The sequence below is a fragment of the Microtus pennsylvanicus genome, chromosome 2 (assembly GCF_037038515.1).
Source record: "Microtus pennsylvanicus isolate mMicPen1 chromosome 2, mMicPen1.hap1, whole genome shotgun sequence".
Classification (NCBI taxonomy): Eukaryota; Metazoa; Chordata; class Mammalia; order Rodentia; family Cricetidae; genus Microtus; species Microtus pennsylvanicus.
Genome location: NC_134580.1, coordinates 68,107,943 through 68,228,442, shown reverse-complemented (window position 1 = coordinate 68,228,442; position 120,500 = coordinate 68,107,943). Strand labels below are relative to the sequence as shown.

The following is a 120,500-nucleotide window of genomic DNA, read 5'->3' as shown; positions in this document are numbered from 1 at the left end:
CAGAGACAGGAGGATCTCCAGAGCGAGTTCCAGAACAGCCAGTATGGCACTGGCTCCCCAACCATAAAGGACACATCCAGCCCTGTGCTAACCTTGCCTTTTAGCTTCTGTAGTTCTGCTTCTGGCTCACTGTTCTTGTTTACTAAAGTGTGTCAGCCCAGGACATGTTTTTTTGTGCTTAAAAGCTCACCCTGGAAAGGCTTAGGGCTGCGATAGGATCCCGAACCCCCAGTGTAGCCATTGACTGGCTAGTAAAAACTTTCTGTTGACCTAAGTCCAAGCAGTCTTCTCGAGTGAATGCCCACAACAATTGCTCCTGCTAACATCAATGCAGCTCCACCAAACTGGCCATATAGGAGGAACTCGCGTGATAATGCCTATGCGGTTAAAAACAGGACTCAGGTCCGCAGCATTTGTTTTCTGTGTTCATCATGACCTTGGTGAGCAGAGCAGGTCGCCTTTGAAGATTTATTTATTTTATGAGTGTTTTGCCTACATGTGTGTCTGTGCACCACTTGAATCCAGTGCCCAAGAAGGCCAGAAGAGGGCATCAGATCCCCCTGGAACTGCAATCACAAAGGGTGAGAGCACTCATGTGGGTGCTGGGAACCAAACCCAGGTCCTCAGCAAATCAGCAAGTCTTAATCGCGAGTCATCTCCAGTCTCTCTTGAACAGCATAAGACTAATTGTGCTTGTGTCTGTTACTCAAGAGAACCTCTCTCACTAGTTTGAGATGAATGCTAGCCCCTTGTATTATCTTCATGGAAGCCACATAGCTTGTAATAAAAGTCAAGCCATCATATCTTCTCTAAATTTGGGGGATGCTTGTGCAGTGGTCGCCGTGGGATACAGCTGAAAGCAGACCTTATTTAGATAACAGCATTTGTGGTTTTCCTCTCAGACAGACATAGCATCTCTCAGCAGTGTGTTATTCTGTCCTCTCAAACATGCTACCTTGTGGACAGATTATTGCCAATTTTAGATAAGCACACAGAAGCTTGGAGGGTTGGATGATGCACCCAGGATCATTCAGAGAATCATTGCCATATGGGCCTACTGATCTCAAATATCTACTTCCAGCTGAGATTGGCAGCATGCCCAGAGGTTGAGGCCAGCCTGAGAATCATAGCAAAAGTTTGTCTTAAATGAGAGAGGAGAAAAATGGGTAGGTGGTGGGCTTGGGAGACAGCTTAGTGGGTAAAGTGAATACTCTGCCAGCGTGAGGACTTGAGTTTGGGTCCCCAGTGTCCATGTGAATAGCTGTCACAGCCTGTGCCTAGAACCAGGAAGGGACAGCCAATCTGTGGCAGGATATTTGATCACACTGTGAACCCCAAGATTGTATTACTTACTAGGGAAAAAAAACCTGTTTCTAGTTGTGGTGTGCCTGAGCCCTAGCACACACCTTTAATCCAAGAGCTTTATGATTGGATATTGTAAACAGGATTAAACAAAGTTAACCATAGATCAAGAGGTGGAGTAACCAACCAGTAGATAGGAAAATAAAATCCACAGAGAGTAGTCAGGACAGAGAGACACACAGGATGGGAGGGACCTTTAGTTTAGGAAGCTTTGTTTAAGATGGGTGTAGGAGAAAACTGTGTTTGGGAGATGACAGCAGAGAGGAAGGCCAGCCAGGGCTTTCTCTGCATCTCTGATATAGCAGGTTTTTATCTCATCATCTGGCTTCCGACTTAATATTGGTAAAATTGAATGATTGGGAGTTAGAAAACAAAAACCAACAAAACACCAGCCTAGCCTTAAAAATCCTCTAGGATCAGTGATTCTGTCACAAACAGGGAAGGGAGGCAGGGAGCAGAAAGATACCCTATTACATCTCTATCTTCAACACAAACACACGCATGTGAATGTACACACACATATAATACACAGAGACACAACACACACACACAAAGACACAGAGAGAGTACAGAACAGGAGGAGAGAAAGTAGGAGAGATGTAGACTGGATTTCTCATTATGAAGGATACCAGGACTGATCAGTTCTCTTGAGAGCAAAGGAATAGTGATGCTTTGGAGGAGTTGGGAAAGAAAGATCATTTAAGAAGGCTGTGGTGGGCTGGAGAGATGGCTCAGCAGTTAAGAGCATTGCCTGCTCTTCCAAAGGTCCTGAGTTCAATTCCCGGCAACCACATGGTGGCTCACAACCATCTGCAATGAGGTCTGGTGCCCTCTTCTGGCCTGCAGACATACACACAGACAGAATATTGTATGCATAATAAATAAATAAATATTTTTAAAAAAAGAAGGCTGTGGTGCTAAGGGAAATTAGGACTTATCAGCAGGCTACCCCAGCAGGACAGAGATTGCAAGCATAGCCTTAGGGAGAAAGAAACTAACCCAGTTTGGGGCCTCAGGTCCATCTAACCCTTTAAAGGGAAGAAAAGTCCCAGAGCAAGAGGAGAGGCTGGAGGTTCTGGAGTCAACACATTAGTGCCGTAGAAGTTGGAGCTAGGAGTGCATCAGGAATAATAGTTCTACTCTAACCTTGGACTCCTGTGGAAGGGAGTGGGAATGGAGACGATGGCCAAGTGTGCTTTGGCAGCTCTGGTCCCCTCATGCTGATCACACAGAACTGTGTGCTGTGGGAGCTCCTTTGGCCAATAGCCTTTAAGATACTTGGGCTTGGTATCTTATACTATAAACGCAGCTGTAAAGCGTGCATTCGCTCTCTTGCTTCCGGGTACTAGATTTGATTCCTGTTCCCTGAGCAGAGGACGGTGATCAAGGACAGTGATCTGTGAGCCTCCCCTAAATAAACAACCCCTTACTATATGTAATTCTGAACTAATGTGGGATTATTTTATAACTTCTGTCCTCATCTGGCATCCAACATGGGGCGCAGTCCACACTTTTTGGGACTCTCCCGCCCACGGTTCTAGGCAGCCCTCAGCTGCAGCAGGCTGCTGCTGAGTGCTCCCTAGCTCTCGGCTCACCCGCTGCCTCTCCGTGTATTACAGGCCAGCCCCTGCACCACCATCCCTGTGGTGCGCACAGTCCACAACTCGTACTGAGGGAAAACATTGACTTTTCTCTTTATCCTGGGCCCCAACTCTCGGAATCATTTGATCACCTTAATAAACTGGTCTTGATTTGTTAAACAAAGCATATTTTTCAGTACCCAAGTAAGCGTCTCTCAGTCATGTGGCTGCAACTGCGACATTTGCTGGCTGATAACAATTATTACACCTACTCCAATTCATTGTAATTGCCTTACAACAGATAAGATCTGAAAAACTACAAACATTACTGATAACATAACTAAGAGTTCAATAATTATTTTGCTCATACTATGGAAGGTATTGTTGAAGGCTTATGTGATTTTCCTTCTACATCCCTTTATTTGAGTCTAGGAATTAGCTTGTTTTCAACATTATCTCATTAAAATGGTTCAATAACAGGGCCAAGAATGAGGCACTTTCAGAAATAATACAGTCTTAATGGACTAGTAATCTTTACTGGACAAGTTTCATACCTTGGCATCCTCAATGAGGGCATTAGAACAGAACACTAGACAGGAAGTCCAGACTTTAAAATAAGCAGTAGTAAAAAGATTTGAAAAGATTCAGGAATTTATTGAAATTGATGAGCAGGGACAGAAGGTACAAAGACAGGATTTAGCCTCATCAGTACGTGCCAGACCCCAGGATGACTTACACAGAGTTTCAACTGCATATCTGGTAATTTCCTCAGAAAGACCATCTGGCACAAAGTACCCTAAGGTAGTCAAAGAATACACATGGTAACCAATACAGATGAGCTATCTAAAAGAAATAAAAACAAGCAAGAGTTTCTTTTCTTTTTTCTTTTTTTTTCCGAGGGTTTCTCTATGTTGCTTTGGAGCCTGTCCTGGAACTAGCTCTTGTAAATCAGGCTGGCCTTGAACTCACAGAAACCCGCCTGCCTCTGACTCCCGAGTACTGGGATTAAAGGCGTGTGCCACCAATGCCCGGCCTAAGCAATAGTTTCTTATAGGCTACTTTCACCTTTTGCCAGGAAAATGGTGAAAACGTGGGCTTCAAATGTAGAACTTTAAGACAATTCTGAGGCCATTTCTGAGGCCTCTCAGCAGTAGTGCCCCCCCTCCCCTGGGAACCAAGGACCTAAAACTATACATGCACATACTGCAATGTTGGGAACTTTCCATCTCCCTGAGTCCTTGTGAGTGTTCTCCAAATAGAGCTCTGTTCCTGGAATTGGGGCAAGATAACCCTTAGATGTTGACTCAGTTCCTGATGTGTTGACTTAGTCCCTGAAATAGGGTGACAATGACCCACAGATGTTCCCCTTACCCCGCCTGATCTAGCAACCACTCTCTCGCCGTGGCTCAGACCGATCATTGCCAGTAGCCCTTTGAATAAGACAATCATAATAGCTGAAGAACAACCCCTGAGTTACCCCCCTTGTTTCTATGGCTTTTTACTTTAAAAATACCTGTACCAGCTATTCGGGGTCTTTTGGCTTCTTGAATGCTAAAAGACCCTGTCGCGACAGAATTAATCCTCTTGCTTTTACATCAACTGCGGTATGAGAGTGTTTTCTTGGGGTGACTTCTCCTCGGTAATTGGACTCTAGGGTCCAACACAAGCACTAAGGCTACCCCCACACAATTGGCTTCAATTAATCCCAGCAGATCTAGAAGATGGATCTCAGCTGCTTTGGAAATGTTATTTGAGAATAACATTTAATTCACAAGCACTAAGGCTACCCCCACACAATTGGCTTCAATTAATCCCAGCAGATCTAGAAGATGGATCTCGGCTGCTTTGGAAATGTTATTTGAGAGAAGAGGCAAAAAATTTAGAACAACAGGGGAAAGCAAAAGGATTTGAGACTTCCCAAGATCAAATTCTTGGCGAGGGTCATTACTCTGATCCTCAGGAACAGGCTCTCTGTGATGAACACATCTTGTCCCTATGTAGTACAGCAGCTTTAAATGCTTGGGACAGAATTCAGGAACTAAGAAAGAGAGAATCCTTTAGTGACTTCTTACAAAGATTAACTAAGGCTGTACAAGTAGCAGTGACAGATTCTGAAGCTAGACATGTACTTATCGAATCTTTGGCTTTTGAGAATGGCAACGTAGAATGTAAGAAGATCCTTGGGCCTTTAAAGGTCAGATCAGTATCCATAGATGAAAGGATCTTACATGCAATGAATGTTAAACATTTGACTATAGTACTGAGGCTTGGGTAGGAGACATGATTTCCAATGGTATGAGGAGATAACAAAATGCCAAATGTTTTAATTGTGGTAGAACAGGACGTCTAAGGATGGACTGTAGACAAGGATTTCCTAGGAATAATGGATCTTCTAGGTATGGCGAGAATAGAAGGACTCAGCTTTCTGGTATATGTAGGAAGTGCGGTAAAGGCTGACATTGGACTAATAAATGTAGGCTGACAAAAGACAGGAAAGGCAACTCGGTATCATTGGGAAAGTCCTTGGGGGCCTCTCACAGGCCCCCATGTCAAACAAGATCCAGTCATTCCCAGTCACTGTGGAGAACATGTCACACTAGGAAAATTAAACAATCCAGTGCCTACTGTAAAAAACCACACTGTTCTGGATAATGGAATAGACATGGAGTATGAATCAAAAACTCCAGTAGGAAATAAGAAACATATTTTGGCAGACTTCTATAAATGATCAAAGACCAAAGCTTTGGTATAATTGACATTGTAATTGAGGGATTACAAGACACAGGTGTGGATGTGACTGTCATTACTCCAGAATCTTGGCATCTGAATCAGCCTCTTTAAGAGGCAGATGTTCAATTCCTAGGAATTGGAACCCTAGCTCAAGTGAAACAAAGCACGGGGCGGGTTGAATGCATAGGGCTAGAAGGACAGAGAGGAAGGCTTTGGCCATATGTAGCTAATGTTGCAGTGAATTTATAGGGTTGTGACCTATTGCAGCAATGTAATACCCAGGTTAACATTCTTGCAGTCTCCAAAACTCATGTTTCTGGGAAGGATATTTTTTTTTTTTGGTTTTTCGAGACAGGGTTTCTCTGTGGCTTTGTAGCCTGTCCTGGAACTAGCTCTGTAGACCAGGCTGGTCTCGAACTCACAGAGATCTGCCTGCCTCTGCCTCCCAAGTGCTGGGATTAAAGGCGTGCGCCACCACCGCCCGGCTCTGGGAAGGATATTATAAGATAGTATAATCAAAGATTACCAGGAATTCAGGCTGTGTAAGAATACAAAACAACTAGCAAACATTCAGAGGTACTAAGGCCTTGCCTTTAAAATGGTTAACTGAATCGCCAGGCAGTGGTGGTGCACGCCTTTAATCCCAGCACTCGGGAGGCAGAGGCAGGCAGATCTCTGTGAATTCGAGGCCAGCCTGGTCTACAAGAGCTAGTTCCAGCCGGGCGGTGGTGGCACACGCCTTTAATCCCAGCACTCGCGAGGCAGAGGCAGGCGGATCTCTGTGAGTTCAAGACCAGCCTGGTCTACAGAGCTAGTTCCAGGACAGGCTCCAAAGCCACAGAGAAACCCTGTCTCGAAAAACCAAAAAAAAAAAAAAAGAGCTAGTTCCAGGACAGGACAGGAACCAAAAGCTACAGAGAAACCCTGTCTCAAAAAGCCCAAAAAAAAAAGTTAACTGAGAAACCCATATAGTTTAACAATGGCCTTTAACAGAAGCACAGAAGAAGTACAGGAGCAACTAGATAATTGCCATATTGAAGAATCAACTAGCCTTTGTAATTCTCCAGTATTTGTTAAAAAAAAAATCTGGAAAATGGAGAATGGTGACAAATCTAAGAGCTGTCCACAAGGTAATTCAGCTTATGGGCCCTCTACAATCTGGAATTCCTCTGCCTTCTCTATTACTAAAAGAATGGCCTCTTATAGTTATTGATTTGAAAGATTGTGTCTTCACTATACTTTTACAAAAAAAGGACAGAAAAATTTGCTTTCACAGTGCCTCCTTATAATAATTCTCAGCCTACTAGGAGATATCAGTGGACCTTCTTCCCACAGGGAATGCTTAATATCCCCACACTATGCCAATACTTTGTAAATCAGCCATTGGAAATAATATGCAAGCAATTTCATAAGTCTATAATTTACCATTCCATGGATGACATTTTGATATCTGACTCAAATGCAGATAATTTAGAAAGAATGTTTAACAAAAAAAAAGAAAGTTTTGCCTAAATGGGGATTACAAATTGCTCCTGAAAAAATACAAAGAGGAGATTCTGTCAATTACCTAGGTTACAAAATAGATTTACAGAAAATTAGAACACAAAAGGCACAAATTAGGAGAGACTGATTGAGGACTCTTAATGACTTTCAAAGATTGTTAGGAGACATTTCCAGTCTACGTCCAGCTGTTGGGATAACACCTAATCTAATAGTTCATTTAAACAAAACCTTAAATGGTGACAAAGACCTAAATAGTCTCAGAGAATTAACAATTGAAGTGAAAAAAGAATTGGTGATTGTTGAGGAGAAATTACAGGAGGCACATATAGAGTGAATCCAAATCTTAATTGTATTCTAGTCATATCGCCTTTCAGAATTCCTCTACAGAAATTTTCTTTTTTGGTTTTTCAAGACAGGGTTTTTCTGTAGCTTTGGAGCCTGTCCTGGAACTAGCTCTTGTAGACCAGGCTGGCCTTGAACTCACAGAGATTCGCCTGCCTCTGCCTCCCAAGTGCTGGGATTAAAGGTGTGCGCCACCACCGCCTGGATCCCCTATAGGAATTTTAATGCAGAGGGAATATATGTCTTAGAATGGATCTTTTCACCACATAAACCAAATAAAAAATTAAAAACTTATATGGAAAAAGTCTCTGTATTAATTATAAAAGGAAAATCGAGACTTCGTCAACTAGCAAGTATAGACCCAGCAGGGATTATAGTTCCTTTTACTGCTGATGAAATTAAAAAAATATGGGAAGACAATGAACCATGGCAAAGAACTTGTGCTAATTTTTTGGGAGAAGTTAATAACAATTATTCCAAAAGTGATAGAATTAACCTTATAAAAAGAATTTCTTGGATTCTTCCCCAAATTGTACATGATGCACCAATAACTGGAGCCCGTACATTTTTTACTAATGCAAATAAATCAGGAAAGGCAGGTTACAAATCAGAATAATTAAGTAAGGTGGAACAAAGCCCTTATAGTTCTGTCCAAAAGGCAGAGTTATATGCTATTCTCATGGTACTAAGGGATTTTAAAGAACCTCTCAATACAGTTACTGATTCATAATATGCAGAAAGAGTTATATTGCATATTTAAAATGCTGAATTTATACCAGATTGTATAGAATTGACTTCATTTTTCATTCAGGTTCAAGATATAATCAGCAATAGGCTTTGTCCCATATATATATATATATATATATATATATATATATATATATATATATATATATCACATCCATTCCCATATGGGTCTGCCAGGTCCTCTAGCTCAAGGTAATGCAGAAATTGATCAATTATTAATTGGAAGTGTACTGAAGGCCTCATAACTTCATAAGAAACATTATGTCAACAGCAAAGGTTTAAAGAGTTTTCTATTACATGGCAACAAGTCAAGGAGATTATAAAGAGATGTCCTATTTGCTCTTTCTATAACCAAACACCACTACCTGCAGGGAGTAATCAAAGGGTACTCAAAGGAATGAAATCTGGCAGATTGATGTGTTCCACTTTACAGAATTTGGAAAATTAAAATATGTACATCACACCATTGTCAATTATTCAAGTTTTCAATGGACAACTGCCTTGAGCTCAGAAAAAGCCAACTCAGTAATCACACATTTATTAGAAGTTATGGTCATCATGGGCATTCCTGCACAAATAAGACAGACAATGGTCCAGCACATGTGTCTAAGAAAATGAATGGAACTGAATAGAAGACCCAGATATCAATCCACACATCTTCAAACACCTGATCTTTGATAAAGAAGCAAAAAATACCAAATGAAAAAAGAAAGCATATTTAACAAGTGGTGCTGGCATAACTAGATATCAACATGTAGAAGAATGAAAATAAACCCATATCTATCACCGTGCACAAAACTCAAGTCCAAATGGATCAGACCTCAACATAAAGCCAGCCACACTGAACCTTATAGAAGAAAAAGTGGGAAGTACACTTGAATGCACTGGCACAGGGAACCACTTCCTAAATATAACCCCAGCAGCATAGAAACTGAAAGAAACAATTAATAAATGGGACCTCTTGAAACTGAAAAGCTTCTGTAAAGCAAAGGACATGGTCAACAAGACAAAACAACAGCCTACAGAATGGGAAAAGATCTTCACTAACCCCACATCAGACAGAGGTCTGATCTTCAAAATATACAAAGAACTCAAGAAATTGGATACCAAAAGATCACATAATCCAATAAAAAAATGAAGTACAGACCTAAACAGAGAGCTCTCAACAGAGGAATCTAAAATGGCTCAAAGACACTTAAGGAAATGTTCAACATCCTTAGTCATCAGAGAAATGCAAATCAAAACAACTCTGAGATTCCATCTTACACCTGAAAGAATGGCCAAGATCAAAATTACTGATGACAATTTATGCTGGAGAGGTTGTGGGGGAAAGAAAACACTTCTGCATTGCTGGTGGGAATGCAAGCTGGTAAAACCCCTTTGGTTGTCAGTGTGGCAATTTCTCAGTAAATTAGGAAACAACCTTCCTCAAGACCTAGCAATACCACTTTTGGGTATATATCCAAAGATGCTCAATAGTGCCACACGGACATGTTCTCAACTATGTTCATAGCAGCTTTGTTTGTCATAGCCAGAACCTGGAAACCACCTAAATGCCCCTTGACTGAAGAATGGATAAGGAAAATGTGGTACATTTACACAATAGAGTACTACACAGCAGAAAAAAAATAACGACATCTTGAATTTCACAGGAAAATGGATGGATCTAGAAAACATTATTTTGAGTGAGGTAACCTAGACACAGAAAGACAATTATCATATGTACTCACTCATAGGTGGTTTTTAAACATAAAGCAAAGAAAACCAGCCTACAAAACACAATCCCAGAGAACTTCCAAAGAACTTAGACAACAATGCAGACACCTAGAGAGACTTACATAAATATAATATACATGAGAAGTAGAAAGTAGAAAAGACAAGATCTCCTGAGTAAATTGGGAGCATGAGGACCTTGGGGAGGATTGAAGGGGTGAGGAGAGAAGCAGGGAGGGGAGCAGAGAAAAATATAGAGCTCAATATATATCAATAAAAAATGTATAAATGAGGGACTGGAGAGATGGCTCAGTGGTTAAGAGCATTGCCTGCTCTTCCAAAGGTCCTGAGTTCAATTCCCAGCAACCACATGGTGGCTCACAACCATCTATAAAGAGGTCTGGCGCCCTCTTCCGGCCTTCAGGCATACAGACAGAATATTGTATACATAATAAATAAATAAAAAAAATGTATAAATGAAACAGTTTTTTGCTTATTATAATATAAAGCACATTACAGGTATACAAAACAATCCTACAGGTCTATTTGATAGAAAGATCAAATAGAACTATAAAGGATATGTTAAACAAGCAGAAAGGGACAGAAAATACCCCCAGAAATAGATTACATAATGCTTTATTAACCTTGAATTTTCTTAATGCTAATGAGAAAGGAAAAATGGCAGCAAAGAGACACTGGATAATAGAAAAAACTTCTGAATTAAATAAGCCTGTATAGCCGGGCGGTGGTGGCACACGCCTTTAATCCCAGCACTCGGGAGGCAGAGGCAGGCGGATCTCTGTGAGTTTGAGACCAGCCTGATCTACAGAGCTAGTTCCAGGACAGGCTCCAAAGCCACAGAGAAACCCTGTCTCAAAAAAACCAAAAAAAAAAAAGCCTGTATATTTCAAGGATGTGTTGACTTCTCAATGGAAACTGGGAAATGTGCTACATTGGGGAAGGGGTTTCACTCTTGTTTCCACAAGAGAAAAAAAAAACTTATAGATACCATCAAAATTAATGAAGATTCAGATTGAAAAAGAGAAACCTCTTGAGAAAGAGAAATGACAGTTCATCCCCAGAGGTGATAACCATATAGGTGGTAAGGTAACCTCATAAGGGTTGGGGCAGGTTTCTGTTCTTATCTTTGCAGGAAAACACCCATCTTCAAAGAGTGGAGAGACCTTGAACATCTAGATGCCTAATGAAGAAAATACAGCTATCCAGAAAGGATCACCAAGCAAGAGAAATCTGAATTATGATGCTGTATCATCTGCATGATAAAATTTGATTATCTGGACATATATACATCTCTACTTAAAAATAAGAGCTGGCTTTGCAGTTGGACAATGGCTATCCTTCTCTAAATCCAAGCATGCTGTTAAAAGAAAAATTCAGAATTTCTGTCTCATGTCAGGAGCCATCTGGTATGGGACAGAAAAAAGATAGATTTTAAGAAAATATTTGACTTTTCTCCATGCCTATTTTGTCTATATCATATCTTTCTTTTTTTAAAAAAAAAGATTTATTATGTGTATAGTGTTCTGCCTGCATGTACGCTGCACACCAGAAGAGGGCATCAGATCTCACTACATATGTCTGTGAGCCACCATATGGTTGCTGGGAATTGAACTCAGAACCTCTGGAAGAGCAGCCAATGCACTTAACCGCTGAGCCATCTCTCCAGCTCCTATATCATATCTTTCATTGAATATATGTCTACAAAAAATAATGTTTAAGTTTTTCAACAATGCACAGTAGATTTACCTGCAGTAATCTTTGATGCTTCCAGGAAGAAGATGGGGCCCCACAACAAGACTCCACCTGTTTGATATGATGTCATGATGCTGTTAGTGCCACTATGAGACCAGTTTTTGGGTACCAGCTGCAGAAATGGTGCACCTTCTTACAACAGTCTGACCAGAATGCTAAAATAAGATTTAAAAACAAAAAAACAAACAAAACAAAACAAAAAACTCTATCAACTACTCAGAGTCCATTTGCAATTATTCAAAACAGCAATCTTGAAACTTAACCATCATTTTACTTTTACAGAAGTCTGTAGAAAGAACATCACCCCCATGACAGCTGGAAGCAATTCTAGAAGACGATGTCCCCTCTCCCAACAAAGTTTGTCCTCAGGGTTAGGGACACCATTTCAGTGTTGATTATTACTCATATAGGGTTGGGGGTTGGGATGGAAATAGGCCCAGAGATCAAAAAAAAAGAGGGAAAATTGAATGGGATAATAGGTAGATTAGTGTGAACTTACTTACAGTAATAAAAATAGTGAGTAACAAGAGTGAATACTTATGAGTTCTTATTTATGGACAATTTACATTGGTATAGATTTTTGTATATTGATAAGTTCAAATTATATTTGTTATATTGAATATGTTCCTATTTCTGTTTACAATATTTGTACACCTATGCAAAATTATTTTGTCAGATTGTATGCATGCATGTTTCTACCACTGTTTAAGACATTTTGTATATGGATACAATTTTAGGATATATTTATCATATTGCATTATATATTTCTACCTTTGATTAACACATTTATATATTGTTTACATTTTGAGATCATTGTCCTCCTTTACTGCAAAGTTGTTTAAAGATTATTCTGATATTAAGTCTTATCTTTAAATTATATAAGTATTATAGGTCAATACTCATTCATGTTTGTTATACTTTTAGTCAGACTATTTAGGTTCTTTTTTTTTTTTTTGGATTTTTCAAGACAGGGTTTCTCCGTAGCTTTTGGTTCCTGTCCTGGAACTAGCTCCTGTAGACCAGGCTGGCCTCGAACTCACAGAGATCCACCTGCCTCTGCCTCCCAAGTGCTGGGATTAAAGACGTGTGCCACCACCGCCCGGCTACTAGTTAGGTTCTTTAAATATATAGAGATTGTATTCTGCATAGATAGGTAACCTTCAACCATTTCAAGGATCTGTAGACCATGGCATTTAAATAACTTAGGATTCTGTTGACATGTCCTGGCAGCAGTGATCTATTCCCCAGAGACTGTTGAACACTAAAGACATTCCACTTGGAGTTTGTTTTCTGCTTGGTACAACTGGCCTTTGGGCAAGGAACTGCCCATGCCTCAACCACTGACAAAGTGCACATTGTCCAGACAGGACAAGCAGGATACAAGAAAAAAGACTGTCAAACTGTCAAATCTTGCTAAGATAGGGTAAGACTTTTCTGAAAATTTTCCTGCATCTGAAAATGGTCTGTCAGTTACTCTAGGCCTTAGCCAAAGTTGGTTGTTTCAACATTGCAAATGAGACTTTGGGTGATTGCTCATGTAGCCAGTTGTCTCTTATCTACTGCACATTTTGGAAGCTGCTTGATTGTGCTTCCTGCCTACTCAAGTAATATGATCTCCCTTCTCAGGCCTTCAATGGGATTAAAGATTAGATAGTTGTAGTTACCTTCCTCTTATGATCTAGCCAAACCATTTTCAATATAAGACTTAGATTCCTTAGAATAGAATATTTATTAAAACATTAGAATATGTTTCTTGTTTAATATTGTTTATGATGGTTGTAATTCTAACTTTATACTTTTTTTGATTTTTCTTTTTTTCTTTTTTTTAGATTTATTTATTTATTATTTATACAACATTCTGTCTCCATGTGTGCCTGCACACCAGAGGAGGGTGCCAGATCTCATTACAGATGGTTGTGAGCCACCATGCGGTTGCTGGGAATTGAACTCAGGACCTCTGGACTAGCAGCCAGTGCTCTTAACCTCTGAGCCATCTCTCCGGCCCCCTCTTTTTGGTTTTTCAAGACAGGGTTTCTCTGTAGCTTTGGAACCTGTCCTGGAACTAGCTCTTGTAGACCAGGCTGGTCTCAACCTCACAAAGATCTGCCTGCCTCTGCCTTTCGAGTGCTGAGATTAAAGGTGTGTGCCACCACTACCCAGCCTAACTTTATACTTGATATCTGCTCCCAGTGTGCATAGTTTTCTATTGAGTTTGGAACTGTCTTATTTAAACAAAAGGGGGAGGTGCTGTGGGAGCTCCTTCAGCCAATAGCTCACTTGGGCATGGTCTCTTATACTAGAAATCAGCTGTAAAGCATGGGCTCACTCTCTTGCTTCCAATTCTCACTTCTGGCTGTGAGATTTGGTTCCTATTCCCCATTTGTGCAGAGAACTGTGATTGAAGTCAATGATCTGTGAGTCTCCCCTAAATAAATAACCTTTTTTTTTATACATAATTCTGAACCAGTGTGAAATTATTTTATAACTCCCATTGTCGGCTGTGGTGAAGATAAAGTAGGTTGGTGGGTGTGGTTGGTCTCTGAGAACAGTAAGAAAGTGGACTAGGTGAGATCCACCCCTTTTTTTCTCTGTTTTGTGTGATAATTTGAATGTAGATGGCCACCAATCTTGTAGGGAGTGACACAGTTTTACAAGTGTGGCTTTGCTGGAGTGGCCTTGTTAGAGGAAGTGTGTCAATGTGGGGGTGGGCTTTGAGTTTTCTTATGCTCAGGATATTGCAGAATGCCTCAGTCGACTTCCTGTGGCCTGCATATTCAAGATGTGGCCAGCGTGTCTGTCTGCACGCCACAATGCTCCCCACCATGATGATAATGGACTGAATCTCTGAAACTGTAAGTGAGTCACCCTCAATTAAGTGTTTTCCTTAAAAAAGTTGCCATGGACATGGTGTCTCTTTACAGTAATAGAAATCCTAAGACATTTTGTTTCTCAAGACAGAGTTGTTTGTGTGGCCCTGGTTGCTTTGTAGACCAGGCTGGGAGATCAACCCCTTCTGATCTGTGTTCCAAAGAGTATCTAGAGACATTGGGTTATAGCACCTGTAAGTGTTACAGCTCTGTAGGGAAGGGTATCCTGGCCAACAGAAGCTAGGTGATACCTACAGTTCTGATCTGGTGGGGGATTTAGCAGTTCTCCTCTCTAAGAGAGCTGTTAAAGCTCAGCTCAGCTCTGCTCTGCTAAGGGAGTCTCCCCCTGCTCCAGCAAAAGTTGTTCTCTGCCCCATTCCACTCTAGTGAAAGAAGTACATCACCCAAAATCTCATTCAAGAGATTTATGGGGGGGGGGGGAGGAATCCAGGAAAGTGGCTGCCTCTGCCAGGGTGGAGAAAGGCAGCCCCAAACTGAACAGGAACAGGGAGGGCTGATATTGGGCTTCTTTAGGAGTGGAGTTTTTCCGGGGTGAAGATTTCCAGGGTGGGAATTGTTCAGCTTTCAATCCTGAGTTTGGAGAAACTCAGAGATTGACTGGATTTTGTGCTCAGGAATTGATTTTGTGTGTGTGTGTGTGTGTGTGTGTGTGTGTGTGTGTGTGTGCTGAATTGATCAGGGGCAGAGTGTTTCTTTGGCTTTGGTTTTAAGGTCAGGGTATTTATTTATTTATTTATTTATTTATTTATTTATTTTTGGTTTTTCGAGACAGGGTTTCTCTGTGGTTTTGGAGCCTGTCCTGGAACTAGCTCTTGTCAGGGTATGTTTTTGGCTGACCTTTCTACCTTACAGTTTCCACTCTTTCAAGAAGAAAACATCAACAAACAAAGCCTTCTTTTTCTTAGGATAAAGACCCGAGTCTGGTCCCTGAACACATTTTTTTTAAAGATTTATTTATTATGTATATAACATTTTGCCTTCATGTATGCATGCAGGCCAGAAGAGGGCACCAGATCTCATTATATAGACGGTTGTGAGCCACCACGTGGGCTGCTGGGAATTGAACTCAGGACTGTTAGAAGAGCAGCCAGTGCTCTTAACCTCTGAACCACATCTCCAGTTCCTCCTCTGACCACATCTTCTCTTGCCATAATAGTACCTGAGCCTCAGCCCTTTGTTTGTTGTCTCGGACCCACGATAACTCCTCCCATATCTGGGCTTCTCCTCTTCCTATAACTCTGTGTCCCCTCTGAACATCAATGAATTCTCATCAGCCCCAAAGACTACTCAAGCCTTACTATGTTTCCCACACTCCCCTTCATCCCTTACCGGGCATGTCTTCTCTGTGATGTGATTTTTTATTTTACTTGTCTGTGTTGAACTCCATAAGCACACACATCCAAGTATTTGCAAAAGAGTTCAAGAAAAAAATCCAGGTCATAAAACATATTATTTTCCCCACTCCCTTTAAGAGGGAGTCTCATTCATAGACTATGGTCTTGAGCTCACAATGATCCAACTGTCTTGCATTCTGAGTGCTGGGATTAAAGGCTCACAATTGCCCAAGTGTGTGTGTGTGTGTGTGTGTGTGTGTGTGTGTGTGTGTGTGTGTTGAGACAAGACCTTACCCTGTACTCATGATAGTGTTGAAGCATCTAGGCCAGCTGTCTTGTACATAGTCTGTCCTCTATGTAGCAACCAGTGGGATTCCTCTGAGACGCTCAGATCATAGCTCTGCCTATCCTCACAGCAGCTCCATGGCTCTGTGTATTTTGTACTCTCTGTCTCTCCAGCTCTAGGCCATGGTGATGAGCCTCCTTGCTGTCCCTTAACCATATCAGGCAATCCTGTTCCATTTTTTTGGAATGCACTTTTCTGATAATTTGGCTGCTTGACCCTATCCCTATTTTTCATTTTTTCTACTCTTTTAATATTTATCTTACTTAAGTGCATTCACATGAGTGCTGTGCCCAAGAAGACCAGAAGAGGACACGGGTCCCCTTGGAGTTGGAATTTTTGGAATTATGGGTTGTGAGCCACCAAAAAAAGTGCTGAGATCTGTACTCTATAACAAGTCTTTCTCTGTCCTACCGGCCAGCTCTCACATCACGTACAGAGACTTCTTATTAAGTACGAAAAGCTCGGCCTTAGCTCAGGCTTGTTTCTGACTGGCTCTTACAACTTAAATTAACCCATTTCTACTAATCTACTTGCTGCCATGAGGCTTGTGGCTTTTCCCTCTCCTCATACATGTCATGTCCTGCTTCCTCTGCATCTGGCTGGCATATCCCCTCCTTTCTCCCAGAGTCTTCTCTGTTCAGAAGTCACACCTATATCTCCTGGCCTAGCTATTGACCATTTAGCTTTTTATTAAACCAATCACAGTGACACATCTTCACACAGTGGAATCAAATGTCTTGTAATAAACCTCAGGTCCTCTGCAAGAGCAGTAAGCACCTTTAACCACTGAGCAATAAGCAGCTTTCACCACTGAGCAGTAAGCACCTCTAACCACTGAGCAGTAAGCACCTCTAACCACTGAGCAGTAAGCACTTCTAACCACTGAGCAGTAAGCACCTCTAACCACTGAGCAGTAAGCACCTTTCACCACTGAGCAGTAAGCACCTTTCACCACTGAGCAGTAAACACCTTTTACCACTGAGCAGTAAGCACCTTTAACCACTGAACCATTTCTCCAGTCGTAGTTCCTTTATTTATTTATTTATTTATTTATTTTGGTTTTTCGAGACAGGGTTTCTCTGTGGTTTTGGAGCCTGTCCTGGAACTAGCTCTGTAGACCAGGCTGGCCTTGAACTCACAGAGATCTGCCTGCCTCTGCCTCCCGAGTGCTGGGATTAAAGGTGTGCACCACCACTGCCCGACTAAATATTTTTTTTTTTACAAAGGGCCCTGTCCACCGCCCATCTCTCTCTTTCTTTGTCTCTGTCTGTCCTCTCCTCTCTCTCTTCTATCTTCTCTTCGGTCACTCCTGTCCCCAGAGGCCAGTCTCCCTTCTCCCCTTTTCTCATCCACTTTCCCCCAATATCCACCTGAGCTCTGTCACATGGCATCTTTGTCTTGCATGCATCCTTTTCCGAATTCCAGCAGTGTCATCTGTGCCTGGTACATATGTACACACATGCCTCACATTCCCAGAGAACTTAAATACAACACTAGTAACTTCTCTTGCAGTGAGGGCGGTCTTTAAGACAGAGTTCTCTTTGTAACCCTGACTGTTCTGGAACTTGCCCTGTAGACCAGACTGACCTCAAACTTAGAGATCTGCCTGCCTTTGCCTCCAGAGTGCTAGGACCAAAGGCCCTGAGCCAACATGGCCAGCCTTGTAACTTCTTTTCAGGAATCAAAAGAAATTAAGTTGAAGGCTAGAAGCCAAATCACCTTGGATACTTCTATTGTAAGAATTTCATAAAAGAACTTCTACTTGGGCAATGGTGGCACATGCCTTTAACCTCAGGAGGCAGGAGCAGTCGAATCTCTGAGTTCGAGGCCAGCCTGCTCTACAGAGTGAGTTCCAGAATAGCCATAGCTAACAGAGAAACCTTGTCTCAAAATAACAAACAAAAACAAAACAAAAAGAACATCCTCCTGGGCTAGGGGTATAGCTCAGTGGAAGAGTGTTCCCAAAGCCCTGGATCAAACCAAGAGAACCGGATCAAAACAAAATAATCTCCTGCTTAACCAGAGCATCACCTGCAACATGAGGATGCGTTATCTCTTCCTGCCCTCAGCCCCAAATGCGAGAATATGCTATCATATTTGGTTTATGTGGTGTTGGGGATTAAAGCTAGAACCTCATGCATGCTAAGCAAGTACATTACCCACTGATCTATTTTTTTTTTTTTCGAGACAGGGTTTCTCTGTGGTTTTGGAGTCTGTCCTGGAACTAGCTCTTGTAGACCAGGCTGGTCTTGAACCTACAGAGATCCGCCTGCCTCTGCCTCCCAAGTGCTGGGATTAAAGGTGTGCGCCACCACCGCCCAGCCCCACTGATCTATTTTTCCAGACTTTAACTATCTTGTTCAAGGCCTCATCTTCAAATATACTCACAGTAGGAACTTTTTCCTATGGTCCCAAATTCACCTATTGAAATTGAACCCCTCTTATGGTGGTATTTGTACAGAGGCCTTTGGGAGATGATCAGTTCCTTCTAATAAAAGTGACATGGTGGTACATGCCCTTAGTTCCAGCAGTCCAGAGCCGGAGGCAGGAGGAGCTTTGTGAATCTGATTCTACACTATGACTTCCAGACCAGCCAGAACTACATAATGAAACTCTGTGTCTCTGTGCAGCTTTGGATCCTGTCCTGGAACTCACTCTGTAGACCTGGCTGGCCTCGAACTCACAATGATCTGCCTGCCTCTGACTCTGAGTGCTGGGATTAAAAGTGTGTGTCACACCACCTGGCTCGCCCCCTCCCCCGCTTGAAAAAGGAGAAAGACTTATTATCCACTGCAGGGAACAAGAGCTGGGGGAGGGGAGTTACTGAAAAGCAAGGCTCTCCACGAACAAAGGAAGTGGAGACCTCATTCAGGAAGCGTCCTGGCTCCAATTCTTGTAGTAACTGAATTGCTAAGAAGGTGGGTGGCTGGGGGTCTCCCATGGAGTATAGAGGAAGGCTTGTATCTGGGGAAGCCCACATGAGGAGAAACGGTCAGAATCGCTGGCACCAGGTACAAACAGTTTATTTTTCTATAAAGAACAAAGTAGAAAGAGGCAGGGGAGGGAAGCAAGGACCAGAGAAGCAGCAGGCAGACCCCAGGCCTTAAATTGGTAATGGAGGTCCTGGTAGCTATTCTAGGATTTCACCAGGGCTTCCAGCTTGATGGTAGAGAAACGGCCAAGGGAAGTGGTGTAAAAACTCAAGATGGCCACTGAAGTCACACGAAACCTGGCTTCATGGAGGAGCGGCGACAGTTGGGGCAGCTCCGAGTGCCATTGGTCTGCAGGCACCTGCAGAGGCAGAGGGCTCCTCCACTCACCCAGACCGGACTGTCTCCAGTCTCTGGCTTGTGTTCGGTGGCAAGGGGTCCTGGAAGGGGTCTCTCTGAACTCCCCTTGGGACGATATTAAGCACAGCCCCCTCATGAGGCTGGAGGGAAGGCACCCGGTGGTTTGCCTTTGATACTGCCAGTGTGATCTTGGGGTCGGGCCTCACCTGAGATGGAAGATGTGGGAACACGGCAGGGCCTGCAGCCGGCTGTTCTTCTCCCCGATGGACTCGCCACACAGGCCACAGTAGAGCTCGGTCTCCTCCACACACTCATGGAAGCTCACGACGTGCGAGCGGAGCTCCCGCTGCAGCCCTTTGCTGCGGTAGATGACCTCACTCAGGCAGTGCAGCTTGAGTTGGCTCAGCTAAGACGGTGGGAACAGATTCTGTGAGGCTAGACAGAGGGCAGGGCTAGGGAGGCGCTATTCCTGTCACAACCCTGCCTTGCTGTGGGGCCTGGGAGAAAGACCCTGCCCACACCAAGCCTTAGATTCCCTTTGGACAGAAAGTGAGTGAGAACAGAGATGAGAACGTGGGACCCATGTTTTTGTTTGAGATAGGGTTTCACATACATAGCCTAGGCTGGCCTCAAACTCACTATATAGTCGTGGCTAGCCTTGAACTCCTGATCCTTCTTCCTCCGCCTCCCAAGTGCTGGAACAGGGGTGCCCCACCGTGCCGTGTTTCTAAAGGACTTTATTGACCAAACCTGCTGCTGTGATGCCTCAACAATAACTCATTTTCTTCCAGTTGTTACTGAGTGTTCACTTCTGCTCAGTGTGATAAATGAGTGGCTGTGGCCAACATCTTAGCTGGGCTGTGCATCAGAGCCGAAAGAGATGCACGCTTTCTAGAAGACAGAAAACACTAAGCTTTCTCCAAGGCTTTAAGGTCTGGATCCAATGGGGACAACTGAGGATTTTAGTATTAAGACACAATAGCTGGTAGCTGGGGGCCTTGGGCCTCATCTGTAGCATGAGATCGCTCCCAGGGAAGGCTGCAGCCAATACCTATAAGGCTACACAGCACCTGATAACAAGCACCCAGCTCTTAAGGAGTAGAGGATGTTGTTAGGGTTGGTAATGTGGGGGTTCACGTATTTTTGCTTGTACATATGTATGTGTACCATAGGCATGCCCTTGTCCATGTGCCCATGGAAAAGATGGATAGTCCATGGAACTGAAATTACAGGTGTGCTGAGCCATCTCCAGCCTGCTGGGGTTTTTAATGAAGTTAAGAGGCTTCTAGGGATTCAGTGCTTCTCCAAGCTATGAAATGCCTGCCCAGCCCCAGAAATATTCTCTGGGAGGAAGCTGGAGATCCAGGGGTTCCTGATGGCTGCAAGTGCCATCAGAAGGTCTGAGGAGCTCGGAGCTCTAGCAGGGTCTCACGTATCCCAAGCTAGTTTCCAACTCTAGCCATGAACTCTGATTATCCTGTCTCCTCCACTGAGTGGCGGGGTTCTTGATCCCAGACCCAGGAGACAGAATCATGTCTGACCTTATTTCCAACCTCTTCAGCCAGGTCCTGGGCTTTCTCAATGGCATCTAAAGCCTGGAAGGTGAGCAGAGGCCAGAGCTGTAGGCAGTCTGCCTGCCTTGACTCATTGCAAAGAAAAGAAAAGTGGGCTTGGGAAAGAAAATGGGTGGAGCCATTGTCCAGTGGGAAGGTAGGAAGGACTGTGTGAGCAAATTACCTTAGTTTATGCATACATAATGGGCAAAATAATGGGCTCGTGGGTTGCTCTGAGACAGTGGAAGGGAATTTAAGAATCTCATCTTCAAATGCCAGCTTTGGCCCTTTATAAGCTGTGGGTCCCTAGGCTAAGACACGGGCCTTCTTTGAGTGTAAACACTGGGAACATTTGGACTTCATGGGAGCAGAGTGAGGCAGATGTTAAATAAAGGGCACAAGTCCAATACCATACCCCAGGTATTGCCTATGTAGCCCCAAATTGGGAGCACCAGGGAGAGTTCTAGCTACAGGAAAGGGCCTAGCCTCACCTTGTCCAACACCTTCCTGGCCATCCAGCACTTGGCCACACCCAGCAGCACATGTACCTGTCCCAGGCGATTTCCAATCTCAGTCATGATGCTCATAGCGGAGTCGTACCTGGGGAAGGCTGTCTGCAAAGCCAGGCAGAGTTGGAATTAAGGTGATCCAGGCCCAAGGTTCCCCCACCTCGTCCTGGTGATCTCACCTCCAGGTCCCCACGGCTCCGGTGGATATCGGCAAAGCAGAGCAGGCAGAGTGCTTGCAGTGGTCGGTCGCCATGCTGCAGAGCAATCTTCATGGACTCCTGCAAGGGAGGCTGGGCACTCAGGCAAGCTCCCACACCCAGGAGCCCCTCAGAAGGGACATCCTCAGATGTCATGTACCACAAAGATCACAGTCATCTCTGGCTGATGAAACAGACTCAGAGAGAAGTACCTTTATTGGGACCAGAGGAAGAAGTAATGGAATTCGAGTCTGAGTGGGGGAACTTTTTTTCTATTTCTTTTGTTTTTCTTTTATTTTCTTAATATTTATTTATTTATTATGTATACAATATTCTTTCTATGTGTCTGCCTTCAGGCCAGAAGGGGGCACCAGACCTCATTACAGATGGTGTGAGCCACCATGTGGTTGCTGGGAATTGAACTCAGGACCTTTGGAAGAACAGGCAATGCTCTTAACCACTGATCCACCTCTCGAGAGCAGCCCTTGTTTTTCTTTTTTTTAATGATAGAGTCTCATGTAGCCCAGTCAGGCCTTGAACTTCTCGTCCTTCTCCACCTTCAGAGTGCTGGGACTGGATTAGAGGCATGCACTAGCAAGCTGGGTTTTATGTAGGACTACAGATTGAACCCAAGGCTTTGTTTTTGTTGTTGGGTTTTCTTTTTTTAAAACATTATTTATTTTTAAAGATTTATTCATTTTATGTATAAGTGCTCTATCTGCATATACACTTTTATGCTAAAAGAGGGCATGAGATTCCATTATAGATGGTTGTGAGCCACCATGTGGTTGCTGGGAACTGAACTCAGGACTCTGGAAGAGCAGCCAGTGCTCTCACCTGATGAGTCATCTCTTCAGTCCCTTGTTTTGGTTTTTCAAGACAGAGTTTCTCTGTGTGTATTTCTGGCTGTCCTGTAATTTGCTGGTGTCAAACTCCCTGAAATCCACCTGCCTCTGCCTCCCGAGTGCTGGGATAAAGGTGTGCGCCAACACCACCTGGCTGAGGCAGGGCTTTGTGCGTATTAGGCAAGCACTCTACAGCTGAGCTGCATCCCCAGCCCTTATATTTCACTTTTCAAAGTGGTCCACAGAGGTTACTGGGACAGGGAATCTCTTTGCCCTGAGGTGGACTGGAAGGGATAAGGTCTAGGACAGAGTTTGTGATAGAAACATTCTCTTCGTGGCTAATGGCAAGCCTTGTTGCAGGGCAGGGGGTGGGGGAGTAGGGTTGTGTGGTCTGTTCTGGAAAATAGGGGCCCAGTTCCTGAGCCTGAGATCCACTCCCACTCCCATCAACCTGAGTGCTTCCAGCTTCCCCACCTCACAACACTCCATGGCACTGCCCAGGTGGCCGAGCAGGCGGTAGGCCACAGCCATGTGGTACTGACTCATGGCCCGATACTTGAGGCTCCAGCCTTTGCCATAGTCGTTGACAAGCTCTGCAGCCTTGCAGGGAAAGAACAGGGCTTTCTCATAGTCCTGTAGGGACACAGAACAGGAGGGGGACACAGTGAGTGGTAGGCAGGGCACCAGACCTGGGTTCTCGGACAGCCACCCCCAGCTGTTTTTCTGTTTTTGTTTTTTTCTATGTTGTTCAGGCTAGTAGAAACTTGCAGTCCTCCCGACTATGCCTCCTGAGAACTGGGATCACAGACATGCACCGCTGTGGTCACAGTCAGCTCATTCATTCATTTTGGCCTCCAGTGGAAAGCATGATCCAGGCAGAATGGGAAGCCAGTGGACAGGTATGGCCTCTTGGGTTTGCTGCTGTATGCCAAGAGCTTAAAACAGTTCTTAGACTTAGCTGATACACAATCAATATTTGTTCACTGAATGAAAAAGCAAAACCACAGCCGGCTTTCCTGCTCATCCAGCCCCAGATGGGCTTCTCGGCTGCAGAGCCACACAGGAGGAGTTTACCGGACCTCCCAGGAGCAGCTGCTCCTAAAGGCTGGGACGGTTCCATCAGCACCAGCACAGGTGTGGCATACCCATGGAATCCTTCTCAAATGCATCCTCCTCAAACCCACAAGAGCACTCCCGATAGAGAGCAGGAGCTCAGGAGTGCCCATGTCTACTCTTAGCTACGCCTTCTTCTTTTTGGTTTTTGGAGAGTTTGTAGCTTTGGAGCCTATCCTGGAACTCGATCTGTAGACAGAGAAGTGTGTGCCTCTGCCTCCTGAGTGCTGGGATAGCCACACCTTTTGCCCTATATCTTGGTTCTCTTTCTGTGGCCCTCCCTGTTTCAAATGCAGCCAGAAGGACCACTGGGCCTGGGCCTGTCTGAACCCATGTAAACAACCCGAACCATGTCCCTCATGGCATGGGGGCAGCAAACCCACATCACCCTTCAGTCGTCCTCAGTCTGGCTGTGGATGGTTGAGGGGTCCCTGGTTCCCTTGGTCTGACCAGTGCCGTCTCTGACTGGGAGTCTCAGGTAGACATGACAGTATCAGGGCGATCTATCTCTCTCCTTCTGGATATTGGGGTCACTTACTCAGTCCTGACAGAGTTTTAGGGACCTACCTCTCCTCGTTCCTCTACTGTTAGAGTAGAGGGACACTTTACCAACCTCACCAAACCCCACCAAATATAACACCCAGACTCCTTACCCACTCTCCCCACAGCCTCAGCGGACATAAGCTTCTTATTTTTGACCCCTAAGAAAGAACCTTCTGTGCCCCCCTTTTCCCCCCTTTAATACCTCCATACTTGAGGTTAAAACAACAACAAGACAATGAACTACCACTTGGTTCAGGATCCTCATCTCAGCCGTGGTCCCTCTGCATCCCATGACACCCAATGCCTACACTCTCCTTTGCACCATCCCCTTCGACACCTCCCTGTCCTGGACCTCAAGAATGCCTTCTTTTCCATATCCCCAGTCACAAAATACCTTTGCCTTTACTTAGATGATCTGGAATCTTTCCACCCAACTTCCCTGCACTGTCCTACCCCAGGAGTTTCAGGATATGCTACCTCTATTTGGCAAGGCTGTAGCCTCTGACTTATTCTGTCTTCTCTTTTCACCACTGCCACATCTATCATACAAGGGCTTCTCTCCAAACACTACCCCTTCCTGAGTGCCCTCTCCTCAGGTAGCACTGGCAGAGGATGCCATACTTACCCTTCAGCCATGCCCACATTTTGACATTTCAAACTGACTCCTTACAGTGTGTATAATTATGTGGGTTTGTGATCATTTGCTTCTGCTGGCTTCTGCCACACACCATATTTAATTCCAAATTCTAGAGCATACTTCTTTAGCCACTTCTACCCTCCACCTGCTCTCTCCATCCATCCCCCCTACCTTACTCAGTAAGTGAGTGTCCTGTCTCCTGGAGCCTGCTACACCCTCCAGGGCCCCACCTCTGGGCCTCTGTGACCTTGTCCCTTTGTCTAACAGCTTCTCCACAGCCTCCTGGGCTTCTGTCCTGCCTCTCAGCTCCAGCTTGGAGTTTAGGAACTTTGTCTAGTTGAGTCCTCTTCCTCCGTGGGCTCGGGTTGCATTGGAGTCTTGCTCTGTTGCAAACAGCTTGGCCTCAGTGCATCTCCATGGCGGCAGTGCCTGCCACTGCACAAATGACCTGAAAATCTTTGTTTGTTTGTTTTGTTTTTTCGAGACGGGTTTCTCTGTAGCATTGATACCTGTGCTGGAACTAGCTCTTGTTTCAGGCTCTGAAAATCTTTTATATCTCACCTTGCTCTCTCCTCTATTCCTTTCTAACTACACCTGTCCAGGGTATCTCTTACACATGGATGTTTATCATCAAAGTGATATGCCCCACCTTTAACCAATCCTAACAGGGTCGGGAAATTGCAGGCTGTCAAAGGCCAGTTCAGGACCCTATAACCCCCTTATCCATCTCTCCTTCACTGGGGCTTACCCCATGCCTGTTTTCTCTATTTTTGATTGATAATTCCTTTTCTGAAAAACAAAAACCATAAAAACAGGGTTCATGATAAGATTTAAGGACCATTTTTTGAGCCGGGAAGGGGTAGCACACGTCTTTAATCCCAGCACTCAGGAGGCAGAGGCAGGCAGATCTTTGTGAGCTCAAGGCCAGCCTGGTCTACAAGAGCTAGTTCCAGGACATGCTTCAAAGCTACAGAGATACCCTGTCTCGAAAAACCCAAAATAAATAAATAAATAATTTTTTTGCTTACTATGGTATTAAAGCTGCACCTCCACGTATTCATACGAGAATGCACCTCATGCTGGCAGCCGACTTTTATGAACTGAGTCACTGAGATGTATTAGCTTTAAAAATACATGATGGGATCATCAAGACAACTGAGACTTAGCATTGTGTGGCAGGACTGAAGTTCCTAAAGACAGCCTAGCAGAGGTTATTGGGTGTAGGGATAAGCCCAGCCCATTAGGGGGCGTGTTTGCCTCAGGCTAGTGTTTACATATAAATCTGGCCAGCACCGAGCCCGATGCCCCTTCTGTTTTCCTGTTCTCCTCAGGAACCTGTGGTTCTGTAAGTCTATTTCCCCATTAAAGCTGTATATATTATTACAATCTGTCTGCATTCATTTACACCGATACAACTGGGGAAAGCTTTAGAAAGTTCTGAGGGCCCAGCACTTGGGAGGCAGAGGCAAGCGGATCTCTGTGAGTTCGAGACCAGCCTGGTCTACAGAGCTAGTTCCAGGACAGGCTCCAAAGCCGCAGAGAAACCCTGTCTCGAAAAAACCAAAAAAAAAAAAAAAAAAAAGAAAGTTCTGAGGGTCTAAGAAAGTGGTTTAAGATAATGAAAAATGTTTCTTCCTCCCTCTATGCTATTGTTATATTAAGATTTCAAAGGTTTGGGCTGGAGAGATGGCTTAGTGGTTAAGAGCATTGACTGTTCTTTCAGAGGACCTGAGTTCAATTCCCAGCAACCATACGGAGGCTCACAACCATCTGTAATGAGATCTGGTGCCCTCTTCTGGCCTGCAGGCATACATGGAGGCAGAATGTTGTATACATAATAAAAAAAATATTTAAAAAAAAGATTTCAAAGGTTTAGTAAAACTGTACTTAACAGTTCAGCCAGATCACGTGTGTTGTGGGGCCTGAAGTCTGCTCACCAGCAGGTTGCCAAAAGAAGATACCTGTCCTTATAGCACCTAAGTCGACTTCTCAGACACCTGTCCGCTATGCCTGCTTTCCTGTAGGATGTATGATGCATACTCAGGAAGACATTCCACCTTTTACATACTAATTAATGACCTATGGCACCCCAGATGGGAGATAAGGTCATTTGAAACTTTACTATAGCATTTACCACAGCTGCCCAATCAGGCACAATCGAAATACAGAGGGCACCCCACCCCCACAAAAAAGGCCAGGCGGTGGTGCTCCACACCTTTAGTTCCAGCACTCAGGAGGCAGAGGCAGGTGGACCTCGAGGTCAGCCTGGTCTACAAAGCGAGTTCCAGGACAGCCAGGGTTAAACAGTGAAATCCTGTCTCAAAAACCAACCAAACCAGAGGACACATATCCCACTCTCTCAAACCCTAGGTATAGACATGGAAGAAGCAGTCCAAAGCCTCCCTCACACCTAACATCACCCCTTTTAGACAATGCTGTCCCACCTCCGTCACTCCATCTCATTTCGGACCTTAACCTCTGTATATCAGCTACTGAATGATGCTTTGCCTGACTGTTTTGGAGAATGTGTGTTCCTCTTGGGTCAAACTGACCACCATTTGTGGCCTTGTCCATTGTCTTGTTATCAGTCTATTGCCTGTCCCACTTCGACACTGATTGCTCTAAAGCCACCCCTTATCTCTCCCATGTCTTTTCACTCTGCTCCTTAGGAACATACTTTGTGGGCACACTGGATTCTGTAGACTGCAGTAATTCCTTAACCCTTAGTTCTACCACCTAGCCCCTATGCCTCGATTCTCTGCAGCACTCAAGTTTACATCACTGCCTACTGCTCAGATGGTCTGGGACTTACTTGTTCCCTGGTATTCCTTTTCCCAAAACTAGCAGTGGTACCTAGTGAAGAACTCTTGCCAACACCTCCCACAGCTCTGGGTACAACCGTGGGTGTCACCATGGGAGCAGTGGGGTGGACTACTTCCTCAGCTATTCACTATCAGTTTTCCTCTTAGTTCATCCAGGATCCCCAGTGGGTGGCTCAGACCATCCTCACCCTCCAGGGCCAAATGGACTCACTGGCCAGTGACCAGTAGACCAGAGTGCTACAGAATCAGTGAAGGTTAGACTTAGGAACAGCAGAGAGAGGTGGCCTTTGTCTTCTGCTGAAGCGACAAGCTGTGACAGCTACAGATGGCTCTCCAAAAATGTAACAAACAGCTCGATGCCTCTGGCCAGTGACTCACTGACTGTCTGATATGGAATGGGAGTCTACCCTTCTGTGGTAGTTTGAGTCTCACAGTGGCACTAATAGGAGGTGTGGCTTTGCTGAAGTGGGTGTAATCTGTTGAAGGAAGTGTGTCACTGTAGGGGCGGTCTTGAGGTTTCCTATGCTCATGATACTGCCCAGTGTCTTGGTTGACTTCTTGTTGCCTGAAAGATGTAGGGCTTTCAGCTACTTCTCCAGTGCATCTGCCTGCAGGGCATCATGGCTCCCTCCATGAAGATAATGGACTGAGCCTCTGAAACTGTAGGCAAGCCACCCCAATTAAATGTTTTCCTTATAAGAGTTGCTGTGGTCATGTTGACTTCCCAGCAAGAGAAACACCTTCTTACCCCCATTCTTTTGCTTTTCTTAGTCCTACTGGTTGCACCCAGCCTTATAAACTTCTTTTTTTTGGTTTTTTAAGACAGGCTTTCTCTGTGGCTTTGGAGCCTGTCCTGGAACTAGCTCTGTAGACCAGGCTGGTCTCGAACTCACAGAGATCCGCCTGCCTCTGCCTCCCGAGTGCTGGGATTAAAGGCGTGCGCCACCATCGCCCGGCCCTTATAAACTTCTTGACTAGATTTCTTCAACAGGTTCAAAAGATCTCTAACCAGAATGTTAATCAGTTGCTATTGCAGGATTACTGGTCCCTAGCTAGAGGAAGAGGTCAGTGACTCCCAATTATACCCTGACAGTGTTTACAAAAAGTACTTCGATGCCCAATTCAAAACGAAGTAGTTTAATGATAACGTGGCCTCCTTTCCAGTAACCTGATTGTTTATCAATAATAAACCAAAAAGAGGGTGGGGAGAGATGTAAGCCTCTTGAGGCATACAAGTGGCAAGGCTCCTCCCGAGGGCCTCCAACTGCCAGGTTCAACCCACAGAACACTCTAACTGCCCTCACAACTGGACCCTGTTCCCACCCTACTGAGTAAAAACCTCAATCTCTGGACATGAAATCCCACCAGCCCCTACCCTGAAAAGTTCCACCCCTCCCCAAGAAACTCTATATAAACACGGCCTTCTGTTCAGTTCCCTGCTGATCCTCACCTGAGCAAAAGCAGTCACCCTTCTGCTTTATCCCCGCCCAATAAGTGAAGTTTGTTGTGCAGTGTGACTTCGTGGTATTCCTTGGCTCCCAAGTGCCAGGATACCTTAGCATACTTCATACAGAACTATTTCAGGGTCAAATAGAGATGTTGGCTGGGCAGGAGAGATGGCTCAGTGATTTGGAAGACTTGCTGCTTTTGCAAAGGATTCCAGCTCCAGGGAATTTGATATCCTCTCTGGCCTCCTGGGGCACCAGACACATATATAGTGACCATACATGCAGGCAAACACTTACAGAGGAAATAAACTAAGTTTAAAAAATAATAAAAGAAAACTAAAACTAGTGAAATGCCATCAATTCTCTCTCTCTGCCTTCCTCCATCCCTGCCTCCCACAGAACTCACGTACCCCAAGAGATCTCCAAACTCATCGTCAGTTAAGAATGACCTTCAAAGGTCTGGAGAGACTGACAGCTCATTGGTTAAGAGCATTGGCCACTCTTACAGAGGATCTGGGTCCAATTCCCAGCACCCACATGGCAGTTCCCAACTGTCTGTAACTCCAGTTCCAGGGGATCTGACACCCTTTCACCAATGTACATAAAATAAAATTAAAGGTTGCGTGGTGGTGGCGCACACAGAGGTAGGCCAGCCTGGTCTGCTTCCTCAGTGCTGGGCTCAGTAGTGTGCTACTACACTCAGCGTATTGAAGTTTGTGGACACCGAGACATCCCCAGTCTGATGCCAACAATTTTCTAATATGACAGTAAACGTGTAAACCAAAGCTAGTAACATATGAATACATCTGAGTGGTGGGTATATGGGAATTCATTGTATTGTTATATTTTCTTACTTTATTTTCCTTTTGGGGGGGGGGACAAAGTATTATGTGCCAGGAGTTAAGATTCCACCAAAGCTTGGGGCCAGAGAGGTGGCCCAGTTAAGAGCAGAGGACCTGGTTTTGATTCCCAGCACCCACCCATCTGTAGCTCCAGTTACAGGGGATCCAATGCTATCTTCTGGTGTCACACTTTGTACTCAGATACACACGTAGGCAAAACACCCAGACATATAAAACAAAAATCAATCTTAAAAAAAAAATCCCCCACAGCTGGGTGTTGCACTGGGCTTCAGGAGACACTCACCCCTCCCCACTAAAATCCTGGTGATTAGAAGTGTTCACACCCACCTTTCTGCATGATTTCCCACTTCCTCACAGAACTCTGGCACTCTGTGGCTCCCTCTCTTTGGGTGGAGCTTGGCCTGATGCTCATTCCTGAGATTTCTGCATGGCTTGCATGGCTCAACGCTCTCTTCTGCCATCAGCCATGGTGACTTTCTGACCACTCTCTTAACAATGGCAGCACACCCACATCCTAGCACACCCACATCCTAGCACACCCACATCCTAGCACACCCCACATCCTAGCACACCCCACATCCTAGCACACCCACATCCTGGAATTGCCTGCCTTTCTTCACATGATGCACAGCCGCCTTCCTGATTGGGTCAACTGCCCTTCTCATCCAGATAGATTGGGGTTTTGTAAGAGACCCTGCATTGTCTGTGTTGCTAAACACACATTCCAATAGTTCCTGGGATGTAATGGATCCTCAGTAAATTTTTTTTGTTTATTTTCAGACAGGGTTTCTCTGCTTAGCCCTGGCTGTCCTGGAACTCAGAGATCCACCTACCTTTGCCTCCCAAGTGCTGGGATTAATGGTGTGCGCCACCAGTGCCTAGCTCGGTAAATATTTCTCAAAGTATTTATTTATTTATTTTTATTTATTTTTTTTGAATTTTTTTTTGTTTTTGTTTTTCGAGACAGGGTTTCTCTGTGGTTTTGGAGCCTATCCTGGAACTAGCTCTTGTAGACCAGGCTGGTCTAGAACTCACAGAGATCCGCCTGCCTCTGCCTCTGGAGTGCTGGGACTAAAGGTGTGCGCCACCACCGCCCCGGCCAAAGTATTTATTTGATAGAAGTGTATTGCATGTGCCTGGGTGTATGTACGTACAACAGGTGTATGCAGCAGTCTGCTGAGGTCAGGAGAGGCACGGAACTGCAGTTAATGGCAGTTGTGAGCCACCATGTCAGTGCTGGGAACCAAACCTAGATCCTCTGCCAGAGCAGCAAGTGCCGATCCATCTCTTCAATCCCCCTCATTAAATATTAGATAAATCTTTTAAAAAATATTAGCATGTTTTTAAAAGATGTATTTACTTTTACATCATGTTCACTGGTGCTTTGCCTGCATGTGTATCTGTGTGAAGGTGCCAGATTCCCTGGAACTGGAGTTACAGACAATTGAGAGCCACCATGTGGGTGATGGGAACTGAACCCATGTCCTCTGAAAGAGCAGCCAGTGCTCTTAACCACGGATCCATCTCTCCAGCCCTAGATAAATAAATCTTTAAGTCCCTTCCGTGGGTCCTGCTCTTCCTCATTTATAGCCAAACCCCTTAGGGCTCAGGGAAGAGGGGGACTTGCTCAAGTGCACACAGAAAGCATAGCCCATAGACATCTGAATGGCTCCACCTTCCCTGGCGTTCACCATGCTCTATCTAAAAGGAGGGCTAGCCGGGCGGTGGTGGCGAACGCCTTTAATCCCAGCACTTGGGAGGCAGAGGCAGGCGGATCTCTGTGAGTTCAAGACCAGCCTGGTCTACAAGAGCTAGTTCCAGGACAGAGAAACCCTGTCTCGAAAAAAACACAAAACAAAAAAACACAAAACAAAAACTAAAAGGAGGGCTGAGGGTAATAGCCAGCAAGGTAAGTAGTTCCTATGAGGCTCTAAGGGCTTGTGCTGGACTTGGAGCAGGCAGGTGAAGCCTCTACAAACCATGCCAGTGAGTTTGTGGACCTGTATGTGCAGCAGAAATGTTCTCTGAGCAACCACATCACTGGTGTCAAAGACCACTCGTCCATCCAGATGAATGATGAGACCACAGGCAGGTTATGTCATCTGCAGGACCATTTGCCGGATGGGCAAGTAAGATAGTTCTATTCTCTGATTGGCTAAGGCTGATGGTACTATCTCACAAGAACTTATGCTCAAAGGAAATCAGGGAATAGTTACCATAAACAGTGAGAACCACCACCCCCAAAGGCTCTTAGAGAGCCCCAGACCCTCATTGTGCCCACTCCACCCCCCGCCAAGGCCCAGACCCACCTTGACCTGAGCGTAGAAGCTGCCCAGGCTGCAGCAGACGCGGCACTCCAGCATGGTGTCATCATTGTTGTGGGCATAGCGCAGGGCCTTCTCAAAACTCTCTAGGGCCTTCTGGAAGAGGCTGAGGCCCAGGAAAGCATTGCCCATGCTCAGGCTGACCTGGCCCCCAAGCTGGGCACCAGCCCTGGTGCCAGGCAGGCCAAGGCAGGTCTTGCAGTAGGAGATGGTTTTGTGGAACTCACACAGTTTCTCATTGCTGCGTGCCAGGTTCAGGTAGCTTTCAAGCAGGAAGTCGGCATCCTCAAGCTCCCGTGCAGTGTCAATCTGGACCACAGCAAACTGACGCCAGGCAACACTCAGCCAATGCCCAGCCTGTACCACCTCCGACCTAGCCCGACCTCACAGCCAGAGCAGCAGACCCCAAAGCTCCAACTCAGAGCTCCTACCACCTCAGATCCTCCTTCCAGGCTAGAGCCGCAGCTCAGACCTGTAGACACCACCCTTTCAGCCCGAGTCTTGGATCTGGAGTCTAAGGCTGACCAGCCAGCAAGTACCAGACTAGAATCTTGGTTTGGAGGTCTGGTCTTGAGATCCCTGGACTCAGAGGCTCAGATACTACAGCAGAAGGCCTCAGGCCTGAATCTTAAGATACCCAGCTATCTAAGCCTCAGGGCCTTCCATGAATTCTGAAAATTATTAGCCTGTGAGATAGAGGATTCTCAGGAAGTTACAAGAAGCCTGGGAGTTAGGAGCCACCTAGCCCTGTTCCCAGCCCTTTCCCAGCACCCAGGTCCTCCCACGGCACCCTGTGAGGGTACTTCTACCTTCAGCATCTCTTTGTAGCGGCCCATCTCTGAGTGAGCTGTGACCAGGCATCCTAGCACCCGGAAGCGGCCCACGAGGTCGGAGCCCTTCTCCAGCACCTTCATCCACACCTGCAGTGCCTTCTCTGTCTGGTTGGACTGGTACAGCTGTAGTCCTTTTTCGATCTGTTGCTTTGTCTGGTCCTGCCCCATCTTCCCACAGCCTGGCCACTCAGGGAAAGACCGTGGTTGGTTAGCTGCTTCTAGACCCTCATGGTACTGGATCCAAAGTATCGGCTGCCCACTGCCCACTGGGAGGGAAAAGCAACCAGGAGCTGAGTAGGGCCTGGATGGATAACGGGCGCCACCCTGGGAACCTCTGCAGCTGTCCCTGCCAGTTGGGACCATGTGGTTTCTGAGGAATGTCAGCTGCAAGGTCACGAGGGTTTATGCCGCACCCACCCAAAGCTGAAAAGCGGCTCCTCCACAAACACAGGCATTCTGCCACCTGGGAACCTGTCTGGGTGCCCCACTGACACTTCTGACACGAGCCTTGATACCCTGGCAGGTTAGGCTCTCCGGAAGCCTTGTCAAAGGGTGTCTGCCGGGATGTGGGCAAGCCTCAGGACAGGGGTTCTGACAACAGGAGAGAAACAGGCAGGACGCTGGGCACAGAGGCTTCAGAGAGATGGGGTGAGTGCCCAGCCTGCTTATTCTGCTTTCATTTCCCCTCTGCTTTCCTTTTTCTTTCTCATTTGTTTTTAAGACAGGATTTCTCTGTGTAGCTCTGGCTGTCCTGGAACTCAGAGAGATCCACCTGCCTCTACCTCCTGAGTGGTAGGAGTAAAGATGAGTACCACAACCACCCAGTACTTGTCTTCCTTTTTTGTTTTTTTGATATAGGGTTCCTCTGTGTAGCCCTGGTTTTCCTGGAACTCTGTAGGTCAGGCTGGTGCCTGGAGTGCTGGTACTAAAGGCATGAGACACCACACACAGCTAATGGAACATCTTGTTTTTTGACAGGGTTTCTCTGTGCAGCCCTGGCTGTTCTAGAACTCACATAGATCTGCCTGCCTCAGTCTCCCTGGGGTTAACAGAGTGAGCCAAGACATCTGGCTGCAGCTCCACTTTCCTTCCTAATAACCCACTCCATTTTATTCTTGCAATTTACTCATCACTAGACACTTACCTTGGCATATGCTCACACTGTTCCTGACACCTCACCGAAGACAGTTGGTGCCACAGGCCTGTTTCCTCCTCTACAAGGTGAGATAGTTAAACTCTCAGAAGGCTCACACACAAGCAAAGCACAGCACAATGGCTGCCAGCCTGGCTCTGCTTGCTGCATTTCCATATCAGCTGTGTGAGCAGAGTAGGCCTGGTTAAGAGCACGGAGTTTACAGACTGTCACAGAACTCAGGGACTCAGAACAGTCTCTCGAGTGAAGGAAACACTGTGTTAGAGAGAAAAGATGATACTACTCTACTGACAAAATGACGACCAGGGGCCACAGCGTGGTCTTTGAAGGTTTAAAAAGGTTCAATAGCATTTGCTGCCAAACATAACCTGAGTGAGTTCCATCCCTGGGATCCACGTGACAGGGCAGAACCGACTCCCACAAGTTGCTCTCTGGCCTCTGTATGTATATACATGTGTATGTGCACACACACTGAGAAAAATCTTAAGCGCCCCGATTCTAATCCCCACCCTGGTTTGACAGCATCTCTTAACTGTGAACTTTAATGCCAAACACTGTGGGGTCTTATATATTTTAAATACTAGATTCACTGGACCTTGTGCACTTGAGAGCAACTTAAGTCCCTGCCAGACCCAATAGCTCAACTCATCCATGCTCCTCCAAGTCACTTCTGACCCCAGTGCAAAGTTCATTCTGCTAGAGTAGATAATTCAGTGGGTTTTATATTCTCAAAGTTGTTCACCGACTGCCAGCACTTCCAGAAAGTGTGTACCCACCAGCAGCTCCCGTCACTCCTCCTGAATGGTTTCTCTCCTTTCCTAGAATCACCCCCAGTTCTGCAGAAAGTGGAAACACTTGATGTGGGATGTCCTTCTGCACACGGTGAATATGTACTCCTCCCAATAGTTAAGAAAGAACCTGCTTTGGCCTATCGTAGAATAGAATATAGCAGAAATAGAGAGAGAAAGAAGGCAGGTGGGGAGATGCCAGAACACCCAAGGTAATACGATGGCCATGTGGCGATATACAGACTATTAGAAATGGGTTAACTTACAAGTGAGAGCTAGGGGCTGGAGAGATGGCTCAGCAGTTAAGAGCACTGGCTGTTCTTCCAGAGGTCCTGAGTGCAATTCCCAGCAACCATATGGTGGCTCATAACTATCTATAATGAGATATGGTGCCCTTTTCTGGCCTGCAGGTAGGCATACAGGCAGAATACTGTATACATAATAAATAACATCTTTTTTTAAAAAGTGAGCTAGCCAGTAATAGCCTAAGCCATAGACCAAGCAATTATACTTAATATTTGTCTGAGTGATTATTTCATAAGCAGCGGTGGGAAACGAGCGGGAAAGAAACTGGTCCAGTGAGACCAGGAAAGACAGAGAAAAACTTCTAACTACGAATTCAGTCTTTATTTATTTATTTTGGTTTTTCGAGACAGGGTTTCTCTGTGGCTTTGGAGCCTGTCCTAGAACTAGCTCTGTAGACCAGGCTGGTCTCGAACTCACAGAGATCTGCCTGCCTCTGCCTCCCTAGTGCTGGGATTAAAGGCGTGCGCCACCATTGCCCGGCCTTATTTATTTATTTCCGATTAATTATGCAAGCACACGTCACACTCACACACGCAGACAGCACAGGTACAGAGACATTACATCACATCACATCACACACACACACACACACACACACACACACACACACACACACACACAGTACAAACTCACTTACCTGGGACTTGAACCTGCGACCTCGGGCTCCGCGGGCGGTGCTCCATTTCATTGAGCCAGCACTCAGACCGTTACGAATTCAGTCTTTAAAGAACTAATTAAGGTGGGCTGTAATCCAGCTCCAAGTGATTTGACACTCTCACACAGACATCCTGGCAAAACGTCAATGCACATAAAATAAAAATCTATAATCATTTTTAAAAAGAGCTCATGGGGCAAAGTGAGGCAAGAGGGTCTGGAACTGGAGCATGGCTTTCTCTTGTAAACCAAAGCACGCTTAAAGGAAAATCCAGAACCGCTCTGAGAGAGACACAAGAAAACCCAAAATTAGGGACTCTTCTACATAAGCTCATATTCTTTGGTTTTAGTTTCAGTCTTTAAAACTTTTCTTGCCAGGTGGCCTTTAATCCCAGCACTCAGGAGGCAAAGTCAGCCTGGTCTACATTGCGAGTTCCAGGACTGGCTCCATAGCTTCAGAGAAACCCTGTCTCAGAAAACATTTTTTTAAAAAGACATACACATTATCTTAAAACATGTAAGATTAATATATATTTATTTATCTTTTTAAAAAATATTTATTTATTTATTTATTGTGGACTCACTATTCTGTTTGTATATATGTCTGTAGACCAGAAAAGGACACCAGACCTCATTACAGATGGTTGTAAGCCACAATGTGGTTGCTGGGAGTCAAACTCGGGTCCCTTGGAAGAGCACGCAATGCTCCCAACCACTGAGTCATCTCTCCAGACCCCTAATATATATATTTAAAACTTCTGTTGTGATACTGTCATGTAGTCTCATCTAGCTTCATGTATGTGATTTTGGGCTTTGAGTCTGAAGCTGAAAACTAGAAACTAAGTTTGTGTACCTCAGATGTATTTCATAAGCCGTGGTCCTTTAACCTATCCAATACCTGCTGCATATGACATTTAAAATGTTTAAATTCCCTGCAGTGAACTGTGCCTGCTCCTAACAGCGACCTTTGGAGTCTCCAAAAGATGTTGGAGCCCCACGATGACGCTACCTGGATTGTGTGGCAAACACCAATCTGTAAACTGGCAAACCACCCAGAGATCATCTTTGGACTACAAACTTCATGGAGTTCCTGGAGGGCTGAGGAGGTGTTACAGAGGACAGGATGAGCTCAGGGGCTGGTGGCTTGGGGATTTATCAGGTCTTTATTTATACGTATTCATTAAAGCGGGCTGTGGGAGTACGCACCTTTAATGCTAGCACTGGTAAAGCAGAGGTAGGTCTACCTAAAAGCAGGCCAGCCTGGTCTACTCGCAAGACCACATAGTGAAACCATCTGCAGCAGCCCACACACAGTTAGACACAGTTAGTGAGCCACCATGTAGTCCTGTGCTCTTAACCACTTAGTCATCTCTCCAGGTCCACTCAAGTTTAGCCTGGTTAACCATTCCATCACAACACCCACTCAATACAGGGATGACCCCAAGAAGCTGCATTGCTGGACTTGGGCAGCTCACAAGCAACCCCACTGAGGGGGTCTCCCTTCCCAACTACTTATTAGATGATTCCTATGTTTGGATGGCACACCTAGAGCTGAAGCTTTGCTCTGAGTTCCTGTAGCATCTTTGAGTAGTCTTCAAGAAGGGATAGTGGTGGTGTTTTCTTCTAGGGAGATGGCAGCTGTATCACTGGGAAGCTCGCCCAGCATAGGTGAGGAATCCTACATCCCTGGAACCTGATGTTAGTGTTCATATATGTAATTATATATGTATTATTTTTATTATGTGTATGTGGGAGGAGTATGTGCCCATGAATGCAGGTACCAGTGGAAACCCGAAAGTGTTGAATGCCCTGGGGCTGGGATTATAGGCAGTTGTGGTCTCTTCACAGCAATAGTACAACAGACAATACTGTAACTCACTGGATAGGCCAGGCTGGCCTCAAAATCAGATCTGCCTGCATCTGCTGGGATTAAAGGTGTGTGCCAACACTCCCCAACTGGGAAATCTTACCTTCAAAACAAAAATAAAAACAAACAGTAGGGGGTTGGAGAGATGGCTCAGCAGTTCTTTCAGAGGACCCAGGTTCAATTTCCAGAATCCACAATGACAACCTAACACTGTCTGCAACTCCAGTTCCAGGGGATCTGACATCCTCACACCAAATAACACATAAAATAACAAAAAAAAAAAAAAATAAGCCGGGTGTGGGGCGGGGGTAGGGGTGACACACACCTTTAATCCAGGGAGGGAGAGGCTTGTAAACCTGGTCTTAGGCGAGGCTACACAGAGAAACCCTGTAAGTAAGTAAGAAAGAAGGAGGAGGGGAAGGAAAGAAGAAAAGCTAAGTGTGGTGGTACTTGTCTTTAGTCTCAGCGGTTAGGAGACTGAGGGAGGCAGCTCTCTATGAGTTCTAGGCCAGTTAGGACTACATTGTAATATCCTGCATCAAAACAAACAAAAGGCCAAACCTGCTGAATTTGGTTATCGGGACTCTTCAGAGTTGTCCTGACACATACATATGCACGTGTCTCAATGCACACCCGCACATGTCTCTCATGCACACACCCACCCACACATACACACGTGTCTCTCATGCACACACACCCACATACACGTGTCTCATGCACACACCCACCCACACGTGTCTGTCATGCACACACCCACCCACACACACGTCTCTCATGCACCCTCCCACATACACATCTCACATGCACAAACACACCCACACATACACAAGTGTCTCACATGCACACACACCCACATACACGTGTCTCATGCACACACCCACCCACACATGTCTGTCATGCACACACCCACACATACACAAGTGTCTCACATGCACACCCCCCCACATACACGTGTCTCTCATGCACACACCCACCCACCCACACACATGCCTCATGCACCCCCCCACATACACGTGTCTCACATGCACACCCACACATACACGTGTCTCTCATGCACACACACCCACACATACACGTGTCTCATGCACACACACCCACACTCAGTAAATAACAAAGGCCAGAGATATGCCTCAACCTCTAAGAATCCTTGTTCTACCTCGATGCCATTCCCAGCACCCACACAGCTCACAACCATCTGTACCTAATTCCAGGCCCTCTTCCAATATCTGTGGGAACCAGCATACATATGGTGTGTGTGTATTTATGGATAGGCGTATGTACGTATGTGCAGGCAAAAATACTCAATACACATAAAAATAAACCAATCTAATAAGCCAAGTGATGGTGGCCCATGCCTTTAATCCTAATTCAGGAGGTGGATCTCTGTGTTCAAGGCCAACCTGGTCTAGAGTAAGTTCCAGGACAACCAGGGCCACACTGAAAAACGCTGTGCTGTCTTGAAAAACAAACTCCATAAACCTTTAAAGGGCAACTATAGTAGCTCACACCTTTTAACCCCACTGATAGGAGTTTGAAATCAACCTGATCTGGGGAGTTCCACACCAGCCAGAGCTACATTGTGAGACCCTGTCTCAAAAATAAACATTAGGCAAACAAGACCTGGTCAGAAAATCTATTAGAGAAATACCCGAGGATCTTTGACTCCCACAGGTGGTGACACTTTTGCAGGAGCAATAGTGACTAGTAATTCCCTCCAACACCAAAACAGCCAAAGGAGGCAGAGCTGTAATCCTCTGGGGGTTGGGGCCTCCCAAGTCTATCCTCATTGGAGCCTGGGGTCACTGCAACTGTGTTTGCTTTTTAGACATTCCTCCCTGGCGGCAGTTAAGAGAAAGTCTAATTCTGAGTACCCCTCATAGCACAGTTGCTTTTAACTGACTTGTTAGTAATGTAAATGGGGAGGGAAACAATGAATACAGACCCAGCAATGATGTAAAGATGGAATATACAATGAGCCTCAAATGTTTCTCATATCACTTTACTATGTAAAACTTTAAGACAATTCTAAAGCCATTTCTGAATCCTCTCAGTACTTCCCCTCCTCCCCTGAGAACCAAGGACATAACAGCTGTACATACCCGTACTGAGATGTTGGGAACTTTCCATCATCTCCTTGAGTCCTTATGAATGTTCTCCAAATAGAACTGTTACTGAATAGGGGCAAGATAACCCTTAGGTGTTGACTCAGTGACTGATGTTTTGACTTAGGCCCTGGGAAAGGGGCAAAGTGACCCTCAGAAGTTTTCCCTTACCTCATCTGATCTGGCAACCACTCTCCAGCTAATTATTGGTAATAGCCCTTTTGAATAATCCAATCATAATAGTTAAAGAACAACCCCAGACACCCCTTCCTTCTGTGGTTTTTCCCTTTAAAAATAGCCTGTACCAGCCATTTGGGGTCTTTCTAGCCTCCCCAATGCTGGAAAACCCTGTCATGACAGAATTAAAATCTTCATGCTTTTACATCAGCTGTGGTGTGAGAGATGGTCTCTGGGGAGGCGACTCCTCTTCGGTGATTGGACTCTAGGGTCCAACAGCCCCAGCCCAATCGATGCCCGGCCCTGGGGGACACCACGGCGGTGTCAGGAGTATCAGCAAATATGACAGCAAGTGCTGGACCATAGAAAGAGCGGCAGAAGAGAGACATTGGAATCACCACAGCTGTGGTTGCCATTATTGCTATTTCTGCCACCTCAGACACTGTTGCCGGAATTTCTCTTTCCCAGACTGTGCAGATGGCAGAGACTGTCAACCAGCTGGCTGAAAGAGCCAGCAATCTTAATATTGACCTTGAACCAACAAGTCGCTCTGGTTCAGGAGCAAGTGGACTATATTTGGGCTTTTCAACGGCTAACATGTTCTAGCTTTTATCATGTTATGTGTGTTACTCCTGGCACTGTATTATTGAATACTTCTGCTACCGTTATGAAACTCAACCATCATATGAGGGGTTTGGAATACTGCTTTTGTTAATTTTACCACCCAGTTAGTGCATGTTATATGGTTGCAGTGCTGGTCTGGCTCGTTGGTGCTGTCAGTCCTGGGGATACTTGGTTTAGGGCTATGTGTCTGTGTAGCCACGGACCGGTAATAATTGGGGGCAGGATGCCACCTAAGACAGGAAATATTAGAGGGCTATTCCCCAGGACAGGCAAGGTATAAAATAAAACGGGGGGAGTTGTTGTGGCAATAGTTCGGCAAATATTAGCTATGGCAACTATTCTGCAGGCTCATATACAGTCCTGGTTTTATTTTTACTGTGTTGTGGATCAAATTCAGGGCCTAGGCAAGCACTCTATCTCCACTCCAACCTCAAACTTCTGATGTATTTCTAAAGTCAGGCATGGAGTACATGAGGATCATTTCAGCACTGGGGAGGCTGAGGCAGGATGGATCGAGTTCAAGGTTACACGATGAGCCTCCATCTGGGGGAGGGGAAGGGAGACTTGAAGAAGAGCAATTAAAGGTAAGATTTGGTTGACAGATTCGAGGCAGGGCTTCTCTGTGTATTCCTGGCTGTCCACAAACTCATAAAGATTCCCACCTGCCTCTGCCTCCCAAGTGCTGGGATTAAAGGCATGTGCCACCACCCCTCGACACAAGATCTTTTAAACTCCACATGTGAACATCATCAAATGGTCTTCTGTCCAGGAAATGCTTGGGTTAAAGGAGAAGCGTCTTTCCCGCCCGGTTTCTCAGAACCGAGAGTGTGCTAGTGTACTTAGGCACCAGAAAGCACTCCACAATCTTACCCCACCCGTGCCAGACATACCCAATAGAGGAACACTGAGTAGAGGATCGCGGTCTGGCCCACCCACAGCCCATGCAGCAGTTATAAGCTTTTAGAGCGTCTTCAGCTCCATGAAGACTGGACTACTCAGAGTTGCTGTGACTCTCCATGTAAGGAAGACAGTGGCAGTGAAGGACTGGATAAGAACCAAGGCCTGGAGAGATGGAAGAGCAGTTAAGGGTACTGGCTGCTCTTCCAGAGACAGGGTTTGATTCTCAGCAACATATGGCAGCTCACACCTGTCTGCAACTCCATTTCCAGGGTGCCTGACATCCATGGCAAAACACCAATACATACTTAAAACAAAAAACAAATAAAAGAACCAAGACCTGTTGTTCAACTTAGAGAGCCTAAGCTTGTTTAGGCTCAGTAGCTGAGCTGCACCTTTCAGAGCACAAAGGCAGCCCTAGGCCAGCAGCTTCATTAGAGAATAAGCTAGAACACCTGAGGAGTTAACCGAAGACATCTTATTAAATATATGAGTGCACTGCATGTACACCTGCAGGCCAGAGGAGGGCAGCAGATCCTACTACAGATGGCTGTGAGCCACCACGTGGGTGCTTGGAGTTGAACTAGGTCCTCTTGAAGAGCAGCCACGGCTGCTGGGGCTGGAGACTAAAGGCTTGGATAGAAAAGGACATAGTATAGGATTCACATGGGTCATCAGCAGTAATGGAGGAGGAAGGAGCTCCAGCAAGAGGTGGTCTGAACCAGTTCTGTGGTATAGCAACTACTACCAAAAAAGAACAAAAATTAACGCCACCAAATCGTTTCAAGGTGTTTCAATGTTGTGGCAACCTTGTGACATGCAGACAGGTCAGGCAGGTTGTATTCTGGAGAGAAACTGTGTTTTCCTTCAATGATCTCTGTGCAGGTTCGGCTGAGCCACAATCAAGTATACCGACATGAAAGCCGTCCTGGATCCCCACTTCTGGTCTCGGCGATCAACAACTCTGAACACATCAGTTCTTCTCAAACAGTTTAATAGCAAATAAACAAAGGAAGGTACCACACTTGGCAGATACAAAATGACTTTTTGTCCGTGTGTCTGTGCAATTAAAACAGATTTAGGTTCCCCAGTGGGACAAAAGGAAAAACACACAAAAAAGGGAAGGAGAGTCCTTTTAAACACATACTCCCTTGCTCCAAACTTTTAACAACTTTTTTTTCTTTTTATAATCCACTACACAAACTGTGATTAGGTAAGAAAAGCGACAAGGGCTCTTCTTGTCCTTTTTTTTTTTTAAACCATTAAAGCAAAATCCATAATTTTCTACAGAGTACAACACAAGTTCACACACACACACAAAAAAAAGACATCTTTTGTAAATCAAACAGGAAAAAAGGAAAGCTCAAACAAGGTCAAGGAAAAGCATTTCTACGGCTGAATCACGACTTTGAGTTGATTGAATCCCGTTGTTGCTGCAGAACAGACTGTGCGTTTGGTCATAGTGGCAATTTTTTTCTCTTCACATTGTGAAATCACTTTACATTGTTTTCTAGTAGAAAAGGCAAAAAACTGTACAAAACCCCTAGTGTTAAATACAACGTTTGTACCAATAAAAAACTCACACAGGTTTGTCTCCAAAATGTAAAGTTTCTTTTTTTTTTCTTTTTAAATTATTCACAAAAAGCAGCTGGAAATCAGAAAGGCAGCTGCCGCTCCAGGGTCTCAAATCCATTAAAACCACTACAGAACAATTAAAACAATCAGAGAGAAAAGGAAAAAGAAACAATGTCCAACATTTGGCATTTGGTTTTATCCACAGGTTTTCCCAGAGCTCCTCTTGGAATTGAAAGCAAAATACATTGGCAAACACAGCTTCTCAGTACACAGGAAGGGGAGCCTCAGCGCCTCCTGCCGACAGAGGCGGCTCTGCTCTGTGCAATCAGACTGTGGGACACAGCAGGCTCTCTCAGGCTAGGTTTAGGGCTCTAGCTTCAGTCCACCCCACACCACCACTTCCAGGACATTCAGGAGCCTATCTATGGGGGTCCTCCACTTCCAGGACATTCAGGAGCCTATCTACAGGGGTCCTCCACTTGGCTGCCTTTTCTTCCAGTAAGATGGCCTCGAGCATAATATATTGGGCAACCTGTGGGGGGTCACAGAGCAGAAATTCTGCCAGAGCCCCTTCCTCATCACCTGGGCGTGGGTGATGCTAGTCAGTGCTTCAATAACCCACCCCTCCCCACCCCACCCTTGCTGCACCTTGCCACCCTTCCCTGGACTCTCCCTGCCGCCTCTGCTCCTCACAGACCTATCCTTGTACTCATCCTCTTCTATTCACATTCTTCCAAGTCCCCAAGACCCTGAGGCTGGATGGTGCTACAAGAGAAGAGGGTACGTTTCCCTCAGGAAACTAAAGAACTGGCTGGCCTGGCACCCGGGGACAGTAGTTATTTGGCTCTTCACCCAAATTAAAAACAATTCTTGCCCTTACCCCAACTTTACTAGCTAAGTAAGAGCAGAGCTATAGTGAAGAGTCAGTGTGGGGTGGTTGGTGCCCAGGGCTGTAAACAGTGTGAAGACTGTAGTATTTATTGTGCTTGTCACCTAGGAAAAGGGCAGGCAGGTGTATTGCCATTCTGTGTAGTTAGGAGCACAGCACCCTCCCTCCTCAGTGATTTAGCCTTGATGTGCTAAGCCTCCTGCCTACCCACAGCCACCTTTGGTTCTGCTTCTGCCTCTCTGGCCCCCCTGTACTCCCTGAGCAGAGCAGCCAGCCTCCTGGATGCCCCACTGAGACCCGGAGGCCATAAAGAGCGACAGTCTAAGTGCACAGGCAAACACACTCTAAGGGCAATAGAGGAGAAAGTTGCCACTTCAAAATAAAATACAATTGAGAAAAAAATATCAACCCCATAACAATTTAAAACATCTTCTTTGAAACCCCTTTAAATCAGTCAGTTTTTGCACAAACTATAGAAAACAGAGAGGTGAAGGTGATATATACGAAGGTGTGAAGAAACAGCAGGAAACATGCACGACTTGGTTTTTCTGGGCATAATCTTAGAAGGAAAGAAAAAATTCAAAACAAAAAGGCAAAAGCAGTAACTCCCTGCCCCCCCCCCCAATTTCCAAGTATCACATTTTGCTGTGGAGACTGTAGGAATAAGCATGGATGAGAGCTGACTGAGGGGCGGGGCGGGGCAAAGGGACCCTAGGGCTCCTGCAGGGCTGCTTCAGGAAGAGCCACAAAAGGAAAACAAAAGGCTAGCTAGCTGGGGTCTAAACCTCAGCCTCAGTGAAAAGGTAATGAATGGGATGAGGGTATTTCAGGTGTTTTCTGCAGTTTAGAACTCAGAAAAACAAAAATTAATTAATAATAAACACATGCGGTCTCCTCAAGCCCCAAAACTATATCAGCAAAATGTGTTCAGGAGCCTCAAAGATTTTAGTGACATCGTTTTATTTCATTGTTCAAGTTGTCTTTAAAACTAAGCACACAGAGGAACAAAGCCTGGAAGCGGACTGGCTGTGTGTTCACAGGAATACAAACACCACACGGCATGTGCTAGCAGGGCTGCTCTGAGACAGTTACAAAGAATTGGAATCACAAAATCAAGTGGTTATCTTATGAAGTTCTAGAAAAATAGATTTTTTTATATTCAAATGCAGTTTAAATATTTTCCCTTCAGCAGTCGTTCTAGCAAAACCAATTTTGGCAGCACAAAAGGGGGGAAAAAGAAAGAAAAAAGAAAAAACAAAGAAAGAAACAAACATAATAAAATACACATCAGCATCAAAGGTCAACACAAGGTCAAAGGTGAGAGTTCAAGCATCAGAGAAGCTGAAGAGACAGGGATTTGGACGATGTACTTGACGCCACATCGACATGCTTTAGGCACAACGATGAACAAACGGCAGGAATCTAGAAAAAAAAACAAACCAGAAAGAGGGAGATCCACTGAGTTACACAGAGCAATACATCCAAACAGAGAGAGAACAGGACACTCACTGTGTGCAGCCCTGAAATGAGGAGGCAGGGAAGGGTAGGGGTAGGGAATGACAGGGACTTTTTGCACATGCTAACAATGGACACAGGGAAAAGTTCAAAAGGACATGGAGGACACCAAGAGAACATCCAACTGCCAGAGACAAAAGGGAGCCTTAAGGCTTGGATTCCCTGCAAAGCACCTAACCCATCAAGACAGGGTGAGCAGGGCCTCAGCCTCTTTCCCACTACCTGGCAAGAACCAAGGGGAGAGGAAATAAAAGATGCTGACTAGAGTGGAAAGGAGATTATTGAGGGGAGAAGGCCAGAGTTTCTTGCTCAGTCTTGGGATGACTCTTTGTTCCCAGAAATCCAAGCCCTAAGCTTCCACATAGGCCCTGGCCACTCATGTGGAACCCAGGAGACAGTGGTCAGGCTGCAGTGAAGGCAAATCAATGGCATGATATAATCCAAGACACAAACTACAGCAGAAAACACACTGGAAGAGAAACTTCCACACAACAGAAATGGATTGCTAAAGACTTCACTTCAGTCTCCACTGAGCTGAGCCCTTTCACATCAAGACTTAAAGGGAGGGGAGCAGCTTCTTCAACAAAACCATCTTTGGCCTGGGGAGAGAACTGTGCTCAAGGGCAGTGCTACCGCTGTGCTCATGTACTGGGCAAAGGGGGAGAGGGAAGTGCATGGTCTCACTAACCGGCTGCCTGAGCACACCATGGCTCTGCTGGGGCAAGTGCTCCTTTTAGAGCCACAAGCAGGTATGGAATCTGGGGTCTGTTCCAAAGGTGAGGGTCGCTTGCACCTTTGCCTCTAAAATCATTAGTAAGGTGGTTTCCTAAGATACTAGAGCACGGGACAAATCCATGGACAAATGGTGAAATGGAGGGAAAGTGAGAGAAGCGGAAGGAAGGTGGTGTTCTGGTCCACGAAGAAGACAGAACAGATGGTTAGGGAGCACAGCACTGGCAGCACCCTATGCAACACAGCTCTCGCCTCTGCCGATTCACAGCATTAATGTTAGCCTTCCCCTTGGACAGGTTACCTGGGCTGCAAATGGTCACAGAAAGTCAGTAGTTTCAATCATACACAGCACCCCGTGTGTACAACAATCACATTCTGGATTCTACAAAATCCTGGCCTTTTCCAGAGATATAATTTAGGTAATAAATATTCTCCACCCTGGAGCTGTATAAAACCTCTATAAAAATAGAAACGACATTCTTGGTTCCAGCTGGTTGGGATTTAGAACAGTGCCTGCCCAACCTAGCATTTTTCTTTTTTTTTTCCTTTTTAAATTTTTGTATTTTTATTTTTTATTTTTTTGCATTTATTTAAAAAAATCCCATCATTACCCTGGAAGCCTTTAGAACAATTTTATCTTGAAACACAGGACACTTTTCTCCCATTGCGCAGAATTCAAGTTTATGTGGTTCAGTTTAAGAAGTGTATTATTTCATGTCTGTTAAGAGGACAACAGACCCAACTTCAATGGGATAATCCAACACTAACAACTACTTGTACAACAGCAGGATGGTCAATCCCTGTATGCTACCTACAGGGACAGCATGACAAGCAGAAGGGTCTCCATCTGACTAAAAAACAGGCTAGCTCCTTTCTTCTAATCTCTGCTGTTAGGAGTCAAGACTTTTAACTTGTGAGGTTTAAGCTTTCAAGGAGCCAGGAACCCAAGCCCTGGCTGTGGATGACAGTCACATGCTTCTGGGGCTGCCTCTATTCAGACGCACATTCCCAACAGCATTTCCTGGAGCAGCAGCAGGGCCCAGAGGCTGTGGGACACTGGCAAACACTGGAGTTCAGACTGGTGAAAGGCAGCAGGGAACTAACTCTAAGCATGACGACAAAATGAACATGGGCTAATACTGAGGTAAAAGAACACTACAGGGCCTGTAAACGACCTGTACGCTCTTCTGTCGCCAAAGGCAGAGGGTGGGCTAGAGTGGCTAGAAGAGGCTTCTCAGACCTCTGGGGAAATACAACCTCTGGGATACCTTCATCAGAGGCAGAAGTGCACTTCTGCACCTTCTTGAATACTAGGCTCTGCTCAAATACAGCATCCTGGCTTGAAGAGACCTTGACTCAGGTACATCAAGAAGCAGGTCCCTCCTCCCTCAGCAGAAGGCTTCTGATTGCTCTGCCTGTGAACAGCACCCTTGTTGGCTAGATGCTGCAAGTGCTTCTTAGATCTGCCCTCATGAGAAAATTGTGGCTGGGGAAGGAGGCAATATTCCTTGTTGTGATGCACAGACTTTCTTCAAAATAAACTGCTGGAAATGGGCAATGGTCTAACTTCACACTGAAATAAACTAAAAATGACCTCTTTGGCTGCTTCCCCCAAACAACCACCAGCCAGGCAGGACAGTGCAGTACCAATGGTAGGCTGGGATGGCTAGTAATGCGTATCTCCATGTTATTTGCATATTTCAGGCTAAATTAAGAAGTACTTTATTTCCTAAGACTTGCTGACCCCGTTTTAGGAAAGGGCAGACATCCAGGACAGAAGAAAAAAAAAAAAACCATAGGTGGCATAAGCTTAGCATTTCCACAGAAAGCAGCGACTTATGAAGGGGTCTAGATCCCAAGCCACCTCCCCACTCTGCCCTGTAGCTCATTAGACCGTACTCATCCTTGCACTCAGGTAGAGAGATTTGGGGAATCAATTTTCTGTTCTGCTCAGTCCTCTCTCAGTGGTTGGGGCACATTCTGATCATCCTTTAAACCATTTCCCCCTTCCTCTGGGTGGATTGGTATTGGTCCTTCTCAACATACTGGTTACAAACACGGCAAACTTTAAATAAAAGGAAAAGAAACAAAAAAAACAAAACAAAACAAAAAAACCCCTCAGGATATGGCACCTAAACTCCAAAGTAAAACACTGGAAACCAAAGCACAAACTTGTCCTCTGTACGAAGCGACACTCCCACAGAAGGCAGTAGCTGAGTCTTCAGGGCAAGCTGTGCCTGCGAGAGTGGCAGGGATCAGGGTCCAGGGCTGTCAACACACAGCCTTAGGGCTTCGAATGATTAAGGGTGCTCCTCCCCCACTTACCAGAAGATCTTCTCACTCCAGTCTCAGAGGGGAGCACGCTCAGTAGGGCTTGCTATCATTCTTCGAACGTTTGAGCTGCACTTTAAGCCTCTTCATTCCAATCTGAAAGCCGTTCATGGACTGGATGGCAGCTTGAGCTGAGACAGGATTGTCGTAACTCACAAAACCTGTATGCCCAAATAGAAGCCTAGGTGAGGGACTTAAGAGTCTCAGCCCTCCTTATCCAAGACGTTAACTTATGTATTTAGTCTCAAGTACCAATGGCACCCCACCTCTAGACCAGTGCTGTGAGCAGAAATCACCACCTCTATGACAGATAAAAGTAAAGTTCAGAAACCCCAGCAGCACAGACATTAAGGGCCTCATTGAATAAATGGGACCTCCTGAGACTGAGAAGCTTCTGTAAAGCAAAGGACACTGTCACTAAGACAAAAAGGCAACCCACTGACTGGGAGAAGATCTTCACCAACCCCGCAACTGACAAAGGTCTGATCTCCAAAATATATAAAGAACTCAAGAAACTAGGCCGTAAAAATCTAATCAACCCAATTAAAAAATGGGGCACTGAGCTGAACAGAGAATTCTCAACAGAAGTTCAAATGGCCAAAAGACACTTAAGGTCATGCTCAACTTCCTTAGCGATCAGGGAAATGCAAATCAAGACAACTTTAAGATACCATCTTACACCTGTCAGAATGGCTAAAATAAAAAACACCAATGATAGCCTTTGCTGGAGAGGTTGTGGAGAAAGGGGTACACTCATCCATTGCTGGTGGGAATGCAAACTTGTGCAACCACTTTGGAAAGCAGTGTGGTGGTTTCTCAGGAAATTCGGGATCAACCTACCCCTGGACCCAGCAATACCACTCTTGGGAATATACCCAAGAGAGGCCTTATCATACAACAAAAGTATATGCTCTACTATGTTCATAGCAGCATTGTTTGTAATAGTCAGAACCTGGAAACAACCTAGATGCCTTCAATGGAAGAATGGATGAAGAAAGTATGGAATGTATACATATTAGAGTACTACTCAGCAGTAAAAAACAAGGACTTCTTGAATTTTGCATACAAATGGATGGAAATAGAAAACACTATCCTGAGTGAGGTAAGCCAGACCCAAAAAGAGGAACATGGGATGTACTCACTCATATTTGGTTTCTAGCCATAAACAAAGGACAATGAGCCTATAATTAGTGATCCTAGAGAAGCTAAATAAGGAGAACCCAAAGAAAAACATATAGGCATCCTCCTGAATATTAACCTTCAGCAGGCGATGAAAGCAGACAGAGACAGAGACCTACATTGGAGCACCGGACTGAAATCTCAAGGTCCAAATCAGGAGCAGATGGAGAGAGAGCACGAACAAGGAATTCAGGACCCGAGGGGTGCACCCACACACTGAGACAATGGGGATGTTCTATCTGGAACTCACCAAGGCCAGCCGGCCTGGGTCTGAAAAAACCTGGGATAAAACCGGACTTGCTGAACATAGCGGACAATGAGGACTACTGAGAACTTAAGAACAATGGCAATGGGTTTTTGATCCTACTGCACGTACTGGCTTTGTGGGAGCCTAGGCAGTTTGGATGCTCACCTTACTAGACCTGGATGGAGGTGGGTGGTCCTTGGACTTCCCACAGGGCAGGGAACCCTGATAGCTCTATGGGCTGACAAGGGAGGGGAACTTGACTGGGAGAGGGGGAGGGAAATGGGAGGCGGTGGCGAGGAAGAGACAGAAATCTTTAATAAATAAATAAACGGAAAAAAAAAGAAATTCTCAAAGAACCAATAACATTTAAAAAAAAATAAACACCAAACAAAATTTAGCAGTACTCAAAAAAAAAAAAAAGTGAAACTCAGAAAGGTCATGAGATCTGCTGAGGTCAAACTCAAACTCAGCTTTCTCTGAATTTGTCAGCAGCTTTCTTTCTCAGTGGCAAAACACTTAATTCCACCTGACACCAAAAGAGAAACCAACATACCAAAACACTTGCTCAAGTTTGTCTGCTTGTCTATGAAAACCTTGGCAGACACGACATTCCCAAAGGGCATAAACATCTGCAGCAGGTCCTGGTCTCCAAACTCCTGGGGCAGGTGATAGATGAACAGGTTGGCTCCCTCTGGACCTTTAAATATCCGTTGATTGAAAGAGGATCAGTGTTAAGTACACTTATCAGCCAAAGCCAATGGTCTCTCATTCCCATCCATACTAACGCTAGCAAAATCAACAAATTTATTCTTTGAAGGGAACTAAACAGATTCTCTAAATAAAAGGCAGGAAACCTTGCAGTAACTCCAAAATCAGATTTCTTCACTTGCCTATAGCCACGTGTCAACTCCACGTGAATTTAAGATGTCCTTTGTTTTTTTAATTTGTTTTTTGAGACATTTTTCTGTGTAACAGCTCTGACTGTCCTCAAATTCATAGAGATCCGCCTGCCTCTGCCTTCCAAGTATCAGGGTCAAAGCTGTTGTGTTCAAGATAGGCAGTCTTATTTCATTATGTAGCTCTAGCGTCCTGGAACTATGTAGACCAGGTTGCTAGCCTCAGACTCACAAGAGTTCTGCTTGCCTTTGCCTCAAGCCTTGGGATTAAAGGCGTGAGCCACTGTTCTTGGTTCATGAAAGGATGTTAAAGTCCCACCTTGTCAGAGAGGGTATACAGGGGTTAGAAAGAAGGTGGATCTGCACGTACGGTAGCAAAACAGAACTCACAAGGGAATTAGGAAAAGGTGTAAAATGGGTTATATAGTCAAAACAAGTTTCAGTCTGTAATCCTACAACTCAGGAGGCTGAGACAGGAGGATCTTAACAAATTCAAGGTCTGCCTGGGCTCCATAGTAAGACTACCCTGCCTCAAAAGCAAAAACAAATAGGCAACAACAAAAATTAGATTTCAAAGCCAGGAGTTGGTGTTGTATGCTTTGAACCCCAGCACTCAGGAGGTAGAAGCCAGCCAGAGTGAGTTCTAGTACAGCCAGGGCTGTTACACAGAGAAACCCTATCTAGAAATTAATTAATTAGGTTTCAGAACTGTGCCTGGACACTAAATTTTTTTACAAATGTTCTCCCAGTATGGTAGCACTTCCAGCACTGTATAAACTCAAACTCATAGAGTGAATTTTGAATTTAACCATACCCAAACTGTATCCCAATAAAAAGAAAAGACATTTTAAAAATGTGCCTGTGCTTAGCCCTGAACTCGTAGCAGAATACACTTCACTCACAATGTGATTTTCTAATCAAGAGTGACCAAAACAATAAATGACAACCCAGCCTTCTCCAGCTGTGTACGACTCCTAGTGGTCATCAAACACATGGCCCTTTATTGCCGTTTCTGTGCCACTGTACTTTCTCCTACACATATACTTGGTTTGCTTTCTCACATCCTCTGGGTCCCAAACACTAGTTCACACACTAAAGCCAGAAGGCTACTTGTTGTTGTTTTGACATTAGTGCTTAAACCTTATCAAGTTGTAGTTACAGAAACCCAGTCAAACCCGAATACTAAGGTGTTAGCAGGAACACTGTAGAAACTGTCTCCTAAAGGACACATTTTTCACTCCATCCAACCTACCAACATGTCAGTATCACATCTCAGTAACTCATGTATTAATCAGAAGGAAAAATGTCAAATAATACACCTAAAAGAGATGCGTACTTAGGACAATCCTCTGATATATTCATAACCCAGAGAAGACTTCCTAACTAAAGAAGATTCTTGACAAAAGACCAGATGCAGTAATTACAATGTCTGTTTATTTCTTTGTTTAAAAACTGAGCTTCATCCTAAAAGGATCCATAGGAATTCTGATCCACAACTCCACCCACTAATTGCAAAAGCATTGCAATTCACATTCTTTCTTGGTCTGTTCCTGGCCTTGGCTGGTAAAGTGTTAATCTGGCCACCTATATTCTGTTGTCCCAAACTTCACCTTCCAGTTCTGGTGCACTCACCTTCCTTCTGGCTTCCAGCAGCACCGATACTCTGCTGGGTCAATAAATTCTGGTTGTACAGAGTGGGGAGTGCTGCCGCAGCATATTGCTGGATACCAGAATATGCCTGAGTGAGGGCCTCCATGGTGCTCCCAGTGCCGTTGGAAAGGCCACTGCTGCCGAGACCACCATTCAATGCAGCCATTCCTTTGTTGGAGGAAGAACAAGGTTAATATACTGGAAAGATTCAATGGATGCTTAAGACAAATATATTTAAGTTTCTAAAAAATGGACCCCTCCCTGGTTGTAGGAGGTCCTTCTGTTTATGTGTTGCTTTCATTGGTTAATGAATAAAGAAATAGCTTTGTGCCCATGATAAGGCAGAACTTAGGTAGGTGGAGAAAACAGAACTGAATGCTGGGAGGAAGAAAGCAGAGAAAGAGGTTATGGAGCCGCCAGAGACAGACATGCCGAATCTTTCCTGGTAGGCCACAAACTCGTAGTGATATACAGATTAATAGAAATGGGTTAAATCAAGATGTGAGAGTTAGCCAATAAGAGGCTAGAGATAATGGGCCAAGCAGTATTTTAATTAATACAATTTCTGTGTGGTTGTTTCAGGGCTATGCTAGCTGGGCCACATAAGCAGCCTCTCCATGCAAAGTTTGTCCTTTCATCTCCCTCTTAACTTCCACAGACCGAGACTAGTCGTGTGACTGGTTCCATTTCAAGATGCTTCACTGCTCTCCTCGTTACTGTTTTCTAGCATACAGAAGGACTGACAACATTTACAAATGCCTATGTCCATTTTTTTTATTGTTGGCTATTCTATCTCTTCTTCATACAAAGCTGGAATATGGTAAAGTCAGCCCCAGATTGAGTAAATGCTAGCATTAAAAGGGTATCCAACATTTACTGAACATATTCTGTGTGCCAGGCACTGAACTAATTGTGCTCATCTGCCCTTTACTATGCTCTCATTTGCTTGTTTATTCATTCATTAACTTTTTTTTTTTTCCGAGACAGGGCTCCCTTTGTGTAGCCCTGGATGTCCTGGAACTCACTCTGTAGACTAGGCTGGCTTTGAACACACAGAGATCCACCTGCCTCTGCCTCCCAAGTGCTGGAATTAAAGGTGTGCGCCACCAACACCAACTGACTCATTTAACATCACCTTCATAAAGTGTTATTTTTGCATTTTAAAATTTTGTGTGGGGGCACCGGAGAGATGGCTCAGAGGTTAAGGGCATTGACTGCTCTTCCAGAGGTCCTGAGTTCAATTCCCAGCAACCACATGGTAGCTCACAACCATCTGTAATGAGATCTGGTGCCCTCTTTTGGCCTGCAGGCACACGGAGGCTGAACACTGTGTACATAATAAATAAATAAATCTTTAAAACGAAATTTTGTGTGGGTATTTTGTCTGTACATATGTGTATGCACCACAAGTATGCAGCGTCCATTAGGTCAAAAGGGTATCAGATTCTCTGGAATTAGAGTTACACACAGTTGTGAAACCAATCATGTGGGTGCTGGGAATCAAACTCAGGTCCTCTGGAATAGCAGTTAGTGCTCTTAAACAGCCGAGCCCTCTCTCCAGCTGCTCGTTCAACAACTTCTATTTTCTTTTTTGGTTTTTCAAGACAGAATTCCTCTATGTAGCCCTAGCTGTCCTGGAAGTCACGCTGTAGAGCAGGCAGGCCTCAAACTCATAGAGGTCGGTCTGCCTCTGTCACACAAGCACTGGGATTAAAGGCACATGTCACCACTGCACGGCATCATTTAACTTCTTAAGCACCCTTCACAGTATTCTATTACTTCCACATCATGGGTGAGAAAATGACTACTAGAAGGTGGCCCAAGGTTACAACCAGCTAAGTAGCAGAGTTTGGATCTCCCTCAGAGATAACAAAACCCTGATTATTTCTAACACCGGTACTGGGTTAGTTTATGATGTGCCATTTATAAAAGAAGCCAGATGACGGCCAGGGGCTGCCCATTACCTGCCAGAGAGCCCACGTTGAGGCCAGCTGTTGCTCCAGCTAATGTCTGCAGCGCTCCAAGTGAGGCTATGGGGTTGACAGAGTTACTGCTGCTGGAGCTTGGTGAAGACCCTGCTATTAGAAATCCAGGAGTTAAATCAACACTTGCCTTCTCTTGCCAACAAGAACCAAAGCACAAGAATGATCCAATCACTGAATCACTGAAACGACACCTGAGGGTGGCTCATGGGTAAAGGTGCTTGGCCACCAACCCTGAGTTCCATTCCTAGGCACACCAAGTGGAAAGAATCACCCGCTACAAGTTGTCCTCTGCTACACAGGTAATGTGGCATGTGCATATTCTCGCACTCACAAATAAACACATATACACGCGCATGTGTAGTATCATTCAATTTTTTATTTTACTTAAAATTGTATAGATGTATAATATATACATGAGAATATAGACATGCAGAGGCTAGAAGTTTTATTCTCTGGAGTTAGAGATGGCTTTGAGTTGTCTACTGTGAGTGCTAAGAACAAGGTCAGGTCTGATGAAAGACCAGTACATGCTGTTAACCACTGAACCACCACCTCTCCTGACTGAGTAATTTAAAAATTCTTAATGAAGAGTAAAAACAAACAAAAAACGTCTAAAAAGGGCGTGATCCACAAATATTTAATCTTAGCACTTGGGCAGCAGAGAGAGAAGGATCTCTTTCAAGTTCAATGCCACCTCGGTCTACACACCAAGTCTAAGACAGCCAGGACTCACACAGACAGAGACCCTGTCTCAAAAATAAAACAGGGGTTGGGTAGAGGAAGACACCAAGACGAAGAACTCTGAATCTTCATTCCTAATACAATCCAACTGGATATCTGTTAATTCCTTTCTAAGATGCCATGCCCCTCCCCTTAGTCTCTGACTTCAGAGAGCTGTCCAAGGAACACAATGCTCCCTATTGCCCCTTACCTGAACTGGTGAGGACGCTGAGGGGACTGCTGGATGTAGTGAGGGCATTGGTACCACTTGGTGTATTCTGAGCTGCACTAGCTGCAGCAGCTAGTGCAGCCAAATTCTGTAGCTGCATTGCATTTAACCCTGCAATATCCAGAAAAAGACATCAGCCAGCAGAGTAGGTGGCCAACATTAACTTCAGCAATGCCTGAAAATGGTCCCAGACAAAGAGGAACTATTCTATGTAAGAATATACTTATTTTCTATATTTTCCATAATATACCATATAACTTCAAAAGATCTAGTTGTCATTCAGTAAGAAACTTTAAAATGCTGGGGTTCTAATTCAGTGGTATAGCACATGTTACCACATATGAGGCCTTGGGTTCTCTCCCCAGCAGGGAGAAATGGAGAAAAATTTATAGCCACTTCCTTAGAGAAGAGCTTGCTAATCCAATAGCAATAGCACTTCAAATGAACAATAATACTGAGGTAGGCAAAACTGAATGAGGAGTAAACCTGTGATCTATTACGGGGCCAGGAGCTCAAAGGAACAGTGCCAAAAGCTATAGTAAATAAGTCCCTCTTACACACACAGAGGTGGGAACAGATCTAGAAAGCTCCATGCTAGTAACAATAAGAACAGTAACAAGAGAATGAATAAAGAAAACACTTCTACTTTAACAGTAAATTAATCATCAGAAGAAGGTAGAAAAAAAATGTGAGGAAAAGAATTCTAAGTAAAACCTTGGTAACAGCAAGAACAAATTTGACTACATAGAAAAACCCTGTCTCGAAAAAAACTAAAAAAAGTCCAAAAATCTGAATTGTGTTGTGGATTTTGTAAGGTGTCTTACTAGAGGATGGACATATATCAGGACAGGAAATTGAAAGTAAGACCATACATTACAACTTAATTTCCCCAAAACAGAAAACTAAATTCCCTAGGACAAAACCAATCACTACTAAAACTTCAAAATGTACATCATTAAACATGCCCCTCTCTCTTATCATATATGCTTAGTTCTACCCCACTGCACAGGCACAGGCTGCTGTGGGACTACTCACATTCTGCCTCTTCATTCTGCTATTTTGCTATAAACCATGTTATTTATAATTTACATTTTCCATGCATCTTTTTTTTCAACACAGGGTTTCATGTATCTTAAGAGCAACAATAACAACAGCATGAATTCAGAAACACGAAAGCTCCTGAGTTCTAGCAGTGTTGATAAGGTTTTACACAAAGTCAATGAATGTTACTTTATTATATAGGGCTCCTGAGAGGTTTGTCTGCATCTGAATGGCCTAACCCTGGATGGTCCCTAAGGGTTCTTGGTCAATTTCCTTCCCCAACAGTGACTTAGAATAAAATCTACCAGACAACAAAAGAGCAATGCAGCATCAACTAACTAACAACAGGGCTACATAATAGAGACAAGAAATTTTGAGTGCTAAGATAGTTACCATATGTAATGAGTGAAAAAGTTTTGGCAGATATGGTGCAAAACTCAGACTGAGGCAGCTGTAGGTTGGCCCGTGCACTGTTGCTCCTCTGCAGCAGTGAAACACTTACCTCCCATTGGGTGAAGGCTGCTCAGGGTGTTGAGGTTCCCAGAGGAGGCAGTCTGCTGAAGGAGCTGCAAATAAAGCTAGACATTACACCAAAAAACAGAACAAGAGTGAGAGTGAGGGCTGGTTCTGCATCTGGGATAACTCTACAGCACAGCACAGCAAAGCAAAGCAAGAGTGCAGAGGTCCCCAGAGAGAAGAAAGTAAGACAAGATCCCAAGCCAACAGACAGAAATACAAGGCTGATGACTACACCTGACAAGAGCACACAAGCTAAAGCCCGAGTCCAGGAGACTGCTCACTGGAGAGTGAGTTAAGCTTAAGTCTCTGGGCAGCAGAATACAGCACAGCAAAGAACAAAAGGAACAGAGAGAAATAAACTAGAACTAAGCATCAGCACACCTCATGGCTTATAGGCTATTTTCTAGTTTCTTTCTTTCTTTCTCTCCCATGCTCTCCAAGTGAGGCCAACACAACATGTTCTTTAAGTTACAACCATTATGTTTATTTTATTATTATGTTGTTTGCTTGAGACAGGTTCAGACTATGTAGCCCTGGCTGGTTTCAAACTCATTATGTAGACCAGGCTAGCCCAAAATTTAGAGATCCACCCGTCTCTCTGCCTTCTCAGTGTTGGGATTAAAGGTATACACAACTACATCCAGCTTTCCACTTAACTAGTCTCAGTTATCACACCGTATCGCATTGCAGTATTTCTGGCGCATGCATGTATGTGTGGAGTCGAGACGGCCTTTCTTTTATGTAGCTCTGGCTGTCCTAGACCTCACTATAAAGACCAGGCTGGCCTCAAACTCAGAGAGCCGTCTCTCTGTCCCCTAGTGCTGGAATTAAAGGCATGCACAACCACATCTGGCAAGAAGTCATTTTCAAAGCATTATTCTGGTGGAAAACTGTAGTATCTCTCAACTTATAATGTTTCCAGTACTAAGAAATAATTCAATCTACTGGAATATACACAACAATCTTTTTTTTTTTTTTTTTTGGTTTTTCGAGACAGGGTTTCTCTGTGGCTTTGGAGCCTGTCCTGGAACTAGCTCTGTAGACCAGGCTGGTCTCGAACTCACAGAGATCCGCCTGCCTCTGCCTCCCGAGTGCTGGGATTAAAGGCGTGTACACAACAATCTTTTACTTTTTTCCTATCTACTTTTTGTTTTGTTTTTCGAGACAGGGTTTCTCTGTAGCTTTGGAGCCTGTCCTAGAACTCACTCTGTAGACCAGGCTGGTCTTGAACTCACAGAGATCTGCCTGCCTCTGCCTCCCGAGTGCTGGGATTAAAGGCATGTGCCACCACCACCTGGCTTTCATATCTAATTTTAAAGATATACTAGTTAGAATAAGTTAGTAGTTTGGAAATTTTAGAAATATGGAAACCAATGATTATCAAGTTAACTAGAACTCAATATGGGCCAACAGAAATATTATCTTTTCTGTTTCCATACAGAATCAGTATTTGAAAGAATGAGGAATGAATGACTGCTATTAGTTATGCCTTTATGTGCACTTCCAAACTATCCACACAGCGTTAAGGTTTCACCATTTACAGCTTCAGAGAAGACCTTCTCTTTCTCTCTGAGACAAGATTTCAGTATGGCCAGGAACTCACTGTACATCACAGGGTGGTGACCTAGAACTCATGATCTTCCTGCCATGGGCTCCCAAACACTGAACTATAGCCATGTGCTAATATGTCAAAGATGTCCTTTCCTTTGTGTCTCACAATTCTAATAATTCCGTGTGAGATTATTATTCACTATAATCTAAATAATAGATTAGCTGGATCTACTTTTAGACTCTATAACTAAGTCATTAACAGAGAAATCAATTAATTTACAATTTGGCAAATGCAACAAATACGTACCTACATTTCTCATTTAATAGTATCCATTTTAATCTAGGGATCTTTCAGTCTGCTCAAAGATACATTTATCATGCCTTTAATCCCAGCACAGCTATCTCTGAGATCCACATGATCCTGGTCTACAGAGGGAGTTTCAGGACAACCAGAGTTACTATATAGAGATACCCTGGTCTTGATAATCCAAAAAAAAAGGGGGGGGGGGAATGGTACCTACTACATCTTGTAGAGAGAGACACAGAAAATGATAGTGAACGGTGAAGTTTTTTTTTTATGGATATCTCTTGGAGGCAGGGAAACAAGAGACATTTATAAATATTTATATTAAAATCATACTTTCACTTTAATTGTAGGAAAATCCTCAAGATTAAACCATAATGGAGACAGGCATGACTTAAATGACAGTGCCTAAACTTCTACACAGAATCTCTACATGCCAAGTTGCAAATGACAGTTAGCTAGAGACAGCAGAAGAAACAGCTGGGAGCTTGCACAGTCTGCAGAAAGCAAACCACACAACTCACTGCTAAGTACTGGGGCCCCAGAGTGTTCAGACCAGCCAGGTTTCCCCACACAGATGCTGCGCTGATCTGCTGCATCTGCTGCTGGAGCTGCTGGGCCATTCTCTTCTGTTCTTTGTCCTTCTGGGTGTCAGCAAACTTGACCACCATGGGTGATGAGCAACCCTATGAAAACATCGAAACCAAATGATCAAATTCCTTCTTTAGGGGCAAGGGAAATGGCGCAGTGAGTAAAAAATTTCTTATTGCCAAGCCTGATGACCTGAATTTGATCCTTGAAACCCACAGAGTGGAAGGGAAACCAACCCCTACAAATTGTCCCGACTTCTATATGCATGCTGTAGATGGACAGGAACACATAGTGAAGGACGAACACATGGACACACACACACAGAAAATTAAAACAACAAAATTTTCTCCGGGGTTGGGGGAGGAAGTCATCCTTTTGGTTGATATGAAGGCTGCCTTATAATTTATACCACCCTCACCTTTTTGATAGATAACAATGGCAAAAGATTATTTAAAATAATCATTTTCTGTTTACTATTTTTAAAACAGGGAGGTCTTACCATGTTCCTACAATTGGTTTTTAGCTACTGGGTTCCAACTGTTCCTGTCTTAGCCTGAATCACTAACCTATAAGCATTCATCATATCTGGCTCTAATATGTTAGCTTTTAAAAGATTTACTTTTCTATATGTATGAGTGTTTTCCCTACGGTATTTATGTGCACCACACGCATTTATGGTGCCCAAGGAGGCTAGAAGAGGGTGTTGAATACCCTTGCAACTAAAGTTACAGATGGTTATGAGCTACCATGTAGATGCTGGGAATCAAACACAAGTCCTCTGCAAGATCATTAAGTGTTCCAAACCACTGAGCTCCATGATCTTAAACTTAATATTTCAGACCTTAAGGTGGATTGATTATGTTTTGAGTTTCAGGGTGATCTAGACAAAAGCAGATGTAACTGCTCAGGGGAGGGTGGGGGCATACACAGAAGCAGAAGTAATCAGCACCCTGTGGTTAGCAAGTTGACCCTAAATAAACCTGGCTGCGGTTTTTTGCCTATATATGTCAACCCCAGATGATGAGGGCCTCTTCTGCTACTGCACTGTGTTGTGAGTAGTGGATGAGTTCCTAGTCTGGATGGAGAGGGCTCCGAATAAACCTTGGCTTTTGCATTCTGGACTTGACTGGATTCCAGTGGTGTCTCTCTGGGGTTTCAACTTGGGCACAACAGTGGCGATACAGAGATTAATAGAAATGGGTTAAATTAAGATGTAAGAGTTATTTAATAAGAATGACCAAGATAATAAAACACTGATAACAACTTATGCTGGAGAGGTTGTGGGGTAAAGAAAACACTCTTGCATTGCTGGTGGGAGCAGAAACTGGTAGAGCCCCTTTGGATATCAGTGTAGCGATTTCTCAGAAAATTAGGAAATAACCTTCTTCAAGACCCAGTAATACCACTTTTGGGTATATATCTAAAGGGTGCTCAATCTTGCCACAAGGACATGTGCTCAATTATGTTCATAGCAGCTTTGTTTGTCATAGCCAGAACCTGGAAACAACCTAAATGCTCCTTGATCGAAGAATGGATAAGGAAAATATAGTACATTTACACAATGGAGTTTTGAGTTTCAGGGTGATCTGGTGTTGTACAAGTTGCTAGACTTCGATAGGTTTGTCAGGCAAGGGATTTTCCTGGTAAAGGATTTTTCTCCTCTTCCAGCTGTCTGCTCCTTACCTCCATGGTTTGTGCTTGGTGCATTGCTTTGATAGCTGTCTGTGCCATGGTTCTTGTTGTAAAAGTCACAAATGCACAACCTGGCAAGGAAATAATCAATATTCATTTAGATATTTATCTATCAGACATTGACTAAACGTTTAACTTATTGTGCATTAACTACCACGTTAGCAATCAAGTTTAATTATACTTTACAGGGTTTCACAAACTGGCACTAAGTGCTACCAAGGAACCACAAATAGGAAAGCATGATTGAAGGAGAAGAATCCTAGTTCATGCTAAACAGCAAATCCAAGGAGAAAATGGTTCCACTTTGGACATCAATATCCTCAGCAGTCAAGAGAAATTGAGAAGACAGAACTCCTTAAACAGGACTAGGAGAATACAAGAGTGACCAACTGGTTTGGGCATGGTGGCACACACCTTTAATCCCAGCTCTCTGGAGGAAGAGACAAGTCTGAGGTCAGCCTGGTCTACAAAACAAAGCAAGTTCCAGGACAACCATCAAGGTTACACAGAGAAACTCTGTCTCCAAAAACAACAACAGGAAAGAATAGAGGAAAACAAAAGGAAGCAACTGGTGAGAGGAAAGACAAAGCCAATCTCATCTTCCATGCTGGTTCCATCTATCTGTCATTCACCAGTCCATTTAAATCAGAGACTATAATTTAAGGCAAGAATCTTTTTTAAAAGCTATAAAAATGTACCACCTCGGCTTAAGCCATCAGGTCCCCGCAATATCCGGCATTCTTCAATCTGTCCAAATGAAGAGAACATGACTCGGATGTCATTTTCAGTACACTTCTTGGAAATCATACCAATAAACAGCTTCCTGTCTTCCACAGCTAAAAGAGTAAAACACAAAAGTCTTGGATATCATCACTAAAAGGCAGGTAGTATAGAGTCAAGAGCAAAGGGGCTGGAATCCTGGCCATGTCGCATATCATCCACCTCACAGATTTCTTTTCCCTCGTCTGTTTCCCCCCTCCCTCCTTTCCTTTCCTCCCTACCCACCCCTCTTGTTTTGAGACAGGGTTTCTCTTTGCAGCCCTGGCTGTCCTGAAATTCACTCTGCATACGAGGCTGGGTGCAATTTCACAGAGATCACCCTGCCTCTGCCTCCCAAGTGCTGGGATTAAAAGGTGTGCACTGTGCCACCATTACCCAGATCATCTTACAGATTCTAAGACACATTTCTTCCTCCCATAATTTCATATCAACGGCATAAAACTATATAACCTGATATAGTTATATACATACTATGTAACAACAATGGTAACTTAAAATTATACATATATGGAAGCATTTGCATAAAATATGGAGAATTTGTGCTCTTGTTCAAGTTATTTCACCAATCCGTTTGATTAATAATAGAAAGATAGCCAGGTTACCTCAAAGGCTAATCTTGTAGGTATAAAAATGCAAAAGTTTCTTGCATTTTGTCATGTGTGCTTCCTTCTAGCAATACCAGGAGAAAGTTTTCACACTTGATGTGACCAGGGAACAGAAGTCTCTTCAGTGGGAACTTCCTACTTTCCCGACATTTAAAATTCTCCCTTAAACTGTGAATGTCAAGGATTAATGTCTGTTTGCCTGCCCCCCCCCCCCTTTTTTTGAAACAGGTTTCTCTCTATGTAGCCCTGGATGTCCTGGAACTTGCTATATCAACTAGGCTGGCTTCAAACTCAGAGACCCTCCTGCCTCTGCTTCCTGAGTGCTGGGTCATTTGTGTTTCTAACTGAAACTCTTGAGAATTCAAAATTAACATTCTAGCCTCTGAGCTTTTTACAGCATTGTTCTGTTGTATTTTGACTAAATAAACCTTAATGACCCATTTGCCATCCAATTTTAAGTGTATTCTACTGAGAAATCTGCATAATTTCCACAATTTCACTCAAGAAGGCACCAAGCATAGCTGTCTGTCAGTAACCCCCGAGACAGCCTGCCATTTTCTACATATGTTTTTCCATATGTAGAACTCCTTAAACAGGACTAGAAGAATACAAGAGTGTTTTGGGACAAAGTCTCTGAGCTTTCCAGCTGAACTTTTTGTTTAACTCATGAAATGGTTAGACTTTCATTTTCTTGAAGCGTTCAGTTGTGCGAGTGAAACAAGGATTATTTGTAGAGCTTTCTGACCACCATCAACTTCTATTTTTCTGGCTGTCATTATAATTTATTTCTGCAGATGACGTTTTAAGTTTGAGTTCACCCCCAGCTCCAAAGTAGCCTGTTGCTGGACTGCAGAATCCTGGCAACTGTACTGACCGTGGCCTTGTCCCTACTCAGCTCAGGAAGTTCTGTCCTAAAGCATTAGCAAGTCTCCTTTCCAGCTGCTTCACTTTCCTTTTAAACCCTGTCCATAAGAATCCTAGGTTTTCTGTTTGTGAATCTGACTGTTTTTGAGATATGGTCCCATGTGGCCCAACCTGGCCTCAAACTCCTAAATAATTCAAACTACATTGTATACTCCTGCACCTGGGTAATTCATCCTAATATGCAATATTTCTATTAACTCTATTTTTCTCACTTATTTATCATAATTGAGACAAAGGAGACTTGTTGTTTTGTTTTTCATCAACAACAGCCCTGACTGTCCTAATTTGCTTTATAAACCAGGTTGGCCTCAAACTCAAGAGATTTACCTGCCCCTGCCTCCCAAGTGCCATGATTAAAAGTGTGTACTTCCACTACCACCCAGCTCAAAGGAGACTTTTATAGGACAATCCATTAAAAATATCTTAAGAATAGCCAACAGGGAAGAAAAAAAAAAAGAAACCTCATGTAGAACACCCTTGATGTGCTTACTTACCGTTGTTTTTTTCACTGTCAGCAGGTTTCATCTGTATAGGGTGATGCATCTAAAAAGGAAACCCACTGGTATTATTCTCTTAACCCATTAGCACCTTCCTAAAATAAAAAGACTCTAAAGGGTATACCAAAACAACAGCCTTTAGAATTCTCTGAACTCATAGCTGCCCAATGATCTTACTTATAAAATACAAGAATAGACAGAACGTGAATCATAAACTTAAAATATGCAAGACTGTTGGCAGTGAGGACAACTTTTGGTTGATCTCTGAAATGTTCCCTTTATAGTCTCCTTTTCACAGCAATTACCTTTTCTCCAAATGCTTTCCACTTGGTGCTTGACAGGCACAAGCATGTTCTATGTATAAAAATGGAAACAATGCCATTTTTACTTTTAAGAGCCTCTTACCCCAGGGAGGACCTTCATGTTGTGAAGAGCATTCTGAGCTTCTAATGCAGCTTTACGGGTGTAAAATGTAACAAAACAGCACCCTGAATAAAAAAGATTTTACAAAATCAAATCAGTGCCTTGAAAACAGACAATTCTTACAACATTTCTATCACCACACTACTGCAGAACTTCAAGAGAGAAAAGAGTTTATTAAAACTCAAGAGGAGGAAAAGGGCATTATCTTTTTTTTCTTTATTTTTCGAAGCAAGGTCTCTGTGTAGCCCTGGAACTCACTCTGCGGAGCAGGTTGGCCTCAAATTCAGAGATCCACCTGCTTTTATCCCCCAGTGATAAGATTAAAGGTGTGCACCACCCCATCAAAGGGCCAAATACACCTGCTGCTGTGATCTCTTGAAGAGTCTAACTTTTCTTTCCATATCTACTTTGTAAGCTACTACCAACATATTCCCTACATTAAGCCCTTCTCAGTTGATCAACTATCTTGTAAGGCGTTCTGTAGCATCTTACTCTAGTCAAAAACCTCATGTGCTAATTTACTTACTATTTCAAGCATTCCATTCCTAGATCAAATGAGACACATCTGAGCACCTTACAAATCATCTTTTTGGATTAAAAAATATAGCTTAAAAAAAGAACGCCTTCCCCCATGCAACCACAGAAATACCCTGACAACAAGCGGATGTATAGTATAATATAGGAATTAAAAATAACACCCAACTTGGAGTGATTGTGCCTTTGATCCCAACACTCAGAAAACAGAAGAAGGAGTTCTTGAGGTCAAGGCCAGCCTGATTTACACAGCAAGTTCCAGGTCAGTCAGAACTAACACAGAGAGACCCAGTTTTAAAACAAACAAACAAACAAACAAATAGCTGGGTGGTGGTAGTGCATGCCTTTAATTCCAGCACTTGAGAAACAGAGGCAGGCAGATCTCTGCTAGTTTGAGGCCAGTCTTGTTTAGAGGGAGTTCCAGGACAGCTAGGGCTGTTACAGAGAAACTTGTCTCAAAAAATAACAACAAACACAAAAGCCAAAAAGCAAAACAAAACACCGGCAAAAACAAAAACAAAAATATTGAAGCCCAGTTATTTGCATTGCATTAAACTTCTAGAAACCCTGGCCGGCAAGCCTGCTCAATGAGTAAAGTGCTTGCTGGTAAAGGCACTCCTGCCAAGTCTAACCTTAGCGTTTAATGTCTGTGACTCCCATAATGGAGAGAATCTAATTTCAACTTGCCCACTGACCACCACATATATGAACTATAATAAAAACAAAAACATCTCACCTTTGCTCTGAGGAGGGTTTTGGCTCCTATCCCTTAGGATGTTGATTTCATAGACAGCACCATACTGTTCAAAAAGCTCCCTCAAGTCCTTCTCAGACCAGGTCCTGGGAACCTGGCCCACAAACATCTTGATAGCATCAAGATCTGGTTGGTCTGGGTGGTCCAGGGTGCCGTTCATTTTCTTTGAGCTGCATGAGATAAAGGGATAGGTTATATATATTGTGTACCAGAAGGGTTTTTTTCCCCCTAAAGATCTGAGTACTTTCTGAAAATAGAAGGAGAAAATCGACTTCATTTACCACTTTCATTTAATTTATCTGAATTCTAGTTTGTCCACTTTACTAGATATCAAACTAAATTTGCCATTCTGATTAAGCTTTAAAAAAACTGGCAATGCCACTTTTGCCTTGTCTACCATATAAAAATTCTCAGAACTGAAAAAGTGAAGCTCCCAAAGATAGACCAAGCTTAATAATATTTGAGTACAGCTAAATATAATAAATTTAGTTTTTCTTAAATCTTATTATTTGCTTGTGTGTGATATGGATATCCACAGGTCACAGCATATGTGCAGAGGTTGGAGGATTACTTTTTGGAGTCAGCTCTATCCTTTCACTTTTATGTGGGTTCTTGGTTCTAGGCCTATGGGGCAAGTAATTTACCTGCTGGGGTTTCTAAATGTCTGTATAGCAACAAAAGACTAATGATTCCAGGTAAGATTCAGGACTCTAACATAAAGACACAGCTATTATACCTGGGTGTAGTGGAGCATACTCATACTCCTGACATTTGAGAAGTGAAGACAGGAATACCAGGAATACAGAAAGAACTTGGCTACAGAGATTTGAAGCCAGATGTGGCTATATGAGAATGTGTTTCAAAACAACAAAAAAGGGATGGCTATCCCTTCCTATGATTGATTATACAATTACCATAGAATCAAGCTATCCTCTTTTTTGTTTTTCGAGACAGAGTTTCTTTGTGTAGTCCTACTAATCCTGGAACTCACTCTTTAGACCAGGCTGGCCTCAAACTCACAGAGATCTGCTTGCCTCTGACTTCCAAGTACTGGGATTAAAGCGTGAGCCATCACCGCCTGGCCAAGCTATCCTCTTAAAAAGTTATTTTGGAAACAAACAGGGAGAAGACTCAGAGGTAAAATGCAAGTACAAGGATAGAGTGTGGAATTTTAGCATCCATAGAAGCCTGGCATACCAACCCTGGGAACAGACAAGAGGCTCCTGCAGACTTGCCTGCCTAGCCAAGTCTAGCCTAACTGACAAGCTATAGGTTCAGTGAGAGACACCATCTCAAAATGAATGAATGAATGCAGTCAGGAATGGGAGAGCACACCTTTCATCCCAGCACTTGGGATCTACACAGCAAGCTCTTGGTCAGTCAAGGCTATTTTGTAAAGGTCTCAATAAATTAATTAAATTGGAAAATAAATCATGAAGTAGAGAGTGATATAAAAAATACCCGCTGGCCCTCACACTTCCATACATGGGTATGGGTATATATATACCACATACATGCTGAAAAACTGCTTTGGAATAAATTGTCTTATTTGCTTTCTTTTATGACGTCAATTTAAAACTGTGGATGGTGGAGGCTTGTATATACACCTGTATTCTGTCCAGCACTAGGAAAACTGAGGCAGTCATGAAAGCAAGGCTACAGAGAAAAATCAAGAGAGGACAGGACAAAAGAAAGTGCAAAGAAGACAAAGAATAATAACGAGTTTTTAGTTTTTTAACCTTACTGTCCCAAAAGAAATCAGGCTTTCATGATTAAAAAAAGCTACCATTAAGCAGTAAATGACAGGTGTCATTCCTACAACATGACCCTAAACACTTTATCAGCTTTAGTAGCGTTTTATTAAAATGTTGCTAATCTCTCATAATGTTTCTATTCCAGAGAAGAATAACAGAATGCCAATGGTATTCAGGATAGGTTTCAATAATAAGCTAATGGCTCTTTCTGCAGAGACAAAGGCTTATTCATTTATATTACATTAGAAGCTGCGACTCAATGGGCTTGTCCTAAGCATGGTTAATATACACAAATTACAACTTATCTAAAACCAGTAGAAACTCAGGATTCTAGACAAACCCCTTTCTGTCCAAATACTCTCCTCATTTTGGGGGGAAGGATATATACTGGGAGGACTGATTCTAATTACATGCTAGGCAAGTCCTCTGCTATTAGACTGTATGTCTTCTTGTTACTTTTAGCCAGTCTCACTAAGTAAGTTGCCCAGGATAGCCCTGCACTTACTCAGTACAACAGTGGTCATCAACCTGTGAGTCATGACCGCTGGTGGGAGGAGGTGTTAAACAACCCTTTCACAGGGGTTGCCCAAGACCATCGGAAAACACAAATATTTACATTACAATTCATAACAGTAGCAAAATTAGTTATGAAATAACCAAGAAAACAATTTTATGGCTGGGGTCACCACAACATGAGGAACTGTATTAAAAGGTCGCAGCATTAGGAGGATTGAGAACCACTGCTGTAGAGCATGGCTGGCCATCAACACTTTGACTCCCTAGTGCCTGAAACTATGTATGGGCCATAAAGGACCAGTTTCAAATTCTTCTCTATTTCTTCAAGTGTACCCCCCCATAAACCAATCTTTCCCTTTTGTATACCAACTAAGCACCCCAGGAACTGTCTAGGTCAGTGCTATGTGAGCCACAGCTTAGAGATCCACAGGGAACTTTCACACTTAATCTTTAAGAATTCCTTTTTCACAGAAATCGGATTAAGCCATTATAGATCTATTAAAATTGATAACAAATACAAAATAAGTTTATGCATATCTTTTAATTATTTATTTCCATGATGGGGTTTCTCTGCATAGCCCTGGCTGTCCTGAAACTTACTCTATAGACCAGGCTAGCCTCAAACTCAACAGATTCACCTACCTCTGCCTCCTGAGTGCTGGCATTAAAGGTGTGCATCACCACTGCCCGGCCGCATTTAATTTTTCAAAGATTTCTTTTTTTACTATAATTTACAATGGAGCGAAGGATAGGCAGTCCACCACTTTGAAAGGCACTATCTAGGTGCTTCAAACTTTCAGAGAGGATCTACAGCAATCATGAACTACAATCATTTACTGACTTATTCCTGCTTCCAATAAACACCGGGCACTTAACTTATATAGAGCAATACACTGTTAGACATGGTAGACATTGGTAAATAAAAGCATGGTATAACAAATAAAAAGTAACTGTACATGTCTGAAAATGCCAAAATAAAACCCATCATTTTATGCTAATTTGGAAACAAAAAATCTTTATTTTTATTTATTTTATTTATATAGATAAATTAAGATTTTTGTTCCATGTATGGATGCTCCAGGAAGGCAAAAGATATAGGTGCGAGGAACTTAACTTGGGTCCTCTGGAGAGCAGCAAACTCTCTTAACCTCTCTAGCCCTAACAAGAATTTTATTTTTCGCAGGGCGGTGGTGGTGCACGCCTTTAGTCCCAGCACTTGGGAGGCAGAGGCAGGCAGATCTCTGTGAGTTCGAGACCAGCCTGGTCTACAAGAGCTAGTTCCAGGACAGCCTCCAAAACCAGAGAAACCCTGTCTCGAAAAAGAAAAAAAAAGATTTTTTTTTAAAGACTGAAGAAAGAGACAGACAGATGAACAAACAAATGAATAAGCAAACAATGGTAAGAGAAAAAAAGCTAATGATACGGCTCGGTGGATAAAGGTCCTTGTTGCTAAGTCTGAAAGCTTGAGGCTGATCCTCAGAACCCATACAGAGGAGGAGAGAGCTACTCCCACAAGCTGTCCTCTAACTTACACAAGCATGGTATGTACAGGCCTTTATCCCAGCACTCAGTAGGGGAAAGCAAAAGCAGACCAATCTCTGTTAGGTTCTAGACCAGCCAGAGCTGCACAGTGAGATCCTGTCTCCAAAATACTAATTCATTTGATTAAGTATCTTTCCACCACCCTATGTTCAAGTCCCAGAATTCACATAGTAGGAGAGAACCAACTCACACCATACACTGCCTATACACATAGACGTGCAAAGAAATTTATTAAAAAATGTTAGCAGTGTGTGGTGTGGTGTGTGTATGTATGAGGGGGGGCACTCAGTGGGTAAAAGCACTTGATGTCCAGCCAGAGCATCCAAGTTCAATCCCTGGAGTTTACACTAAGAGAGCATCCATTCCAAACCAATTTCTGTAAGTTTTCCTTTGACCTTCACACAATACTAAATAAATAAATGTAAAAATAAAAGATTTAATTAAAAAAATTTTTTTCTTGGATATTTCCTTGGATCTCTTGGAAACAGTTAAAAAGGAAACTGACAGTTCAGCTAGAAAATTTAAAAACCAAAAGAAGCAATCACATCAATGAATAAATATTCAGAATAAGTAGATTCAAACATTCTCAACTGCCACTGAAGTGATGGGATGAGAAGTAGGCAGTCTTCCATTTTCCTTGCATGTATACTTTTAGTGTGAATGTTGTCCTTAAGTAGGCAATCACTGCATTAAAAAGCACCTGAGGACAAAGATTGAGTTCAGGGCTCTCCTAGCATTCCTAAGGCACTGAGTACAGTTCCCAGCACCACAAAACAGATAAAATAAACAGATAAGTAGAGAGGCAAGAAAAATAGATGATAATAAATAGATGAGTAGATAAGTAAATAAATAAACTTTCATTTCCCTAGAGATTAAATTAATATCTCCAGGGGGAGTACTCGTCTAGTCTGCTGAGAACCAAGGTTCAATCCCCAGAATGATAAAAAGGTGTGTGTGTGTGTGAAGAAGACTGAAGAAATGACCCAGGCCGGGCAGTGGTGGCGCACGCCTTTAATCCCAGCACTCGGGAGGCAGAGGCAGGCGGATCCCTGTGAGTTCGAGACCAGCCTGGTCTACAAGAGCTAGTTCCAGGACAGGCTCCAAAACCATAGAGAAACCCTGTCTCGAAAAACCAAAAAGAAGAAGAAGAAAGAAAGAAAAAAAAAGAAAGAAATGACCCAGTCACTAACTACAGTGCCTGCTGTGCAAGCATGGAGCCCTGAGTTCAGATCCTAATACCCATGTAAAAAGATGGACATGGATCACTTCTTTATGATGAAGCACTTCTGTGACCCCCAACCCTGGAGGACAGACAGATGGATTCCAAGGTTCACTAATCTTGTCAGTCTAGTTGAATGAACTTTAGATTCTGCAAGAGACTTTCTCTCCAAGAATAAGGTGAAGAGATAGAGGAAGACATCTTAACATCAACTCTGTCCTCCACATGCACGCACACAGGTAGATAACGCACACTCGCACCATCAATCACAACCATGCACGCACGCACGCACACACACACACTCGCGCGCACACACACAGCCCAACAATTTTCAAAAGATTTCATTATTCATTTTGTCACTCACCTGTCATTATTAGTTGATTTCACTTTGCGGATAACACAAACAGAAAAAATTTTCAGACTACAATCCATTTACCTTTTTAAGCAAGCATAAACCCACACTATATTCAAAATTTAACCATCATCCAGTCTCAACAAGTCCCCTAGATTATATAAATACAGTGCTATGGAAAAGGGGGAAGAGAAATACATGCAAATTTCAAGGACTTTATAAAAAGGAGTCCATATTCTGTCCCAGGTGTTTTTCTAAAGAGAACAAGACAGAAAATGTGTATGATATGTGGAAATAATTTTAACATGGATAGTGACTTGTCACTAGGTGCTAGAAAAAGCTATCAACAAAAGTTTCTAATCAACATCCTTTAACAGCATAACTAACAATATAATATTGTGAAGTAGTTGTCTTCCCGAAGGTTTGAGAAAATGTTAAGGTTTTATTTTGCAATTATCTCCTTCCAGATGCTCCTCTCAGAAAACAGCCACCCACACAAATCAAAACAACACCAACACCACCATTATATTGGTTCTATGGAAGACTGAGCAACAATCTGCCTTGGAGAATAATACTAAACAAGTGAAAATACTAGACAGTCAACAAATCATTTAGCAAATCTCCTGAACTCCTGATTCTTTTTCTGTAGCCTGAAGCTCCCAATTGCTGGGATTACAGATACATACTACCACTCTCTTGCTATTCTAAATCTTAAATTAAAAAATTATATTTTTCTCTTAAAAAATACGAGGCAGGACAGGTGGGGTAGCTGCTTGCCTTTAAAACCAGCACTCACAAGGCAAAGGCAGGCGCCTGTGAGTTCAGGGCCAGCCTGGTCTTCAGAACAAGTTCCAGGATAGCAGGACTATGTAAAGAAACCCTGTCTTAAAAAGAAAATTATTATTATTATTTAAAAAAGTAAAACAATGCCAGATGGTGGTTGCACTTACATTTAATCCCAGCACTGGGGAGACAGAAGCAGGTGGATCTCAGTGAGTTCAATGCCAGCCTGGTCTAGTTCCAGGACAGTCAGGACTGAAACCCTGAGGGGAGGGGGCACCAAATCAAACCAAATCAACAAACAAAACAAAAAACCTGGCAAGTCAGCTGAGAATGTGCACATATGTAGCCCCACATTACTGGGCAAGCAAAGGTAGGTGCATTTTGAGTTTGAAGTCAACCTGGGCTATATAGTCAGACAGTATCAAAAATAAAATGAGCCAGGCATGGTGGGTGGTACATGTCTTTAAAGCTAGCAGAGACAGGGGCAGGCAGATGTCTGAGTTCAAGGCTAGCCTCATCCACACCGTGAGTGCCAGGCAAACCAGGGCTACAGGGCTACAAAGTAGACCCAGAATACTCACTCACTCCTCTGTCTGTCTCTCTCTCTCTCTCTCTCTCTCTCTCTCTCTCTCTCTCTCTCTCTCTCTCTCTCTCTCTCTGTGTGTGTGTGTGTGTGTGTGTGTGTGTGAGAGTGAGTGAAGAAAAAGTAAATTGGGGTAGAGAGAGAACATGAAACCAGGGAAGAAAAACAGCCAGTCAAGGGTTCCAATGTAGACAATTTGGAAAACTGCTTTTCTGTACAGTAGAGTCCTGAGAAACAGAGAAGGTAGGAAAGTCGATTAATCAATGAGAGAGCTAGAGGTTTAGGCCAACCCTTGGAGAACACCACCTTTCTTTCCTTTTCTTTGGTTTTCTGAGACAGGGTTTCTTTTTAACTTTGGAGCCCGTCCTGGAACTAGCTCTTGTAGACCAGGCTGGCCTCAAACTCCAGAGGTCCGCCTGCCTCTGCCTCCAGTCTGCGCCACTACCACCTGGGTGACAATACCGTGTTCTGAAGTGTAAGCAAATGAAAAGAGCTAGAAGAAGACTTCACCATGACCAGAGAAGAACCCAGGACACTGAGCAGAACAGGAATTGAATCTGAGCTCCCTGGAGCATTCAGGGCTCCTCACCACTTCTGTGTTGTAAAATTTTTTGAATCACATTCCCAGACAAAATTATTTTAGTCACAAATCACTGACTTAACCTCTGGTTTAAAGTATTGCTTTAGTGAAGAATTCAAGAGGTGGCAAGCATATGCCAATTTCAAGAATTCTTTATCCTGGGGCTGGGAATGTAGATCAGAGGTAGAGTACTTCTCCAGTATATACAAAGTCCTGGGTTTTAGTTCCAACAACACCTGCATGAACTCCCACAAACACCACTCATGTGTCATCATAAGCTCCATTCCGTAGTAGTATATTATTCATATGAAAGTAGATCTAAGGACATGGAAATAAAAGCTACTCATTGATGTCTGATCTAGTACCTCCCCAATAACAAAAGAGTATTCAGTCCAATTATCTTCAGAAAGCAAGTTCTGGCCTATTTCAACTGAGTACCTTATCTGTACTATAGGGGCAACAAGTCAAAGCACTTAGCTTAGCTTTTTTTTTTTTAAACAAAGCTTTGGTGAAGATGGGTCACAAAAACAGATGCAAATGACTTTAGTTTAAAAAACAAAACACTAAAACAAACAAACAAACAAACTAGGGGGCTGGAGAGGTGGCTCAGAGGTTAAGAACACCTATTGTCTTCTGGAGGTCCTAAGTTCAGTTCCCAGCAACCATATGGTGGCTCACAACCATTAGAGCTGGTGCCCTCTTCTGGCATGTGTATACATAATAAATAAATCTTAAAAAAACCACTAACAATACACTCTGATTAATTCAAAATACCCGCATTAAACTTCAAACTTTTGCTTCAAACTTCAATATACATCAAAAACTAGACATCACACTTAAAATATAGTCTTGGACATTAACATAAAAACTAATTGGGATTTTTAAGTTCCAGGTGGTGTCATGCAATGGTGCTCTCCCAGAGTTTGTAGAATGGTGGACTGGTTCAACCTCTTCAAAGATAAGAAACCTGGGCTGAGGTTGGTAGTTCAGTTGGTGGAGTACTCGGAAACCCTGGGTCTGATTTCAGGGCTGTACAAACTGCAAACAAAGGCATCTGGCAATCATCACAAAGCTCAGAAGGCAAAGGAAGGAGGACCTTTGTTCAGCAGCCTTACCTACACAGAAAGTTAAGAGGCCAGTCTGGGATACACATGAGGCCCTATGGAAAGGAAAGGAAAAAGGAAAGAGGTTGAATGGAGGGAGTGTAGCTCAGAACACTTGTCTGCTCAGCAAGCTAATTTCTAGCACAAAGAGAAAAGGCCGAAGAACAGGGGGAAGGGAACTGAATATTCAACAGGCAGTAGCAAAGTGTGCGCGCGCGCACACACACACACACACACACACACACACACACACACACACACACACACACACACCCTTCTAGGATGCAAAGATAATGAGCCACAAACTCCCAATTTTAACTAGTAATTTTAATTGAGATATGGGTATGCTTGGTGTGCTGAATCTCAGTAGTCATACTTAACTGTCCTTTTAACTACTGCTAAAATAACATTTTGATAATAAAGAACTGTCATAAAAAAACATCCAAATTACTATTTGAAGAACAATAAAGAAGGCTTATAATCCATTTCAAAAGAGCAATATGGCTAACTTAGAGACTCTCAAAACTATCTCAGAAAGTACCTGGCTATTACTCCCATCTGTGGGGGTGTGAGCTGAACAGTGAGCCTAACTTCAAAGATCCACACTAGTATCTTTCACTGGGAATGTTCTCCCACTAACATTCTTGGCTTTCTACAAAGGTGCATTTACTTGATGTTCTAACTTGGTTAAAGTGATGAAACCAGGAAAATGGTTAAGGTAACTGAAATAATACAGAATTCAGATTTTGATGGAAATCAGGGGTTGGGAATGGGACCCTTCTCTAGAAAGTTCAGAACTCATGTTTCCTATAGCCCCAATTCAGGGCCAGGCTAACAATTTGGCTAGCTAACAAGATCTATTTCTGCACCCATAATTTATTTGAGCAAACTGCCAATAAAAATTGATCCAATTTTGTTTTACTATGGCTTTTTTTTTGGTGAGGATAACCTAGTATTACTGAAATTACATGCTGAACTATATTTTCAATTAGTGAGGAAGTAGGAGGAGAAAATTAAGGTTCAGAATTATAGGTCAATACACTATATAACACTATATATACAACACTAAGCAATACACCATATAACACTATATATACAACACTAAGCAATGACCATACAGAAGCTTCAGAGTATGGCAATTAAAAACTAGCAAGGCATGTTGGCACATGTGTACTAACCTAGTACCTCAGTAGCAGAAGCAGAACATCATGAGGTCAATCTGAGCTATATAGGGAGATCCTGTCTCAAAAAATAGAACAGGAGCTGAGGATGATACAGTGCTTGCCTAATATACTCAAAGCCCTGGGTTCTATGTCTGCCAAAACTGAGCCTCAAGGCTCATGCCTGCAATCCCAACACCCAGGAAGTTACAGTAAGCAGGAAGGTCAGGAGTTCAAGGTAATTCTTCGGCTACATAGGGAGTTCCAGACCAGGCTGGGTTACATGAAACCCTGTCTCAAAAAAAATAAAAATAAGTAAATAATCAAATAAAAATAAACAAAACAACAAATAACAAAATACTCGATTCCCAAAGGATTATTTAATATTGCATACCCAACCCAAGCAATAGCCACCTTGGAATCTGTTACATGAGTAAACACTATTGTTTAAAGAGATTAGAGCCAGCACACTTGAACTGATGTTGCTAATCAAGTGTACTTTCATGCAAAGAATTCAGTTACATCCGGGAGGCAATTAACAGTTATGAGAATTAGACTAAATAATTAAGAAAATTAAATATGGGTTTTCTAATTTATTCTTTCTTTTAAGGGACCGGTTTCACCAAATAATAGCAATAAAACAGCCCAGTTCCCTCTGTTTATGATAAAAATTAGACAACAAAAATACTTACACAGGACTGGAATTCAAAGAGCAATGATCCACCATCATTTCTGGAAGGAAATCCAACTTAAACGCAGCCATCACCTCACTCTCCCCTTCAGAAGCCAATGATAATAACTTGCTGCACTTGTCTGATCCACAAATACACACAGCTTTAGCTTCCTGGGCCCCACAAAAAACACAAAGTGGAAATGGAGCTCAGGGAAACCAGTAGTAAGTGCCACAGAAAGAGGCAGGTCTGGGGAAGGGGCAGGGAAAGGGAGTATTGGACTAAAATGGGGATGCGACCATGTGAAGGGAGGCTCAGCCCAGCACACAATGAAAGTGCTGATGCACCAGGCTTGTTTTGTGTGATTTTTCCCTGGCGAAGCAGTACTAAGTGCACTGTCAGATAAATAGTGTGTCGGATTCATGAAGATAGTGTAGCCAACAAAGCAGAAGAAGTACTCTTGTTTCACATCCTCCAAAGTCCTCCCTGTAAATCAGTATTCATGATCCCACAAAACTAAAATTACCCAAAGGAAAAAGCAAACAGGCAAAACAAAATGACAAACAACAACAGCAACAAAATAACCAACCAAGAAAAAAAAAAAACAACTCACCACACTTTATGTGGTCCAAATAGGTTTTTTAAAGAATTGGGTTGTTGGCCTTGGTTTTAAACTTAGTTTCCATGTGTCAAAGATAGCAATGAGCACAGTTCTTGAGTCCAAATTAACCCCATAACAGTCGCAAAAGGAACAGTAAGGCCAACAGAAGCAGACCAGAAACAAGCTGTTGTCAAACTGGCCATGTAAACCCTGTTTTTCACCAAACTACTTTTGAGGGAATAGCCCTGTTCTCTTAAATAGTGTTGAGGGTAAAGTGATAAATCAGTTGCTCATCGGACAAGTCTTTAAAAAAAGTCTGGTTCAGTATCACTTATTAGGGGGGGCACAGGCAAAATTTCTTTACTAATTCTCAATCTTAACTTGCCAGAAATGAAAATAGAAATATTCTGTCTCATTCTTTTATATAAATAAATCTATCTATCTATCTATCTATCTATCTATCTATCTATCTATCTATCTATCTATCTATCTATCTATCTATCTCATCCATCCTCTGTCTGTCTGTCTGTCAAGACAGGGTTTCTCTGTATAGCTAGCTAGCTAGCTAGCTAGCTAGCTAGCTAGCTACCTACCTACCCACCCACCTACCAGTTTTTCATGACAGGGTTTCTCTGCATAGCTCTTTTTTTTTTTTTTGGTTTTTTTCGAGACAGGGTTTCTCTGTGGCTTTGGAGATAGCTTTGAACCCTGTCCTGGAGCTCGCTCTGTTGGGGGGACCTCAAACTCAGAGATCCGTCTGCCTCTGCCTCCCGAGTGCTGGGATTAATGGTGTGCACCACCACTGCCTGGCTCTGTCTCATTCTTAATAGAATACTAGTAGATAAATTTTTTTTTTCAGTTTTCTTCTGATTTTTTTTTTTTAGATGGGGTCTCACTATATCACTCTGGGTATCTATCCTGGAACTCACCAGGTAGACTGAGCTAGTCTCAAACTCAGAGACCCACCTGTCTCTGCATACACCACTACTCCCAGCATTTTCCTAATGAAACAAACAAACAAACAAACAAAAAAAGGTGGTAATAATGAAAAAGAACTCCGTCTATTCAGGATACAAATTCAAAACAGAGGGGGAAAGAAATAGCAATGCAGGATTACTCTCTTCATTCTCTTACCCTCCTTCAGGCCTAGGGTGTAATAGTCCAGTGGAAAACTTAGCTAGCATGTGTAACAACATGGGTTCAATCCCTAGTTACAACAGGTGAAAACACTGCTGCTCAAACCAAGACTGACGAATGCATACATTTTTTATCATTAGGGCTGTCACTTCAAGTTCAGTTCAAGACACAGGAAACTTTGGGAAAATGTTATATTCAGCTTATAAAAGAAGTAAAAGGAAGTGGGACTGATGTTACATTCCTGTAATCCCAGCACTTGGAAAATAAAGGCAGAATGATCAGTACAAGGTGAGCCTCTGCTGCATAGCAAATTTCAAGGACAGCTAGGAATACAAAAGACCCGAGTGTCTCAAACAAACAGTCAAAAATAAACTGCTAAACCATAAAAGAAAGGATAGCTCGTGACAAGGTAACTTAAAATTTCCAGTCTGTTAACAACGGCTAATATCTACACCTGCTTTCTTAGGAAAGTGGGAGTTAAGTCTTCTCTTAAAGTCCACAGAGAACTACTCCACTTCTACAACTGTTAACAGAGAATAATTTTTCTATTTGTCAAAAACCTGGGATATGAAGGTCAACTTTGGAAATGGAAATAGCAGAACCACTCTTCCAATTCCATTAAAGAAGGAAGCACAAGTAAACATCTACTGAGAAAAGAATACAAATAATCCAGTCTAGTTCACCAGCCATGTCAGATTGGATAGGACTGCTTGAGTAAATGGCAGGCTGTCCAATTTCTTCTTATAACATTCCTCATGCTATAAAACTTATGTGGCCCAAGAAATAATTTTGCAAGTCAAAGATCAAATTAGACTTTTTAGTTTGAGAATTCATTTAAATAGGAATCAAGTTATAAGGAATCCCACTGGTTGTTGCTATATTCCTATAATTCATTAGAGACATACAAATTCTAATTATGTCTTTACATTAATTAGAATCATAGTATCTATTAAAGGTAGGAGTATTAAACATTAGGCACTGACCAATGTATGAAAAGATACATACTCCTTACAATACTTTCATTAAGCCACTGGCTAAGAAACACTGATTCCGGCCCCCCAAAATAGAACTCTTATTCAAAAGAATTCGGAGAACCCATTTAATGGCAGTTTTTATAAAGAAAACAGGGAGTGGAGGGCCTATAAGTCCTATACTTATATTAGAACCCACTTTTATGGGGCTAGAGAGATGGATCAGTGGTTAAGAGCACTGGCTGCTCTTCCAGGAGGGGGAATTCGTTTCCCAGCAACCACTTGGTGGCTCACAACTGTCTGTGACTCCAGTTCCAGAGAACCTGACATACAGACATATATGAAGGCAGAAACACCAATGCATATAAAACAAAAATAAATTATTAAAATTCATTTTGATATATAAAGTACTATTGCTTCAAAAACCTCTAATATGGAAATGTTATTCCATAGAGAAGTGTCTCTTTAGGCAGGTCGCAAGTGTTACCTAAGTAAATTAAATTCAGTGAATTTGTGGGAAAAGAAACCAGAGAAATAATTTATAATTTATTGTTTTAAAGGATTGTAACAATAAGTGATAATAGAAATGATATGAATGCAAAAATACAAAAATTAAAAACTAAACATCAGCTGTTCACAGAAAATTGCTCTTAATTTTAAAAATCTTTATTTAGATATGCATGCATTAGAGATAAGGAGATGGCAAAAATGGTTTAACTCGGGGTTTGCTGTAAGAGAAGGTTTTAACTTTTCCTCTGTTTGCATCCTGATTCTTTCACTCTGGATATCTTATTTCCTCTTCCTTCTGTTTATATAAGAGTTTGTTTTGGTCTTAAATATTTTCTACCTCTTCTTTTTTTTGGGGGGGTCCTTATTCTTTGAGAAAGATTTCTCTTTGTAGCCCTGGGTTTCCTTAAACCCAGGGATCCATCTGCTTTCCACCCCCCAAGTGGGAGTAAAGGTGCACACTGTTACGGTTTTTGTCTCTTTAAGAGACAAGCCACACCCACTCCCGATGACCCCTGCCCTTCCCCTCCCCCGCCATCTTAGACCCTCTAAGGTGAGCGCCTGTGTGCATGTGTGTGTCTCTCAGGCCCTTCTCTGACTCTTTCCTCTTCTCTTCTCCTCCCCCCCCTCCTCTAAGTAATAAATATTTAATTCTATTCTGTACGATGTGTCTGTCCATGTCCCTTCTACCCACTGCTGGGAAACAGTACTGGGCAGTCCTGCCTGGATCTTGCAACCACTCTGGGAACTGGCAGCCATCTCTGTCTGGGACTGGCTGCTCCCAGAGCCTGCTGCCTGCCTACTGCCACCAGGGACCCACCAACATTTTTAAAAAATCGTAAAACACACAACCATGCTAGCTTTCCACTTTTTTTCTCTTAAAGTTAACAATGACCTAGCTGGGTGGTGGTGGCAGCAGCACATGCCTTTAATCCCAACAGAGGCAGAGGCAGAGGCAGGTGGATCTCTGTGAGTTCCAGGCTAGCTACCTACAGATGGAGGAGTTCTAGACAGCCAGGACTACACAGAAAAACCCTGTTTTGAAAAACAGAAAGGGGGGGGGGAGTACCATAGTAAACAAGAACAATACAGGTAAGGAAAACAAGACACTACAAAACAGCACACTCTGCATTTAAAGTATGCAAATGAATACATTTAGCATGAAAATGTAAAACTGGATTAGTAGAGAATTATAGTAAAAAAGCATGGCTGAGCAAAAATCGCCTAGGAGGCAAGTCCAAATGGCCATCTTTTACTTATTTATTAAATTTTTTTCATTTTATTTTATGTGAATTTTGCCTACATGTATTGTGTGCCCCCACATGCACGCTTGGTGTCCATAAAGGTCAGAGGGGACATTGGATCCCTGGAACTAGAGTTATGGATGGTTGTGAACCACCATGTAGGTGCTGGGTATTGAACCCAGGTCCTCTGTAAAGCAACAAAGTAATCTTAGCGGCTGAACTATCTCTCCAGCTCCCCAAATAGCCATCCTGACAGCCACAAATAGGGAGTACAATGATAAGTAAACATATTTTAGGTTTGCTCTAATAATCTGTTTTTGAAAGAGCAAAAACATGAAGTTTGGTTATGTGAGAATAGAAGAGATTATGAACTGACTCTGCAGTCTAAAAAAAGCCCCACCAACTTACATCATTAAAATTAAAGCTATATAAGGAAAACTGAAAGTGAAAGTATTTACAAAATAGCCACAGGTCAGACTACTAAGTGAACTGTATATGCCTGCCTCTCCACTAACTGCTGATCGTTAGATGACAAGAGAGATTCCGAAAAGTAACCAGCCAGAAGAGCTTAAACTTTTAACTTAAAAAATTTAAACTAGGGGGCTGGAGAGATGGCTCAGAGGTTAAGAACATTGCCTGCTCTTCCAAAGGTCCTGAGTTCAATTCCCAGCAACCACATGGTGGCTCATAACCATCTGTAGAGGGGTCTGGTGCCCTCTTCTGGCCTGTAGACATACACACAGACAGAATATTATATATATAATAAATAAATATAAAAAATTTAAACTAGAAAGAATTTCCATTTTAAAACTGGAGTGCTTCTGTACCTGGAAAAAGGGCCTAGTGGCTTAAGAGTACTTGGGCAACGCTCTTCCAAAACACTGCTGATTGGTTCCCAGCATCCCTGTCTGGCAGGGGACTCAATGCCCTCTTCTGATCTCAGTACTTATATGCACATATTCACACACATCATCATTTTTTGAGTACTTTTAAAATAATAGAACACCGAACCCAGTACCTTACATATTTAAAAAATGCTGACCTGAGTTGTCAATTACCTCAGTGACATCATATATTATTTTATTATTATTATTATTATTATTATTATTATTATTATTATTATTATTTTGCAAAATCGTGAGACTTTAGACCAAAAGTCTTTAAGTTTACAACAAAAGTCAGTTCTGAAGAGGAGTTGTGTGTTAAGTGAAAAAGAAAAACATTTTAAAAATTGCTTTAAATCTAAAAAGAAAGCAAATTTGGGATGTATAAGCTAATCTGCATGTAAATTCTCTATATAATATACTGAGAAAATATGACAAGGCAGAAGTAAGACTAACCAGAATTTATTTGTCTTTAATCATTTCTCTCCTTTTTGCTCAGGGCCAAGTACAAAGACTAACAGAAAGATCCTATTCTGAGATTAAATCTCTTGGATGGGCATTCTCTCTCTTTGTCTCCCCTCCCTCCTTCCCTCCCTTCCTGACTGCTCCAGAACTTGCTCTGTAGACCAGGCTAGCCTCTAACTTACAGAGATCCGCTGCACATCGCGATCAAAGGATGTGCCACCATGCCTGGCTCAAAGCTCATTTTAAACATCAGCTGAAAGTTGGAGAATTAAAGTACTAAGTGGCTGAAAAGATATGTCACCAAATCGCACAACAAATAACGAAACAAGACTTGAAAGTTGAATTTCAGTACATTTAGGTAATCAGAACAGTCACCAGAATAATCATTTTTGTTGTTTTCTTTTTGTGCTCATGACAGCATCTTCGGCATTCAGGACTGGCCTAAAAACTATGCCTGTGAGAATGACCTTGAACTTCTGACCTTCCTGCCCTCATCTCCCCAGTATCAGGATTACAAGTGTGCACAACCATGTTTAGTTTATGAAGTGATTGGGATAGAAACAACAGCTTCACATATTCTAAGTCCTCTGTCAACTGAGTTACATCTCCAGCCATCCCACCTTGTATGGGACAGGAGGCTACAGAAAAGCTAAAGGATATAAGTCTCTGCAATTAATACCACGTTATTAATGTGGAGAGGACACTATCATTTCCCCCAAAGCAATTTTCCTGAATAGGTAGGTGTCAGGCATAAACCTTCTAAAGTTCCTGACTTTGTAAATGCATCTTGGTGGCGCTAGGGTGGTGATGAACCACTAAAACCAAAATAATCAGAAGGTGGGGAAATAACTGCAAAAAAGAGGAACCACAAAACCAATTTGCCTTATTTTTAAGCGTTATTGAATAATCTTCCAAGTGGAGTCTGGTTTTCTAACAGCCCCAATTCCTACAAGATCCCATTGATAACCCCTTCCAGTTGGACTTTTGTCACCTATAGTCAGGGCACTGCTCAAAGTCATCAAGGACAATGTCTACCTGAAAAATCTAAGAATTTTGAAAGATCAAGCTAGACCTAGAACTATGAGACCTACCTTCTCTGAAAACTGGCTCTGCTTTGTTTTACTTTGCTTAATGTTATGTGGTTGAGTGTTCTTATATGTGTGTACACGCCATGAGGATGCTTGGTTCTGAAGGAAGCCAAGAGGGTGTCAGAGCTTCTGCAAAAGCAACAGGTGCTCTTAATCACTCTTCTTAACTAGCATAAAATTTATATATGTATATCCTGCCTGTAGGCCAGAAGAGGGCCCAGATCTCATTATAGGAGGTTGTGAGCCACCATGTGGTTGCTGGGAATTGAACTCAGGACCTCTGGAAGAGCAGTCAGTCAGTGCTCTTAACCGCTGAGCCATCTCTCCAGCCTCCACTAAGTATTTCTTTAAAAACAAAATTGAAATAGGGTTAATATATTATTCAGGCTGACCTCTAACTTACAATCCTCCTGCCTCAGCCTCCTAAATAGCTAAGATTAACAGTATGCTCTAAGTATCATATCAACTTAGTTTCCAATATTGGCAATAAAGTAATGAAATTTATGAAATGAATCACTGGCAATAAAGTAATGATGTTTCCAATAATTATAAAAGCAAAACTCGTTCATACGAAAAGCAGCAGCAACAACAACAAAAACTTGTAAACAAGGCATGAGGGAACACAACTTTAATCCCAGCACTTCGGAAGCAGAGGCAAGCAGATCCGTGAGTTCTAGACTAGCCTTAGTTAGCTATACAGTGAGTTCCAGAACAGTCAAGCGTTATGTAGAGAAACCCTGTCTCGAACAAAAGAAAACAACAACAATAACAAAAAACTTGTAAAAGGCATTTATTTGAACCTGCCTATAAGCATCAAAACCTAGGACCTGGTGGCTCACACCTTTAATTCTAGCACTTGGTAGAAATATTGACTTAAATTCAAGAGCAGCTTGAGCTACAAAGTGAGAAAGACTCAAAAAAACAAAACATTATTCAAAGGGATCTGGGAATTTAGTTCAGTGGTAAAACACAGGTTCAGCAAAAGCAAAGCCTGAGTCCCCTAGTACCAGAGAGAAAAAGTTACTAACAAGAAAGGAACTTCCATTAACTAAATTCACAGCACTTCATTCGATCTTATACAGCATCATCATTTAGGGTAGAACATCTCTAAGAATTCAGGTGTTATGGAAGATTATCTGCATGTTTTGTTTTGAAATGTAACCACAATAAAGGAGGTCCCAACTTTTATTGAGTTGATGAGTCTAGAGAGGACTAAGGAGTAGCAGTTACCCTGAAGAGTAGGGACCAAGTTAAATTCCCATTGCTAATGATGTTACATGGGATGTAAAGAATACGTAAGGGCCAGGGGTCATCGTTCCCCAAACTGAGAGAAACCACTTTAGAACACTACTAACCATGTAACTTACTCTACTGTCTCATACAGTATCCCTGATTAACTTTAGAACACTACTAACCATGTAACTTACTCTACTATCTCATAAAGTATCCCTGATTAACTCTGAACTCACTATGCAGCCTAGGATGACCTCCAAATCTTGCCTCAGCTTCCCAAATGCGTCAAATACAGGCATCATGCCTGGCTCGTATATGACTAGTTTTTAACAGGCATCACTTCTTCCACATTATACTAGGTATGAGACTTCTCAGACCACATGCTAGTCAGGAAATCTCTAGGACACCAAGAGCAAAAGGAAAGCCTGGCTTGTTAAGGCCCAAATATGAAAGTGTGAGGGACTTATAACAGGACCCAAGACCAAGCGCAATCAAAACACCCCACCAATTTTTAGCTGGAAGAAAGATAATAGAAAAGTCTTGCAAAAAACACTCTCCGTTTCTGTTCCCTGTGGGTATCTACCTGTACACACATGTGCAAACAGACAGGCAATGGTATGTCCAAACACACACACACACACAAATACTTCAGAGAAAAATTCCTTCCTGGGCCAGTAAAATGGCTAACTGGGTAAAAGCACTACTCATGTAAGCCTAACAATCTGAGTTTTATCCCTACAACTCATTAAGAAAAGTCAGTGAGACAGATGGCCAAGACTGGAAAATTACTGCGGACAACTGTTCCCACAGAGTTGTGTGTTGACAAGCCTGGAGTTCAAATGACAATGCCTCAACAAGATGGACAGTGAGAAATGACCCCAAGAGCTGTTCTCTGACTTCACCATACAACTCCATTTGGCACTGAGGAACACTAAGTGAAAAAGGGAAGCAAATGTTCTTTTTCTATGATTTTCCTGTCTCCATGAGCAGCATTCTCAGTACTGGGCAAAGGAAAATGGTGGCTGCAGCAACTTGCATACAGTGGCTAAACTGAGGTATATCTCCTTCTGGGGAGAATGAGGCAATATATTTTTCTATCATTCTAGTTTGAACTCAGTGTTCCACAGTATGGAAGAAGGGAAGGCTCTAGAGAGGGTTCCTCTAAAAACAAAGGACTCTACCATCTGACTTCTCCATAACACCCTGCATCAGTCACTCAAATCTGGCGTGTTCTAAGGCTTCCAAGTCCTCTTTAATTTCACTGTCTTGCCAGAAAGCCAAACCTAGTGAGTCACTACTGCTCTTCTCTCCAATGCATTTTTATTTCCGCCCACTTGTGAAGCTCATCAGGACTACACCATATGTTAGTATCATGTAGGCAGACTATGAATTTTTTTTCAAAACAGTCACAGTTGTTTTTAAAACTACCATATAATCCTAATTGCTGATGACAATATTTCAGAATTATTATCATGCGCCCTCTCAGAAATGGCTTTATAATAATTTTTCAATATGGTTAGAGAATTTCTTCTTTTGCATGCATGCATTCATTCATTCATTCGGCAGGATAATGCTATGCAGATAAGGCATATGAGATTCTCCTGCCTCAGCCTTCCAAAGAGGCTGGAATTATGTGCTAAACTGTGTTGGCTTCACAATTCTTTTTCTCAAATGCAATTTCTTCAGATTTGCAATTCTTCAAATGCAACTTAAGAACCAATCTGGGTGAGTTAGCACTCAATTTCAAGACCGTCTAAGGCTATAAAGAACCTGTCAGAAACAACAGCAACAAAAGGGGGTTGGGGGAGGAGGTAACTCTGCTTTCATTTATCAGCGAGCAGGTCACTTCTAAGACAACAATCTAAGAACACACTCCAAGTATCTCTTTCTACATTATTTTTTGAAAAGTGAGTCCAATTATCTATGTGAGTTTGTGGTCAACCTGGTCTACAGAGAAAGTTTCAGGACTACAAGAGCTACACAGAAAAAACCTGTCTTGACTGAGGGGAGCAAAAAAAAAGTACTGGGGTGCTGAAATGGCTCAGCAGTTAAGACCACTCACTGGCTTCTCTTCAAGAGAACCCAAGTTCAATTCCCAGCACTCACATGGCAACTCATGATTGTCTGTAACTCCAGTTCTAACACCCTCACGCAAACATCTATAGCAGCCAAAACATCAATGCACATAAAATAAAAATAAAAAATTTCCCCCCCCACAAAAGTGGGTTCTGTTGTGTGTTTACTTGAGACTGGGTTATGCTACTCTGTCCAGACTGGCCTGAACTTGACACTCCTGACTGACTTCTTAACTCAGGATCTTCTTGCCTCAGCCTCCCAAGTGGTGAAATCAGTCATGAACTACCACACCTGGCTATTTGTTTTTTGTTTTTTTTTTTTTTAAATCATCATCTCCTGAGACAGGGTCCTGGCTGTCATGGAACTCATTTTTTTTTAAGATTTATTTATTTATTTTGTTTATAGTGTTCTGTCTGCATGTATGCCTGCAGGCCAGAAGAGGGCACCAGATTTCATTACAGATGGTTGTGAGCCACCATGTGGTTGCTGGGAATTGAACTCAGGACCTCTGGAAAAATAATCAGTGCTCTTAACCTCTGAGCCATCTCTCCAGCCCTGGAACTCACTCTTGTAGACCAGGCAGGCATCTAACTCAGGGATCAGCATGCTCTGCCTCCAGAGAGCTGGGATTAAAGATGTGTGCCACCACCACCCGGTTTAAAATACCTGATTCTTATTTACCTGTCTAAAATCATTCTTTGTGGTAACTGTTTATCATATCCTGGGTATTTTTGTTATTCTCCATGGCAATTACATGATCATACACAAATTCCTGTAGTATCACTTCTTTTGAACAGATCCCTCTGTTATCCTGATAAAATTCAGTTTTGAATCAGGCAAAAGTTGCTAGTCCTTCCATTCCATGACCTTTCATCATGAATGCATCTGCAAGAGATGTATATAGTGCAGGGGGAAACTAAAGAAGGGGCTGGAGATACAGCTCAATTAGCACAGCACCAAACTACCATGCACAAAGCCCTGTCACTCCATAAACTCAACATGGTGACACATACTTATGACCCCATCACAAGAGAGACAGAATTAGAGGTAGGATCAAGTGCTGAAGGCCATCTTTGACTATATAATGAAAAGAACCCCACTACATATGTATTGCAAATCTATGGTGCATCCTACCCCAGTGGTATAATCAAGGCTCTTTATTTTCCAGTTTGGGGGCTAACCAGGTAACTTTGTGAACACTAGTTTTTTTTTTTTTAAAAAATGTTTATTATTACTGAAAGGAGAAGCTACATGCCATGCACGAGTTTGGAAGTAGATGACAACTTTGGAGTTGGTTCTCTCCACTTTTACATGGGTTCCAGGAGGGATCAAACTCACTAGCCAGGCTTTTGTTACAAAATGTCTTTACTCACTGAACTATTTATCTCACCAGCCTCTTCTCTTTTTGAATATACTCACATATTCCAGCTTGCCTTTTACTCGCTATATATTATACCATGACCATGCACGCACTTCTTACTCTTCTATCCCTAGCTCCTAAGTGCTGGAAGTATGGTCATTTGGCAAATGCTAAGCTTATGGGGTGCTAAGCAACTCCCGGGTTTCTTTTCTTTTCTTTTTTTTTGGTTTTTCGAGACAGGGTTTCTCTGTGGCTTTGGAGCCTGTCCTGGAACTAGCTCTGTAGACCAGGCTGGTCTCGAACTCACAGAGATCCGCCTGCCTCTGCCTCCCGAGTGCTGGGATTAAAGGCGTGCGCCACCACCGCCCGGCCACTCCCGGGTTTCTTGAATGCTGGCTAAACAAACACTCTACCGACAGAGCTACATCCGTAAGTCCCCAGTAGTTTTGTGAAACTGTTAAACATTTTTGTTGGTGTTTGTTGAGACAAGGTTTCTCTGTGTAGCCTTGATTGTACTGGAACTCATTCTGTAGACTAGCCTGGCCTTGAACTCAGGGGCTCCCTGTCTCTGCCTCCCAAGTGCTGGGATTAAAGGCATTTGTCACCAAGGCCTGGCTTATTAAACATCTTTTTGTATTTTCTCATGTGAAAATGGTTACAGCTAGGGGGTGGTATACAGCTTTCCCAGCACTCAAGAGGCAGAGACAGGTGGATCTCGGCGAATTTGAGACCAGGTTGGTCTACAGAGCATGTTCCGAGACAACCAAGGCTACACAGAGAAATCCTGTCTTGCAAACAAACCAACAAAAAAACGGAAAGGGGGGGGGGAGGCAGGCTACTACAGAAAGACAATTATTACATGTACTTACTCATAGGTGGTTTTTAAACATAAAGCAAAGAAAACCAACCTAGAAACCACAATTCCAGAGAACTTTGACAACAATGAGGACACTAACAGAGACCTACATAGATCTAATCTACATGGGAAGTAGAAAAAGACAAGATCTCCTGAGTAAATTGGGAGCATGGGGACCTTGGGGGAGGGCTGAAGTGGGGAGGGGAGAGAGACAGGGAGGGAGCAGAGAAAAATGTAGTGCTCAATAAAAATCACTTAAAAAACGCACAACATGTAAAGAACTCAAATAAGCATTTGCTACTGTTATTGTGGATGCTAAATTTGGTGTCTATGGAACATTAAGTTTCAGAAAGCTTTAATCTTTAGCAAGATGGTTATATCTCTTCAAAATGGTTACCTGAATAGAAAAAGGATACAAATAAGCAAATGTACCTCTATTTGTAAGAGATATGATTTTATACTTAAAAGACCCTAACTAAAGACTCCACTAGAAAACTCTTGGATCTGCTGTACACTTAGCAAAGTAAACAGGATACAAAACTCAACATTAAAAAAAAAAAAAACCCACAGTGTGAGGGTGTAGAGATGGCTCAACAGTCATGCCCTGGCTGCTCTGCCAGAGGACCTGGGTTTAATTCCCAGCACCCACATGGTGGCCCACAACTATCTATGTAATTCTAGTTAAGGGTATAACACCTTCTTCTGGCCTCTCCAGGCATTACATGCATGCAATGGTACAGGCATACATGCAGCCAAAACATTCAAACATATAAAATTAAAAATAAAATATCAGGTTCAAGTATTGAGACATGAGAGAGAGGTAAGAAGGCAATGTTCAACTAATAGAACAGCCTCCAACTGGGCCTGTTAGCATCTAGGTATACAGTGTTTCTCATTATTTGATCACAGGTCCTAAGTACATTTCTTTTATTTTTTTTTTTTAAGCTGCGTGGTTGGTGGCATGTGCTTTAACCGTAGCACTCGAGAGGCAGACATAACACAACAACACCAATCTATGTGAGTTTGAGGCCACCCTAGTTCCAGGACAGCCAGGAATACAGAAAGAAACCCTGTCCTGAATGCCCCCATTAGTGAATAGTAAAACTTTTTATTTCATGAGTGTTTTGTCTCCAAGTAAATGTGTGCACCACGTGTATGCCCATGAAGGTCAGAAAAGGGCATTAGATCCTCTGGTTGTGAGCTGCTACTGGGTGCTGGGAAATGAACCAGGTCCTCTGGGAAAGCAGCCAGTTCTCTTAATCACAGAGCCACTTCACTAGCCCAATTTCTCTTCTTCCTTGAAATTTATTTTTTAAAGATTTATTATGTATGCAGTGTTCTGTCTACATGTATGCCTGCAGTCCAGAAGAGGGCACCAGATCTTATAACAAATGGCTGTGAGCCACACAAGTGGTTGCTGGAAATTGAACTCAGGACCTCTGAAAGAACGGGCAGTGCTCTTAACCGCTAAGCCATCTCTCCAGCTCCCTTTGAAATTTATTCTTCCCCCTCTCATCATCATATCAAAATAAATTTGTGGAAGCTTTCAAAGTGGATACACATAAATAAGGCCTGGAACTGGGCATGGTGGCACATGTGTTTAATCCCAGCACAGGAGGCAGAGGTAGGAAGATCTCTTAAATTCAAGTCCAGCCTGGTATACAGAGTGAGTTCCAGGCCAGCCAGTACTACAGAGAAATCTTATTTTGAAAAAGCAAAATAATAACAGTAGTAATGAGAGTGGAAATTTATAAAACTCTTATTGTTTTGTTTTTCGAGACAGGGTTTCTCTGTCCTGGAACTAGCTCTATAGACCAGGCTGTTGCGCCACCACCGCCCAACATAAAATTATTAAAATACCAAAAACAGGTTGGGTGGTGGTGGCGCACACCTTTAACCCCAGCACTTAGGAGGCAGAGGCAGGTGGATTTGTGAGTTCGAGGCCAGCCTGGTCTACAAGAGCTAGTAGTTCCAGGACAGCTAGGGCTGTTGTTACAGAGAAACCCTGTCTCGAAAAACCCAAAAAGACCAAAAACAAAGAGAAAACTATAACATAAACATGCTTCCATAATATCAGCTGCTAAAGCTGAGCTGTAAAAACCAAGCATTGCGAGTTGGGGGCCAGACTGGTCTACATAGTAAATTCAAGGACAGCCAGGGTGACACAAGACCCTGTCTCAAACAACACAAACAACAAAGACAGCCCCCCTACATAGTAGTTCGTGGCATAATTGAGAAAACAATACAACAGGAAAATTTGATGGGCACTAAAAATGGCAAAGGGGGCAATTAAGCAAACACACTGCTACAGTCAGTATTTTAGAATGTCATGCGGAATACAGGACCCATAGAAGTTGCCCCAGTAAAGCTGTTTTTCCAGCATTTAAAGTCTTCATCTCCGAAGGAGCCAGTTATAACCACGTACAGCAAACTTTCTTGTTCCCCTCAGCTGACAAGTTCTGCCCCCAGCTCTACAGACTGTGACTCACAAGGATGAGGTGGGGGAAGAAAGTAAAAGGAATCAGTAAAACAACTTCACTTTAGATAAGATGATCAAGATTGAAATCGCCAATTAAGTTAAATAATTCATTAAAACAACAGAACAAGCCAACAAAGTCTTTAAAACTGTATCAACATTAGTAGCTTGGAAAATTGCCTGAAAGCTACAGATCATGTCCCCCTTTCCCTAAATAGGTGTGATATCACAAGGCCTTACAAGGCCTGTTAGGAAAAACTTTGCAAAGCACTGTGAATCCAGAACAGCAGAGGCAGCTGCAAAACCAGAAATAACCAGGCATTCTCCACAGCTCTTCTCAGCAAAAGGCCAAATAAGAGTCCTACTGTGCCACTCTCAAAGAGAGGAACACACACTCTTCAGAGAGCTGGTTTTTCAGCCTTATATTCCATTTACATCAGAAAGTATGTTCAGTCCCACCTTTAAGACTGGTCTCTGTGATCTGTCTAAGGCACTTCTTCAGTGAGCCATGTTTCCAAGGTAATGTAGACTTCCTGACGCTAAACTCACCAGCCTGGCACCTGCTCTTCAAGAGGTTGTTTGCAAACTACAGCTCTGTCCTCCCCGCAGGCCCACATTCCTCAGTTCTCTACTGACAAATCTACACAAACCAAACAAAAAAAAGACAAACAAGTCAGTCACCTTTTACTTAAAAGCCTTAGTCTTCCACAAAAAGCGTACACAGACAGATAGACGCAGGTTAAGAACACAAACCAAGCCCTGGCTGAATCCTGAGCAGGTCTGAGGCAATGCGGATTGCACAGGATAACTGCACTGCCTAGCTAGTGGGCTGCTCCTGCTGTTGCTGTACAAATATAGAAAGCTGCAAAGTGGAGCAGCAGCTTCCGCAGAGCGGCCTCTGCTCTGCACTCAAGAGGGAGGAGCAGGGAACTGAGCAGCTCTACCCATACATGGTTGCTGAAAGGAGGACATTACTGAAAGGGTAATTACCTCTCACACAGGCATTCTGTTCACACACCAGATAAAAACAAAATTAAAAAAAAAAAGAGGCAGAATCAGAGCTGGGTAGTGGTGGGGGTGCACTGCAGTGGCATTTCATTTGTATTTTAATAAATAAAGCAGCCAGCCACCGGCTCTTACCGCGACCTCAGTCCGAAAATGGTGATCTTGCCTCCAGGAAACCTCAGAATGAGACTGAGACGGAGAGGTGTCTCCTCCCGTTTTATAATCCTCTCTAGATCTGGGATTAAGCACGTTGTACCTGGACTACTGCAGGGCTTCTATGGTAAACGAGTGCGGTTGCTGGGATTAAAGGTGTGTGTCATTGCTGCTTGGTCTGTAAGGCTGGCCAGTGTGGCTGTTTTACTTTTCTGATCTTCAGGCAAGCTTTATTTATTAAAATACAAATGAAATGTCACTGCAGTGCACACTTTTACCCGCAGTGCTCAGGAGACAGAGGCAGGCTTGCTCTGTAGATCAGGCTGGCCTTGAACTCAAAGACCTCCCTGTGCTGGAATTAAAGGCATGTGACACCACCAGTCAGGCATGACTTTTTTTTGTTTGTTTGTTTCTCCTTAGCTTTTGGTTCCCGTCCTGGAACTAGCTCTTAGACCAGGTGGGCCTCGAACTCACAGAGATCCGCCTGCCTCTGCCTCCCGAGTGCTGGGATTAAAGGGGTGCGCCACCACCGCCCGGCTTCTTAGGCATGACTTTTTTTGCATGATTTTTTTTTTAAAGTTTGAAAGAAATTTTAGACCATGACTTACTGAGTAGGATGATTCATCCTAAAGGACTTACATATGCTAAAAAATAAACCTCTGGATAACCCTTTATCAAATCCATTTAAATAAATAAAGTTTCTCACTTCTGCCCCCCACCTTAAGCATGTCATGTATCCGAGACTACTATCCACTTGCTATGTGTAACTAAGGCTGGCCCTTACTGTTGTACTTTCCTGACCCTTTAAGGGACAAGCCACGCCCACTCCCATTACCTCTGACCTGCCTGCAGCCATCTTGGGCCCTTCCTTTTCTGCTTCCTTGACGTGCGTGCTTTTTATTATAAGGAAGACCTGGGAATGTTATGGTTTTGGTCCCTTTAAGAGACAAGCCACGCCCACTCTCTCCCCCATCTGCTGAGGCAGGCTGATCTTCAGCTTCCAGCCTGAGCTTGCTCTTTTCCATCTTCCTCTCGGAGAGGCAGCTTCGCTTCTGCCTCTCTCCGCACTTCTCTGCTTCCCCCTTCTCTGTCTCTTTCTCCTCTTCTCTCTCTCTCTCCCTCTCTCTCTGCCCCCCCTTCACCCTTCCTCCTCCATAACCCCCAGAATAAACATTCAACCTTACCCTGCATGTCGTGTCTATCCACGTTTCTGTCTTCTGCCCGCCTGCCATGTCTCCCTGCCTGGGACCAGCCATTGCTCAGGGACCAGCAGCTGTCTCTGCCTGGGGCCCACTGCCTGCTACCACATGGCCCGCCACCACTGCTCTGGGACCAGCAGCCGTCTCTGCCTGGGACTGGCTGCTCCCAGGGCCTGCTGTCTGCAGCCACATGGCCTGCCGCCACCGCTCGGGCCACCGCTCTGGGACCAGCAGCCATTTCTGCTGCCTACTACCGCGGGGATCTTGGAGCATTTTTAAAAAAGAACAACACTGACTTTCTGGTTTTTCCTACTTCTATCTTCTACTATGTCTTGCTCAGTTTTCTACTTCTACTCCTAACCTTGAATCAATGAAGTAAAGTGGGAAAAGTGACCCATGCCTTTAATTCTATCTCTCAGAAGGCAAAAAGGATTGCTCAGAGTTTATTTAGCAAGGCTAGCACAGGTTACAGAGTAAGATTCTGTCTCAAAGTCAAAAGAAGTAACACAAGACACACAGTGAGAGAGGAAAACCAAGACTAAAATAGAGACCTTACTAAAAACAAAGAAATTATTATATTATGAGCAAGAAGAGCAATCTACAGAGAGAGGGCTCTATACCTCAACTGATGAAAACTATTAGCAGGGCATACATACATACCTGCAATCTCAGCACTTGGGAAGCTGAGGCAGAAAGAGCAGGAATTCACAACCAGCCTTACCTAGACATGGAATTTGGGGCCAGCCTGGGCTCTTTAGACCCTATCTCCAGAAAAAAAGGGACATCTTAAAACAAAAACAAGGCTAGGCATGGTGGCACAAGCCTTTAATCCCAGTACTCTAGAAGCAGAGGCAGGTAGTTTGAGGCCAGCCTGGTCTACATAGCAAGCTCCAGAAAAGCCAGAACTAAATAAAGAGACCCTGTCAGAACCAAAACCAAAGCTGGGCATGGTGGCACATGCCTTTAATCTCAAGATTCAGAAGGCAGAGGCCCATCTGATCTACATGGTGAGTACAGGCCAGCTGGAATCACATAATGTGGACCTGCAAAACAAAACAAAAAAATGGCAAAACAAAACAAGACTAGCCTCTGTCTAAAACAGTAAGAGAAAAATGGGGAAAAAAATACTTAGCAACTTAAGCCTTAACATTTTTGAGTTCTCATAGCAACCTAAGTCAATATGCTGAACAAACTGTATATAAAGCATATAACTGGAGACTTAGCTAGTAAATTCAAAATATGACATATGTGCAATGTGGGCGACATTATTCTAAGAACTTTAAAATCTTCTAACTTTTATTTTGTAGCCCCAAAGATGGTATAACAGTCAACTATGGAGAAGGTACAAGCCCAAGTAAGAGGTGCAAAGAATATAAAAAGCGAAGAGATGAAAGACAAGAAAATTCACACTTCAGAAAAATAAATTCCAAATACGGTTCTCTTTCCCACTGTGAATCAACCTGTAAATGGAGGCTATAGTCAAGATTGCTAGTGAGGATGTGCTTTCATGTGGGCCCACTGGAAGAAGGCTTTAACAAAGACCAGAAAATATGGCAAAGACGGCTGACCCCACGGTAGTCTAGAGAAAATGGTGTTTTCTTTTCTCTTTTTTCCTAGCTTACAGCATATGGATGTTTAGAATTCAAACACTATCAGCTGGGCCTGGTGATAGAACACTGAGTTCAATCCCCAGTACAGAAAAAAAAAAGGGGGGGGGGGGAGGGGGAGAAAACAGCCAGTTCCAGAGCTAAAAAGAAGGAACAGATGTGTGGGATTAGAAGGATCAAACTTTAAGAACAATGCAGCAGGGCTGGAGAAACAGTTTGCAGCAAAGAGCACTGGATGCACTTTCAGAGGATCAGGGTTCAATTCCCAGTACTGACTAACAAACATCTGTAACTTCAATTAAGTTCAATTAAGTTCCGGAGATTCCAATGTCCTCTTCTGGCTTCCACAGACACTGTACACACAGCACACAGACAAGCAAAACAAACATTCTACACATAAAAAAAAAATGAGGCTCCAAGTTCAATCCTCAGTACTCCCATTACCACTGAAGAACAACTTAGACTACAATGGCAGGAGTCAAGAGATGACAAGCACATCCTGTATCACTAAGAAACCTATTAGAGTCAAAACACTCAGTCCACCTACCAGCTCACAAGAACTCAATGAGAGGTAGGCATGGCAAAGCACATCTGCCATCATTTATAATCACAGCATCATCCACAGATAGCACAGACAGGAAGACACACAAGTGTTCCAGGTCAGCCTATAATATATCATTTATAATCACAGCATCATCCACAGATAGCACAGACAGGAAGACACACAAGTGTTCTAGGTCAGCCTGGAATGCATAGCAAGTCTGTCTCAAAAAGCAAAACAAAGCAAAAAGCCAGGGCTGGTTCAGATGGCTTGACAGATTAAAAAAAACAAAACAAAACAAAAAAAACACTTGCCACAAAAGCCTGAGGACCTGAATAAGATTCCAGGTCACTACTACCTGGTGGAAGAAGAAAACTGTCCTCTAGTCTCCCTTCAGCACGCACACACTTGCACATACATACACACAAATAAATGTAATAAAAAGAGGTACATATATAGTTCCAGGCCAGCTAACTAGGGAGATTTTATGTCCAAAAGAAAATCCACTGGTCAAATAAGACTAATGATAGATATTTTAGAATTAGGGAAAGGAACACTTCAGGAAAAGGCTAGATTTAAGGTTCACAACCAACAATTAATGTATCCGATTATACCCTGAATACAAGAAAAGTGCTATGGTTTTCAACTTCCAAAATCTTAAAAGTTCAAAAAGCCAGACGTGACAGCACTTACCTATAATCTCTGCACTTGAGAGAGGAAAACATGGGGATCATGAACTCAAGTTCAGCCCTGGCTACAGAGCAAGTTTAAAGATATCTTGGGCTGGGCTGGAAAGATGGCTCAGTGGTTAAGAGCATTGCCTGCTCTTCCAAAGGTCCTGAGTTCAATTCCCACCAACCACATGGTGGCTCACAACCATCTGTAATGAGATCTGGTGCCCTCTTCTGGCCTGTAGGCATACATGCAGACAGAATATTGTATACATAATAAATATATATAAAAAAAATAGACAGTAGAAAACAAAATCCTGGATCAAACTCCAGAGCTGGATCTGCTGACGCATGCACCTATAACCCAATCAGTATTCTTGAAGCAGAAACAGGGGCATCCTAAATTGGAGGTTAACTGGGCTACATAAACAAGACTCTCATATAATGTTTTTTATGGACAAACACTCTTAACTATTGATGTGCAGTCCTAGCCTCACTACATTTTCAGTACAGCAATCTCTATTCTATTGAAGACGGCAAAAAGCTGCCAACAGCATTTTCACTTTGGTTTTCTGTAAGACAAAAATAAATGCATGTTTGTATTTGCTTAAGTTAAAAGATATAAATAACCTTGAATTTTTGTTTGTTTTTTGAGATAGGTTTCTCTGTGTAACAGCCATGGCTGTCCCGGAATTAGCTTTGTAGAACAGCCTGGCCTCAAACTCAGAGATCCACCTACAAGGCATGAGCCACCACCACCTGGTCAAACTCCATTTTCTAAATAAATGTACCTACTTTAGTTTTAATTTTTTTATTCCTGGGGGAGGAGGTTCATGTATGTCAGGCTGACTTCAAACTTCCTATGTAACTGGAGTTGAATTTCTTATCCTCCTGCCTCAGCCTCCCACATACTAGAATTTCAGCTATGTACCACAATATCCATCTAAATGTGCTCATATTTTAAACAAAGATAAAAGCGGTCAAACACATCACAAAAATAGAACAATCTGCCTGTTTGGTTTCTGATTCTGCTTTAGCTATATTTCAGATCCAGGAGTAGTAATAGATACCTTTAGTCCCAGCATGCAAGAAGCAAAGGCAGGTAGGTCTTGGTGAGTTCAAAGCCAGACTACACGGGGCATTCCAAACCAGAGAGAACCACACAGTGTGGGGTAAGTCTATAATTTTGACATTAAGGAGGGTACAGAGCAGGAAAAGGAATAAAGGCCCACCTCTACTATGTAGTAAGTTTGAAGACAGACTGGGCAACATGAAACTGGCTTAAGAAAAAACAAAATACTAAAGGCCTTTTTTAGGGAGTGTGGCTCTTTAGTTAATAGTCATTTCACCTTATTAAGTTTATTAGAAAGTACATTAAGCTCAATATAGCATTTGTTCTCACATATTCCTCCCCACTTATTAAAGAACTTATTCCAAATATGGCATTATCTTTTCAAAGTTCTAGGGTTTAGGCATGACATAACTCAATTCGTCTTACAGAAATTACCTGTCTTCTCAAGACTGACAAGCATGACTTGAGTAGAGATAAACTGTCTTAATTTAAAAAAAAAATTTTTTTTGAGAATTATTCTGATCTACAGAGAAAAAAAAAAACCCAAAGCATCTAGCTTTAAGAAACACACACAAACAGACTTCCCTTACAACTCCAGCAGTAAGCACAGCAAGGTGGCTCAATGGGTAAAGGGAAAAGGGACTAGTCACTAAGGCTGACAACCTAAGAAGGAATCTATACTGTTGAAGGAAAGAACTCTCCCCAAGTTAGCCTGTGACCTCCATACTGACAACCATCATATGTGTACATGGCACATACACGCAAAAAGATTCTACGCATGATCTCTCAGGTCTTTCTAACCTCCAAAACTGAGATTTCAGTATTAAAAGTAGAGCTAATGAATGGACAGAAAGCATACACTAGAAGGGAAACTCAAAAAAAAAGCTTGGCTGAAATTCTGCCCCTGCCTTTATGTGAACCTAAGTATGGCATTTCATTTTCCTCATCTTATTTCCTCAGTTGCAAACTGAAAGGAAAAAAAAGTCTCTAAGATTTCTAACCCTCCTTTGCCACTCACCCAGTTCCCATTGATGCACCTTACTGCAATTAGGCAGCCTTTTAAAGCTTTTAGTTAACAGAACAAATAAATTAAACCCTTAAATTTCTTTTCTATTCCTGGTACACTGCAAATGTGCAACATTATTTTATCAGTAGTTAATGCCATACAGTGCTTGATACTGGCTTTTCTTTGAACCTCAGTGACAGCTACACAGTGACAAGTTGTAAGCAAGGAGGTTGTTACCATGGAGACTCACTAGGATTCCTGGGGGTGGATCCAGCAGGCTTTTTTCTTTTGATGTTCTCGATCTAGCAATTCAGAATGCTGATCTAACTTTTCTTCAGCACACGCATTTAAGTATTACCACATAACACACAATTCTGAATAAATACTTAATAAAATTATCATTAGCTCTTTCTTGAAAGACTCAAATATATTCAAGACTTAATCCTCCTCTGTTCATAAAAACAAACTAGGTGAAAGCCGGGCGGTGGTGGCGCACGCCTTTAATCCCAGCACTCGGGAGGCAGAGACAGGCGGATCTCTGTGAGTTCGAGACCAGCCTTGTCTACAAGAGCTAGTTCCAGGACAGGCTCCAAAGCCACAGAGAAACCCTGTCTCGAAAACACACACACACACACACACACACACACACACACACACACACACCAAACTAGGTGTAGTGTGGTGCCACACTGCTGTAATGTAATCCTAGCACTAAAAAGGCTGATTCAGAATTACTTCCAGTTTACCTAGGTTATATAGCAAGATCCTAACCCAAATCCCCCAAACCCATCTCTAAAAAAAAAAAAAAAAAAAAAAAAGCCAGTCAGTGGTGGTACACACTTTTAATTCCAGCACTCAGGAGGCAGAGACAGACAGATATCTATGAGTTCGAGGCAAACCTGGTCTACAGAGCAAGTCCCAAGACAGGCTCCAAAAGCTACAAAGAAACTGTCTCGAAACCGCCCCCTAAAAAAGTTAAATTGGCATTTCAATATTTTATGTTTTCATTTCTTTCCACACAAGCACAGTATCTATAAGTATTGGTATTATAATTAAGAGTTTAAAGTTTAACTTCAAGAGACTTCAGTTTTCCTTTATTATTGTTAGAAACATTTTCAGTCTGACAGATATTGTAGATACTGGTGATGTACATAATCCCAGTATTTGAGATTTATATTACAGGAGTCTCAAAAAAAGAAGGATGGGGTTAAAGGACTGGAGAGGTGGCTAGGTGGTTAAGAGCACTTGAGGCTCTTGCAGAGGACCTGGGTTTGGTTCCCAGCACCAACAAGAAGGCTCATAAGCCTCTATAACTCTAGTTCCCAAGAATCTAATACCCTGTTCCAGCCTCCACAAACACTACACTCACATAAGGTTCAGATACATACAGAGACAGAACATACATACAGGCAGAACTTTCATACACACAAAATAAAATTTCAAATACATTATAAAAATAAAACTCATAGATCTGTAGCAAAACTGACTACACTACTGGGGACTGGAGAGATAGCTCAGTGGTTAAGAGGTCTGACTGCTCTTCTAAAGAACCCGAGTTCAATTCCCAGCACCTACATGGCAGTTCACTACTGTCTGTAATTCCAAGATCTGACAATCCCACATAGACATAAATGCAAGCAAAACACCAATGCACATAAAATAAGAAACAAATTATTAAAAAAAAAAAAAGACTGTTAGCCGGGCGATAGTGGCACACACCTTTAATCCCAGCGCTCGGGAGGCAGAGGCAGGAGGATCTCTGTGAGTTCGAGACCAGCCTGGTCTACAAGAGCTAGTTCCAGGACAGGCTCCAAAGCCACAGAGAAACCCTGTCTCGAAAAACCAAAAAAAAGAAAAAAAAGAAAAGAAAAGAAAAAAAAAACTGTTATGAAACATAGAGGTTTATGTTCAAATTCCAAGACTGCCTTCCAAATTGCTATGATAGACAATGGTGATAAAATCAGCAAGATTAAAATGCCACTCTCAACCAATATGCACTGAAATTCAGCTCCCAGAAGATCCATTCCTTTGGGCTGTTTTAGTTTTTGTAGTACTAGGAATTAAACCTAAAGATCTGTGTACGTTAGGCACACATTTTATCAGTTACATCCCTAGCCCATACTCATTTAATATTTGTATTTATTTACTGTGTATAGGTGTTTTGCCTACATGCATGTACATGCACAACATGCATGCCTGGTGTCAGAAGGCAGCAGAGGATCCCCTACAACTGGAGTTACAAGGGTACGAATCACTCAGGGAATGTTAAAAACTGAACTTGAGTCCCAGCACACTAAGCTATGCCTCCAACCCTCTTGTTAAAATTTTTAAGCAGTCTTAACTTTTCTAGCTATCCTTGAACTTGTGATCCTCATGCCTCAGCCTCCTAAACAGCTGGAATTACAGAAGTGACATTATACCCAGACTGTTAAAAGATATCTTTGTTTTTTTCAAGATAGTGTTTCTCTTTGGAACAGCTCTGGGTGTTCTGGAACTTGTGGACCAGTAGACCATGCTGGCCTCAAACTCACAGTGCCGCCTGCCTCTGCTTCCCAAGAGACTAAAGGATTAACTTTAGACGATATCTTAACAGATCAGAGGTTGAAGAAATGGCTCAGCAGTGAAAAGTACTGGCTGCTCTTTCAGAGGTCCCTGGTTTGATTCCCAGCACCCACATATCAACTAACAACAGTCTGAGTCTGTGACTCTGGTTCTAGGAAATCTAATGCCCTCTTCTAGTCTCTGAAGACACCCAGATGCACGTGGTACAAAAACAAACTCATAAACAAAACATCCATATGCACAAAAATTTTAAGTGGGAAGGTAGTAGAGCATCATCCTTTAATCCCAGTACTCAGGAGGTAGAGGCAGGTGGATCTCAGCTGGAGCCCAGCCTGGTCTACAAAGTGAGTTTCAGGACAGCCAGGGCAACACAGAGAAAACTTTGTATCAAGAAAAAGAAGGAAGGAAAATCTGCTCTATGAATGTAGTTTATTCAGAAAAACACAGTGCTCAGAATTCTAAAAAAAAAAAAAAATTGATAATTTGTAAGCTTCCTAGAACACTTAAGTTTTTCTACAGATGTCTCATCCCACAGCAGTTACACCAGACAATGAACTTAAATAATTTAAAAAAAAGCAGGGCGTGATGACACACATCTTTAATTGAAGCGTTTAGGAAGCAGAGGCAGGTGGATTTCTGAGCTCCAGGACATCCAGGGCCACACAATGAGACTCTCTCAGAATTACAGTAACAGTTCAAAGCAGTGCGATTTCACAGCAACAATCTGGAACAGCAAATCCACAAGGACATGAAAGCTAGAAAAGCACAGTGAAAAAATGTTCAAGAAGCCAAGCGGTGGGGCTGGAGAGATTCCTCAGTGGTTAAGAACATTGGCAGTTCTTCCAGAGGTCATGAGTTCAATTCCCAGCAACCACATGGTGGCTTATAACCATCTGTAATGAGATCTGGTGCCCTGTGTGCAGGCATACATGCAGACAGAACAGCATATAAGTTATAAATAAATCTAAAAAAAAAAAAAAGCCGAGCGGTGGTGGTGCATGCCTTTAATCCCAGCACTCGGGAGGCGGAAGCAGGCAGATCTCTGTGAGTTCGAGGCCAGCCTGGTCTACAAGAGCTAGTTCCAGGACAGGCTCCAAAGCTACAGAGAAACCCTGTCTCAAAGAAAAAAAGAAAAAAGTTCAAACAATACCCATATGTTCTTAAAAGCCTATCACTGATTTCAAATAGTAATTAATAATTTTAAAGACTAAATATAAGTATTACCAAGATATGCTAAAAACCAAAAAAAGCTTGCTTTATTGTATAAATGTCAGCCGAGCAGTGATGGCACACACCTTTAATCCCAGCACCAGGAAGGTGGATCTCTGTGTTGGAGACCACCCTGATCTACAAAGTGAGTTCCAGAACAGCCAGGGCTGCAGAGAAACAAACCAATAAAAGAGACTGGGGCAGCTGACCGGCAGGTGCAGGCATCGAGAAGGGCGGCTCAGACTCTGGTGTCTCATTTACTCAGCTAAGCTCTGTTGTAGCTCTTTCACAGGTTGTTTTCAGTTTCCCAGCTCCATCTATAACCAAATTAGTTTAGCAAAGGTCTATAAGCTGTTTCTTTTTAATTGTCCTCAAAGCAGTGTCCAGGAGCTATTAAAAAGAAACAGCATACAATAAAAACAATCACTATATCAAAGTGTCTTCTCATGATCTCTCATAAACTTGAATGGAAACAGGAAGACAAGATCAGAGGATAGTTTAGTTTAATAGCATACAATCTAAAAACAAAAAGGAGATTCAGCCTACAGGATGTGAGAGGTACAAACTCCTAGGTCCTTCTTTGTTTTTATTAATGATTAACACTTTCCTTAGAAAATCCTATCTTGGCCCAGAAAAGCAAAAGAACACAGACTGCCAGCTGTATGTCAAATTTTCTTTTTTCTTTTGCACTACAGAAAAGCCAAAACCGTGACTGTCCTGACCTTGTTAAAGTTGGTATACAACGGGACTGGAGAGATGGCTCAGTGGCTAACAGCACTGGTTGCTCTCCCAGAGGACCTGGGTTCAATTTCCAGCACCCACATGGAGCTTACAGCTGTAACTCCAGTTCCAAGGAATCCATCATTCTCACACAGACTATCTACAGAAAATACTAGTGCACATTAAATAAATAAATCTAAGAAAAATAAAGGTTGGTATACAGTATGTTTCAAGATTACAGAGCTTTACAAAGCTTTTATATGCCACAAATTCTAAACAATGCAGAAACTACCTTTTAACAAAAAGCTGCCTACAGAGAAACTCCATCCTAGAACCCCCCCCTACAAAAGTTGCTTACATTATTGTCATAAAATTGCTTGAGGCTTTAAAATACTCTAACTTCAGGAGATAATGACTTAAAGTCATAGAATGTCAATGTTTTCTTCCTCTTCCTAGTCCTTAATCCTAAACTGTTTCAAACATAAAAAGCGACTCTACCAGATAATTTAGCACTCAACAAATATTTACTCTATGCAAGGCCCTGATATTAGTAAACAGGGGGACTGTATTTCCTTTGTGCACAGCATTCAGTTCAACACCATACACACATTACACCCGAGCATAAGGGAAAAAAAGCAAACAGACCATTTATGAATCTTCTCTATGTACGTAATTTAATCAGAAAAACAAAGTGGCTCTCAACACAGTATGTATACTTACAAACACACTTTGGTCTAGTAACAAACATCTTATAGCTTTTTATAAATTACAAATCTATACTTTACTAATTGCATACAAATCTACTTATTTAATTTTAATTTCTGCTCATTAAAAGGACTTTTCAAAGGTGGGGTGTAATGGAACAAGTCAATCTCTATTTCAAGGCCAGCATGTTCTAGCTACATAGTACATTCCAGGACAACCAGAGCAACATAGTGAGAACCTGTCTTAAAAAATAAAACAAACAAAAAAGAATCCACATTTCTCTGGTCTTTCTACTTAAAAACAAAACAAAACCCACCCAAATTCAAAGGAAGACAATCAAATTAGAAGTGCTAAACTCTCCTTTTCATAACCTCCCTCATTAACATTCCTCAAAGAGAAAAACAACACTGACGTTCCCATTACAGATAATTTATGAAATTACTAATTAAACCCACACCATAGAGACTCCATCAACTGAGCACAAAGCCACTCATCCTCACCCTTTATTTAAAGCCTCAAGTGACACTCAACCTACATTACTGAGTTCCACTCAAACCATGAGCATTTAAAAGGACTTAGTGGCACATGCCTTTGATCCCAGCACTTGGGAGGCAGAGGCAGAGAGATCTTTGTGAGTTCAAGGCCAACCTGGTCTACCAAGTTACAGGACAGCCAAGACTGTTACACAGAGAAACCACCCTGTCTCGGAAAAACAAAACAAAAGAAATAGGGACCTAGCAGGGGTTGGTGGCACAGGTTTGAAATCATAGCTACTACAGAGAACTAAGGAAAGAGAATCAAGAGCTCAAGGCCAGCCTGGAAAATTGTTGAGATCCTGTCCCAAAACAAGTAAAGGAAGAGCTTGGGATATTTCAATTAGGTATAGGCTTATCTACCACATGGGCAAGGCCCTGTGTTCCTTCATTATCACTAAAAATAGGGAGCTGTGGTATTTAAATGTAACCGGCCCATAAGCTCATAGGAAATAGCACTACTGGAAGGTGTGGCCTTGTTGGAGGCAGGCTGCTTTGCTCAAGCTACTCTCTGTGTAACCCTCCGTTCACTTCCTGTGCCTGCATGCTGCCATGTCCTATCATGATAATGGACTAAACCTCTGAAACTGATAAGTCACCCAATTAAATTTTTTCCTTTATAAGAGGTGCCCTGCTCATGGTGTCTCTTCACAACAATAGAAACCCTAAGACAGGAAGGACCTAACAAATAAATAATCTTTTACTACATAAATAGCACCTGTGAAATATCCTTGAAAGTCTCTCATGCAACTAAAACTGACTCTATATTCATAACCAGTATTGATTAATCAGGAAGAAATCATCAGTTAGCTAATAAACGTCAAATGGCTATAAATTCAAGTTGTCACCACTATCCTATCATCCTTCTACCCCTTGGTCCCTACAAGCCTTTTGCTTAGAAGGCAGTTGGAATAAGGCAAATAGCTAATAAATAGCACAGGGTTTTCCATAGTATTAACCCTCTCCAACCTAGCTAACAGTCAGCAGCACCACCACCACCAAGACAGAATTTACCCCGGAAGGGAAGTGTGTGACTACAGTGTTGGTAAAGGAGATTTGTGAGAAGAGTGTATCCCACAAACAAAAGATATAAGCACAAAGAAACCGGGAAAGGCCACAGTAAATTATCTGTACAAAACTACCAAAAATTTTAATATAGATATATATCCAAATAAAGATGGGTCAAAAAAAAACAAAAAAAACAAAAAACCTGTCCACTCAGAGTAGACTATTAGCTACCCTACCTTATACATTATCACCAAATACCACATGTTCCTCTATTCTCTGCTAGAATTTGCTTTCACTCACAGGAAACAAAAAAAGTAAGAGAAACTAGCCACAGTTCCTAATCTGGAGATTCTTTTCTGAAGAACAGCAATGTTATGTAAGTCAAACAACTGACCTTACAAAAACTGAAGACAACATTAAAAACTGAAAAGCTTGCCGGGCCGTGGTGGCGCGCACCTTTAATCCCAGCACTCGGATCTCTGTGAGTTCGAGGCCAGTCTGTCTACAAGAGCTAGTTCCAGGACTGGCTCGAAAGCAACAGAGAAACCCTGTCTTGAGAAAACAAAAAAAAAAATAAAATAAAAAAAGAAAGAGAAAGAAAGAAAGAAAGAAAGAAAGAAAGAAAGAAAGAAAGAAAGAAAAGAAAAAGGAAAAACTGAATGAACAGCTCTGAAAGCTGGGCTTTGGAGTGGCACTTTTACTACCCAACTTTAATTCCAGCACTCCTGAGGCAGAAACAGGCTGATGCCTGTGAGTTTAAGGCCAGTCTGGTCGATAGACTAAGTTCCAGGACAGCCAGAGCTACAGAGAAACTCTGTCATGAAAAACCAAAGAGAAAGGTTGGGGGGGGGGGGGGGGGAGGGAGGGTGGGAGGGAGGGAGGGAGGAAGGAAGGAAAGGAAACCTCCAAGCATAGAAGTACATCTATAACAGCCCTAATAGAAAGGCTTGAGAGTTCAAGGCCAGCCTGAATCAGACCGGGCTACATAGGAAAACACTGTCTAAATGAGAAGAAAAAGAAAACCACCAGCTATATGGCTACAGTAAAAAAAATTAGCATTTAGCATTCATCCCTCTAAGTCTGTGAGATCCAAGTTTTTGTTTTTATGTGAAGGAGGGATGGGTGATGGTGGTGTTTTGAGCCAGAGTCTTGCTATGGAAATGAGATCCACCTGCCTCCACTTCCTAAAATAAATAATTGTTGTTGGGCTTTTTTATGTGTGTGTTTTGGGGTTTGAGGGGTGAAGGTGGTTGTGGTTGTTGTTGGTGGTGTGTGTGCGTGCGCGGTTTGAGATAGGATCTCACTATGTGTAACCTAGGTTGGCCTCAAACTCAAGAGATCTGCCTGTCTCTGCCTCCCTAGTACTGGGATCAAAGGCATGTACCACTACACCCAAATCAAGTTTTAAAAGGGGCAGAAGAAACTGGCTGTCACCATGCAAGTCTAGTGAGCTGAGTTTGACGCCCAAATCCAAATAAAGATGGAAGAAAAAAACCAACTCCATCATAGAAACCAACTGTCCTGATCTCCTTACTCAAGACCTGGCACAAATACAAACAATTTTAGATAAAGGTAAAGATCTTATCAAGAAAAAAAACTTTTGCTGGGCAGTGGTGGCGCACGCCTTCAATCCCGGCACTAGGGAGGCAGAGACAGGCGGATCTTTGTAAGTTCGAGGCCAGCCTGGTCTACAGAGCTAGTTCCAGGACAGGCTCCAAAGCCACAGAGAAACCCTGTCTCGAAAAGCCAAAAAAGAAAGAAAAGCAAGCAACACCAAAGGAGAAAATATCTGCAAATCATCATAAGGAGTAAATTAAAGTAGTTCTTTTGCTCCTCATCATAACAAACAGAATCCAGGCAAGAGACTGGCTGCACCAGTAAATGACAGCCCACCCTGAAGACCAACTTTGATTTAAAGGTATAAACAGTGAGTGAGCGCGGAACAGCCTATATCCCAGCGCTCAGGAATCAAATAGGAAGATCAGTTCCAGCTACACACTAAAACTTTGTTTCAACAATGTGTGTGCATGGGGGCAGAGGGGGACCCCTGGGCTAGCTCAGTTGGTAGTGTTCATCTAGCAGGCATGAAACTCTGGGCTCAATCCAGCAGCATGTTATTATGTATGTATGTGGGTGTGTCACCCCAGCACTTGGAGACAGTGAATGAGAAGTAAGTAGTTCAGGTCATCCCTAGCTCTACCATAATAAGTTAAGGTCAGCCTGAAATACAAGACTAACTCGAAATCAGAACAAAACCAAAAGGGGAGGTAGGGGCCAGAATATAACAGAGACCAGGCTAGGCTATATAGCAACATCACAGACAAACAAAAAAATAGAGGCAAGAGCAGTGGGTCAGGGGTTAAAGGAACTTGCTGTTCTTCCACAGGACTTAGGCTCAGTTCCTAGTATCTACATGGCAGCTTACAACACTTGACTTCTTTTTGTTGTTGTTGTTGTTGTTTTGTTTTTTTTTTTTTTTTGGCTTTTCGAGACAGGGCTTCTCTGTAGCTTTGTAGCCTGTCCTGGAACTAGCTCTTGTAGGCTGGCCTCGAACTCACAGAGATCCACCTGCCTCCCGAGTGCCACCACCTGGCCAACACTTGGCTTTTAAGGACACCAGGTACAGATGTGGTACACAGACATATGGGCAAAAACCATACATATAAAATAAAATAAATTTTAAATTTAAAATAAAGGCCAAGTTGTGGTTGTACATGCCTTTACTCCCAGCAGAAGCAGGTAGATCTGAATTTGAGGCCATCCTGGTCTACAGAGTTAGTTCCAGTACTAAAAACAGAGAAATTCTGTCTCAAAAAAACAAAAACAAAACAAAAAAAATGAACAACAACAATGACGACAAAAAACAAAACAAAACAAGGGGCTGAAGCAATGGCTTAGCAATTAAAGGTGCTTTCTGTGCTCTTCCAAAGGACCAAAGTCCAAGTTCGGTCCCCAGTTACTTACACAGGACAGAGAGCTCACAACCAACTCTAACTCCAGCTTCAGGGCATCCAGCACCCTCTTTTTGCCTGCATGGGCAGGTACACACATGTGTCATACACAGATACATACTCATACACATAAACAAAAATAAATCATAAAAGCAAAATTAGTGTGGCTACTAAAACATAAAGTCCAACAAGATGACTCAGCAGGTAAAATACTTACTGCCAAGTCTGATGACATGAGTTCCTGGACCCTCTTAGTAGAATAAAAAACTGGATCCCAAAAATTGTCTTCTGGCTTTCTTTCAACACTGTACCATGCCAAGCACACACCTACACATACATGTACAAATTTTCAACAAAATCACAGAAAAAAGTATTGTAAAGTACATAAAACTGGAATGCTTATCACTGCTGATGGGATTATAAAATGACAGAGTCAGTTTGTGATATTGCTCAGTTCGTGGAATACTTGCTTTACATACACAAAGCTCTGGGTATTGGTTCAATCCTCAACCCCACAAAAATCTGAAGTGGTGATGCACCTCTGACATTATACCCATTATACCATCTGGGAGGTAGAAGCAGGGAACCAGACTTTCAAGGTCACCATCATATTTACAGCAGATTCAAGACTAGCCTGAGATACATGATGACTTTGTAATTAAGAGCATTTCCTGCTCTGCAGGAGTTTAGTTCAGTTCCCTGCACCCACATCAGATAGCTCACAACAGCCTGTAACTCTAGCTCCAGAGGATCCAATGCCCTCTTCTAGCTTCTATGGGTACTTGCATGTGGCATAAATACTCATATTCTCTCTCTCTCTCTCTCTCTCTCTCTCTCTCTCTCTCTCTCTCTCTCTCTCTCACGCACACGTGCACAGCATTAGGCAGAGGCAAGCAGATCTCTGAGTTTGAGGCCAGCCTGGTCGACACAACCTGTGTGAGCAACATAGGAAGACCTTGTCTCAGAAAAAAACAAACACCCTGAACCTCAAACCATATCTGGATCTATGGACTCAAGCATTTAGGATAAGGGATGGTCAACCTATAAGCAAAAGAAACAAAAAAAAAAAAAAAAAAAAAAAAAAACTTGAACAGGCCAGGTGTATTTCTGTAGCAGCAGCACTCGAAGGCAGATCATCCTCATCTATACAGTAAGCTTGAGGCTGGCCAGGGCTACAGACATGGCAAAGATGACACAGCAACAAAACAGTAATACCAAATTTAAAACTACTCAGTTGTGTATTTTTAACGGATAAATTCTATGGTATATGAATTGTATTACAATAAAGCACTTTTTTAGAAGGCAGATGAAAGAATTTAATCAAATCCTTATTACTCACTGGTTTCAAGAGTACAGAGTTTTATGTTAGGAAGACCCAAATCCCTGGGCAGAGGAGCCCGTGTATGTATGACAGCTGTTTTCTCCCCAAGCTATCATGTTATCATGTAACAGCCTAGTTCCTTATTAGGCCAGGTCTCCCAGTAAAAGAGAGTTAAAGAAGCTACAGTACAGTAAAAAGGGGGGGGCACTAAATTTAGTACCCACAGTCTATATTTGGCAACAGAGCCCTAATCTTCATTTAAAAAAAAAAACACCCAATGGACATATATACAACAAATGTTAGGTCTCTGTTAATTCTCATCTTACTCTTCTGACCCACTCTTTAAGTAAAGGAGGATTTCTCTGCTCCTATACTGGAGCATCTACTAGCCTATCTCATGAGCAGAAAATATTAAATACAAGGCATTATTTAAATTGTGTCTGGGGGCTTAGAGGACCTGGGTTTGAGTCACAGTTCCTACACAGTGGCTCAAAACCATCTGTAACTCCAACTCCTAGGAGCCCCACACCCTCTTCTGATAACCCTGGGCAGTAGACACATGTGGTGTACACACAAGCCGGGAAAATAACATATGCTTAAGAATAAAACGTGGGTGGTAAAACAACCAAGCCAGGTGGGCGGTGATGGTACCTGCCTTTGACCCCAGTACCTGGGAGACAGAAGCAGGAAGGTCTCTGTAAGTTCAAAGCTAGCAAGGTCTACAAAATGGATTCAAAGACAGCCAGGATTATTACAGGCAAACTCTGTCTCAAAAAACCAAAACAATCAAACAAAAACAAACAAACCAAGCCTACTGCCTACTAGTAAGGCTTAAAACTATCACTGCCTGGTGAATTAATTACTCCTGTAATTCTAGCACTTGGGAGATAGAGGCAGGAGGTCAGAATTCAAGATGGCAGGGTTGGGAGGAAGCATCACCTAACTGATCAGGATAAGTCTACTATGGTAAATAATAAATGCCTCTTTACCACATATAAGGCAGGCAAGAGGACTTACATCCCTAACCTAGCACTTGGGCAGCTGAGGCAGAACTGCCGTGAATTTCAAGGCCAGTCTGACCTACAGAAAATGAGGCCCCTGCCCCCAAGAAAAAGAAAAAGATGTGGCTAGGACAGCAATCAGTGGTACACAGCATGCCTATCACCTGTGGGAGGCCATGAGCTTCCTTCCCAACACCACAAAAAACAACAAAAAACCAAAAGCTGGAGATAATAAAGACAAATTTTGGAAGATGTGGTGGTATACACCATAATTCCAGCACTTGGGAGGTAGGCCAGTCAGGACTACACAGGAACACCATCTTTAGGGGGTGATGGAGGTATAAAATTGTAAACTCACCCACCAAAATTTAACCATAACCTCTGAAGGGTAAAATTTCAACCAGGCAGTGGTGGCACATGCTTTTAACCCTAGCACCTGGGAGATAGAAGCAGGCGGATCTCTAAGTTTGGGACCAGTCTGGTGTAAAGAGCGAATTCCAGGACAGTCGGAGCTACAGAAAGAAATCCTGTCTCAAAAAACAAAACAGAAAGTTAAGATTTCTTCCTAATTCCAGGACAGGCTCCAAAACCACAGAGAAACCCTGTCTCGAAAAAAAAAAACTAAAAAAAAAAAAAAAAAAGATTTCTTCCTAATTGACTTACTTGTACCTTTCATACCTGCAACTTCTGTATTAAAAAGAACATATGGGGCTGGGCAGTGGCGGTGCATTCCTTTATTCCCAGTACTTAGGAGGCAGAGGCAGAAAGATTGCTGTGAGTTCAAGACCAACCTGGTCTACAGAGTGAGTTCTTAGGCAATCAAGGCAGTTACAGAGAGGAAACCCTGGGGAGGTGGGATATGATATGCCAGGCAACGTTGGCAAATACCTTTAGTCCCAGCACTTGGGAGGCTGAGGCAGGAGAATCTCTGTGAGTTAGAAGCCAGCCTGGACTAAAAAATTCCACAACAGCCAGGGTTTCACAGCGAAATGCTGTCTCGAAAAATAATAAACCAAAAGAAAAAAAGGAAAATAAACAAATCATTCTGGTTTCAATTTTCACTATCAGCCCACATGTACATTCACAGGGAATTGGAGCTAACACCACGTGAGACGGGCACCAATTCCTAGAGAATTTTCAAAATTAAAATAAACTAAAGATCATAATGAAAGAGTGATCTGACCAACTACTTACCAACTGCAAAAGGATTTTTTATAATGTAGTCTAACTTCAAGCCCAGAGCCCTTCCCATTCCATCATATCTTTAAGGGCAAATCAGCAGCACCATTACTCAAGATAGCAACTGCTGCTGTGTTTAATTTTAAAAAAAAAGAAACAATGTCTTTTAAAAGCACCAGTGCTAAACTGAGCAATAGTGGCGCACACCTTCAATCCCAGCACTCGGAAGGCAGAGGCAGGCCTGTGAGTTTGAGGCCAGCCTGGCCTACAGAGAGAGTGTTCCAGAACAGGCTGCAAAGGTAGACAGAGAAACCCTGTCTCAAAAAACAAAAACATACAAAGAGAGCACTTGCTATAATAACCTCGAGCAAATAAGTCACTTTACTTTTGGAGGGCATCAGAAAAAACGTCTCAGCTCTCTGTGATAACCCGTCCTAGCAAAGGTAAGAATGAATGACAGAAGTGGAGACCTACTCCCTAGAGCCAAGAGCCATTCTTAAGAGAACAGGTGGTTGAGAAGGAACCAAGAGGAACCAGAAGTTTGAGGGCTAAAGCAACAGCTGAGAATTCCAGCTTTGCTTTACTAAAAACAATCTTCCCAAAGTCATGCTTCAGAAGCCACGGTCTCACACAATAAAGCTAAAACACGAAAACTAAATCAGTGTAGCTGCAGTTTGTCCATTCTAACCTCCGTGATTTTCCAAGTACACTTTTTAACGCCAAAACCAGAAAGAAGTCCATTTGGAGATACCTTCATACACACTAAGGATTTAAAGAGAAAATGAAACTGTGGGAAAGTGCGATTAAAACCTCTTCAACTCACAGAATCGAAGACTGCGAAGAGACCTTTTAATTAAATGTGAAGTTCCTCCACGCACTTTAAAACTCATCAACAGCCTTTATACAGCATTAACTCTAAGGACCAAAAAGATTCCGCTTTGCTAAACAGGCAAATCTCACACTTTCCACCCGGGAACCAGTCCCTAAACCTATGAGAAGCTCTTTAAGAGCACATGCAATGGTCTAAGAGAATTAAACATCCTGCCGGAACGACCAAAACCAAGACACCAACCGACTTGAAACCCAAAACCTGGTACCTAGCGAAGAATGCGCATTCAAGGGCTGTCCGCGCTCCTGGGTGCAGATTCGAGCCCGGCTACTAGGCCTTGCCTGGGAGAGCACCTGATGTGGGGGGGGGGGGGAAGGGGGAGGGCGAGCCAAGGCGGATCCGGTGCGAGAACAGGGAGAGCTCCGGAGCTGGGAGAGAAGCGCTGCCTTCCAGGGGCGGGAATCTGGGGCACCCCAGGGGTGGGCACCAAGAACACGTGGGGCGACAGGGTCACGGAAGAGGCGTCTCGGGCAGACAGCTGGACGCTCACACAGCGGACCCACAGAGGAGGACTCGAGTGCGGTGCTGGAACCAAGCCCTCGGGGCCTGGAGAGTGAAGGCAAAGGGCAAGGGAGCGGGGCAAGGCCACGAGGAGGGCGGGTCTCCCGGGGAGCAGGGGCACGCGCCGGGAGGACGCGACTGGGCCCCGAGTCCCGAGCAGTAGGCGGCCTGGTCCCCGGGGTGCGGGGAACCGGGAGCGACCGCGCCCGGAGGGCCCTGTGACCCGCAGCTGCCCGAACAGGACCCACCCCGCGGCGCCTCCCTCCAGCCTCCCTCTTCCCTCCCTCCACCCCGCGGCCCGTTATCCTGCGGCCGCCGCACTCACCAGCGGCTGCACCTGAGCCTGCCGCTGCCTCAGCTGCTGCCTACGCCTCCGCAGCCGCCGCCGCCTCGCTGCTGAGGCCGAGTCCCGGGGGAGCCTCCGCGTCCCGCCGCCGCCGCCTCTGCCGCTGCCGCCAGAGCAGAACACCCCAAAATGGCGGCACTTCCGGCACCTACCACCCGCGGGGAGGGCCGCGGAGGAGGGGCGGGCGGCTGGGGGAACGTACCACCGCGGCGCCGCCCGCTCGCTCGCCCGCCCGCCCGCGCCGACCCGACAGGAGCGCCGCGCAGAGGCGGGCCGGGCCGAGTGTCGGCGCTGCAGCGCCCCCTCTGGCCGAGCCTTGGAGGAGCAGCCGCTCCGAAGCCCTGGGGGCCGCGGGCGGAGCCCTCAGCCCTGGGAACTGCAGGGGCGCATCTCTTTGTCTCAGAGCTGTTCTAGAGGGAACTGAATTTCTTGTCTCTGCGCACCGCACCTCCTGGACCTCTGGCGGGCAAGCACCGCTCCTTGGCTCTAAAAGTACTCATAAATAAATATCTGATAAGTGAATGAGCTGAATGTTGCTTGCTAGCCCTGGACACGGGGCACACCCTCCTTTTTGCACGCCAGCATCCAGGCAACTGCATCCAGGCCTTCCTTCTTTGCTGGTATGTGGAATGTGTGTTGCAGGCTTAATGATTTAGGGAAGTGCCTTGTACAAAGATCTTGATCAACGGTGAGTGTGCGCAATCTGTCAAAAATCCCTGCGGCACCAGGAAGCTCATAAGTAGTTTATTAAGAGACTACCCAGACCAAACCTAATCTTCCTAAGAAAAAAACCAACAATTTCTTTTTTAAAGATTCCATTGCTCTCTCACCCTTCTAAGATTCAGGATTCCTAACCTGGGTCTAGATGGATTTACATGGTACAGTTTGTTGTTTATTACACAAAATCTAGACAATAAAATGTGAGACAATAAAATGCAGATGGAGAGACAAAACTTAGTTCTAGGAGGTCCCGACCCCAGGCTCCATCGATTTACAAATTACTCATGGGGCCGTTGCACTTGGGAGGCAGATGCAGGCAGATCTCTATGAGTTCTAGGCCAGCCTGGTCTACAGAGCGAGTTTCAGGACAGCCACAAAAGCTACACAGAGAAACCCTGTCTCAAAAAAAAAAAAAAAAGAAAAAGAAAAGAAAAGAAGGAGAGACAGACAGACGCCGGGCGATGGTGGCACACGCCTTTAATCCCAGCACTCGGAAGGCAGAGGCAGGTGGATCTCTGTGAGTTCGAGACCAGCCTGGTCTACAGAGCTAGTTCCAGGACAGGCTCCAAAGCCACAGAGAAACCCTGTCTCGGAAAACCAAAAAAAGAAAGAAAGAAAGACAAATTACTCATGGGTTGGCAACAATTTCTCTTTATCACTGGCTTCCTAGAGCAAATGATGTGTACACCCACAAATTCCAATTATATTCTACCTTGCCACACACACACAGCAGACCTCCAACCAGAAGCCTAAGTTTTCATATGTGCACGAACAATCATGGTTTAGTTTGGGGAGATAGGGTTCTCACTATGTCAGCCACATTGGACTTGAACTCACAGGAATCCTCCTGCCTCAACCTAATTATAAATGAGCACCATTGTGCTCTGAGAAATGTCCACCTTGTTAGTTCGCTCCTTTTTTAAAAAATATTTATTTATTTATTATGCATACAATATTCTGTCTGTATGCCTGAAGGCCAGAAGAGGGCGCCAGACCTCTTTACAGATGGTTGTGAGCCACCATGTGGTTGCTGGGAATTGAACTCAGGACCTTTGGAGGAGCATGCAATGCTCTTAACCACTGAGCCATCTCTCCAGCCCTTGTTAGTTCATTCTTATCTGACTTCCATATTTTATTTTATTTTATTTTATTATGTTTGAGTATGGGTGTTTTACCTGCAGATGTCTGCCTCACATGTATGCAGTACCTGAAAAGTCCAGTAGAGAGCTTAGGACACCCAGGAACTGGCGTTACAGACTGTTTGGAGTCACCATGTGGATGCTGGGAATTGAACCCTAGTCCTCTTGGAGAGCAACCAGTGCTCTTAACCACTGAGTCATCTTTCCAGTCCCAAATAAATGTGATTTTAAAAATTAAAAATAGTAACTGATGTTACTAAGGGTACAAAGGGAGAAAATAATAAGGGGATCTAGTAAAGTTATTCTTCACAGTTTTCAAACTTTCTGCCTTCTTGTCTTCGTGTCTTTTGGTTGATGGAAATAGGGCTAGAAATGTGAAGTGAACGAGTGACACAAGAGAAGCCAGAGCGGCTAGGAAAGGTGGAACCCCAGCAGCACAGACACTGAAACCAACACTTCATCAGTGGGACCTCCTGAAACTAAAACCCTCTGTAAGACAAAGGATGCTGGCAATAGGACAAAACTGCAGCCCGTAGAACGAGAAAAGGTCTTAACCAGCCCCATGTCTGACAGGGCTCATTTGCAAAGTATATAAGGAACTCAAAAAACTAGACATCAAAAAGCAAATAATCCCATTTTAAAATGGGATACAGATCTAAACAGAGAATTCTCAACAGAAAAATCTCTCTCTCTCTCTTTTAATTATGTCTACAACATTCTGCCTTCATATATGCCCGCACTCCAGAGGAGAGCGCCAGATCTCATTATAGATGGTTGTGAGCCACCATGTGGTTGCTGGGAATTGAACTCAGGACCTCTGGAAGAGCAGCCAGTGCTCTTAACTGCTGAGCCATCTCTCCAGCCCCCCCCCCCAGAAGAATCTCAAATGACCAAGAAATTATCATTATTAATTTTTTTTCGAGACAGGGTTTCTCTGTAGCTTTGGAACTCACTCTGTAGCCCAGGCTGGCCTCAAACTCACAGAGATGTACCTGTCTCTGCCTCCCAAGTGCTGGGATTAAATGTGTGTGCCACCACCACCTGACCTATTGCTATATTTATATTGTACTATTTATGATTATAATTATATAAAAATATAAATATATGTACTCATGCTACAATCCACAGACCCACAGAAGCTAGGTAACAAGGAGGGCCCAAGGGGAGATGCATGGAACCCCTGGGAAGGGTAAATAGAAGAGATCCTGTCGGTGGATTTGGGGCTGGTGGGGATGGGAACAGGGATCAGGTTGAGGAATGGAGGGGAGAGCACTGAAAGAGATGACTGGAAGGGGGTGCATTTCAGGGTCAGGTTGAAACCTGGTGCAAGGGAAATTTGCAGGACTCTACAAGGACTCAGCTAAGACTCCTAGCAATAAGGGACATGCAGTCTGAAATGGCCATCTCTTTCAGGCGAGACTTCTTCTAGTGGAGGGACTGGGATACCAACTCAGTCCCACAACCTTGATCTACTGCTCTGCCTAGGGGACATGCTGGAGTAAGGGTGGTAGAGAGAGTGTGGGAGAGGCCGGCGAATGACCCATGCCGTGGGAGTGAGCCCACCTGACACTGCCCGGAGCTCCAGGACCCAGAGGTTAGATGGCCCAGAGATCTCAGAACCAACACTATTGGAGAAAAAAAAGTCAGCGTAATGACGCCTAGCGACATTCTGCTACACTCATAGATTGTTTCCTAGCCCATTCAAAGAGTCTGAACCAACAACTAGGGAGCCTGCATAGGCCTGACTTAGGCTCGCTACAAATATGCGATCGTTTGTAGCTTGGTACTTGTGGGACTCCTAACACAGGAGTGAGGGCTGTCCCTAGAGCTTCGACTGGCTTCTGGGAACCCATTCCTCATGCTGGATTGCTTTGCCCAGAGTTAATACAAGGTGAGGTGCTTAATCTTACCAAAATTTGATATATCGTTGAACAGGATTAAAAATAGGATTAGATACATTAAAAACAGAATGACAGTAAAAGGAAGGAAGGAAGGAAGGAAGGAAGGAAGGAAGGAAGGAAGGAAGGAAGGAGAAGAAGCTGGGCAGTGGCAGCACACACCTTTAATCCCCTGGGAGGCCTGCCCCTTTCTCAACAGAAACTGAGAAGGAATGGATGAGGGAGGAAGCAGAGGGGAGGTGGAGGGAAGAACAGAGGGAGGGGAAACTACAGTCAGGATGTAAAATAAATAAATTAATTTAATTAAAACAGGATGTCTTCTATAAAGAACTTTTAGTTCCTCATCTTCACAAAAGAGAAATTTCCTCCACCAAAAAGAAATTCAATTCAAAGAAGAAAAACAGAGGGAGGGATTGTTCCCTTTTTGTTCATGGATGAATCCAAAGTACTGGAAGAGCACGTGAAACACTGACTGTGTTGTCTTTCTCCCCGGGTTTATGTAGTCCACACTGCCCTCAGACTCATTTCACAGCAGAGGACAGTCTTCTATCCCTGTTTCTCCTGCCTCTACCTCCCAGTGCTGCTCTAATAGATAGGAGACACCAGAGCAGGTCAGCTTTTTGAAAACTATATCTTCATTGAAATGGCTCACTTTTCTGAGCATCCTTGATGGAAAACACGGGGTACCAAACATTGAATAGGATTGTATTGTAGGTACATTAAAAAAAGAATGATAATAAAAGAAAGGGATGAAGGAAGGAAGAAGCCAGGTGGTGGTGGCACACACCTTTAATCCCAGCACGCAGGAGGCAGAGGCAGAGGCAGATGGATCTCTGTGAGTTAGAGACCAGTCTGGTCTACAGAGCAAATTCTAGGACGACCAGGGCTATGTAGAGAAACCCTATCTCAAAAAAACAAAAACAAACATAAGAATTCGAGGAGGCAAATGGATCTCTATGGGTTCGAAACCAGATTGGTCTACAGAATGAGTTCCAGAACAGCCAGGGCTATACATAGAAACCCTGTCTTAGAAAAACGAAAAGGAAGAGGAAGACGAAGACAAAGAAGAAGAAGGAAAGAAAGGGAGGGAGGGAGGGAGGGAGGGAGGAAGAAAGAAAGAGGAAGAAAGAAAGAAAGAAAGAAAGAAAGAAAGAAAGAAAGAAAGAAAGAAAGAAAGAAAGAGAGATCGAAGACTGAGAGGTTGACTCAGAGGTTATGAGCACTGCTGTGGATTATGCTCATTTTTAATACTAAAGCTGATTGACAGATGGCAGCAGATCAGAAAGCAATTGGATTGGACAAGACAGCCTGACATGCATGACACAGGGAGAATACTGGGAGAGAAGGGTGGATGGAGGGCAGTCACAAGAGACACCAGTCAGCTGCTGAGCAAGCAGGAGGTGTAGAAAATGAGGTTATGCGGCAGAATGTAGATTAATAAAAATGAGTTAATTTAAATGTAAGCACTAGTTAGTAATAAACCTGAGCTATCGACGGAACATTTGTATTTATATAAGTATCTCTGTGTTTATTGGGACCAGGTAGTTGGAATGGGAAAACTCAGTTTACAGGTGGTACCCAATATGGGGCTTGAACCCATGACCCTGAGATTGAGAGTCTCATGGTCTACCGACTGAGGTAGCCATTTACAGAGCACCCGTTTTTGGAGAGGACACAGGTTTGGTTTCCAGCACCCATATGGCAATTCACAATTATAACTTCAGTTCTAGGGTCCAATGCCTTCTTCTGGTCTTCTTGGAAACCATGCATGCATGTGATACAGAGACACACATACAGACAAAACACCCATATACATAAAATAAATAAATAAAATTTAAAAGAATAATATGCTGCTAGCTGGGCATGGTGACACACACCTTTAGTCACAGCACTGGGGAGGCAGAAACAGGTAGATCTATGTGAGTGTGAGACCAGCCTGGTCTATACAGGGAGTTCCTGGATAGTCAGATTCATTGTGAGACCCCGTCAATCCCCCCCAATATAGACACTAAAATGTCATTTATACACTTTAGATAGTTGCTATATGAGTTTCACTGTTAAGTTTATTCCATGTTTCAGCGGTGGTGGTGGCGCACGCCTTTAATCCCAGCATTTAGGAGGCAGAGGCAGGCAGATCTCTGTAAGCTCGAGGCCAGATTGGTCTACAGAACAAGTTCCAGGACACGCAAGGCTACACAAAAACACAAAAAAGCCCAGTCTTAAAAAAATAAAAAAAAACACAACTCAAAACAAAAGAATTATCTTCTTGGGGCTGGAGAAATGGTTCAGCAGTTAAGAGCAGAGGATACTTTTGAAGGGGACCCTAGTTTGGTTTCCAGCATTCACAGGGAGGGTAACAAGCACCTGTAACTCTAGTCCTGTAGATTCTAACGCCCTCTTCGGCTTCCTTGGGCATTACATCCAGGTGGTGCCAGGCATGCACTTAGGCAAACACCCATGTGCGAGCTTGAACACACACATATACACACACAGTTGTTTTTTTTCTTGCTTTTACTCTTTGCTCTTTTTTAATTAATTTATTTTTATTTTATATAAATTGGTGTTTTGCCTGCCAGTATGTTTGTGTGTGGGAACCAGATCTGGAACAGTAGTTACAGACAAATGAATCAACTCTTCAGTCCTACTCTTTGCTCTTTTGGGGGCCTGCCACTCACCTCCCAAAGAAATACATGGAGACTTGTTCTTACTTATGAATACCTAGTCTTAGCTTGACTTGTTTCTTGTCAGTTTTTTTTTAAGATTTATTTACTGTGTATACAGTGTTCTGTCTGCATGTGCACCAGCAGGCCAGACCTTACTACAGATGGTTGTGAGCCACCATGTGGGTGCTGGGAATTGAACTCAGGACCTCTGGAAGCGCTTAACCACTTGAGCCGTCTCTCCAGGCCCTGTTGTCAGTTTTTACCTTAAATTAACACGTTTCTCTTCTCCTATGTATTACCTCTTGGTTTTGTGGTTGTTGTTTACCTTTCTTTTTTAAAATTTTATTGAATTTTTTATTTTTTATACATTTTTAATTGATATTTATTAAACTCTACATTTTTCTCTGCTCCCCTATGAGTGAGTATATGTGATAATTGTCTTTCTGTGTCTGGGTTACCTCACTCAAAATAATGTTTTCTAACTCCACCCATTTTCCTGCAGAATTCAAGATGTTGTTATTTTTTTCTGCTGTGTAGTACTCCATTGTGTAAATGTACCACATTTTCCTTATCCATTCTTCGGTCGAGGGGCATTTAGGTTGTTTCCAGGTTCTGGCTATGACAAACAAAGCTGCTATGAACATAGTTGAGCACATGTCCTTGTGGCTCGATTGAGCATCCTTTGTATATATACCCAAAAGTGGTATTACTGGG

At 43.1% G+C, this 120,500-nt stretch overlaps 2 protein-coding genes across 13 annotated transcripts; both read right to left on the bottom strand.

Annotated features, from left to right (window-relative positions):
- Positions 1–19,325: 19,325 nt before the first annotated feature.
- Rapsn (receptor associated protein of the synapse) lies at positions 19,326–33,671 on the bottom strand. 2 transcript variants are annotated; one of them, XM_075961283.1, is made up of 8 exons: positions 33,272–33,670; positions 32,448–32,786; positions 23,187–23,345; positions 21,850–21,948; positions 21,653–21,775; positions 21,150–21,203; positions 19,815–20,014; positions 19,326–19,609 (listed from the first exon to the last, which is right to left on the bottom strand). In XM_075961283.1, exons 1-8 carry the CDS (start codon positions 33,656–33,658, stop codon positions 19,537–19,539), a joined length of 1,434 nt encoding a protein of 477 aa, XP_075817398.1. In that variant the 5' UTR covers positions 33,659–33,670; the 3' UTR covers positions 19,326–19,536. The 2 variants fall into 2 exon arrangements, with proteins under 2 accessions (XP_075817398.1, XP_075817399.1); XM_075961284.1 differs by lacking the exon at positions 21,150–21,203 and having other exon boundaries at positions 19,417–19,609; positions 33,272–33,671.
- A 9,169-nt stretch (positions 33,672–42,840) lies between these two features.
- Positions 42,841–113,484, bottom strand: Celf1 (CUGBP Elav-like family member 1). Of its 11 annotated transcripts, none has more exons than XM_075961278.1 (15): positions 113,346–113,473; positions 76,311–76,462; positions 66,009–66,196; positions 64,721–64,803; positions 64,313–64,361; positions 62,211–62,345; positions 61,501–61,580; positions 59,751–59,912; positions 57,355–57,430; positions 55,794–55,922; positions 54,842–54,955; positions 52,860–53,045; positions 50,885–51,028; positions 48,900–49,066; positions 42,841–45,749 (listed from the first exon to the last, which is right to left on the bottom strand). In XM_075961278.1, exons 2-14 carry the CDS (start codon positions 76,379–76,381, stop codon positions 48,939–48,941), a joined length of 1,545 nt encoding a protein of 514 aa, XP_075817393.1. In that variant the 5' UTR covers positions 76,382–76,462; positions 113,346–113,473; the 3' UTR covers positions 42,841–45,749; positions 48,900–48,938. The 11 variants fall into 11 exon arrangements, with proteins under 11 accessions (XP_075817393.1, XP_075817394.1, XP_075817386.1 ...); XM_075961279.1 differs by having other exon boundaries at positions 54,842–54,952; XM_075961271.1 differs by having other exon boundaries at positions 57,355–57,418.
- Positions 113,485–120,500: the final 7,016 nt, after the last annotated feature.

What these genes read in the sequence shown, in the direction of transcription:
- Rapsn (XM_075961283.1), bottom strand. Translation starts at nt 33,658, where the DNA reads ATGGTCCCAACTGGCAGGGACAGCTGCAGAGGTTCCCAGGGTGGCGCC. An exon ending in GTGCCATGGAGTGTTGTGAG is followed by an intron (nt 21,949 to 23,186) that starts GTGGGGAAGCTG and finishes CCTCCCTTGCAG; the next exon opens with GAGTCCATGAAGATTGCTCT. An exon ending in CCAGGAAGGTGTTGGACAAG is followed by an intron (nt 21,204 to 21,652) that starts GTGAGGCTAGGC and finishes CTCACCTTCCAG; the next exon opens with GCTTTAGATGCCATTGAGAA.
- Celf1 (XM_075961278.1), bottom strand. Translation starts at nt 76,381, where the DNA reads ATGGCTGCGTTTAAGTTGGATTTCCTTCCAGAAATGATGGTGGATCAT. An exon ending in TGGGGCCCCAGTACTTAGCA is followed by an intron (nt 57,431 to 59,750) that starts GTGAGTTGTGTG and finishes TGTAATGTCTAG; the next exon opens with CTTTATTTGCAGCTCCTTCA. An exon ending in CAACGTGGGCTCTCTGGCAG is followed by an intron (nt 53,046 to 54,841) that starts GTAATGGGCAGC and finishes CCTCCAACAAAG; the next exon opens with GAATGGCTGCATTGAATGGT.